The sequence below is a fragment of the Eubalaena glacialis genome, chromosome 17 (assembly GCF_028564815.1).
Source record: "Eubalaena glacialis isolate mEubGla1 chromosome 17, mEubGla1.1.hap2.+ XY, whole genome shotgun sequence".
Taxonomy (NCBI): Eukaryota; Metazoa; Chordata; class Mammalia; order Artiodactyla; family Balaenidae; genus Eubalaena; species Eubalaena glacialis.
This window is the reverse complement of record NC_083732.1, coordinates 87652833-87782832: the sequence shown is the minus strand read 5'-3', so window position 1 is coordinate 87782832 and position 130000 is coordinate 87652833. Positions and strand designations below refer to the sequence as shown.

Here is a 130000-nt window from a genome sequence, read left to right as displayed (position 1 = left end):
CAACTTGAGTGCCCCTGGGAGCTGGCGGGGTCAGTACCGCAGGGAGAGAGAAAGGGGGGCCCATTCTCCCTGAGCAGGTTGGGGTTGGTCCCTAAACTCTTAAGAGGGGCTTAGATGCAGACTCTGCCACCTTGGGAACCAGCCAGCTGAGATGTTTGCAGAGGGTCCAGGAGGAGCTCCACTCTGAGACTGCCACCCTTGATGGTCAAGGAGCCCCATGTCCCCCATGTCCCCCTGTTCCCTTTAGGGAACGCTGCACTTGCCCAGAGCCTCCAGGGCTGCTGGGTCGTCAGCATTTTACAACTTCATGGTGAGGAGTTAATAGATGCATTTTTCTCCTTTGAAACTTATATAAGTTTTTTTTAAAAAAATTATTTATTTATTTATTTGGCTGTGCCGGGTCTTAGCTGCGGCATGCGGGATCTAGTTCCCTGACCAGGGATTGAACCCTGGGCCCCCTGCATTGGGAGCGCGGAGTCTTAGCCACTGGACCACCAGGGAAGTCCCTACATAATGTTTCAAGTATGCTGATAAGTATGGGGGGGCAACAGATATGGGGGAACCCCGGCCCAGGACCCAGCTTTGACAGAGCTTAGTGCTTGGCCTGAGATCTTTCTGGTTTTAAGGGGAGGAAACCTCGCCAACGTGGACAGGTTCTCTGTGACTTTCCTGGCACACATGGCCCCTCTTCTGCCCGTGTTTGAGCCAATCACGCCTCTGCCTCGTTCTTTACATCTCCGGGCCGTACGCACTGACCCAAGCGGTGCACTGATGCGGTCTACGGGCCCCTGAGACGTGGGTGAGTGGTGTCCCAAGCTAACTCCTTTCAGCAATTAACTCCACTCTGTGGGGTGAATGCACGTGGAGGTTGTAGCCCTGTGCTTCCCCATCCTCCCGGCCACGAGGTGCTCCATCCTGGATGGGGCCACAGTCCTTTTATCTGTCCTCTATCCCACTCCCGGAACTTCCGTTTCCCCAGGTGCGGCTGTGCGGACGAGCTTCCGGCAGTGCCTGGCTGCTGTCCCCACATCAAGCGGGGTGGGACATCCTGCTGATGACCCCTTGGGTGCACGGGGTGGACTTTCTCTGGGATGTGCATCCAGGAACAGAAGCGCTGGGTCAAAGGGCACGCGAAGCTTGAACTGTCCAGTGTGGATGTGCCGTGGGGCGCACACACCCTGGGGGAGCTGGCCGTCACCTCCCCTGTCCTTGTAGCGGGTCCTGCCTAGGGGCACGAATGAAATCTCACATGGTTTCCGTTCGTCATTCCCTGTCCCTCAGGTATTCCTGTCGGCCTTGGAAGCTGAGTGGGAAGGGACAAGAGATGGGCAGGCTGGAGCAGGTCATCGGCGAGGACCTGGAGAGGCCTCAGATCCGCTGCCCAGAGGCCCCGGGAGTGGCAGAAAGGCCCAGGCCAGCGCAGGCCAGGCCCCGGTCCAGGTGGGACCCAGATTCAGGTTCCTGCTCTGAGCGCCAGCGGGAGTGGCAGCCGTGCCCCGTGAGAGACCCCAGGGCCTGGGGGCTCGTCTTCACCCCCACTGCCGCAGCCTTGAGCACACAACCTTCCTGACTTCAGAACCCCATCTTCCAATGCAGCTCATTTCTGAATCCCTGGAGCCCCTCCTTCCTGGCCAGCCAGACACTTTTTGGACCAATGAATGAGCAAATGACCCAATGAATGCATGAATGAATGAATGGAAGAACAGACTAGCTGGAGAAGACTTCACTTGGGAGGCAAGATGTCCACTGACTTAGGGATGTTAAATCACCTCCAGCCAACTGCTTGAGGTAATGGGTTCCAACAGGTCTTTGGGCGAGTGAGCGCTCCAGCCTCATTAGAGCCAGGCCTGGCCAGGGGACACAGGGCTGGGGCTCCGGCTTCCCGTCCTCTCAGGCACCCTTGCCTCAAGCAGGCCAGGTGCCACCCCTCACCTGTCAACTCCTGGGCCCGCCTGTGGAACGTACGGCCAGGCCCAGAGCTTGGTGGGCAGGGGAGAGAGAGCAGAGTGGCAGGCCCCAGGCCAGGGTTAAGGATGGTAATGCAGTCGGGTGTCGGTGGTCTCCAGGGAAGTGACAATGGCCTCTGAGTGGTCTGAGAGGAGCCACCCAGAATGAGGTCCACCTTGCTGACCAAGCCCTGCAAAGGGGAGGAGGGGCCAGAAATATGCCCACGGAGACCAGGAAGGGGCAACTGCTACCTGCCTGGGGGCCTCTACCCGCTCACCTGCCGACAGGCCCTCCTGCGTACCTGGCCCGGCCCTGGAGGGAGGAAGGTGCGTGATGCTGGAGCCCTCGGGCTGGCTTTTAGGGGCCAGTGCTTGGGGCCAGGAGCCGCCTATGGGATTCGTTGGCAGTGTCCTGTGGCCTCTCCAGGAAAGGACACCACTGGGAGAGGGCACTGCCGCCTGTCCCGGGCCTGCGTCCTGGGAACACGGCCCCGAGCCCTCCCCCGACGCAGCCCCTGGCAGGGTGGGCGGGGGCCGGTGTGCCTGGTGAGCTGGAATGTGACTCAGCCGGAGGTGCGCGCCAGTGAGTGGCGGAACGTTGCCTGCCAGATTAAATTAGGTGCCTCAGAATTAAAACTACATATTTATTTTAACCGGTCGAGGTGTTCTGAGGGAGATGAAAGGGAGGGGAGATGAAATATTACAAACTAGATGATTAAGACCGCAGAGAGGTGCGTGTGCTGGGATGGGAACCGGGAGGGGGAATTGTGAATTCCCCTCTCCGTGCCAATTTAGAGGGAGAAAAGGGAGATAGACACAAAGAGGAAAAAAATAAACAGGAAACCAACACCCAGCCCAGCCATCGAGAGGGTTCGTTAGTGTTCATTCTGGGAAGGGGAGCGCGGCCAGCTGAGCGGGCCTGGGTGGGGCTCAGCGGAGCCCGCACAAGGCCCGGGCACCGGGCGGGGGGAGTGGGAGTCCGGACAGCTACGGGCGAGGCTCACCTGGCACCAGGAGCAGGGCCCGGCCGCAGGCTCCGAAGAGTATGATCGTGTACTGGGGGGCCCGGCGCCCCGAGGGAGAGCTCGCCATCCATGGGGAGGGGAGGGCAGGAGGGTGATGCCGCCTACGGGCCTGGTGAAGGTGGAGCTGGCGGGACAGGTGTGCCCTTCTCCCCGGTGCTGCTGCCACAATGTGTGACGCGACAGAAATAAAGCCGGGGGTGCTGGGGCTGGTTACGAGGAGGAGGGCATGGCGCCAAGGAGATGGATGGCAAGGTGGCTGGTGGATTGGGGGGCTGGGTGGTGTTGCTGTCAGGCGGGTGGTGGGAGTCCCCAGCCGGGGGGGCTCAAATCGTGGCTCTGACCCCGAAAGGTCGTGAGGCCTGGGGCCGATCACTTCATTTCTTGGTCGTCTGTGTTGCTCGACCTCCGACTTCCTGTTTTCCTGATTCTGCAGCCAGACTCTTCCCCGACGGCGGGGGTGGGAGGGAACGTGGCAGGCGGGGCAGGGTGGCTGGTGGAGTTGATGGACACAGGGCGGCGGAGGGAATGAAACGGAGGCTCCGCCCTGGCCCAGGATCACCCCGGGGCCTGGCATGAGGGGCTGCCTGGTCCGGCTCCTGCCCAGGACAGACCCAGAGACCAGTTTCTCGGATGGGGTGTGGGGAGAGAGGGGCCTAGGGGACACGCCCAGGGGCCATCTATAAGGACAGCAGGCCAGTGCGTGTGCATGCGTGTGCGTGTCTGCGTGCGTGTGTGCACGTGTATGCGTGTGTGCGTGCGTGTGTGTGCGTGCGTGCGTGCGTGTGTGTGTGTGTAAGGAGTGATGGTCTCAGCACGCCCCCACCCCCATCCCCAGAATCACACTGCACCCCGGTGGCGGCATCCTGAGTGCCATGGGCAGGCGATATGGGTCACAAACAGGGCCAGGGCTGTGCAGCTTGTCCCTCCTGGGCTGACCTCCTTAGTGCCCTTGGCGCCCATGACCTGCTGGCCCCAGATTTAGATGTGTGAAGATCAGCAGCTCCCCAAACCCTGAGAAGGTGGGGAAGGCCATTTCCCAACTGATAAAAGGAGAAAAGACACAGGACTTCTCCCTGCCCCGCCCCCTCCCTGCCCTTGGAGCCAGAGCACTGATCTGAAGGTGGGTGGCACCTTCACCTACGTGCCTGCCCCCCCAAAGCGCGGCACCCCTGCCTCCCAGTGCAGCCAGCGCGGCCTGGACCCACCCGGCCAAGAGCGGAATCCAGGTTTCCTGGGGGAGGAGGGGCTTGGCTCCTGGGACCCCCAATGGCGCCGAGGTCCCCTGGGTCCTGGGAAGGAGCCATCTGGACTCTCCCAGAGCCGAGATCAGGGCCCCAGCAGAGAGCTCTGGGGCTTCAGTGCCGCCGTCCCGAGTCTACGCGCCAACCTCCTGACCTGCGGAAGTCTCGCTTCAGAAGGCGAGGGCAGTGGGCAGCGTCCCAGCATCGGGCGAGGTGGGGCAGGGCCGCCCTGACCGGAGGGCTTCTTGGTGTGTCCACAGCCCACGTGTCCTGCTTTCCTCAGGGCCCGCGAGGGAGACGGGACGCCCATTTTGCAGACGCGTGGTGAGTGGTGACGCGGGCTGAGGACCTGGACTGAGCTCAGGCATTGCCTGGTGGGTAGGCGCTCAGCTGGATTCCCTGACATCTGCCCCTGGCCGCAGCTGCGCCCAGAGCCTGGTCAGAGACCCGTATGGCTCTGCCACAGTGGGGGCCTGAGTGGGGCGGGCAGGACACCCCTCAGTCCAGGGCGGGCCCGGGCCCATCCTGTGCCACCCACAGTGCTCCTGTCACGGCTGACTCTGGAGGGAAAGCAGGTGTATTGGCATGTGCTTGTGTGTGCAACCCACGTGTGCATGCATGTGTGCTGGTGTGTACACACACGATACGCAGTGCAGGGGCGCACGCACAGAGGCACAGGCATGCACACGCACACCACACCCGTGCATATGTGTGCACCCACACGTGTGCACACGGGGCAAGGCCACAGGTACGGTGCACTGCACAAGCATAGCTGGCATGCACACGTGTCACACACGCGGACGCTCATGCCTGTGAATGTAAACACAAATACACGAGGTCTGTGCGGACCTCATGGGCATAAGAGCACAGGCACGTGGGTTTGTCACGTGTATGAGTGCCTGCTTGGCGTGTGCTGTGGCCGGACGAGGGAGGAGTGGCAAATCCGTCTGCCCTGCAGAAGCTGGGTGGCCCGATGAATAAACCGCTTGGATTGTATAATGGTCGTGTTGTGTTTTTCACAGTTGAAGGTGTGAGGTGCTACCTGCGAATTTTAAATTGGGCCAAATGGAGACTGGCAGTGTCCTGGGCTTGGCAACCAGGGGCTGCCATGTTCTTGGCTCCAGGAGGAACACCAGCCCCTCCCGGTCTGAGGGACTGCCCACACCATGCCCAGCCCCCCGCACCCTCGCCCCACTGTGGCGTGCCCTTATCCGCCCCCCGCCAGTGCTCCTCCTCTTCCAGGGAGCCTGCCCTGTGTGCCCCAGGCTCCTTTTCTTCCTCAGGACCCTGTCCACAGAGGACGGCTGAGCCGCATGCCTCTCTCACAGCACATGTCTCCCCGACAGTATCTTTCAGTGGCCTGTAACAGAAAACCCAACTCAAGCTGGCTTAAACCGTAAAGGGAATGGCTTGACTCCTATAAATGAAAGTCTGGACAGTGTGGGTTTCAGGCAAAGTGTGATCAGGGTTCCAGCTCTGCTTCTCTGCAATTCTCCTTGCTTTGCCTTGTCCTCATGTGTCAACTTTGTCTTCATGATGGCTCCCTTCACAGAGCAGGATGAAACAGCATCCTTAGCCCTCACCTGCACCCCACACAGTCTTCCTCATCGTGCGTCTTTTACCTCATGGTACAAGATAACTGCTCAAGCTCCAGTTGTCACGTCTGTCTTCTGGTCAGCAGGAAGAAGAAGGGGAGAAGAAAGGTCTGCTCTGCTCTTTATGGGCACTTCCCAGAGGTTGCTCACATCACTTCCCATGAATCCCATTGGTCAGAACGTAGACTCAGGCTGCCTCGCAGTGAAGTCCATTCTGGCAGCTGCTCACCCAGCTGAAGACCCAGGGTTCTATTCCAGAAGAAGGAGGAGCACTGGGTAATGGGGCCATTGGCAAGTGGCTACAGACGCCACCCCCTGGGAGTGCTAGGACAATCCCAGCATGGGGCCTGCCCTCACCGTTCTGGCTCAGCCCCATCAGCAAGCAGAGCCGTGCCCCGCTCCAGGAGCCATGGCTCGGGGGTGACTCAGACGCTGACCTACCCTTGGTCACCCACAGACCGGTGGAGAGATAAGCCTCGGATCCAGGACAGGGGTGGCGAGGGACACAAAGATGGTCAGACAGATGCCGCCGAGGAAGGGATCCCTTTGCATGCTCTGGGCAGGGTGGTCCAGGGTGGGGAAGACCCCATGGTTGGGCGTGGGGCAGAGCGCCCACTGGCCACAGGCAGCGGCAGCCCAGAGGTGGACCATCCAGCTGGGGAAACGGGCTGGCCTGCCGCGGAGCAGGGGGCAGGTGAAGCATGCAGGATGGCGCTGGGCCCTGGTGCCTGTGCCTGCCCGGCGTCCTCGGGCTGCTTGTGGCCACGGGACCTGCCCAGCGAGACCCCCTGGCGGCCTGACCCGCTGCCCACGCTGCCTGCCTCCGGCCCTCCTGCCTCTCCCCAGAGCCTCGAGCCGGAGCCGCGGGGGCCATCCTCACTCACTAGCCATGCAGGGAGCCAGTGTCATTTAACGAATTAACAAGCCCTCTCCTGCAGCGGGAGGCACCTTTTAGCACAACCCAGTTTGACTGCTGTGAGTGGGGCCCTTGGCAGCAGGGCGCCCGAGGGCCGGCCCCCACCCAGAGGTCCGCGGGTGTCCTGTCCCCGGTCACCCCTGTGCCGGGGGCCCTGCTGAGCCCGCGGGAATCCCTGCACAGGTTTCCAGCTCCCGCCCAGCATCACCGCTGTCCCCCCCCCCCCCACCCTGCTCGACAGGTGCCCTTAGATGGAGGACAGAGTCACTGCAGAGTGACCTGAGGGCAAAGCAGAAGCAGAGGAAAGACCAGCGGCGTGCTGGGAGGGGCGTCCCTGGCTTCAGGCAGTCCTGGCTCCAAATCCCAGCCTCTCCTGTGCCTACCGCCTCCCCGCGTCTGGGCCTCCGATGCCTCCTGAAAAGGGGGGCAAAGGTCTCCCCGTCAAGGGAGGGGCGTGTGCAGCGCCCGGCAGGGGCCAGCACACAGTAGGCGCCCAATAAATACCATTCTCCATCTCTTGTTTCCAGTCTAACGGGGAGGGGCGCCACTGCCCTCAGAGAGCCAGACGGGGAGACGGGGAGACGGGGAGACGGAACACCCCGAGGGAGGACAGGTGCAAGTGTGGAGGGAGGGACCGAGGGCCACCGACCGCCTCTCTCAGCATCATAACGAGGACAGGAGCCTGTGAGCTGCTGTCCCACCCAACGCTCCCGCCGGGAGTGCTCCTGAAGCCCGGCCGGGTCCGAGGCCCTCACCCCAGACATTAAACTAATTAATTCACACGTGGAGTTCTGTGACTTTCAACATATTTTATATTTGTCCACCACAACTATCAGGAAACGAACAGTCTTGTCCCCGCCAAAACTCCCCCAGGCTGCCCGTCTGTGGGCACACCTTCCCCTGACCCCTCATCCCTGGCCACCACGTGTGTGTCCTCCATCACTACAGTTTTGTTGTTTTGAGGCTGTCCTGTCCGTGGAATCACACAGCAGGCCGAATTTTGAGGCTGGCCTCTTCTGCTCAGCACAGAGCTGTTGCAATCCACCTGCACTGTTGCATGTATCTAGCTGTTTTCTTTTTCCTGCTGGGGACCGCTCCACTGCATGCAGGTACCACAGCTGGTTTAACCATCATCCTTTGACGGACATCCAGTTATTTCCAATTTGGGGTTATTACAAATAAAGATGCTATGAACACTTGTGCACAGGTTTTTGCAAACATGAGTCTTTGTTTCACTTGGGTAAATTCCTAGGATGGGTATCCACTTACCAGGAATCTTATGGGCCCCGCATTATGTGTATGTCTAACTGTGTTTCAGAGTGGCTGTCCTATTTTACATCCTCACCGGCAGTGAACGTTCCTGTTGCTCGACGTTGTCAGGTATGGTTGATATTCTTTATTTCAGCCGTTCTAATAGGTATGAAGTGGTATCTCATCACGGTTTGAATTTGCATTTCCCTAATCACTAGTGATGTTGAATATTTTTCCATATGCCTATTTATAATCTGAATATCTTCTTTGGTGGTGTGTCTTTCAAATCTTTTGCCCTTTTTATTCCCTTAACTTTTTATTTCAAAACAATGATATACCCACAGGAGGTTATGAAATTTCCACAGAGAGAGAAGTCCTTCATTTGGGAATGTCTTCATTTCACCTTCATGCCTGAAAGGTATTTTCCCTGGACATAGAAGTCTGAACTTCAGTTCTTTCTTTCAGCACTTGGAAAATATTGTTCTACTTCTGTCTGGCCTCCATGGTTTCTGATGAAACAGCCAAAGTCATCTGGATAGTTTTCCCCTTATAAATAATTCATTGTTTTTCTTTCTGCTTTCATTTGTCTTTAGTTTTTAGCAGTTTGATCTTGATGTGTCTGAGAATGAATTTCTTTGGTTCGTGGATCTTCCTGAATCTGTAGGTTTATGTATTTTACTAAATTTGGGGAATTTTCAGCCATTCTTTCTTCAAATATTTTTTCTGCATCACAATTTTTTGTTTCCCTCTGAGACCCCAAGTTTGTGAATATTAGACCTTCTGATATTATCTCACAGGTCCTAGAGCTCTATTTTTCTTCTTTTAATCTATCTTCCCCTCCTGCTCATGTCAGATACTTTCTATTGATCTGTGTTCATGTTCACTAGTAATTTCTTCTGTCATCTCCATTCTGCTATTGAATTCATACCCTGAGTATTTTTACTTTGGTTATGTATTTTTCAGTTGTCATGTTTCCATTTGGTTCTTCTTTATGTCTTTTTTTTTTTTTTTTTTTTGCTAAGGCTTTCTATATTCCTGTTTATTTCAAGACTGTTTGCCCTTACTTGTTGGAACATTTTTATAATGGCTGCTTTTAAGTCTTTGTTTGATAATCCTAACATCTGTGATATCTCAAGTTGGCTCCTGTTTATCATTTTGTTCCATGCAAAATGCAAGTTGTGATTTTCCTGTTTCTTCATATGCCAAATCATTTTGGATTGTATCCTAGAAATTTTGAATATTATTTTATAAGGCTCTGGATATGTTCTAAGTCCTGTGGAGATGTATCAAATAGACACTTAGACTTTAGCAGGCAATCAACACAGTTGCGTCCAGGCTGCAAGTTCTGACCAGTCTTCAGGGGTTGTGATTCCTACCTCAGGTCAGAGTTTAGAGCATTTCAGTGCTATTCAGATCCATCCTGTGTGAGCATCCAGTGGACATTCTGGGATTGGGCAGTATCTACCCTGTAGCTAATTTCTCAGAATTTTTGGCACACCATTTAGGGTCCACGCCTGCTTAGCTTGGGGCTGATCCTCAGCAATCATAAACAAGTAAGGGGTCACTTTTCCGAGCCCCCTCTCTGTGTTCTCCTGATTGTTTGTTTCCTGGTCTTCTGGCCAAAGGATGGGGTTTTCATTAGGACACTCTGCTATGTACTTCCTATGACTGTGTCCACATCCAGGACCAAGTGGAGTGAGGAGGGAGTGAGAGAGAAAAAAAGTGGGTCCACCTGGCCTTCTTGAGAGCACAGCTCCTGATTAGGGAGGGAATCTCCCCTCCTTTACACACTTAATGCCCTCGGGCCTACTGCTGTTGCCATTGCCAAGCTGGCCACTGCAAGGACTGCCTGGGGGCTGGGTGTGGGATGACAGAGAAAAGAAAAATAAACGGGGCATCTCTCCCACTCTCTTTCAGTGTTAGGAGTCCTCTTCTTTGAGCCATAAGTAGAGGGATTTTCTTTGAACTCTCTCTGGTGGCACTGATGCCCATTCCAGACTTCAGGCAGCCTTGATCTAAGCTGGAGGACATGAGGGAAAAAGGGGGGAACTAGCCAGTGAGTTGAGGGTGCTTCAAAGTCCAGTTTTCTTCCCAGGCACCTGCTAACCTTTACTTGCGAGAGCCCCTCGCACTGCTCCGGGCGCTCCGTCTGGGTTTGCAGCCACGATCAATGAGGGGGTGTGTGTGCCTGCACCGTCCTACCTGCAACCGAGCCCCCAGAGACTTTAACACCAACCTCCCTTCCCCACGGCCTCAGCCTCTGGGGCCCCCCACCTGTCTCCAAACGGGAGGAGAAGGCAAAAGGGGATGGGGTCCCCCCATTTAATTATCTGTCTTTCCAACACAGAGGAGTCCTAGACCCTCCATCTGGGACACTAGGGAAGGTCTAGGCTTGACCCGCCAAGCCAAGCATCACCCCACGTGCAGAAGGCTGGGGTGAAGCGAGCCAGGCCACACGACGGGGTAGGCAAGGTCCAAAGCCATCGCGGACCACTCGGCCTGAGCGTGGCTCCCAGAGTCATCCGGAATTCAGGAAGGACGGGTGGAAGGAGCGGCATCGTCTGACCTCCTGAAGGTTCTTGGACTCTCCCTGCACCGCCTAAACCTAAACTTCCCTCCTTGACCCTTAAGAAAAGCCTTTATCTTCTCATGAGATGCTGGCCCTCTGTGCCATTAGACGTTTGTTCCAAAGTTCTCATCCTTTTCTGTCATCAAAGGGGTGAAAAACCAAACATCCATTAGATGAAGGACAGAATTCCCAGGCCTGAGAGCTGGTGGGCCTCCGGGGCGGAGGGGGGGACGATGGGGCCAAGTGTTGATGACTGCACCGTGATGGCAGCAGAGGGGACGTGAGGTGGCACCACGCACAGCAGTGACCGTGGGGACGGCGGAGATGTCGGTGGTCCCACGGTGACGGCAGGGATGGAGCCAGTGGTGAAGTGAAGGCAATGGCTGACGGTGGTGTGGACATTTGGCCCCGCGCCCAGCAGCGGGAATCCCCGCCATCACAGTCACCGCACGCCTGGTGTGTGAGCCCGACCTGACATCAGACGGCGGAGGCTGGACGGTGGTCACGTCTGCCATGTGGGATCCAGACAGGAGTTTGGCCTAAAGCTGCCGGGGGTGTCGGTTGGGGGGTACGGTCTTCTGCCCACTGCATCCCTCCTCCGGCTCCTCCGCCCCTGCCTGACTCAGGAGTGGGGATGGGCCGTCACCCAAGAAGATCCCTTCACAGTCCGGGGTGGGGGACAGGGAGGTGGTGGTCCACAGCCAAGGTCCCGTCTCTGGGTCCTGAGAGATTTGCCTGCTGGAAGTTTACTGTGGAAAGCAGATGGGAACAGCTCCTGGGGCGGCGGGGGGAGGCTGGGCCGAGGGAGAGACTGCACTAGGTGCCCTCGACCCAGAGACCCCAGCTGGCCTCACAGGAGGGGGGATGACCCTGTAGAGCTGTCCCAAACTGGGCCTCTGCAGAGTCTATGCACCAGTCCTGGGCTGTGGGCTGCCCTGCGGTGGACGGCGAGGAGGCCCCTTCCAGCCAGGCCGGTCCCACAGAGGGAACCGGATGGGGCTGGCAGCACCCTAGCGCTGGAGAGCCGGTGCCTGGCCTGAAGGAGAATCAGGGGGTGTCCCCGGAAGCCACCGCAAGCCCCATGACCTGGGGTGGGGTCATTGCTGACCTCGTTCCTCCCCAATGTGGTGACCTCATGGGGCTGAATTCAAAGCAAAAATAGCTGGTGGGATGGAGCTGGAGAGGAAGCTTTACCCCTGGAGGACAGGGCTGGGGGCCTTAGACGGGGAGGGCCGGCAGGGTGCCCACCTTCCACACAGAACTGCCCTGGTTGCTTGCGAGGGACTCGCCAGGAGAGTGACTCGGAGGGGATCCAGACCCAGCGATGCTTGATGGGGACACTTTGAAAGGCACCCAGGTTCCCAGACAGGACCTGAGCACTGTTCCTCCTGGGGTTCCAGGACCGTGGGAGACCTCCCGCCTCGGGGCCAGACTGAGACCCAACCTCGGTGCACGCTGAGCCCTGAACCTGGTCACAGGCTGACCCTGGTCCCAGTCTGAGCCCCTACCTCACTGGACAGCCCAGTGGCACAGTCCTTGGCCACAGGGAAGCCTGGGTAGGAGAAGCAGAGGGGCAGTGGTTATGGGGACCCCACTCTGAGCTGGGCACGTGGCTCTATTGACATCCACCAGCAGGTCCACACCTTGTCCTGGGCCCACGCGCCCCTACTCCCTCCCCACTGCCCCCGAGACCCCGACTCCTGGCGGGAGAGGCAGGGACCACGCACGCCCGCAGTGCTGCACGGTGACTCCTGCAATGCTCCCTCACTTTATTTTTATCCCCATCAAGCCCTATAAATACAGCAGTGATCACCAAATACAGTCAATGTGCCCAACGCCTCCTGCCCGCGGTGTTGCACACCCACATAGCCGGGGACCCCGGGCAGAGGGACAGACACACGAGGTTCTAGGGGAGGTGCGGCAGATCCTCAGCTTGGAGCCCTGGGACAGACCCCATCTCCCCCGCAGTGGACATGCTGGCACCTCTCGTCTTTCTTCTCATTTGTGATGCCAAGTTAATAGGACATTTTCTTTCCCTGGGGTCTCTGGATCTCAGTTTTCCCATTAGAGAAATGGGGGTGACAACCTGGGTGGACCTCGTATGTGGTCATTTCCCCGCGCCCAACACCCACTCCTGGAGGGGACAGGGGCTTCGCTGGTTTCAGTCTCTTCTGTCCCCTGTGCTTGGTCAAGACCCTCTGTGAATGTTCGTTGAGTGAGTGGATGGATGGATGGATGGATGGAAGGAAGGAGGGATGGGTGGGTGGGCAGGTAGATGGAGGGAGGACATGAAATCATGGCCCCGCTGAGCACATGAGGGGCCAGTGCAGGGCGAGGGCGATAGCACTGCGCTTTATCAGGGCAGCCGCCCCACCTTCACCTCCAGGCAGCCCCTCCTCATGGATGGGGATCTGTCAAGGCATGGAGGGAGGAGGGGCTCCGCAGCTCACCTGCGGGACTGCTGGGAGGCTCCCAGGCAGGGGCAGGAGGAGGGGCCATAAATCCAGAAAACCCACGTGGGTGGTGCTCCCCAGCCAGGAGGCTCTGCTCTGTCCCCCAAGGTGATGGTGCCCCCAGGTGAGACTTGGAATCAAGGCCAATGTCTTCTTTTTCCAGATGGGAAAGGAACGTCCGGAAATGCTGAGGTGGCTCAGGACACGGGGAGTCAAGGTCAGGCTGGGGCCTTGGTCTTCCCTGATCTCACCCCACTGACCACCGTTCCTGGGCCTGGCTGGCCCTGCAGGGGCCTGGGCACTTGTCCCCGGGGCCCCGCTCAGGGCTCAGCCTGAGCCGGGCACAGGGGAGCCGCTCTGGCACCGTGTGCCACCCCCTCCCCCAGGTTCCCCCATTACACGGGGACTGTGCTGGAGCCCCACGGGCTGGTCTCTGTAATCATGCCTTGTTAAACACCCACCTTGATGGAAACAGGGGAGACGCCTGGGCTGTCTGCTCCATGGTCAACACCACCAGGATAACTCCACTCAGTAACTGTGCACTGCCCAGGGGGCTCCAAGACCCTCATCGCATGGCCTCATAGGCCCTGGGAGCTCCCTGCAGACAGGCTGAGGAAGCAGCCCACCGTGGTCCAGCCTGGGTTCCCTTCCTCTAGGCCTCCTTGACTTCTGAGGGGCCAGAGACGCTGCTCGTCCTGGTGTCGGACACCTCCGAAGATGAAGGCGCGCAGGGCCCACTGGCCCCAGGGAGAAGCCCCCAGCCATGCCCTCAAGCCCCCAGTCCACCTGTTTTCAGAGCCCACAGCTCGGCCAGGGGGCAGGTATCCGAGAGGGAGGAGGGATAGTCACGGGTCTGGGCTGAGAGAGAGCTAATGGAGCTTGAGGCTCGTGGGGACCCCAGGGAAGGGGACAGACCATCGTAGCGAGGGCAGAGCCCCCAGCCCTGGGGACGTCAGCAGTCAGAGGAGGAGGGAAGGGCATCGGACGGGCAAGCAGGAGCTCAGGCTCCAGGCCCAGTTCTGCCCCATTGCTAGGCAGCCTTGGGGGGCCACCTCCCTGCTCTGGGGCTCAGTTTCCCCCAGAACAGTCCACATGATCTCCAAGACCTCTTCAGCTCGGCCACTCCGTCTACCACTCATTCACTCACTCATTCATTCCTTCCATTAACACACAGTGAAAAGCAGCCATATGACAGGTGCTGCTGACAGGTGCTGCCGACAGGTCGCTCTGGGTATGCTGGGGTTGGGGGCGGGGGTGGAGGCGTGGACAGTGTGATCAGTGCTGTGAAAGAGGCAAGCCCGGGGCCGGGGAGCTTGGAGGAGACCCCAGCCCCAGGCTGAGGTGCAGGTGTGTGGGAGGGACAGCTTGAAGGATGGGGACGTCACCTCCCAGGCAGACGGACCCGGCTGGGCACAGGTGAGAGGATGCACCTGGAGAGTTAGTGGCCGTGGGCTTGCGGCAGTGTCCGGCAGGGCCTGGGGCCTGCGCTCCCACTCTGCCACCTCGCAGACCCCTCCTACTTCATCAACAACCCGGGAGGTGGGGCTGGCGGGTACTTTCTGCCCACACACAGCGCTGTCGTGAGGTTTGGCAGCTTGCTTGCCGGGAGGGGGCCCTGGAAGCACAAAGTGTTTTGATTTTGTAAAATGCTGTTCTCTCTGAGCTTTACCTTTGCTCATTAGCATCTCGTTACTGCAGTTCCCTGCGCGTGGCGGGTGGGGATGGGGAGGAACACACTGAAATCAGTTCTTGACTCTATGAGTGTGAGAATGTGTGTGACTGTGTATGAGTGTGTGGGACTGTGTTTGTGTCAATGTCAATGTGTGCAGGGAGGAGAGGAGGGGGAAGCAGGGGGGAGACCGGGCAAACCCCCACGTGTTAGGTTTGGGATAGGAGTTTGGGCAGAATCCGACACAGGAGGTGGACATGGCGACCTTCTTCAGCAGCCATGTTAAATTCATACTGTTCCTGCTGGCAAACTCCTACTCATCCTTCAGCACCCAATCCAAATGCCCCTTCTCTGGGAAACCTTTCCAACACCCTGTTTCCTCATACAACCTTCTAACAACAGACTTATAGCCCAGTAGGTGATTCTTTGGTCCCCTTCTGCTCCTCTGAGGCACCCTGAGGGCAGCATCCACATGCTCTTGGCCCTGGTATTTGGCACTGGTGCTCAGCACCCACCCAAGAGATCAACGACAAGTCAGACAGGCCATGTGCTCACACGTGCCCAGGGTCTCCAGCGGGCCAGGCCTGGGCTAAGGGCTGTGAAGGCTTCACGGGCGTTGGCCCACACAAGCCTCACGTCAGCTCCACGGAGCAGGGGACACTGTGGTCCACGCTGCAGATCTGAGGAAGCCAAGGCTCAGGGCAGGTGTCGACGTGCCGCCCCTGTTGGCCAGTGGTAGAGCCAGGGGGAGGCGCTGCAGGGTTGGTGGGCCACTGTGGCCAGTGATCTGGCGGTCCAGCTGGAGGGAGAAGAGGGACAGGGAAAGGAGAAGGAGTCTGTCTGTCCCTAAACAGAGACTTGGTACCAAAAGAACAAGGTGCCATGTGTGCAGAGCACCTCAGAGGAATTCAAGGCGGGGTGCGGGCAGGAGCCACGTTGGTCCCGGCATGGGGACGCCTTGGGCCGAGAGAACTCACCACACTCCTCCCAGAGGAGCCCAAAGCGCAGGCCCAGCTCCCACCGCCCTACCTGGGGGTGAGCCAGACCCACGCAGGGTGTGGCAGTGGCCCCCTGCTCCCTTCCCCATCCCCCAACACCCCCTGCTCTTTTGTTCTCTTCCTCCCCCACTTGCCAGCTCCTCACGCCAACTCCCCGAGCCCCTGGGAAACAGCGCTGGGCTGACACACCCCCCTCCCCAAACCCCAAGTGCTGTCTGGGGCTCAGATAGCAGTCCAGGCCCTGCAGAGGCGGTGCCTTTTCCTCTGTCCGCTTCCTGTAGCCCAACCTTTGTCCTCTCCTCTCACACTCACTCGCCCATGGATGAGAGAGCCCCTCGGCCCGGGGCCCTTCCCTCTTGGGGCTTGTCTGGCGTCAGCTGGAGGCCCTCAAGCCGGCGGAGCTCCTCTACGTCCTGGTGGCAAGGGGGATGCACGCAGGACAGTGGGGCAGGCTTGGCACAGCTGGAAAGAGGCGCCCCTCACTGCTGCTCCCGGTCCTGTGTCTGGGGCCAGCCACGGGGCCGCCAAACTGCCCGGGAGGCCACAGAATGTGGGTGTGTCCTGGGCAGAGAAATAAGCGCCAGTGAGCACTGGCTGCCTTGGTTGGTCCCCAAGGTGTCCCCTTCAGTGTCTGTCTTCCCATCCCTTCTGCTCTCGCCCCCCACGTGAGTACCGCAGGCTGCCCAGGGGCTGGGGGTGTGGCCAGCACGCTTACGGCCCTCATGGGGTCCCAGTGTCACCTGGGCGCAGGTGTACTGCCCATCAGTGCACACACCGAGCACAGGTAATCAGGCCAAATTGTGTGTGGTGGACCTTAAAGGGAGAAGTAGACGAGACCCTCCCTAAAGTCCACTGGGCTGGTCTTCGAGCCCACGGCCCATGATCTGAAGGCTACTACATGCCCATGATCTTAAGCCCCGAGGGGCGCGGGCTGTGATGTAGAGGTAGAGCTCTGACCTGGGCGTCAGAGACAGGCCTGGGGCCTCAGCAGCGCTGGGCCTGTGTGTGCCCCTCGCTGCCAGGGCCAGGTTCCCCACCTGTGGCTGAGGGAGCAGAAGGGGTGGTCTGAGTGGCAGGGGCTCTGAGGCCATCAGTGGCTGGAGAGGTCAGGACGCCTCCACAGAGGAGGTGTGACAGCGGCACACGGATGTCCACAGGCTCCTTGCCTTCCTGCTGGACACTCCCAACTCACCTCCCGGAAACGCTACCCCTCATCACTCCCCTGTGCCAGGCCTCCTTGTCAAGGGGGACTTCCCCGACCCCCAGCCCCCCTTTGGATCCCCCACACCCCCGTTCTGCTCCTGTACAGCCTTCACCCAGGTTCCCAGTGCACATTTGTGCGTTTTGTGGCCTGCCTGCTAAACAGCAAGCACTGTGACAAGGGCTGTGTCTTGGTGGAGACTATTAGATGGGCCCCATCCTCCCCTTCTTACTTGGTACAAGAGCCCAGATGGCCACTGGGAACATAGTCCTGGGGAAGAAGACATTTCCTAGCCTCCTTTGCAACTAAAAGTACCCAAGGGACCCAGTTTTGGCCAAGTGGGGGGGTGGTGGTGGTGGGGGATGTAAGCAGATATGGGGTGTACAGTATCTAGGAATTGTCCTTAAAAGGATGGGATTGGGGGTGCGTGCATTCCCACTATCCAGTTCTCCTTCCTGCTGTTGGAAAGCAGACGTGATGGCTGGCACTTATACAGCCATTTTGTGCCATGAGGCAGAGGGGCCCATTAGAGGGTCAGAGAAACAACAAGATTAAAGGAGTCCAGGGTACTGATGATTGCGAGGCCCACCCTCCCAGCCCTATGGCCTATTTGGACTTGAATGTGTACCACTGAAAGTAAACGTTGATCTTATTTAAGCCACTGTTATTGGGATTTTCTGGCATTAGCAACCAAATCTAATTGTGTGGCATCCCCAAGGTCTAGCATGTTGCCTGACATCGGAAGGTTGTTGAATGAATAAATGATGGCAAACAGGGTAAGATTTGGCAAGAGGAGAGGGGGACGCTGTGCCAGGTAGCAAGCCTGGGTGGTGGGTGAGGGACAGACAGACTGGCTCCTTGGGGTGTGGAGATGCCTCCTCCCATGGGGGTGGGGAATAAGCAGGTTCTGCTACTTCCCAGGAGGGGCGGCAAACTCCTCCTTTACAGAGGATGCGATTAGCAAAGACAACACTCAAGTGCTCCTGTCATGGAGTTTCTTTTTTTTTTTGCCACTCCTGCTTGGTGATAAATACCTTGGTAGGCTGCTAGGAGTCTCACGTAGAGTCAGTTTTCTAAGCGCCTGAGACTGGTCTCGAACAGTTGGGGTTGAGGTGCTTGTCTTGGTCAAGCCCCTGCTAAGGTGCTGGGCCTGCGCCAGCCCTTCCCCAGCACGTGTCCCCCAGTGACACTGCCCCGTACGGGTGACAGGTGACAGGGTAGAGGTGCGCCACCCTGCCCCTCCCATGCCTGCTCTCCAGCCAGCTCCCACATCACCGCTTTGACCACGCCCAGAGAAGGTGTCACTGCTCAACATCACACAGCAACACAGGGATAGGTTTGGTGTTAGAAGAGAGTAGGCTCTGTGGGGACACAGAGTGAACACTAGGCCCCCGTGAGTGCAGCTTGTGTGCTCACTGACTTGTCATCACTCCCTGAGGCCACACCACGTGCAGGGTGCCCTGCTGAGCGCCAAGATGCAAATTCAACCACATGGGCCTGCCCTCAAGAGGCCTGTTGCACGGTGGGCAGGTCACAAGCCTAACAGGGTGGTCGTCATGCCGGATGCGGTCGTACGGGCTAGGAGTGGTGCCAGCAGCAGTGTGGAGGAAGCAGGGGCTGGTCTCCTCTCTGATGAGAGGGTGTCATGCCCGGATGCGGTCGTACGGGCTAGGAGTGGTGCCAGCAGCAGTGTGGAGGAAGCAGGGGCTGGTCTCCTCTCTGATGAGAAGGTGCAGCTGGGGCGGAGGCTCCACCACGCAGCTGCTCCCTGTCCACAGCTTGGGACCCACCCCTCTGCTCCCCAAATGGCTGCTCTCCTTGGGACACCGTGCCCGCGTTCCAGGCTGGAACAAGAGAAGGCAGAGGGCTAGCTGGCTACATGGGTCCCTTCTGGGTCTGAAGACTCACCGTGGCCTCTGTCGTCGTCCTCCGGGCCAGCACTACCTTGCTGCCTTGAACAAAATGGGTTCTGTTGGTAAGGGACAAAGGGGGACTGGGCCGCAGGGATGACCTGCTCACGGGATTTGATGGAGGAGGGTCTGTGGTGGGTGAGTGAGGGCTGCCACGTGCTGGGTCGGGGCGGGGGGGGGGGGGCGCAGCGTGTAAGTGTAAACACCTTCTTCCTCTGGACGGGGCTGGGTGGGCTGATTTCCCAGAGAAGCTGACCTGGGAGCCGGTCTTCAGGGGATGGACAGGAAGGGTGGGGGAGGGGAACTCGCTGCAGACCCCAGGTTGACAGTGTTTGACCCAGGGATCTGGTACAACCACGCAGAAGCCCAGCTGGCTTCTCCTGTTACAGCGAGCGTTTCTGGGGTCGGCTTCGGCGGGCGCTACATGGAGGCTCCTTCTGAAGACCCCGCGGGCACAGTGAGGATGCAGTGCAGCGGACAGATGCCCCGTGGGGGCTGCGGCAGCTTCTTCCCTCCGCTCTTCCTCTGGGGGTCTCTTGGCCATCCCCTTGACCCTCACCCGTCCGGGTCCTGGTTCTCCCAGAGGAAGGTCCTGATGGAGGGGGCCGTCTCTCCTGCTTCTCCGGGGGGCGCTAGGGGGCCTCGCCCCAGACTGGGGAGGAGGCAGCAGGTACTGAGCACCCGCCCTGGGCGGCCCTGCTCGCGCTAGACCACCCGGTCCGCAGCCCCGGGGCACCCGCTCGGCCCGCTGGGTTGGCGGGAAGCACACTCTGCAGGTGGTCGTCCTGGAGGAGGTGTACTTCGCTTTCCCCTCCTTTCCTCCACACCCGCGCCCGCTGAGGGTGGGGCGTGGCCGGAGCACCCTCAGACCGCGCTCTCTGGAGACCCGTCCCCTGAAGGCCCTCCGCGGAAAGGCTTTGGTGTGTGGTGACGATCCCGTCTACTCCCCCGCAGGTACGGACCAAGGCGTGGGGTCCGCAGGACACGGCCCCTCCCGGCAGTGCTCAGCTGCCGCCCTAGACCCGGGCGCTGGCCCTTGTGCCCTCCAGACCCGAGTCCGGGGCCCGCACGGCCACTGCGCCGCCGCGGCTCTGCCTCTCAGACCCGTGAGATCCGGTCGGGCCTCTGAGGCGGGGACCGCGCACTCCGCGTCTGTCACCCCCGTTCCACAGATGGGGGGACTGAGGCTCGGGGGTGCGAGTGAGCCGGCCACCTACAGGCCCGGGAAGGCGGCGGAAACGGCCTGACCCAGCCCGGCAGGCCGGGACGGCGCATTCTCGGTGGCCCTCGAGGGCCCCGGCCCTGGGTACCCGCGGGTGCTCCCGCCGGGCGCGGGTTTCTGGCCCAGCCAGCCGCCGTCCCAGGCCGTTTCCGCCGCCCGCGCGGGGCACTCTGGGACTTGTAGTCCCCGGTCTCACCCCGTCCGCAGCCCGTCCGCGGCTCGGCGGCCATTGGCTGGCGCGAGGCGTCGGGGCCGACGGGACGGACGGGGGGCGGCCTCGCGGCCCTCGCCGGCGCGAGAGGGGCCGTCACGTGATGTTTGGGTGCCGGCTCCGCCCCCCGTACCGCCCCTCCCGCCGAGAGCGCACGGAGCGCGCCCGCGAGCCAGCGAGGCCCAGGTGAGGCAGCGGCGCGCGGTGGCGCCGGGCCGGCCGGGGTGGGCCGGCGGGGGTAGGCTGGCTCGGCTGGGAGGGCGCGAGGCCGGAGGCGGAGGCGGCGGAGGCCGGGGCCGGGAGGGGCGCGCGGGGCCCGGGGTGGTCGGGGGCGGGGTGGGGCGGGGCCCGCGCGGTGGGAGGGCCTCCGGGAGGGGCGGGACCGCCATGGGAGGGGCGGGGCCTAGGGGGCGGGGTCGTGGGAGGGGCAGGGTCTCGGGGGCGGAGCGCTCGCACCGAGGCCCGGGTGCCCACCTGTTGGGCGCCAGGGACGCTGCTCATCGCCAGCGAGCGGGAGGCAGCCCTTGAGGGAGAGCCGGACACGATGCGCCTCTCCTCTGCTCCTTTCTGCCTTTCCTCTACGTTTGGCTTAAAACGTGCCTCTGGGGCACGGAGGGCAGGGGCCCTCCCGCCCGTCCAGCTTCCAGGTGACTCTGATCTGTGCTGCCCCCGCGGAAGCCCTCCAGAGGCTTCCTGTGGGGAGACTCACGTTTCACTCCTCCTTTGCCCTCTGGGCTCTTTGTGCGCCGTCCAGTGTGGCGGCCACTAGCCAGCGCGGCGCAGGCATGGAACACTGCGGTCATGGCAGAAAATTCTGTGGGTCGAGCTGCTGGACTAGATGGGCCTGCTGCCATTGCAGCCACACCTGGCGCCTTCCTCACCCACCCTCTTCCTGCCCTTGTCTTAGTTCCTGGTGGGATGGCAGCTCACCATCTTTCCGGCGGGTCATAGCCCACTTTCCTGACCGCCCTCTCTTACCAGTACCCTGGTTCAGGTCCTTTCTCTTTTCCTTCCCAGCACTTCATGTTTTGTCACTGTCGCTTGTTTGCTTGTTTTCCGCTTTATCTTGGGTCCCCAGGAGGCAGGGATTGGGATTGTTCCTCACTATAGCCCCAGGGTGGACAGAGTGTCAGGTGAGGTCCAGGTGAAGTTTGTCAGTATTGGAGTACTTCAGCCTATTAAAATGGTACTTCTGAGTGGTCAACCTCATATGTTGTAGGTCCTCGGTAGAAACCCGGTGCAGCCTGCCCAGGATAGTGCAGGAGCCCAGTTGTGACTGCAGTGGCTGTGGGAGAGTGGCAGTCCGAGAAGGCTTCCTGGAGGGGGTGGAGCTTCCTGGGCCACGTGCACATTTCTCTCCTCCTTTGTTTGCTCTGACTGTATGCAGGCTACCTTCTCCGGGCCGCTCCTCTGCAGGGCCCTGAGGTGGGCACCTAGACACGGGCACTGACGTCTAGGGGTTTGGGGGCTCATGGGCAGACGGGAGTCCGTAAGTCTCCTCCTGCAAGGTGAAGGTTGGGACCCTGTTCCTGCCTGCTGCTCCAGCCACATCTTCCACCACTTGCTTCATGTGCCCTGCCAGTGCACAAGCCCTTGTTTCCTGCACAGCCCATGTCTTTTGTCATGTCTGTGCCTTCCACTTGGAGTGCCTTGTACTCCGGTTCTCGTTGGACGTCTTCCTGTCCCCTTCCTCCCCTGGGTCGGTTCACCCACGTTTATGACCATGGCTCACAGCACACAGCACCCTTCTGTGTTACTGAGAGTTTCGTTGCTCTCTGACTAGTGTTTGGGAGAAACAGACTGTTGGCCAAGGCTTAGATTTTTTTTTAACGTGCACAGGCATATCTGTGGCTGCTGGGTTTGTTTTGATTGTGTTATTTGCTACAAATGGAATTTAACCTGGGTGGCTCAGTCCAGCCGTAATTCTTTCTGTTGTTTGAATTGTGGTCTGTGCCATGTCAGCAATGACGGACTTGCTGGGCTGTGAAGGTAGGCCGCCTCTCGGATTCCTCTGTTTTCTGCCAGGACATTCAGCACCGCGTGGCTGCTAAGTGTTTGCTGGATCCCTGAATGGAGGAGTGGGTGACAGAAGACTCAAGTGCAGGGAGAATGAACAGCGGCAGACCCGAGGGAGGCAGGTGAGGCCCGGATTGGGTGCTGATCCCAGGAGGGCCAGCCTGTGCCACGCTGCGAGTCGCTTGAAGAGCACCCGAGACAGGGCTGTGGGGAGCAGGGACCAGGGGTCTGAGGTCTGGGGTCTGGGGTCTGGGCCGGATCACACGAGGGGCCTATGGCTAGAGGTGTGCACCCCCTCCCAGCCCGCAGAGTCCAGGCTGTCGGCCCCTGGGCTCAGTATCCTGTGGCTGGGTCCACGATGGTGGTAGCAGTGCCGTGGACCTTTCCCCGGAGTGATTGCTGGCGGGGGAGAGCGGGGTCTTCCCGGGAACCGGCGCGGCAGGCTGCTCACGGTCCCAGCAGCCCTGCGCTCCTGCCTCCCGGAGAGGGCAGCCTGCCCCGAGGTGGACGCAGGAGAGCAGGCCAGGCAGTCGTGCTGACCCTGTGAGCTCCCAGCTCGGAGCTCCCAGTCAATAAAGTTTTATTGTTTTCTTTACGTGGGTTGATGGAAGACTGTCTTGTTTTCTGCCTCTTGATGTCCCCCGAGCGAAGGCTGGGGACCCAGCCCTGACTGCGTCAGCATCCTGGTACGAACAGTGAAGTCCCGCGGACACAGCGTGGCTGAGTCTCAGCTGTGGGGTCCTGAGCCACGCTGCTCATTAGCACGTCCCCGCCCTCTATCCTTTCTGATCCCGCAGCCACCGGGAGGTGGTGGCATCCGCGCCATCGCAGAGACACAGGCACTGAAGCTGTGGGAGGGGCTGTGGAGTCAGGGAGTGCCTGGGAGGCTGGTGCAGCTGCCCCTCTTCTGAGCAGCCCTCCGGCTCCAGAGTGCCCTCTGGCCTGCGTTTGAGGTGGATGAGCGGGAACACAGGAGAACTGGCCATCGTCACCCTCTTTGTATCATCATCGTGATAGTCAGCACCGTTTATGGACCTAGCACCTGCTAGGTTCCTCATATTCCTAAGATCAGGACGCTTCCCAGGGCTGAGTAACTTACCCGGAGTCACAGGCCCGTAAGTGAGCGGCCAGGATTTGCCTCCAGCACTCTGGCTCCAGAGCCCGCTCACCGCTCTGCTGCCCCACCCGCCCAGCCTTCCTGCTCTGCTGCTTCGTGGGAGGACCAGATCGGAAGATGCCACCGCCCCAGAGGATGCTTTTTGAGTTGGAGAACGTCTTTGGTAGTGGTGATGATTATACTAATAAAGACTTAATCCTGACTTTCCCTCCACATTGAACTGATGTTCTAAAGGAGGGGTCGCGGCTGGGCTGGAACTTGGAATTCTTGTTCCCAGTGTGGCCGGATGAAAGGGGGTTAGAGTGAGCCCACCATGGGCCGTGGCTGCTCTCTGGGACCTGTGGAAAGGAGTCAGGTCCTTAGGGCTTTGGGACCAGGTGCCATGCTCGGGCACCTGTCTGTCCACATCTGTCCTACTGTTGCCCGAGCCAGACCCTGGATGTGGACGCGGGGTCACAGGCTGCGCCTGCACCAACTAGGAAGCTGGATGTTAGGGGTGTGGGGTGGTGGGGAAGGAGGGGGGTGGGATGTTGTCTGGGGAAGATGGGGGGCAGGCACCCCGGGGGATGGCAGGGGCATCAGAGCTCTGTTCAGGGAGTCGACGCCAGACAGAGCCGGCCGGGGGCAGCCCCCCCCCGCCTTCCGCCCCAGACACCTCTGGCTGGCTGCCCTCCACCGGGAGCCATAATCTATTCCTGCCAAGTATTTGGAAAGGGACACAGTTTTACACCGGCAGCCCGGAATCAATCTCTCCCACGTGAACACGGCACAACAGCCCCCTTCCCGGGCCTGGCTGCCCTCTCAGCACAGGCTTTCAGTGGCGGTGCCAACGAGGAGCTGGATCCCTGCCTCGGGTCTGCCCTCCTTCCCCGCTATGGCCTCACCCACAGCCAGGGTGCTAATGAGCCTGGGCAGGTGGGAGGCGGGCCTGGGCTTGGGAGCTGAGTCGGTCCTGTGTCTTCCGGGTCCAGGGTCCGGAAAGCCTTCAGTCACAGGGCGGACGTTCTGGCTGGTCCGCAGCCTCCAGCCTGGACCCCGTAATTCCTCTCTCAGTGTCCTGGCTCTTCTTGCCCGGGGGCCGCTCTGGCTTGTTTCCCCGGCTGACATCTCTCAGGGCGCCCATCTGCAGCATCAGGCCGCCTCCGCACTTGGCCTCTGCAGCTCTCACAGTGTGACCTGAATGTCTTTCCAGCCTCTGGTCAACCTGCTGGGCCGATTTCTCGGCTGCCCAAGCCTGCCCTCTGGGGTCAGCTTGGCTGCCCCTCTGGCTGGAATGGCTGGGCGCCAGGGCCCCCGGGGATGTCCTCCGACCGGTCAAGGCTCAGGTCTGCGCTGCCGTGTGGAAGCCTGGCCCGTCCTCGGGGGCCTGGCACAAGGCAGGGCAGGGGCTGCAGACTGATGGAAAGCCTTGTGTGGCTGCTTCCTCGTTTCCTTGTGGTCATTTGTTTGGTGTCGGGCTCCCCATGTGCTCTCCAGGGCCAGGACCCTGTCAGTCTCTGTGGCACCAGCACAGGAAGAGCACACAGTAGGTGCTCGATAAATGCTCATGTAAGCACAAGCTAGCTATTGGAAAGGGCTATTTCTCAGCTCTGTCAGCTGGTTTCTGGGCACCTGCTGTGCCGGGGGCCACCCGCATCTCCAGGTGGGCCAGCCGTGAGCAGGTGCTTCACACGTGCGCCCCGGCTCCTCAGAGCAGAAGGGAGACGGCAGCTTGCAGAGGGCGGGTTATAGCTTGCAGGGGGTGGAGCTGTGTGGGGATGAGTCTTCCAGGGCCCTGCAGGTGGGTGGCACGTGGAACATGCTGTAGGGACCCTGAGGAGTGTGGCCGCAGCTCCGAGTGGAGGGTGTGGTGGTTTTAGTGCCACTGGTCAGAGCAGGGAAGCGGGGCAGTCATTTCCTCTTAGACCTCAGAAGGTGATGCCAGTTTTCCCAAGGCCACGAAGTGCAGAGCAGGCCGGGCGTAGGACCTGGCGTGTCCAGCCCTAGAACCTGGGCTTTCTCACTCTGCCCCACAGCGTTACCGACCCAGGGTTGTGGAGAGCTGCTGGACCAGTGGCTTGAGGGGGTCCCCAGAACTGGAGGGGCTCTAGTCACCCCAGCTGGCAGCATCCTCTTCCTTTAGCCAGAGCAGCTCCGATCTCATCCATTTCACCTGGACCTTCTGAGGATGATTGTGTTTGAAAAAAGGATTCTGTAGCTGGGAAAAGCTCTAAAGCTGGTTCAGCCCTCATTTTACACCTGGGGAGGCAGGGGCCAGAGCTGCCTGCTGCTGTGGGATGCAGCCTTGCCCTGCCTCTTCCGTCTGGCAGCGTGTGCCGCTGCCCACCTGCAGGAGGGGTTGGAGGCCCGTGAAGGGGGGGGGCCCACAGGCAGCAGGCGGGGTTCTCTCTTATGGGCCAGGAGGGCCAGCTGGGCAGGAGTGAAGTCAGGCAGCAGGTGCAGGCACAGATGTGATTGGATGGACAGAAGTCTTAATGGTGTAGGGTAGGTCTTGCTGCGGTAACAAGTATCCCCCAGGTGCCAGCAGCTTAAAACCACAAAGTCAGCTTTGTGCCTTGGTAAAGACACCCTTCCTCGCTGGGCTTCCCCTTTTCCTTGAAGGATTGCCCTGTGCTCAGAGAGAGGTCGGGCCCTGCGGGGTCACCTCTCTTGTGGCCCCCATGTCGCAGGAGGCAGGCACTCGGGAAGCAGATCAGGCTGGATATGTCCTCTGCTCTGGCCACTTGGTGACCTCGGGCATGGAGATTGACAGCCCAGTGTCTTTTGTTTTTGTTTTTTTAATTATTAAACTTTATATTTTGAGACATTGTGTGTTCACATGTACAACTGTAAGAACTGATTCTGAGCCTTCCTGTGTACCTTTACCCAGTTTCCCCAAAGGTAGCATCTCACAGAGTTGTAGCACCATGTCACACCCAGGATACCAGCAATGGATGCAGTCAAAATACAGGCTGTTGCTGTCATGTGGTTGTGCTTTTGTAGCCACACCCACCTCTCTGCTACCTTCACCCTCCTGAACTCCTGGGAAGCCCCAGCTGTCCTCCTTTGTTCTTATGTCATTTCAAGAATGTTATACATAAAGCGGAAACTAACACACCATTGTAAAGCAATTATACTCCAATAAAGATGTTAAAAAAAATTAAAAAAATAAAAGAATGTTATACAAATAGAATCATACAGTATGTAGCCCTTGGGGACTGGCTCTTTTCATCTGGTATAATTCCCTGGAGATTTCTCAAGGTTGTCACATGTACCTGTAGTTTGTTTGTTTTGATCACTGAGTCCTGTTGCATGGTGTGAATGGACCACGGTTTAACTGTTCCAGTGCTCTTGCACTTTTTGAATAGTGTATATCGTTCAAAAGTAGAAACATATGAGGAATCATACAGTAGAAAGTTAAAAGTCTTCCCATCCCAGCCGGCCCGGTCCTTGTCTCCACATGTGACTCTGCTCTTGGTCTCTTATCTATCCTTCCAGATACGTAAGAATGCGATTATCTACCAAATACAAATCTACACTTTGATATTTTTCCTTTTTCTGTCACAAGTCATGTTACAGATTTCTTCTCCACCTTGGTTTTTATTTTTTCCCCCACTAACCAAAATGTCCTGGAGGTCTTCCTATATCAGTACAGAGAGCTTCTCTTTTTCTTGTTGAGAACTGCAGAATATTTCGAGCATAGGTATGTCAGAATCGATTTAATATAGTCTGCTGGTAGAAATTTAGGTTATTTTCAGTCTTTGTCTATTACAGAATGAATGACCTCTTCGTATGTCATTTGATGCATGTATGTAGGATGTACGCTCTGAGTGCAAGTGCTGGGTCAGAAGACTCAGACTTTCCTCATTAGGACACACCCTGCCAGCCCCCCTCCAAAGGGGAGGCACCGGTCCACATACCCATGGAAAGCTGTCAGCGCCCGTCCCCCAGCTGCTCCCACGCTGAGTATGATCAGGCTTCAGAGGGGGGACACATCTGCATTTCCTTTATGATGAATGAGTTTGGTATTTTTTTATATATCAAAGAGCCATTTGTGTTTTAGTTGTGAGCTTTCTGTTCCTTGACATTGTTCATGTTTTAAAAACTGCGTTGTTGATTTTTTTCCCTGTAGATTATGGAGATGAGTTATTTGAATGTCAGATGAATTCAGGGCATTTGCTGCTGTCTTTTGTTGTCCTTACTGTTTTGCCATGTAGCAGCTTTCGTGTAGTCAGATCCGTCAACTTTCACATGTGGTGTTTGGATTTTGAGTCGTAGTTAACGAAGGCTTCTTTTCTTCAAGTTTAAAAAGAAGTCCTATGTTTTCTTCTTGTTTTCGTTGATTTCCTGTGTTTTCTTCTCATTTTTGTTGATTTCCTTTTAAAGTTTTTATTCATTTGTCTTTTATCCTGGTGTATGGTGTGAGGTACAAGTCTGACCTTAATTTTTTCCCAGATGGTCTACTAGTAGTCCTGTCCGAGTTATTAAAGAATCCATTTCTTCCCCCACCTGTTTTAGGTTCTAGCTTAGTCATGCCCTAACTTGCCATTTGTATTTAAATTTTAAAATGATGTATTTATCCTGATAACAGCCCTTCACGTGAGACCTACCCCGTTCGCAGATTTAAGCGTGCAGTACAGTACTGCATGCACAGTACAAGTACCGCGTGCTGTTGACCAGGTGCAGTGTCGCCCACACATGCTCTGGAGCCACATCGTCTTGCTTCTGCATGTTAATTAGCAGCTCTGCATCTCCCCTGCCCCAGCCCCTGGCAACCACCGTTCCACTTGGTAGTTCTTTGAACTGGACTGTTTTATAGATCTCTCGTATAGGCGGAGTCATGCAGTGTCTGTACTTCTGTGACTGGCTGATTTCACTTTGCATAATGTCCTCAAGGTCCATCCGTGTTGTCACACCCTGCAGAATTTCCTTCTTTTTAAAGGCTGAATAATATCCCTTATATGGATATGCTACATCTCCTTTACCTATTCATCTGCAGACAGATAACTTCTGTTGTTTCTATATCTTGGCTGTTGTGAATAACACTGCAGTGAACATGGGGCGCAGAGTCACTTGGAGATCCTGATTTTAATTCTTTGGAATAGTCGGGGTTTCGTACGTAGCAGAGCAGCTCCCTCGCTGCGATCTATTGAAAGTCAGCCCTCGACACAAGGGTTTATAAAAAAAAAAAAAAAGAAAAAAGAAAAAAACAATTCTTTGGAATAAATGCTCAGAAGTGGTATTGCTGGATCATATGGTAGTTCTGTTTTTAATTTTTTTTTTTTTTTTAATTTTTTTAAATTTTTTTTTTTTAATGCTATTCTTGTCCGCTTACATTCTTTTTATGTATGTATGTATGTATGGCTGTGTTGGGTCTTCGTTTCTGTGCGAGGGCTTTCTCCAGTTGCGGCAAGCGGGGGCCACTCTTCATCGTGGTGCGCGGGCCTCTCACTATCGCGGCCTCTCTTGTTGCGGAGCACAGGCTCCAGACGCGCAGGCTCAGTAGTTGTGGCTCACGGGCCGAGTTGCTCCGCGGCATGTGGGATCTTCCCAGACCAGGGCTCGAACCCGCGTCCCCTGCATTGGCAGGCAGACTCTCAACCACTGTGCCACCAGGGAAGCCCCTGTTTTTAATTTTTGAGGAAGCTTCATACTGTTTTCCATAGCGGCTGTGCCGTTTCGTGTTCCCACCGTCAGTGTACAGGGTTCCAGTTTCTCCATATCCTCGTCAGCGCTTATTCTCTCTCTCTTTTCTTTTTTTTTTGATAATAGCCATTCTGACAGGTGTGAGGTGACGTCTCATTGTGGTTTCGATTGTGGTTTCTCTGATGATTACTTACGTTGAACATCTTTTCATGTACCTCTTGGCCATTGGTATGTCTTTTTTGGAAACATGTCTATTCAAGTCCTTAGCCCGTTTTATAATTGGGTAATTTATTAGTTTTCTTAAACTATTGAATTGTAGGAGTTCCTTATATGATTTGCAGATTAACCCCTTATAAGATACACACAGTCGTATACGTAGGATGGTTCATCTTAACGATTTTACAGTTTTTTTGACTTTTCACGGTGCGAAAGTGATACACATTCAGTAGAAACCATGATTCGAATTTTGAATTTTGATCTTTTCCTGGACCAGAGATGTGGGGTGGATACTCTTGTGATGCTGGGCAGTGGCAACCACAGCTCCCCGTCAGCCCCAGCGTCACGAGGGTGAACAGCTGGTGCCCAGACAGCTATTCTGTATTCAATTTCAGTACAGTGTTCAATCAATTACATGAGATAGTCCACACTTTAGTGTAAAATAGGCTTTGTGCTAGATGGTTTTGCCCACTTGTAGGCTAATGTGAGTGTTCTGAGCACGTTTCAAGAAGGCCAGGCTGAGCTGTGACCTTCGGTAGGTTCAGTGTTTTAAATGCATTTTCGACTTACCTTCAGTTTACCATGGGTTTATCAGGGTGCAACCCCATTGTGAGGCGAGGAAGATCTTCTTCCACTCCGTAGGTGCCTTTTCACTCGATGATTACTTCCTTTGCTTTGCAGCAGCTTTCTAGTTTGATGTAGTCCCACTTAGCTGTTTTTTGTTTCTGTTATTTTGTGCTTTTGGCATCATATCCATGAAATCATTGCCAAAACCAGTGTTGTGAACCTTTCCCCCTGTGCTTTCTTCTAGGAGTTTTACAGTTTGGGTCTTCTGTTTTAAGTCCTTCATTGATTTTGAGTTGACTTGTGTGCGTGGTGTAAGATAGGGTCCAAGTTCATTCTCCTGCAGGTTCAGCTTCAGTTTCCTGGCATCATTTGTTGCGGAGACTGTCCTCTCCCTGCTGTGTGTTCTTGGCACCCTTGGCAGATCCAGTGACTGTGTGTTGATTTATTTCTGGGCTCTCTATTCTGTGCCATTGGGCTGTGTGTTCGTCTTATGCCAGTAGCATACTGTTTCAATGACTGTCACTTTGTGGTATATGTTGAAATCAGGATGGGTGATGCATCCAGCTTTATTGTTCTTTCTCAAGATTGATTACGTTTGTTTGCCTGTAAGCTGTTCCATTGTCCATGTGTACAGTTGTAACCTCTATTTTAATTTTTAAGGCCTTATACTGTGTTTCGGTATATCAAAGAACTTATTGCTCTTTTGTCGTAATTTTTTTGCCTATTCTAAATTATCTTTACATGTGAACTTTGAATTAGCTTGTCTGTTCTTTACTCAGTCCCCCCCACCAAACACACACATACACACACTCGCATCCCTAAAACCTGATTGGTTTTGGGTTGGAATTGTGTTACATGTACAAACTAACTTAGGGAGAGCGACATCTTTATGACATTGAATCTTCCTCCTTAAGAATGTGCTGTAGGGCTTCCCTGTTGGCTCAGTGGTTAAGAATCCACCTGCCAATGAAGGGGACACGGGTTCGAGCCCTGGTCGGGGAAGATCCCACATGCCGTGGAGCAACTAAGCCTGTGCGCCACAATTACTGAGCCTGCACTCTAGAGCCCGTGAGCCACAATTACTGAGCCCACGTGCCACAACTACTGAAGCCCGTGCGCCTAGAGCCTGTGCTCCGCAACAAGAGAAGCCACCGCAATGAGAAGCCTGCGCACCGCAGTGAAGAGTAGCCCCCGCTCACCGCAACTAGAGAAAGCCCGCACACAGCAACGAAGACCCAATGCAGCCAAAAATAAATAAGTAAAATAAATAAATAAATAAATAAAATTATTAAAAAAAAAAAAAAAAAAGAATGTGCTGTACTTTCCCAATTGCTTAGGTCTCTTTTTCTGTAATGTTTTCAAGTTTATTTGCAGGAATTTTATCCTTTTAAATGTGATGGTTAGGAGTCTTTTCTTCTGTATTATCCTCTGTTTGTATATACATGTATGAATACTCTTGATTTCTTCATATGAGTTTGTCCCATGCTACCTTGCTGAATTCTGTTTTTTTAATTGGGTTGGCCAAAAAGTTCATTCGGGTTTTTCTGTAAGCTGTTACGAAAACCCGAACAAACGTTTTGGCCAACCCAATAGTTAATTACCTTGAGTTCTCCAGGTATCTGATCATAGCAGCGGCAAATAGTGATATTTAACCTTCCCCTTTCCAGTTTTTATATCCCAGTTTCCTTCTGTTACCTAACTGCGTCGACTCATCCTTCAGTGTCCCCGGGGAGCTGGTGGGGGCCACCTCTCTTGAGCGCCCCTGGTGTTTCCCCGTGGGGCAGATGTGGGTTTGGAATGAGATACGTGCCTTCCACGTGTCAAGGAAGAGCTTGTCCTGCCCATTTTACTGAGGGTCCCATTTTTAAAAATCAAGAATTGTTGTCGAATTTTGTCAGTTTCTTTAAAAAAAATAATTCTCTATGGGATGATCATACGACTTTCCTCCTTAGATATAGTAATATGATGAATTACACTAATGGGAGTTGCTAACAGCGAGACATTCTTGAGTTCCTAGAATGCCCTTCACGTGGTCTGATGTGGGATTCCTTTAAGGTGCTGCTGGATACTTTGTGCTGTTTAATTTAGCATCTGTATTGCTCTTCATAAGTAGGCTTGGTCTGTCATTTTGTTTTTGGTGTGTACTTTCTTCTAGGTTTTGATATCAGGGTCGCATCTGCTTCATAAAAATAAACGTTTTCTTTCTGATGCATTTCTAGAGTAGTTTAATAGCGTTGAAATACCTGGTCTTTAAAGTGTTGGTAGACTTTGTGAAACTATTGGGACCCGGTGCTCTTCTGTTAGTTTTGTTTTTGTTTTGAGGAAGAAAATCCTGTAAATTTTTTCTTTCTTTTTTGGGGGTCAGTTTTAGAAATTATATTTTCCTAGAAAATTATCAGTTTCGTCCAGGTTGTCAGATTTATTCATGTAGACTTGAGTATAATTATCTTTCACTCTTCTCTTAATTTTCTTGGTTTCTGTGATTATTTCCATCTTATTTGTTCCTGTTTTTTCTTGGTTGGATTGGCTAGTTGTTTCCATTTTATGGTTTTTCTTTTTCTTCAAAGATTCACCTTTTGGGTATTTTAAAAAATTCATTGTCCTTTTTTTCCCTGCTTCTTAATGCATCCCTTTTTGCTTATAGTTAAGAATTTCTTTTGCTTTCTCTCAGTTTATCTTATCATCCTTTTCCCTGGGTGTTTAGATGCTTGATTAACTTGTTTCTGTTCTTTTCAAAAAAGTGTTTAATATTTAAAGGCTGTTCCTTCAGTTCTGATAGTATGTGTTTTCCTTATCAGTGCTGTCTGGAAGTGCTATAATTTTGGTTGGTAGTCTCTTCTTTGGTCCAAGAGCTGTTGAGGAGCAAGTCTTAAAAGCATCTTTTGATTTCTTGGTTTTGTTGTTATTCTGGTTTTAATTGCATTTTGATCAGAGAATGTTGACTATTCTCTTTTGAACCTTTTGGGTTTTATGTGGTTTTTCTTGTGGTTCTACCATGGAGTCAGTTTTCACCATTGTTCCACAGGCACTTGAAAAGGAGATCTGTTCTCTCTTTTGGGTGAACAGCAGTTGATGTGTGTGTCAGTCAGTTTCACCACCTGATCGTGTCGTGGGTCACATAGGTCTTAGTTTTTGTCCGCCTGCTCTGTCGTGGACTGAGAGAAGTGAATTGCGGTCCTGCCGTAGGTCTGTTTCTGCCCCTGTCTCCTGTGTCTCCTGTGACTGCTGGCGGCTGTGGTACAACTATCATTTTTACTCTGAATCGCGTCTTTGTTTCGTCTCCGTGCTGCCTGACTTCGGGATCACGGTGCGCTGCCCTCCCTCTTTGTTTGCCTGGCGCGCCTTCTCCATCCTTCTGCCCGTCACCTCCTGCGTTCCTTTGTGGGTGTCTCTTCCATAAGCATGAGGTTGGATTTGCTTTGTGATCCAATCTGAGAATCTTTTTTTCTTTGACTAGAGAAGTGAAACTCAGTGCCGTTAACTGACGGCCAGCCGGCTGTCTCGGGCCCGTTGTGCTCAGCACCGCGGACAGCTCCTAGGGCGGGGCCTCCATCCCCGCAGCCCATCCTGCCAAAGGACACCTCCTCCCTGCAGGCCTTGGGGCGGGGCTGGAGGCCCAGGGCTGCCCTCGGGTCTGAGCCACTGGCCTGCCCTGGCATCAATACCAGCGGGTTGGTGGGCAGTCAAGGGAGGGGCTGCAGGGTGTTACTGTGGGTTTGGGGGTGAGGGCAAGCTCTCCTTTCCCCAGGGGCCTCTCCAGCTGGGTCTGCATGTTCAGGTCCGGGGCAAAGAGCGTGGGCTTTGGGGGTCCAGCCCACGCCTCCTGCCTTTCACTCTGGGCAGTGACACTTGTGGTTTACCTCTGCCATCTGTAGAAAGGGGGACCCCCCCATCTTCCTGCTGCCACTCCGTCTCCTGCAGGAGGGGTCTTGCCCTCCTCATTAAAGCAGCAGACAGCAAGCTGTCCACCAGTCCCTGCCTCCTTGGCATCACTTCATCCTGTCCTCTGCGAGGGAGGAGGTGGCGATGACCTGGGGGGTGGCAGTGGGGCCGGTGGCTCATAGGAGGACAGGGCTGCTGCCGAGGGTTGGCCTGGCGATGCTGCCACTGGGGGGACGGTACCGAGGGGTGGGGATGGCAGTGGAGGTTTCCCAGTGGTCAGGGTGGTGTGGTGACACTGTCCGGTCGCGCTGCTCCTGGCGGGGCGGCGTGCTGTGACGGTGAGACTGGGATGCAGCTGCACTCTGGACGCTTAGGCGGTGACGGTGGCTCAGAAGAAGGCCCAGATCTCAGCGCACTAAGCCCCCCGTCTCCCCGCTCCCTCTGCACGGGGCTTCCCCTCGGTGCCCCCAGTGTTACGGCACCGGCTGCTTTCCGTAGCGGTAGTCAGTATGCGCCTGTCTCTGCCTGGGTGAGGGTGAGGTTGAGGGTGGGCGAGGCAGGGAGAAGGAGCTCTGGGTGTGGGGGTCATGAAGCCTGTGCCCTTAGGATAGAGGTTTCAGGTTTGTGCCTACCCCCTTTCCCTGTGACCGGTGGGCTCAGCAGTGCCCTCAGCCAGCCTGTTCTCAGGACGTGGCAGGTGCATGGCAGCCCCTCCGCCCTGTGGCTCCTCACGGAGGGCCGGGGGAGGGTCCTGGGGCTTCTGCTGTCGCGTCGGATGACCGTGGGCATCCCTGCCGTGCTGGCCGCCATTGGGAGAGCTGGGCTGTGACGCCCAGTCTGCTACTGCTCTGACGGGACCACGGCCACGTGGGGGGGGGACAGCACTGGCTTTGCCCAGAGACAGACCTGGGTCTGGTTCCCACCTTGGCCTCGGATCAGCTGGGCTTCCCGGGCAAGCTCCTCACCTCTCTGAGCCTCAGTGTCCGATCCATGAAGTGTGACAGCAAAGGTTCCTTCCCCACAGTTAAGTGGTGACCACGGGCTGTGCGTCCAGGGCCTGCTGGGTAGCTTGTCCCTGGGAAGCCGGGCTGTCTGGTGAAGTGGGCTGGCTTCCCTCCTAAGTGGGCCGTGCCCAAGAGAATGGGGCCTCCAGCTCCGGCTTAGACCGTGATCCTCCTCCGCCCCACGGCCCGGGAAGTCTAGGGGTCTGAAGGCGAGTGTGAGTCCTGGCCGTGTGCAGCTGTGCTGTGGGCCCCCGCCCTTGTGACTCAGACACAGTCTTCTTGCTCCTTGGCTGCCACCATCCTGGGAGAGGGCCTGGCTGACGGGCAGGCAGCAGGGCGGTGGGCAGAGCTAGGCCCTGAAGCCGGGCCTCCCGTGGCATTTCCGGGTAGGGGTGGTGTGGCAGGTGGGACGGGGGAAGGGCATGAGTGGCTGGCATCCCAACCGCCCTTTGGTGCTGTCAGCGATCCTGCTTCTCCGTGGCTGTTCTGGGCGTCATTCTCGGGGTGCCTGGGGCGCCTGGCTGGCGCTCTGTCTGACGAGGAGTCCAAGTTGCTATAGCAACCACCGCATGCCACTGCAGCCCCTGGCCCCTCCTCTGCCTTTGCGCACACAGGCACCCGTGCGAGGGGCCCTTGGGGTCTGGCCCAGGTGCGTGCGTGGGCAGAGGCGGCCCGAGCCAGGCTCTGTGCCTCAGGGTCCCCTGTTGGGGTGGTGGCGCATGGCTAGCACACGGCTGGAGCGCCGAACACGCCTGGTGCTTTTGAAGCGCTTACGTGTCTTAACTCACTGACTCCCGAGCCACTGGAGAAGTAGGTCTGTGGCAGCTGTCTCCTTGTTGCTGGCGCAGGGAGGCGGGAGGCTGCATTCTCATCCATGTTCTCTTAGCTGGGAGGTGAGGGGTCAGGGTATCCCAGGGTGCGGGCTGGTGTGTGGCCAGGGTCAGGGGTCACCACGTGCCCTGGCCCGACCCAACTGCGACCGAATCAGGGGTCAGGCTGGGTCCCTCCCGGGCTGGGCTCTGGCCGGGGATGAGGTCTCCTCAGTGGACTGGACAGGTCTTCAGCCTCCACCAAGCTGCAGAAGTTCACAGAATGACCCTAAACCAAATGGGGTGTGTCCACTTGCCGAGGCCGGCCGGGCAGGACGTGGACGCGTCGCTCACTCCCGACCGTGTGCTCTGCAGGTGTGGGCTGCCTCAGGTGGTTGCCCCGGGCAGCTCCCAGGGCACCAGGTGGCCCGTGTGGGGTGTTGGTGTGCCGTGGGTCCATCAGCCAGCAAACTACCTGAGGACCTGCTGTGCACTGGTCCACCCCGGGGACCATGGCCAAAATGCAGCCCTGGCCTGGTGGAGTGCCACTCGCTTGGCTGTGCGTCCAGCCCAGCAGCGCTAGCATGTTTGCTTGCTGGGTTAAGTGACCACACGTATTTCTCCTGATTGTAAAAGTGACGTGTATGCCTGGCCAAGAGCTTGGGGGGCCCCTGGCTCACACCCCAAGCACGCCCTGGGTCCCGAGCGCAGTGCATCCGCCCACAGCCTCCGGTGACCCGCCACCAGCCACCGTGCTCTGAGCAGCTTTGTAATCGCTGTGGGATGTGATTCACACACCGTACAGCTTACCCGTTACAGAGTACAGTTTAGGGATTTTTAACCCATTTGCGATGTTGTGCAACCATTACCACTGTCTAATTCCAGAACTTTTCCACACCCGCACAGGAACCCCGTAGCCATGGCGGTCACTCCCCATTCCCACCTCTGATTCCCCCCGGCAGCCCGGGCCACATCCTGTCTCTGTGGATTTGTGTGTTCTGACGTCTCACGTGGATGGGGTCTGGCACCTCGTACTCCTCTGTGGTGGCTGCCTCTGCCCCGCACTGTGTTTTCAAGGCCCTGGTGATGCGTTTCCTTCCAGTCTTTGGTCCGTGCATGTGTGCCGTGGGTCTGGGATGTGATCCCTGGAAGTTCCTCGTGCCTCTTCCCACTGTCGCGTGAACGCGATCACTGGGGGCTTCTCGTGCTCGACACGAGGATCCTGCGAGTCCTGCGTGGGTCGCTCGTGTCAGCAGCCTGAGCGGACGGAGGACCCCGGCGTGTCCCTGCTCCCGTTGGTGTGCGTCTGGGCTACTTTCAGGCTGGGTGATGATGACCAGGTGCCCAGGAGTGGGGCGGCCCTGGCGGAGGTAGATGTGTCTTCATGAGAATCCGCTGAGCAGTTCTCCTGAGTGGTGGTTCCTCCGTCCCCGTGGCCAGGACACGCACTCCTCAGGGTAACTGTGTGTCCTGTGTTTTTAGCATCATTTTTCACCTTAGCGTCGTGTGTGAGCATTTTCTGCCCACAACTGAGTATATACTTTTAACACTATTTAAGGTCACTTCATCACACTCTATTTAGATACCTAACGTGATGTATTTAATTGTTTATTGCTGGCTGTTTTGGTTGTTCCTAGCTTTCTGTTTTTTATTTTGTAATGTTTCTGGCTTCTGAGTGCTTCCTGTCTGGCTCCTTGGAGCAGAGCTCTTGGGGTGCAGGGTGTGGTGCCTTCTGCAGATGGGTTTGCAGGGGCCGGTGCTGCCCTGCCTCTGCACTCCCCCGGGGCCACCAGCCCCGATCCCTCCACAGTGGACCCCGGCTGCATGGGGGTGCGCTCTCGGGTGGGCGCCCACTCCTGGTGCGCTGTGATTTGGGGTTTCGTCTTTTCACTAAGCCCGGCGCCTCCCTGGGGGCAGGGGACCGGGTGTTTGGCTCTGCCGGACGCTGGGCGCCCCGCAGGTTCTGTCCTGTGTGGGTTTGTCTAGCTGAACAGTCTGATTGGGGGGGGCGAGCCGTGGGGACCTTCTTCGCAGGGTCCCCCCGCCCCACCCCGAGGGCAGGACACCGAGGTGGGGCTGGGTCCCTCCCTCCGCTGCCCGGCCTCTCCCTGCCGCACTGGTTCTGTCTGCATCTCAGTGTCTCTCCCCCATTTCAAACGGTTTTCATTTGGGAGAACCCTCCAGGGGCCTGTAATTCATGGATTTCCCGCTTCTAAAGTGATGTGCTTGGAAGCCAAGTCCCCACTGAATGAACTTTAGTGTTTAATTTCCCTGCATTTTGTAACTAACATCTCGAGAAGACCTGCTCCTTCGCACATTCAGAGGAGGCCAAGGGGGCTCTTTCCTTTTGCTTTTTCATCACGTGGGGTTGTGTTCCTCCCTCCTTTCCCATCTATGTCGAGGCCTCCCTCTGTCTCACATTCTTTTTTTTTGGTCTCACATTCTTGCATCTCTGTCCTTGCCAGGAGGGGTCTCGGTCCCTGCTGGGCTCCGGCAGCCATGGGCTCAGGCCAGGTTCTTGGGCTCTGGAGTCCCAGCCCAGCAGGTAGCTGGTGGGTCCCTGGGGGTGGTTCTCTGCCAGGGCCGTCCTCGGCTCTGCCCAGCCTCCCCTTGCCACCCTGTGGTCAGGAGCCCGGGCCTGGGCACACCCTGGCGTGGTCGGGAGGTCACCCCCTCTGAGCCGGGGTCAGTGCTCGTCTGCAGTGTGGTGGTCTTGGGGTCCCCTACTCTCGGGGTCCCCCACCTCTCACAGCCCAGGCTCCCGCAGTGGCCTGGGGCAGGTCCTGGGGGTTGCGGCCGAGGGATGGTGCAGGCAGGAGGCCTGAGGCCGCCCTGGGCCTCCTTCCTGGAGGATGGCAGGGCTGACTTGTCTTCAGTGCCTGTGTCCTGGTTTCTCAGACAAGCTGGGGGTGAAGCATGGGGGCAGAATCAGGTTGTCACAGCCTCCCTCGTGGGTGGGGTGTTTGTCCTGTCTCCCGTGTGTGTGAACTCGGCCGGGCCAGGCGTTGGCTCACAGGGCCTTTAAGACCGCCCAGCTGTCTTTTGAAGGTGCCTGCGCCTGGCCTGAGCCAGCTCCCGTGGCCCTGGGTCTGCGCCCTGCGGCTCCTTCAAAGACCAGATGGTTTTCTTCCCCAGGGAGTTGTGCTCAGCTCCCAGCCTGGTCCGCGTGCCCCCTGCCCAGTCCTGGGGGCCTGCCCTACCCCCACCTTTTTTCTGGGGGTAGACACACACAGAGGTGTCCCAGAGAGCTTGGGGTCTCAGCAGACTGGCGAGGGAGGGGAGTGCTGGGGCATTGCTGCGGTCGGGATGGGGAGGTGGCCTGGAGGAGCAGAGGAAGGATCCAGAAGCAGGTGCAGGGCTTGGCTAGGACCCGGAAGAGGCCGCATGGCCTTGGTGAGCATGTGTCCCTTTGACCCCTGGGTGCTGGGGCAGGAAACGGCAGGGACGGACGGGAGCATTGGTTCTGGGGCCTTTTGCACACACAGCTCCCTTACCCCTGCACCCCTTGGGGGGCCGGTGCTGTGGTCGGGCCCAGTTCATGGAGGAGGAGACCAGGTGAGGGGAGCTTCCATGAGGCAGTGGCCACATGTGCCAGTCTCTTCGTTCACAGCATTTGATTTTGAGTCCTACTTAGGAAACTTTCCCTGCATGCAGGTTGAAGAGGAGCGCTTCTTTTCTCAGATACTTTGTTTTATCCTTTACTTGGATAGCCATGATCTCTTTAGCATATGTTCTTTTTATTGTGTTAGGCATGAACCACTTTTTTTCCACGTGGCTAACCAGATGTCCCAGCACCATTTATTAAAACGTTCTCCTTTGATTTGAGGTGCTGCATTTATTCTATCCTAAACATCCATACATATGCGGGTCTAATTTTAGACTTACTTTCTTATTCCATTGGTTTGTTGGTGTTTTCCTGCCTGGTTTTAATTATAGAGACTTTCTAGCATTTGTTATGATAGCTTTGTTGAGATGTAACTCACGTACCTTGCAGTTCACCCTTCTGACGTGTACGGTCCAGTGGTTTTCAGTATCTACACAGAGTTGAACGTCCATCACCCTAGATGAAGCCCCACACCCATTAGCAGTCACTCCCCTGCCCCCCCCCCCCCCAACCCCCCGCCCAAGCCTCTAGCAACCACCTGTCTGTGTGCTGTTTCCGTGGATCTGCCTGTCCTGGGCATTTCACAGAAATGGGATCGTGCGTGCGTGACCTCTGTGTCCGGCTCCGCTCAGTCAGTGTAACGTTTCCAAGATTCATCTGTGTCGTAGCAGCATCAGCACTTCTTTCTCTGGGATTTTTAAGTCTGGGGGAAGCAGTGCTTTTTATCTGCTTGCTTGTGTAGCGTTTTCTTACATGAACTCCCTCGGCCTGTCTGGCTCTATAAAGATGCTGGTTGGTATTTTTATTGGGGTGGGAGAAGGGACGTCTTTGTGAATAGGGTCGTCCTATCCAAGGACAAGGATGGCTTTCCATGCGATCCTCTCGGCCTTCCATCTTCTGGAGTGTTTTAAAGCTTCCGCTCAGAGGTATTTCCCATTTCACGTTAGCTTCATTCCTTGATGTGTTACTCCGGTGACAGGGGTTTTCCTTACGATTCTGTCCTCTAACTGGGTGTGTGTATGTGAAGACGGTTGCTTTCTGTATGTGAGTTTTATACGCTGCTGCTTTACTCAAGTTTTTACTTCTTGGAATTTGAACCTTGTCTCAGGGTTTCCCATTCACCGTCCTGCCGTTGGCATTGGTCCCACTTCTGTTTCCCACGTCCCGTTGGTCTCGCCTGTTGACCTGTGTTGCCGACGCCTCCAGAGCGGCGCTGGGTGGTGCTGCACGCGCAGGGCACCTCTGCCCTCTCCTGCATCTCTGGGAATTGCTTCCAGTGCTTTCCCTTTAAACAGATGCTTGTTTTAGGATTAAAGGGTGTTTACCATTTTAAGAAAGATTTTGGATTGTTTTCAACAGGAGCTTTGTTGATGCGTCTGTTTTTGGCGTCTGTGGAGAAACTCATAAGCCTTTCCCTTCGGTCTGTTAATGTGGTGTCACGTTAACGGGGTTCCTAATGGTGAACGTGCCCCACATTCCTAGAAAAATAAACAAATCAGGTTTGAATTTTGTTTCTTAGTATCTTATTTAGTGTTTTGGCATCAATATTCATAGCCAATACTGGTTCGTAACTTTCCCGTTTTTTGCACTGTGTTCTTCAGGTTTCCGTATCAATGTTGTACATGTTTCATAAAAGAATCAGGAGGTTCTCCTGCGTCGTCAACACCCTGGAATAATTTATGGAGCTCGGGAGATATTTGGCTTTGGAAATGTGGTGGAATCATTCCCCCTCCCCCCAGCCCCCCACAAAACCATCTGGTCCTGGTATTTTCTGTTGGGTGGTTTTTATGATAACTTTCTATTTCTTTTATCCAAATTTGTCTGTAAGAGCTCTCTGTCTCCAGTGGGTCGCTTTTTTTTTTTTTTTTTTTTGGTGAACTTCGTTTTCCTAAGATATTATCCATCTCGTCCATGTTTTACGATTTATTTGTATAGAGATTTGAAAGTAGAGCCTTAATGATTCCTTAAATTTTTTGTTTCAGTGATTTGCCTCCTTTTTCATTTCTTATATTGTGTATTTGTGGCTTCTTCCCTCTTTTCCTGACTAAGTTAGCTACTGGTTGTTAGTACTTTTTAGAAAACAGGATTTTTTATTTTTTTTAAATAAATTTATTTATTTATTTTTGGCTGTGTTGGGTCTTCGTTTCTGTGCGAGAGCTTTCTCTAGTTGTGGCGAGCGGGGGCCACTCTTCATCGCGGTGCGCGGGCCTCTCACTATCGCGGCCTCTCTTGTAGCGGAGCACAGGCTCCAGACATGCAGGCTCAGTAGTTGTGGCTCACGGGCCTAGTTGCTCCGCGGCATGTGGGATCCTCCCAGACCAGGGCTCGAACCTGTGTCCCCTGCATTGGCAGGCAGATTCTCAACCACTGCGCCACGAGGGAAGCCCCCAGGATTTTGATTTATAAATTAGGTCTATTGTTTTTCTGTTTTCTACCTCATTAATATTATTAACTTTTATTTATATTGCTTTCTTCCTTGTGGTTACTTTTGACTTTTTTTTGCTCTTTTCCAACCTTTTGAGCTAAGAATGAGGTCCATTTGTTTCCTTTTTTTTTTCATGAGAAGTTAAGTGTTCTGACTTTTCGTCTGATCACTGCTTTAAACGTGTTCTGTTGGTTTTCACATGTAGTGTTTTCACTTTTTTTAAAAGAAATTTCTTCATTTTAGTGTTTTTTTTTCCTTTTTCTCCAAGACTTGTCTAATTATTTTTGAAGTGGGAGGAGCTTCTTGGTTTTAGAAGCTATGTCGGACATGTGTGCGTGTTACTGCCTGTGAACTGTGTTACAGCTGATTCTGTAGCTGTGCAGTCTTGGTGCCCAGCCCACGAACACGGCGTGGCCCCTCATTTGTTTATGTTTTCTTTACTTTCTTTTAATATTTTTTTTTTTTTAGTTTTCAGTACGCGTATCTTGCATCTTTCTTAAATTTATTAAAAAAAATACTCTAGTAGAATTTTCATTTTATTTTGAACTTAAAACTCGTGGACATAGTAATTCTAGTTTTAAAGAAAAGTTACCAGATTAACAGAAAGCCTGCCTTTCCACCAGATTCCCCACGTGTGACCGTTTCCCCGTATTTGCTTCATCCCCTTCCCTCTTTGTGTTCGTGTGAACGTCGTGTGTTCTTCTGAACCACTCGGCAAGCTGCAGACGTGATGCTCCTTGATCCCCAAATACATAATCTCTTACATAACTGCAGGGCGGTTATCAAAATCAGGACATTAACACCAGCCTGTACTCTAGCCTAAGGGTCTTACTGGTGTTCACGGGACAGACCTTGTGAGGGATCCCAGTAACCTGTCTTAGCAAAATGAAATCCAGGGTTGTGTGTTGGTTTTGGGGAATGACGTCCCTTTAGCCTCCTTGAACCTGGACGGTTAGTTCCTCTGTCTGTCTTTGTTTCCCGAAACTGACATTGGTGAAGACTGCAGGTCAGTTGTTTTGCAGGCTTTCGCTCAGCTGGGTGTGTCTGATGTCTCCACAGTTGTTTGTTCTTGGCAGGCGGACCTGGAAAGCGCTGCCGTGTCCTCCTCAGCGTGTGGCAGCAGGAGGCACATGACATCTGATATGTCCCCGATGGTGTGATGTAGGTCCTTGGGTTAAGGTGACTGGTCTGCCAGGTTTCTCCTCTACAAGGTCTTTTTCCATTTTTAACTAGTAAGTTTCTTGGGGAAGATACTTTGAGACTGTGTGAATATCCTGTTACTCATGGGACTTTCACCCACTAGCTCTAAGGTCCACTGGACATTCTTGCCTGAATCAATTATGATCATGATGTTGCTAATTCCATCATTCTTTCCCCAGTTGTCAGTGTATAAAGCTATAATAAATAAAAGTTATCTTTTATTACCATTGTCTATTTTTAAAAAATTAATTAATTAATTATTTTTTGGCTGCGTTGGGTCTTCGTTGCTGCGCGCGGGCTTTCTCTAGTTGCGGCGAGCGGGGGCTACTCTTCGTTGCGGTGCGCGGGCTTCTCATTGCGGTGGCTTCTCTTGTTGCGAGCACTGGCTCTAGGCACACGGGCTTCAGTAGTTGTGACTTGTGGGCTCTAGAGCGCAGGCTCAGTAGTTCTGGCGCACGGGCTTAGTTGCTCCATGGCATGTGGGATCTTCCCGGACCAGGGCTTGAACCCGTGTCCCCTGCATTGGCAGGCGGATTCTTAACAACTGTGCCACTAGGGAAGTCCCGCCATTGTCTATTTTCATGCTCAAGTTGTCCCAGATTTGGCCAGTGGAAGCCTTTCAAGCTGGTTCCTGTGTCCTTTTGGGACAGCCCCACCTTGCTTTGAGCACTTCCTTACTCTTTTGTGTAACAGAATATTCTAGGCTTATCTTTTACTTTCTCTGCCCAGTCCTGGAATCAACCATTTCTCCAAGGAATCTTAATTCCTTTTTGTGAAGAATGGTATTTTGTAACCAAGATCTGCGTGCTGGGCGTGTCCGTTGCTCTGGGGCATTACCCCGTCTTAGGGGACAAAGCTGGGAAGAAGATGAACATCACATTCACAGCTGTGTGAACGAGTGGCCTTTGTGCGGCTCTGTGTACCCACTCACATCTCTCTCTTCACTGTCTGTGCACAGTGCAGACTGCATTCACACGCTGCCTGCCAGCTCCAGTGGGCAGGGAGAGTGCTGGCAGGGTACCAGGCAGGTGCGGCAGTTGCTCTTCTCTTCCTCCGCAGCTGTGGGACCACAGTGGGACCGCAGTACCCAGGGCAGAGAGTACTGGGGAGGGCGGGTGGGAGGACTGCAGCCACGGGGCGGGGGTGGGGGGGCTTGTCCTAGACCCCGTCTGTCTCCGTGACTTGGGTGAGTCGGTTTCCCTCCCTGAGTTCAGTTTTCTCTTCTTAAAAATTGGAGTTTGACCCACAGCCAGCATTGTTCTCAATGGTGAAAAACTGAAACCATTTCCACTAAGATCAGGAACAAGACAAGGTTGCCCACTCTCAATGCTATTATTCAACATAGTTTTGGAATTTTTAGCCACAGCAGTCAGAGAAGAAAAAGAAATAAAAGGAATCCAAATCAGAAAAGAAGTAAAACTTTCACTGTTTGCAGATGACATGATACTATACATAGAGAATCCTAAAGATGCTACCAGAAAACTACTAGAGCTAATCAATGAATTTGGTAAAGTAGCAGGATACGAAATTAATGCACAGAAATCTCTTGCATTCCTATACACTAATGATGAAAAATCTGAAAGAGAAATTAAGGAAACACTCCCATTTACCATTGCAACAAAAAGAATAAAATACCTAGGAATAAACCTTCCTAAGGAGACAAAAGACCTGTATGCAGAAAACTATAAGACACTCATGAAAGAAATTAAAGATGATACAAACAGATGGAGAGATATACCATGTTCTTAGATTGGAAGAATCAACATTGTGACAATGACTATACTACCCAAAGCAATCTACAGATTCAGTGCAATCCCTATCAAACTACCAATGGCATTTTCCACAGAACTAGAACAAAAAATTTCACAATTTGTATGGAAACACAAAAGAGCCCGAATAGCCAAAGCAATCTTGAGAAAGAAAAGTGGAGCTGGGGGAATCAGGCTCTCAGACTTCAGACTATACTACAAAGCTACAGTAATCAAGACAGTATGGTATTGGCACAAAAACAGAAATATAGATCAATGGAACAGGATAGAAAGGCTAGAGATAAACCCACACACATATGGTCACCTTATCTTTGATATAAAAGAGGCAAGAATATACAATGGAAAAAAGACAGCCTCTTCAATAAGTGGTGCTGGGAAAACTGGACAGCTACATGTAAAAGAATGAAATTAGAACACTCCCTAACACTGTATACAAAAATAAACTCAAAATGGATTAAAGACCTAAATGTAAGGCCAGGCACTATCAAACTCTTAGAGGAAAACATAGGCGGAACACTCTATGACATAAATCACAGCAAGATCCTTTTTGACCCACGTCCTAGAGAAATGGAAATAAAAACAAAAGTAAACAAATGGGACTTAATGAAACTTAAAAGCTTTTGCACAACAAAGGAAACCATAAACAAGACCAAAAGACAACCCTCAGAATGGGAGAAAATATTTGCAAATGAAGCAACTGACAAAGGATTAATCTCCAAAATATACAAGCAGCTCATGCAGCTCAATATCAAAAAAACAAACAACCCAATCCAAAAATGGGCAGAAGACCTAAATAGAAATTTCTCCAAAGAAGATATACAGATTGCCAACAAACACAGGAATGGATGCTCAACATCACTAATCATTAGAGAACTGCAAATCAAAACTACAATGAGGTAGCACCTCACACTGGTCAGAATGGCCGTCATCAAAAAATCTACAAACAGTAAATGCTGAAGAGGGTGTGGAGAAAAGGGAGGAATGTAAATTGATACAGACACTATGGAGAATAGTGTGGAGGTTCCTTAAAAAACTAAAAATAGAACTACCATATGACCCAGCAATCCCACTACTACTGGGCATATACCCTGAGAAAACCATAATTCAAAAAGAGTCATGTACCACAGTGTTCACTGCAGCACTGTTTACAATAGCCAGGACATGGAAGCAACCTAAGTGTCCATCAACAGATGAATGGATAAAGAAGATGTGGCACCTGTATACAATGGAATATTACTCAGCCATAAAAAGAAATGAAATTGAGTTATTTGTAGTGAGGTGGATGGACCTAAAGACTGTCATACAGAGTGAAGTAAGTCAGAAAGAGAAAAACAAATACCGTATGCTAACACATATATATGGAATCTAAAAAAAAAAAAATGGTTCTGAAGAACCTAGGGGCAGGACAGGAATAAAGACGCAGACATAGAGAATGGACTTGAGGACACGGGGAGGAGGAAGGGTAAGCCGGGACGAAGTGAGAGAGTGACATGGACATATATACATTACCAAATGTAAAATAGATAGTGGGAAGCAGCCGCATAGCACAGGGAGATCAGCTCGGTGCTTTGTGACCAACTAGAGGGGTGGGATAGGGAGGGTGGGGGGGAAACGCAAGAGGGAGGAGATATGGGAATATATGAATACATATAGCTGATTCACTTTGTTATACAGCAGAAACTAACAGACCATTGTAAAGCAATTATATTCCAATAAAGATGTTAAAAAAAAAATTGGGGGTTTGAGCTAGATCAGTGGATGCCTGGCACAGGGGCCTCCACCCCCTCCCCTGGGCCCACGGTAGACGCCTGTCATTCTCCAAGGCCCCCATGACCCCGGACAGGTCCCAGATATCTTCTCTACTGGACACTCCAGATGCGGGGCCTGGTGTGCCGGGCAGCCTGGTCTTGAGTGATGTCCTTGCCTTCATCCTGGGGTCTCCGAGCTGCTTTGGCTTCCCAAATGCCCCGCATCGGAAGCCACTTTGGTGGGCCCATGGGTGGTGGTCAGTGGGGGAAGTGTGGGTCTAGCTTGTGGGCTCTCGTGCGCGGGCTGATTCACGGTGTCCTCCTGGCCCTCAGTGGGCAGCAGCCTGGGCCGCTCAGCCTCCACCTGGAGTGGCGTGGGCGGGACTGGGTATCAGTGTTGCCTTCTACCTCGCCCTCGCTGGGGCAGCGCTGCGGTCTCTAAGCAACGCAGGTCAGGACCCGGAGCCATGCCGCTGGGCCCAGAGCAGAATCGGGGGCAGGTCTGCCCCAGCAGCTCCCCTGCAGGCGGGCGTGGGACCAGGTGAGCCGAGGGCGGCCGCAGCAGGAGGGTTTGGGCAGTGGGAGAGGCCCCCGGCCAGCTCTCCTGCCCTGCCTCCTTCAGGGAGCCTCCCCATCGCCCCCGCACACCTCACACGGAGTGGGCCCTGAGGATGCCCTGGCGAGGCCTCCTGGCCGCTCTCGGTCTGGGTCAGGTGTTGAGGCATGAGCCCCCGATCCCCAAAGTTCCCTTGCCCCTGACCCCTGTGCTCGTTTCGGCTCAGTGAAGAACAGGGAACTCACTGAGCAGTGGAATAGCACCCCCTGGAGTCAGGGCCGGTGCACCTGCAACCTCAGCGCCACGGCCTGGCCTTCTGTGTATTTTCCGGCTTGGCCTGTGGCTGGAGGAAGGCTCACCGTGTATCTGGGGAGGGGCTGGCGATGACAGTGGGCGGGCAGCAGCCCACGACACCCACCTGGGCTCCAGGGCACCTGGAGAGCTGGATTAACCAGGGTTGTGTTTGTGCAGGGGGAGGGGCGGCAGGGCCGAGCCCCAGGGTCGGCACGGGGCCTGGAGAGGAGAGGGGACACGGACGGCTGAAGGACGGCGACCCGGAGGTGCTGGGGGTGGGGTCGGAGGGGCTGTGGCTGGAGCTCGGGCCGTGAGGGTGAGGTCCCGAGCGCTGTCAGCGGGGACGAGGGCTGGGTGAGACTGAGGGAAGGTGTGGAGGACGAGCACGAGGTCTCGGAGGAGGGGAGGTCCCTGAGTTGGTGCAGCGGTCCCCCTGCCTGCGGCCAGGTGCTGAGACCCCTCCTGGGGATGCAGGCCGGGGCGGCAGGGGCTCTGGGCTCGGCCGGGAGGAAGGCTGGGCGCACCTCCCTCTGCGGACCCATGGGTCCAGCAGGTCCCCGCTCCTCGCCCGGCCCCCGTGGTTCCTCTGGGCTAGGTGGTCTGGGACTCTCTCCCATGGGTATGGGGGCCGCAGGCCCTGATGTGGCTGCCTCGGGGGGAGGGCAGGCCGGCCTGAGGGCGACTGGATACCAGGTTCTGTTAGCCCTTTGGGGCTTGTGGGTGTTCGGGTGGGCGCAGTGGAACAGGGGCCCGGAAGCGTGGGGACAGGTGCCTGGAGGGTGGCCTCCTCTTGTTTGACTTCCCACCCTTCCTGGGGCTCCCTTCCCGGTACCTCCTACAGGGAGGAGACTGGGTCCCGGCTCAGGACTAGGGGGCACCTGGCCGGGTGGGGCGGGCCCGGGAGTGGACCCTTCAGGGGGGAGGACGCCTGCTGCTGCCGTCAGGCCCGTCACCACGGCCGGGAGGGCCTCACAGAGGCTCCAGCAGGAGCGAGGTGCAGGGCGAGGCGCAGCCATCCGGGCAGAGGTCAGCTCGTACCTGCAGGGGGGCTGCGGGGTACCCGTGCCCTCTTCCTGCTCTGGGTTTTGGGCGCATCTCGCGGTTCCTGGTTGGCTCAGGCCTTCGGGAGGCTGAGGGCAGGAGGAAGGAGGGACAGCCGTGCTGCTCTCGCCTCTCCGGCCTCCAGGCCTGGCCCTCACTCACCACCGCTGCTGTCCAGTGCCACATGTGGCCCCACGTCACCGCAGGGCACAGGCTCACAGGTGAGCTCCTGAAGGTCACTGATTGACACCTCACCCTGATCTGCTAAGGGCGGGCGTGCTGCCCCCTATTACAGATGAGAAAACAGGACCAGGGGGGTGAAGTGACTTGTGCAGGCCCCAGCTTGGGAGGACCGGCTCTCCATCCTTGGGGGGGGGGGGTCCCTTCAGCTTAGTGAGGGGGGCAGGGCCCATTCTGTGGCACCCCCGTCTAGACAGTACCGTTCCTTGTCTGCTGCTGGGAAGGTCGGCCCTGGTCTTGGGGTGCCCCGGCCTCTGAGAGACCCATGCCGGCAGGAGAGAGCTGCAGGCAGAGGTCACGCCCTGCGTGGGAGCCCATCTGGGGCAGAGACGGCCCTACCACAGCCTCAGCGCTGGCCCTGGGGCTCGGCTTGTTGGCCCCCAGCCTGAGCCGTGTCCGGGTGCTCCCTCCAGCCCCGCGTCCCCTGGCATCCTGCTGGTGGGCCGCTCCTCCCCCGGGCCTGGGGGCTTTGTCCTGCAGGCAGGGCTGCATTGCTGGGGGCGTTCCCTGGCACCCGCACTTCCTCTGGTGCCTGGGGGACAGGATCTGGGCAGTCTGAGGACAGACGGCTCCCTTCAGGCTGCTGGGGAGCGGGGGGCTGATGTCCAGGGCACAGCCTGGCGCCAACATGAGCCAGGGGCACGAGGCTGGAGGAGGCTGGCAGCCCTGGTGGGTGGTCACGGAAGCCGCTTGGTAGGAGGCCTCCCGGGGAGTGGGCATTGCTCCCTTGGCCTCTGCCCGGCAGTTTGGAGGCAGCCTGGGGCTGCCCTCGGACACCACAGCCCAGCACCATCCGCCCGGCCCTCTGGCCTGGCCCTGCTGCAGCTTCTGCCCGCTCTCTGGGCTGCCAGCGGCTCCCTCCCTCTTCCTTGTTTGGGTCCTTGCTGCCTGCTGCCTGCCCTTGCGGGGGGCGGGGGGGGGAACCTTGGTGCAGAAGTTGGGGCGTGAACTGGCTGTGGGCGGATGGGCGGGAGGGGCGGGGAGGAAGCTGAGGGTGCAGCCTGGCACGTGGGGAGCCTGGGGGTGGGGGTGGGTGCCTGCGAGCCACCGGGGACGGGCCCGCTGGGCTCCAGGTCCCCAGAGCCTTGAGGCCCAGAGTCCTGCCCAGTGGCGTCTCGTGTTCCCAGACCAGTGTCCTCGGGCTGGGCGGAGTCTTTGTGGCCCAGCGGTGGGATGGCCTCCATCTCCCAGTTCCTGAGCAAAGGCAGAGACCGTGTGAGACTGCAGGTTAGATGAGACGGCAGGCTGGGGACTTGCCCTTCTCAGACCAGGACTGCCACGACCCCTCACTTGCCTGGACATCGGTGGCAGTCCCTCGGACTGTTTTTGCCTCTCAAGCAACAGGTGCCGTTGGCTGGGCCCCGCAGTCCCTTCCAGTTGCCCGCCTGTGGCCAGGCGCATGGTGAGCCCTTGGGCTGGAGGGTCCCTAGTGCCGCCCCGCAGCCTCCGCCAGTCCCCCAGGTGGCCGTGGGACCGCCTTACACTTGCTGTCCCTCCCGTCTTCCCAGGGCTGCCCTGCCCCTCCCTTCAAACCATGGCTCTGTGGCTTGGCCACCTGCTCTCTGCTCCCGGCTCCGATCCCGCTTGAGCTGCTGCCCTGGGGACCCGCCGGTCTGGGGCTCTGCTGTGCCCCCAGGGTCTCTGAAAGCTGCTGTTGGATCCCTTGTCGCCTGCTCGATGCTCAGGTCCCCAGGGCCAGGGACAGGCCTCCTTGACCACGTTGGACACAGCGCCTGGTGCACAGTAGGTGCACGGGTGCACCTGTGGAACTGGGCCGAGTCCTCCTGGGTCCCTGTGCCTGCCTGGGGTCTGCATGGCCGCACAGGACAATGATGGGGCGGCCTTCCAGAGATCTGAGGAGACGCTGGGCCCCCACCTGGATCTTGTCTGCTCAAGGCAGACACCCCAGCAGCCCGCAGCTCTTGTTTCCACACTGATCTTTCTGGAGGATGATCTTATTGGAATTTTGCAGATTAAGCTTTGATATTTTTATGTTACCCATGCATGAAGTTTATGGCGTAAAGGAGCGCTACATGGTTAATTCAGAGAAAAGTCACCCCTAGCCGCCCTCCTTCCTGTCCCGAGTCAGCTGCTTTGGATTCTTCTAGTAGATCTTTGATGCTTTCCTCTGAATAACACACTCGTGTCACTACTGCTTGATTTTTTTTCAACATTTAGACATTACTTGTTGACTTGCAAGGTGAGGGTGCAGCAGTCAGACTCCTAGGCGGGGTGGGCGGGGCCAGAGTGCATCCTGAATCCCAGCGCTAAACCCTCTTTCCTCCCTCCCTGCCCGGGTTTGGTTTCTTCCAGCTCTGCAGGAAGGCGGCGGCCCTGCCTTCTGTGAGAAGATGTCCTACGGATCCATCGCTGGCAGCGGCGGCCTGGGGAGCCGCGGCCCTTTTGGGGGGCCCTCCACACAAGGCTATCGGCCCCTAGGTAAGGACAGCGGCTGGCAGCGTGGGCGGGTCTCCACTGTGCTGTGTTGGTGGCCGTAGATGGGTTCTGTCCTGGCCGGCGCTGCCTGTGACCCGGGACCAGGGGTGACCCTGGCCCTGGGCTGGGATGGCGCCGTTGGTGTTGGGCTGAGTCGGCACCAGGAGAGAGCAGAGTGGGAGAGGCTGCTCTGCTGTGGGGTGGACTTGGGTGTCTGCGGTCATTCTGCGGTGGCCTGCGAGTGCTTGGCAGATGGCTGAGTGGGTGACAGTGTGGGGCAGGTGTTGGCGTGCAGTGCCCAGCACGGGAACCGAGGCCGGCGGGGTGACGGACGCCGTCCTGGGCTACACCGGGCGGGATCCGCTTCTAGGTTTCCGGGTGCCGAGCCCTCACCCCGCAGGCTGACCGCGCAGGCTGCTCACTCGCCGGCTCCCTTCCCCGGGCGAAGGGGGTTTTCGGCAGGACGTGTGGCTTACGTAACTGATTTCGTGTCCTTGGGGGTGCCGGGCAGATGTGCGGCTCAGTGGGTGTGAGTGCGTGTGCATGGGGACTTTAAACGTGACGGTGTAAGGCTTGGCGACGCAGACGCCCAGGTGCCTCCCCTGGATCCCAGTGCCTTCCCGTCGCCCCTGGGCTGTGGGTTACCGCTTTCTGGCTCTTGCTTGTGCTTTTGCTGCTACATGTCAGAGTCTCACACAGACCTTGCGAGTCTGTGTGTTTTGGGACTCTGTACGGTTGAATCATTCTGCAGTTTGCTGGTTTTGCTGTTTTGCCCCCGAGTCACTGCCGTTCACGTGGCTGCCCTTCCATCTCCCTGCTCTGTGGCACTGGGTCGTGTGCGTGGCCATGGCAGGCGTACCTGGTCCATGGGCGAGGGGCTGTTAGGGCACCTGTTTTGGGCCCTGTTGTGTGGTGGTGCCGAGGACGCTTGGACGCTGGCGCTGTCGGGACGGCCCAAGCGAGGGGTGGCCAGGGGTGGCCAGCTTGGTGGCTGGTGGTTGTGCTGACCTGCCCCTGCTTCCCATCCCGTCAGCACCAGACGGTGGTGGCCTTGACTGTTTGCCCGTCTGTGGGCGTGGAATGGTGTCTTCTGGTTGTAATTCACATTTCTCTGGTAACTAATGGGATTGGTCAGTTTTTCGTGTGATCACTGGGCATTTGGGTCTCTCCGGGTAACTCTTTCGTGTATTTTTCCTTTGAGTTTGTCTTGTTCTTGTCGATGTACAAGGTTTCTGGAGGTGAAACCTTTGTCCACTGTGCTGGCTTTTCATTATGGTGCTGCTGAGGAAAGCAGGTTCTTAATCACAGCTAGCTGAGTTTATCAATCATCCCTGTCATGGTGTGCACTTTCTGTTTAATAAATTCTATGACAAGGTGATAATGATTTTGCCTTTACTTTCTCTAAAGCTTGTATAATTTGTTTTTCATATTTAAGTCTTGCAGTCATCTGGAATTGATTTTTGTTTACGGTGAGAGGTGGGGAGGGGAGGGTGGAGTGCAATACCACTTTTCTCTGTATAACAAATGATCCCCGAGCCCTTGACTGAAAATTCCATCCCTTTCTACAGACCTGCAGTGCCAGCTCTGTGATGAATACAGTTTCCATACAGGTTCTTCTGGTCAAGTTTTCTATTCCTGTGCAAAGTTCCACCCTAATTTTCATACAGTTGTAACTTTGATATTTTTTAGGGCAAGTTGCTCTACTTGTTTATCCTTAGAAATGTCTTGGATATTTTGGCGTTTTGTTGCTGAATAGGTTAGAGAATCCCCGTGTCAAACTTGGACTGGGATTGCTTTGCATCCGCTGTGTTAACGTGTGAGAATCGGAATCTCTGTCATCACCAGTCTTCCAACCCATGAACGTGTAGGTCTTTCTGTTTATTGGGTCTTTAACGTCTTTCAATAAAGGTTTATAATTTTCTCCACAAAGATCTTACATACCTTCCATTAAACTTAACAAAATGAAAACATGTTTTTTGCTGCTTTTGTAATTGGTACCATTATAAATGGAATATATTACATGTTCCAAGTCTTTGTTGCTGGTGCATGCACACACAACTGGTTGTTTTAAGAAGGAAAGTCCAGAGGTTTTATTTAATTTTTACATCCTATTTTTTAACTTTCTAAATGTGAGCTATTTCAAACAGAACAGTAGACGCAGTGATGTCATGAACCCAGCACCCGTCCACTGGGTTTTGGGTTGAGGGGCATCCCCCGTGGCCGGTCCAGCCTCGCCTGTGCCCTCATGACCCCCCTGCCCAGGGCATTTAGAAGGAAGCCCCAGACGTCAGCACATCTGCTGTGTGAGTATTTCAGCGTGTGTCTCCTTTCCATGACCAAGTGTCGTACAGATGCAGCCGTGGCTTCCTGCCCACCGGTGGGTTCCGGAGCACCACAGAGACACGCGTTTCCACGGGGTCCTTATGAGATCCACGCGTTGTAGTCGATGATGCGCCTTTTAAGTCTTTCCAAATCTCTAGAGTCTCCTCTATCTTTTAGTTTTTCTTTTTTCCCCCTGAGTTTTATTTCTTGAAGAAGCCAGGTTTTCCCTGTGGAGTGTAATTGACTTTTGCCCACTGACTTTGTCCTGCTATTTTGCTAAAGCCTTTTTATTAATTGTAATAATTTGTAGAATCTTGGGTTTTCTGTATAGACAGTGTCATCTATGAATAACAACAGTAGGTTCCTCTTCTATTTCAGTGCTTTTATCTTTTACTTATTTTTCCTGCCGTCCGGAGCCGGCCCGATGCTCTAGTTCAGGGTTGAGTAGAAATGGTGTTTTTGTTCTGTGTGAGCTTTGGGACCAAGAGGACTCTGTGTTCCTCACAGGCGTCTGGGATTTTGCTGTAAAACTGCCACCCGGGCCTGGAGTTTTCTTTGTGGACTGCTTTGGACTGCCCGTTACTCTCTCCATCTGTGAAGGCTGTCCAGGCTCTCTGTTTCTTCTTGGGTCAGTTTGTTGTGTTTTTCTGGACATGTGTCTGCTTCTTCTAAATGTTCAAATTGACTGAAATAACGTTGTGTGTGGTAGCATGTCACTGCCCAGTGGGACCCGGGCAGCATTGTTGTTTGGTCAAGGGCACGGCTCTGAGGGTAGCTGCTCTGGTTCCGACCCCCTGCTCTGCCGCGTTCCAGCTGTGCCCCGACCACCTGAAAATGGACCAGGTTAGGCTTCCCTCCTGTCGTGGTGGAGACTGAGCAAGTGAACACGGTGAAGCTCTGCTCCTATTGTTTTGATAACGTCCGTGGTACCTGGATCACATTCTCTTTTTTATTCCTAATGTTGTTTATTTGTACCTTCCCATTTTCTTCTTTTGTAAGCAATATTGAGAGACCCTTGGCAGTTTTATAAGCCTCTCCAAAGAGCTGACTTGACTTTCTGATCTCTATTATATGCTAGTTTTAAAATTTGATGGATTTCTGCCCATGTTTTTACTATTTTCCTCCTTCTTTCTTTGAGTTGATGCTGTTTTATTTTTCTGACTCCTAAGCTGGATGTTTACCTCATTCAAATTTAGTTTTTATTCTTTTCTAACAAAAGCATTTAAGATTGTAAGTGTCCAAATAATCACTGTTTTAGTCAAATCTCACACATTTAAAAATATATAGTATTTTTTTTTGTTAATGTTTAGTTGTAAATGTTTTATGTCCATTATGATTTCTTCTTTGACCCAGGATTTGTTTAGAATTGTAGTTCGTCATTTCCAAACATACGTATTTCTTTCTAATTGTCTTTTAAAAATGATTTCTAAGTTAATTGCATTTCTGTCAGAAAAGGATCTGCATCTTCCTGATTTGTTGACAGCTGTTGAGACCAGGGCTGCTTCTGGGATGCTGGTGTGATTCTGGGGGTGACCAGAAAGGCTCCCAGGGAGGCAGGGCTGGGCCTGCCAGCCAGGATGGTGGGGCCCCGCGGAGACCCCAGATGTGGGAGCAGCTGCCATCACCAGTACCTGCTGTGTGCCAAGCACCGTGTGTTACGGGTTACTTGGGGACCCTAAAGTTAACTATGAAGAGCTCAGAGTGGGCTCTTATCGTAAAATCCCATCGCAAATGCAGCAAAAAGCCAAGTGGGACATGACTAACACGTAAAGAATTCACATAAATAGAAGGAACTCCCCCCACACTGCCAAATCTTCATACAGATGGGCCAGATCTGTGAAGAGATCGGGATGGCTCACGGCACGTGAGAAGGCACTCAGCCTCACCGGTACATGGAGAAGTGGAAGTGAACTTGGCCATTCTCCCGTGGCCAGGCTGGGGTGGGGGGGGTGGGGGGGGTGGGGGGGGTGGGGGGGGTGGGGGGGGTGGGGGGGGTGGGGGGGGCGGGCTCCCCGGGGTGGGGCGGGCTCCCCCGGAGGGGAGGGCACACGGCTCCCTGCCTTCAGACCCCGCTGCCTTCCCTCTCTCGGCCCAGCCACGCCTCTTCTCTGTTAGGGAATAATCAGAGATACAGGCAGAGGTGTTTGCCGCATGGGGGTAGGAGACAGAGTTCAGAAATGCCGTCACCCCTCAGCCTGGGGAGACTGTGGAGAGAGCCGCGGTCCGGGGCGGGATGTGAGGCCGCCGTGGGGATCAGTTGTTGGAGAGTGCCGACGACCCATCCACGGCCCGGTGGGATGACGCACGGACATGGTGAATGAAACAGGCAAAGCCCCGTCCACGGTCTTCTAGTTGCGTGAGACCTCAGCCCCGAGTGTGGACAGTGTTTACCTAGGGATGTGTGGTTGCAAATGATCTTTATTGTTTTCTTTATAATTGTCTGTATTTACATGTAAATTGTCCCAGTCCCCCCACCCCCCAAAGTTCAAGGTTCACGTGATTCCGGAGGGCAGATCAGACTGGCCCCTCCATGGGTGTCTGGGGACCTTGTGGAGCAACCAGGGGGAGGTGGGCAGGGTCTGGACTCCTGGTGACCGGATGCCAGCGAGGCGAGGGCATCTGGTGGCACCTGGGCTGCCAGCCGGGCCTGCGGTCTCCCTGCTCCCCACGAAGCAGAAGGGTGACCCCATCGCCTGGGACCTGGGCGGCTGCATCTCCACCCTACACAGTGCTGTCCGGGCAGCCGTCGCTGGGGCCGGGGTTCCCGGGCCTGGGGAGTGTCTGCCTGCAGGGGAGCCTGGGTGGGTGCCTGAGGAGGAGGCCCTGCCTGGAGGCTCCCCAGGAAGCCCCTGGGGAAGAGGGGAGGTCAGGCCCTGACCTCTTGCGAGATGGGCCCTGTCCTGGACCCTCAGACCCACAGACACACCCGACGTGGAGGCCTTTTCTGCGAAGGAGCTGCTGCTGTAGGAGCTCAGCGCTGAGACGGGCCGGGACCGCCAGTCCCCAGGACTTTGCCAGACTGTTGACGTGCTCAGATGTCGCCCCTGGAGCAGGCTTCTGGAAAGTGCCCTCCTCGTAGAGCCGGGCGGAGCAGGGCCCACGTACCCTCATGGGCTCTGGTGTGTAGCCTCCGCCTGGCACCACCGCCTCCGTGGGCCCCAAGGTGCCGCGGACAGAAGGCAGCTTGCTCACAGAGGTGTCTGAGTGTCTTCACAACGTGCGTCTTAGGGCTCAGGAATTTTGGCAAACCTGTCCAGGAAGTGTTTCTGAATAAATGAAAATTATCGAAGAGGAAACCCCACAGTTGCTCCTCAGCTCGGCAGCCGAGTGTCAGGGGAACTCGTTTTGTTTTTATTTTCACTTCCAATACACCACGAACAGTGTTTTTATAAAATACAGCAGTATGGTCCTGTGCTGGTGTTGCGGCGATTTCAAATTGCCACAGACGTTCCCAAGGCCTTATTCTCCGTTTTTGCCGCGTTGTTTGTTGCACACAGATGACACCTGTCAAAGGCCTGGCCTGGTCTGTGGGCCACACCTGAGGCTCTGCTCTAAGGAGTTTCGTACTGGTTTGGAATTACCTTTCAGAAGAACCTGGGTGCGGAGAAAGATTTGGAAAATCTAAAGTTCTGAACTGATTGCTCTCTTTCAGCAAACAGGGCATTCTGGAGGGTGTGGCAGTCAGGGAGGGCTTCCTGGAGGAGGTGGGTCTGAGTGAGTGGAGCTCTCAACATGGATGCTTGGAGGGCCTGGCGCACCTGCTGTGCTGCGTGAGAGCCTTGTTCTACCAGCGGCGCCCTGAGCCACTCTGCAGGCAGGCGGGGCATAACCGAGACTGTCCCTTGCTGTCTGTAGAGTGCGCTAAATGTTGGACTGAGTACGGAATCCGTCATTTCCCCTGCCCGTCGCCAGAGAGCAGCCTGCAGGACCCCTGTGTGGGAAAGGACGGGGAAGGTGATCTGGGGCCGGCCGGTACGCCCAGAGGCCCGAGGGCCAGGAAGCGAGGTACTTCCGCTGGGATGCTGGGTCTGGGGGTCCCAGGGAAGGCCACCCAGAGATGACGAGCACTGAGGAGTCAGGGTCAGTGGGCGGGGCATGGACTTCCAGGGGCTCAGGCTGTGGGCGCTTCCCTGGTGGCGCAGTGGATAAGACTCCTTGCTCCCAATGCAGGGGGGCCTGGGTTCGATCCCTGGTCAGGGAACTAGATCCCACATGCATGCGGCAGCTAAGAGTTCGCATGCTGCAACTAAGGAGCTGGCAAGCTGCAACTAAGGAGCCCACGTGCTGCAACTAGGACCTGGTGCAGCCAAATAGATAAATAAATATTTAAAGAACAGACCAAAAAAACGGGGGCCTGGCCCGTCTCCACCCTCACCCCCACCAGCACGTCCCTTCCCCAGGGCCAGCTGATGGCGTGGTGGGGCTGGACCAGTGACAGGAGGGACGTTGCCAGGCTGTCAGGGCCCTGTGGGCTTCAGGGCTGAGGCTGACCCTACAGGACAGAGTGAGGGGCTGGACCGGCTCCCGTGACCCCTTGGTCTCTTGGCCCCAGAGCCTGCATCCTCCTTGCAGAGGGGGCTGGCAGGGGAGGGTCGGGTCCTCGGTGTGTGCTTTAGGAGGACGCTGCGTGGGAGGGGAAGCCGAGGGCAGGACTCATGCAGCTGGGCAGGAAGGCAGGGGTCAGTGGCGCCCCAAGGGGTGGGTTCTTGGTCAGGGTGTCTGGTGTGTCAGTGGTGAGTGCCGTCCCCAGGCTGGCCCTGGCCCCAGAGGGCCTTCTCCCTGTGGACAGGAGACAGCCGTCCCAGCCTTCTCACTCCTTTGCCCCTGACATCAGCTTCTGGAGGTGGGTAGGGCCGGGGTGGCCCTTTTTGGAGGTAGATGGGCACCATGGCCTGGAAGTGAGGTCCATTGCCGCATGGTGCCCAGCCAGGCAGCCGCAGGGCCAGGACTTGGACCCAGGCCTCTGGACAACGCAGCAGGGAGGGGCCGGTGGGTGGGAGCCGGCAGCAATGCTCTGAATCTGAAGAGGCTCCCCGGGAGCCTCCACCGTATCTGCCACCCCACTGGCTGGGGCCTTAAACACCCGCCTTTTGGTGCCTTTCCAGGGCCAGGGGTCTCCACGGACGGCAGCAGGACACCGGAGCGCACCTCGCCGCCTGCCGGCCCGAGGAAGGACTTGGCTGCAAGGGCCCATGGCCGGGTGGCGGGGCCCAGGGCCTCCCGGGCCAAGAAGAGGAAGCCCAACTTCTGTCCGCAGGAGACGGAGGTGCTGGTGGCCAAGGTCAGCAAGCACCACCAGCTGCTGTTTGGCACCGGGCTGCTGAGGGCTGAGCCCACCCGGAGGTACCGCGTGTGGAGCCGCATCCTGCAGGCCGTGAACGCGCTGGGCTACTGCCGCCGCGACATCGTGGACCTCAAGCACAAGTGGCGGGACCTGCGTGCCGTCGTGCGGCGCAAGCTGGGCGACCTGCGTGGAGTGGCCCCTGGCCCCGGCCCCGCCAAGCCCCAGGCCCTGGCCCTCACGCCCGTGGAGCAGGTCGTGGCCAAGACCTTCTCCTGCCAGGCCCTGCCCTCGGAGGGCCTCAGCCCCGAGCTGCCCAGAGGTGAGTTCATCGCCCAGCTCGCCCGGCAGGACGCTCGTGGCCACTGAAGGCCGAGGCCCCTCCCCTCGCTCCTCCCTCCACGATCTCTGGGCCCTTCCTGTCCTTCATCCTTTGCTCCTTCACTCACGTGCTCACCCAGCCGGCCATCGTGCACGTGACAGCGTCTAAACCCCAGGCATTCAGGGGGCTTGGCTTCCTCTCGGCGGTGCTCGTCCCCTCCCTCACCTGTCGCAGAGCAGAGCCAGGCACAGACAAGATGCAGCTCTCTCCTCAAGGGCATCTAGTTCCAACCTTTGGGCTGTGACCTACAATGAGAAAGACCTCTTCTCCTGGCAGTGTCACACGCGAAGCTGAAACACAGGGTCTCCAGGGCAGCGCTTACCCTGCTCCGTCCCAGACGCGCTGGCTTTTCTGTCTCTGTTTCTGGTTCAGCGTCCAGAAGAGGCCTCGGCTCGGGCTGGGCTGGCCCTGCAGCTTCAGGATGGGCAGGTGGGGACCTGAGACCCGGTTACCCCGGGCCTCCCAGGCAGAGCCCTTCCCTGGCTTTCCAGGGGAGCATCGCTCTGCGGGGCCTGACTTCTCCACAGAGGCTCCAGTCGGGCACAGCGGGTCAGGGAGGGCGAGGGCAGTGCAGGCCTGCTGTCTGGCAGCCCAGAGAGCGCTGGGGCGGTAATAATAGGTGCCGTCTGGGCGGCACGCGGGCCGCAGAACTGCTGTGTGAGGGCATCGTGGCAGCAGCTGTGGAGCCGGAGGAGGGTGAGGGCGCCCAGTACCCACGCTGGGTCCCCGCTGCGCGGGTCCCTGCTGCATGGGTGTCACACCTCCGGGCTGGCCTAGAGCCGGGGCTGCAATGGGTGGCCCCTGCTCCCCTCCAGATGCCGGCCCAGCTCTGCTCTCGCTCCCAGCCTGTGTGAGGTCTGCGGGCTGCTCTCCTTCGGCTCCGGCTTGCTTCCCTGTCCTAATATGTTCGAGGACTGGCCGTGGGCGTTGGGTGTGTCAGTAGCGTGTCCTTCTGTCGCTCAGGAGGGGCTGCTCCACGGTTTGTGTCCCGTCCATGTGGTGGGCGGGCTCCTCGTTGCCGGCTTTTGGCAGAGTGAAAGGGCGTGCGAACGTCTGTGTGGACACACGTCCTCGCTTTCTTGGCGCGTTTGGATAAATACCTGAGAGTCGAATTGCTAGTCCAGTGTGAGTGTAAGTTTAACTTTGTAAGAAACTGCCGAACCACCGTCCACAGCGGTTGTACGTTTTCAGGCCCCAGGGCAGCTGTGAGAAGCCCTCTGCTTGGCGTCCTTGCTGGCAGTCATGCTGGTTTCGGCCACTCAGAGCTGGCGGGCGAGGGGCCTCGCTGCAGTTTCAGCCCGGTCTCTGCACCTGGGGCTTGTCCTGTGCTCTCTGTCCGTTCATCCGTCTTCTTTGGTGCAGTGTCTGCTCACATCGACGTCCATCTCTTCCTGGGCTGCTGGCCTGTCGCGTGCATCTGCTCAATCTTGATTCTGGAGACAAGGCAAGGGACCTGCCAGACACCTGTATTGAACCTGTGGTCCACGTTGAGTTAATTTTTGAGTGTGGTGGATTTGGGGTCGAGGTTCCGTAGATATCCAGTTATCGCACTGTTGGTTGAACACGGAATGACCTGGGCACCTCTGTTTTCATGTTTCTTTCAATCTGTGTCTCTGCTTATGCAGCCCACACTGTCTGATTACGGAAACTATAAGGCCAGTATTGAAATGAGTGGGGAATCATTTCCTCCTGTTTTCTGAAAGGGTTTCTGTAGAATTGGTATTATTCTTCCTTTAAATATGTGGCCACCATCTGAGATGGCATTTTTTCCTCTGTGGGAAGATTGTCACCCACAGTCTCTTTAACAGTCTGTGCCACCCTTGCTGCGGTTCTTCTTGAGTGAGCTTCATTGTTTTGTGTCTTTCAGGGGGCTTGCCTGTTTTGTCTAAGTTGTCAGAGTTGCTGGCATGAGTTGTTCCTAAAGTTCCCTTCCTGTCATCTGAATGCCTGTAGGACCTGTAGTGAGGGCTCCTCCTTCCTTCCTGATGTTGCTGATTTGTTTCTTTTCTATTTTGTTCTCAACTAGTCTGGCTGCAAGTCTATCAATTTTATTGATAGTTTCAAAGAGCCAGATTTTTACTTCATCAATTTTCTCTATTTACCCACATCGATTTAACTGATTTCTGCTGACCTTTATTATTTCCTTTCTACTTTGGGGTTGATTTGTTTCTGTTAGATCATTGACTTGGGACTTTTATCCTTTTCTAATGTAAGTATTTATTGCTATAAATTATCCTCAGCACATTGCTTTACTTACACACATTTGTATTTATTATGTTTTCATTCAGTTTAAAATATTTTCTAATTTCCTTTGTGATTTTTTTTCTTTTACTAATGGTTGTTTGGAAGTGTGTTGTTTTTCAAATAATTGTCTATTTCCAGATCTCTTTCTATTATTGGTTCCTAGTTCTGTTGTGGTCAGAGAATATACTGTGCGTAATTTCAACTATTATCAACAATCGAGACTTGCTTTATGGCCTGAGGTATCAGCATCTTCTGCGAGTTCCTTGTGTGTCTGACAAGGACGTGCGTTCGGCTGCTGCTGGGTGGCGCATCCTGTAATGTCATTCCGGTCAAGTTCCTGGAGAGCACTGACAGACAGCTGATCTTCTGTCTGCTCGTACTGGGAACTCCTGAGAGTGGGGTGTTGGCGAGTGTCAGTTTTGCCAGTTTCTGCTTCGTGTATTTTCACACAGCGATACGAGGTGCATATTTAGGGTCATTTGTCTTTATCACTCGTCCCCGATATCATTGTAACCACGTCCTTTTGGTCTCTTGTTGGACCCATTGTCCTGAATGCTACTCTGTCTGATGTCAGTTGTGGCCACTCCAGCTGTCTCATGATTACTGTTACATTGATGCATTTTCCAATCCTTTAATTTATAAGCTGTATCTGATTTTACATGTGAGCTGGGTTTCTTGTGTTTGATGTGCTGTCGAGTTTGCTTTTGTCCCATCTGACATCTCTGCTGTGGATTGAGTGGTGGCAGCAGTTCACCCTGAACTTCCGGTGACGACAGAGATGTTCTGAATCCACACTCCAGCATGGTCTTTACCGGTCATGCGTGGGCCGCGATGCACGACCCCGCTTAGATGGGTTCTCTCTCGTGTCAAAACGTGTGTGTTTGGGGTAAATCTGCCATTTCGATAGTTGCTTTCTTTGTTTCCCTGTGATCCCTTGTCCTTTTTCTCTCTGCCTTCCTTTCTTTGGAGTGACCGAGTGTAGCGTAGTGTTCTGTGTTACCTCCACTGTTGGCTTATGGGTGTTCCTGTTTTGGAGCGGTTTTGCTTGGAGTGTGTAACAAGCATCTTTAGCGTCCATGGCCTTCCCTCAGGGAACAGCCTCGCCTCCACCTGGTGCGTGAGCTCCTTACAGGACTCCCATCTGCGCCCCTCCACCCCGCACATACATCATGTCTAACGCAGTTGGTACTCGTTTTGCTTCGATGATCACGGTCTCTTCACTAGATCAGGAGCGAGACAAGACGTCTTCGTTTGCCTGCACGCTAGCCCACTGCAATCTTCAGCTCCTCCGGCCGATCCAAGAGTCCTTTGACCTCATGAGCTGCTTTTAACGTTTCCTGTCCTGCATCTCTGGCTGAAAGAGCTTCTCTCGGCTTTTTTCTGTCTGAGAATCAATCTTTATTTTACCTCTAGTTTTGAAATATATCTCCACTGGGTATAGAGTTCTGGTTGACTGATTTTTTTTTGTCCTTTCTTTCAGTGCTTAAAGATGTCTTTCTGGGGTTTTTTGGCTTCCACGGTTTCTGAGGCTGCCGTTGCCCTGGGGTGTGCCCAGCAGTGGGGGGCTTGGCCCGAGGAGCTGCCCTCTTGGCCTTTCTCTTCGTCCCCCACTGAGCACTGTGGCTCCTGTTCCATCTCTGAGGCTCTGCTGGACCCCGAGGGGGCACAGCTGGGACGGGGTGACTCTGCCCAACCATGGTGGCCCTGGGATCCGGCAGGCTGCGTGGCGAAGATGTGACCTCCCCCTCCTGTCTCCTCGCAGCCACCCAGATGGACCCGAGTGACCTTCTCCAGGAACTGTTCCAGGAGACGTCGGCCAGCGTCTTCCGAATCAACTCGAATGGTGAGTCAGTGCCCTGGCCTCACCCCGCCCTGATCCGGGCCGCGGAGTGCGCCGCGGGAGGTTCGGGGTGGTGGCCTCCCGCACTAGGGTGCCCTGCGGCCCAGGCCCGGCCGATGCAGGACAGCGGGGGTGGGGGCAGGGCGTGAGCCCAGTGCTGCGGGCTCGGGCTGGGCTGTGTCCTCGGCAGGTGCCCTCTCGGCCCCGTTCCTCCCTCCCCTGTTGCACGCCTGGGACCTGGACGGGCCACCTGGGGGGGAGCGTCAGAGCCTCCCTCAGACTGGCAGGGCCGCCCCCTCACAGGTCACCGAGGCTAGGGGTCAGGGCGAGAGCCGCAGCCCACGAGGACAGGGCTTGTCCTCCACTCCCTCAGGACACGGGGGCATGGACACGGGGCGGCCCGGGCTCCCTGCACCCTCGTGGGTGGGGGCTCGCGTTTGCCCTGAACTCTGAGCTCTCCCAGCTCAGAGAGCGCTGACCGGGGTGGGAGAGAAGCCCTCCCCCCCCCCAGAGCCAGGGCGAGGCCCACTGGGGCAGCTCCCCAGGGCCCCTGAGCCCCACTCGGGCCTGGACCCCATCTCTGAACAGCTGGGGAGAGGGCTGCCCTGGGGCCCTGCTGTGGGGCCTCGGCACCCACGTCCCTGCGCAGAGGCAGGCTGGGGGCGCATCCTGGAGGGTGGGGACCGCGTGGTGGAGCCCCGCTGCCCCTGACGCCTGCCCCCTTCTCTCGGCAGTGACCTTCTTGGAGCAGAGCCTCCAGTCCCTGGGGACGCCAAGTGACACGCAGGAGCTGCGGGACAGCCTGTGAGTGTGCGTGTGGTGCGTGTGGGTGTACACGGGTGTGCCCTGCACCCACTCGCCCGCCGGCCCATCCACACGCCAGCCCGACAGCTGGCTGGGCTCACATGGGGCCACCCCCAACACAGATGTGTGACACCCATGTAGACACACCTGTGCACAGGTGTGCACTCGGGTGGCGGGGCATGCGTCTCTTGCACACTTTTTGCTTCACTGACTGTCCCCACATGTGTCTGCCACACACCAGAGCTCCGGCTGCACCTCCGAGGTCTGGGCCAGTCATCAGTGGGTTTAGCGTTCTCTGCCCTGATGATTCTTGATGCTTTGGAATTAGCTGTTATGGCAGCAGGGTAGGGCTTCCTCGTGGCGGGGCTCAGCCCTGCCCTCGGCTCCTTGCATCCCGCAAGTACCCTGGGAAGAAGGAGGGCAGGTAAGGCTATTCCCCTTTTTGGAGGAAGACACTGAGGCCCTGAGAGGGGTTGGATGTGTGGCTCAAGCTGCACCTCTCTCAGTGGACAGGCCAGAACCCAGCCACCCACTCGTCCGTCCGTCCACCCACCCGTCCTTCCTTCTCTCCGTCCACCCAAGCAGTCTGGGACCACCCCTGCCAAGTCTCGGGGTGCAGAGCAAGGCAACAGAGGGCTCTCGGCAGATTTTGTGTGCAATTCTGCTTTAAATTATTCTTTACGTTTCTTTTTAAAAGCAGCACGTATTGTTTCCTGATTGTGAAAGTAAGTGCGTGCTCGTGGGGACTCGGATGGCCTCCTGCCAGCCTCTTCTCAGGCCCACAGGCGGTTCGTAGAGTCGCGTTTCAGTGACTGATGTTCTGGATCCTGCTTGTCGCACTTAGGGCCGGGGCTGTGCGTGCCCCCATCACACACTGAAGACATGCCCTTCAGGGGCACAGACGGCGCTGTCGGCTCCGTGTGGTTGCTCGGCGGAGACGCGGGGCCGCTCTCGGGCTGCTCTGTCTTCAGCATCAGGAACGTGCAGTCTGTCTCTGTGCTGCTGCCTGTTTCCGGGTTGGGCTCCTGGAGTGGGGTCTCCAAGGTCAGACGGGTGGCCTTTTCAGAGTCCTGGCCCTCGAGCGCGTTTCCTGGGCTGCCTGGTCTGGGGGTTGGAGGATGCCATCACCGATGCGGGTCTGGAGAGGGGAGCGGGCCCTTCCCCGGGCCCCAGCTGCTCCCCACCCGCCCCTGCAGCCTCAGCTTCCGGGTCCACAGCTCACTGAATGCCTTCCTGCGCCCCTCCGCCCCCCAGGAACCCCAGCCCTCTTGCCCCTCCTCCAGGTGGGGCTGACCAGGCTCCCTAGCATGTGTGTCCTGGCCTTCCAGAGCCTTCCATGGCCCCATATGTGGGGGAATTTGTGCACCTCCTGGACCGTTAACATTTTTAAGTGACTTGAGACCAGCACAGAGTTGTCAAGTCTATATTTTCTCCACATTGACAGTCGCCAGCTTTTGTATTTTGCCAAGTAAGGACATTAAAAAAAAAGTACACTACCATCCACTATTGCCATCATATTAAAAAAAAAGATATTTCAGTACTCCTGAAGTAGGCGGGACCTGATCTCAGGAGAAAGGACAGTCTTTCAAATTGAATAAATATAGCTTCCTGAGGACCTCACAAGGTTGAGCCTGGTTTCCTCATCTTGCGGGAGACAGGTGTGGGCTTTGTCATTTCTGTCAGCCACCGTGAGCGGCTCTGCCCCGCCCCCAGCACGGGCTCCCAGACTGGCCGAGGTGGCCGGGGTGGTGAAGGTGAGGCTCATCGGTGTCAGCCCAGGGCACTGCTGGGACCCCCCGGGAAGAGTAGCTGAATGAATGGACGGTCCTTCCAGGAGCCCCGGGCAGGAGGTCTGCCCTGCGGCCTCACCTCCTGCTGGACGTCCTCCAGCTCTGCTCATCTTTCCTGAAATTGTTTTGGATACTTCCGATTGGTTGTATTTCAACATAAATTTTAGAGTCAGCTTGTCCTTTTCTGTCTTTTGAAGCCTGCTCTAATTTTATATGGGGTCACAGTGGCTCTGCAGACCCATTTAAAGAGAACTGACGTCTTAGGGGTCCTGAGTCTTCCTGGCCATGAACGTGGTCGGCTTTCGTCTCATTTACAGGTTTTGTTTTTTCCAGCAGTTCCTTGTAGGTTTTAGTGCACTGGTCTTGCATGTATTGTGTTAAATTTATGGTAATGATTTCATATGTATATATTTTTTAATTAATTAATTAATTAATTAATTTTTGGCCGTGTTGGGTCTTCGTTGCTGTGCGCAGGCTTTCTCTAGTTGTGGTGAGCGGGGGCTACTCTTCGTTGTGGTGAGCAGGCTTCTCATTGTGGTGGCTTCTCTTGTTGTGGAGCCCGGGCTCTAGGTGCGTGGGCTTCAGTAGTTGTGGCATGCGGGCTCAGTAGTTATGTCTCGCGGGCTCCAGAGAGCAGGCTCAGTAGTTGTAGCGCATGGGCTTAGTTGCTCCGCGGCATGTGGGATCTTCCCAGACCAGGGATCGAACCCGTGTCCCCTGCATTGGCAGCTGAATTCTTAACCACTGCGCCACCAGGGAAGTCCCTGTATTTTTATACTGTTGTAAGAGGTATTGTTGCTTAAATTTCATTTCCCAGTTTTGGTACCGGTACGTGGAAATACAACTGACTCTGTTTATTGCCTGTGCCCTGTGCCCTCGTTAGATTCCATATCCCCTAGGATTTTTCTACATAAATGAACCTGTCGTCTGTGACAGAGACTCTTCCACTTCTTTGTTTTAAATCACTGTGCTGCTTACCTCTTTTGTCCCATTACAGTGTTGTAACCATGTCCTTTTATAGTTAGAATGTCATAAACCTATAAAGTTCCACGTGGAGGTAGACAGTCCTGGAAGTGTACGCCCCTGCCGGTGCCCGTTCAGGGGGAGCCGCCCGCCTCTCCTGGCAGTGACAGGATGCTGCTTTGACTTTACAGTCTCTCTTCATCAAGTTGATCACGTTCGCTTCTCTTTTCTAGTTTTCTTAGAGCTTTTGTCATGAATTCTTGTTGAATTTTGTCGGATGCTTTTTCTGCATAGTTTATTGAGATGATTTTCTCCCTTTTAAATTTGTTCTGTTAGTATGAGGATTACATTAATTGATTTTGGATGTCAGACCAACCCTGCATTCCTTGGACGATATGTTATCCTTTTTGTATATGGTTGGATTCAGGTTTCTAATATTTTGTTAAGGATTTTTGCTCCTCTGTTATGTGACTTTTGCTGCTCTTTGCTTTTAGATTCTTTGTTTAGGTTTTGGTATCAGGGTAATGCTGGCCGCGTAAAATATAAGTGTCCCTTCTTGTCTGTTTTCTGGAGGACTCTATAGTATTGATATTACTTCTTCTTTAAATATTTGATGGTGAAGTCATCTGTATTTGTGGGAATGTTTTTAAGAACAAATTTAATTCCTTCAGTAGGTGTAGAGCTGTTTAGCTTCTCTGTTTCTTCCTGAGTCACTTTTGATAATTCTTGTCTTTCAAGGAATTTTTCTTTTTCATCTTAGCTGTCAAATTTATTGACATTTGGGATTCATAATATTTCCTTATCTGGGTGGGAGGTGTGACAAGGAGGGAGGGTTCTGTGGCGCCAGCGGCCACGTAACCAAATCCCGAGGGGAAGCATGGCGTGTGTCCCTGCTGTTTCCTGTGGCCTCCACGTGACCTGGGAGGAAAGGGTCCCCGCACCGCGTCCTCGGCCTACGCCCCCTTAGGCTGGTGCAGGGTCTCCTTCCCATGCCACCGCCGTCCCCCTCTCCGCATGCCGCAGCTCCATGTGACCCAGGGGCCAGCATTGGGGCCTGGGGCCTGCCCGTGCCTCCCAGGGTGTCCACCTCGGCAGACGGCGCCCGGCTCCATGGGTGGCCTCTCCGGAGCTTCCCATGTTCAGCCCGGGGTAGCCTGGTGCCCACGCCCGCTGCTGCCACGCGGGGGTCCCACAGGGGGCAAAGAGGGGCATCTGCACTGCAGCTTGAAGGTCGGGAGGGTCTCTGGTGTCTGTGCCCCGCAGCCAGGCCAGGGCCCTTCCCTCGCTTGGGCCTGTGAGCCCGCAGGAGGCCTGAGGACAGGGTCTGCCCCGTGTCGCTCCATCCACAGGGGCAGTGGTCAGCCCTAGGCGGCGAGGGGCTGGTCTTTTCAGTACCTTCAAGGTCACACTCAGAATCGTAAACCGAGGGGCTGGGAGAGGCCCCGGGCCCCGCCTCCCTGTGTTCCTGGGTCTGGAGGTGGGGGTCTCACCGTGGCCCCCAGAGGCCTGGGAGAGGGCCGAGCTTTCCTCAGCGGTGGTCCCAGGGCCACCTGTGCGGCCACCGTGCTTCCTGGGCCCTGACCAGTGCTGACCCCCAGCGGCCTTTCCACAGGGAGGGCTCATGGCTGGGGCCCCGGGGGTGCAGGTGCCGAGCCCGTGGCTTGGGTATGGGGTCCATGGGGGCCGGGAGGTGAGGGGCCTGGTGACGCTGACCTGAGTTCACCGTGTCATGTCATTTCCCCCCTCCCCCCGCCTCGCCCGCCCCCCTCCCGTGTCCGTCCCTCCCTGGGCCTGTCTTTACATCCTTCTTCCCGTCTGCTCCCTTCTTCCTCTGCACGGCTCCTCCCCTCCTGTGCACTTTCCTGTCCCTCCGCGAGCCCCGCACCTGCCGTGCTGCCCTTCTGTGTCATGCCCCCTTTCTGCTGCCCGCCCCCCGCCTTCTCTCCCCTCCGCACCCACTCCAGGCACGCGGTGCAGCAGCAGACCAACCCCGCGGTCGCAGCCAGCGCCAGTGCCCTGAAGCAGAGGGCTGAGCTCCTGCGGGGCTGCTCCCGGGTACGTTCCCTGGGGCCGGAGGGGGACGGGGCCCGGGGCCCGGCGTGGGGAGACAGATGCTGACCGCGCGGCTGCTCGGGGCAGAGGTCGCGCGTTCCTCTGTTCACCGGGCCGCAGGCCGGGCAGCGATGCAGGTGCCATGGGCTCCCGGCCTCCTGGGAAAGAGTGGCCCGTCCCCCTGCCCTGCTCTTCGTGCCCCTCACCCACCTGCCACCTCTGCGCGTGCCCTTCCTGCCACTGCGCTCACCGTCGGCCTCCTCAGTGTGGTCACGGCCACCGCATCCCAGGCCACGGCCCCTTCACAGCCCCCATGTCCCCGCCGCCCCTCCCCACCGGCCTCTCATGTACCTCCAGCCCTGGCCGGCTGTCTGTTATCCACACCCTACCTGCTCTCCCAGAGGTTGGGGGAGCCCAGAGCATGCAGTGTTGTTAAGCCCTCGCGGGTTACGGAGCGGAGGCCTGTTTTCTTCACTGAAGCCTGTTTGTTGCCCATTCGTTTACACGTGGCCCAGGGCTGCCAGCAGCTACAGCAGCAGAGACCCACCTCCAAATCCTAAGCGCTGAGGTGTGGCCCCTCACAGAGAGGCCCTGCCCCTGGTGAGGAAGACTCAGGCCCCGTGGTGAGCCCCGCGGGCGCCGTCCAGCAGTGGGCAGGCGTGGACCGCGGACGCCGCTCAGCCTGGGCGACACAGGGCTCCCGCAGAGCGGGAGGAGCACGGGTGTATTCTGTGCACTCGGGGTGCCCGGAGGTCCCTGTGGAGACAGAAAGCAGACGTGGCAGCCCGGGCTGGGGACTGGCCTCAGGAGGACACAGAGGGCTTTGGGGGCGATGGAAATGTTCTAAAACCAGGTGCTGGTGATGGTTGTACGACTGAAGCTTACACTTAAGGTGAACTGTACACTTAAGATAGATGGATTTTACCTAATAAAGTAGACCCAGCTCAAAAACTTGAGTTACACTTTGATTAAAAAAAAATACACTTAAAAAAAGTCCTAGAATCAGGGGTCAGGTGTCCCCGCATGGCGTGGGCAGGGTGCACCTGAGGTCTCAGGTGGAGGAAGCACTCAGAGCTTTGCCGGGAGTGGCGGGCACTGCTCTGCATGCGATATAACAATCACAGCCTGCTCGTCGGGACCAGAGGCAGGTGCCTGGTCCTGGCCTTCGCCCAGGGTTCACGCAGCACAGGGCAGTGTCTGCAGCGGTTCTGAGGCCTTGGTGTTCATGGGCCTGTTCACGTGTGGCCTTGTGACGCATGTCCCCAGCTCTGTGTATGTCACGAGGGCTGGAAAGCAGAGTTGACCCCCTTGGGAGTTCAGAGGGCTCACTTTTAGCCTAATACATCCTTCTTTCCATCCACCCACCCACCAGCCCCCCTGTCTGTCCATCTGTCCCTCCGTCAATTTACCTGCCCGTCCACTGACTTACCCAGCCATCTACCCACCCATCCATCCATCTGAGAACCAACAAACGTTTATTGAACACCTACTCTGCCAGATGCTGGGAGAACACAAATGAGGTCTTGCGGGAGGACGTCTTGTCCAGGCGGGGAGCGTGGGTCACTGCTCTCGCAGGGAAGAAAGGCTGAGCCCATCACCCGGAGCTGGTGGTGGATCACGTGGGCTGCAGAGCTGGAGATGTTTTGCTCAAAAGCACTAAATAGCCCCTTGGGCTCTTAGGTCTGTCCTGGTGCATACGTATGGTGCCAATTACAAGAGCCTTACCTGGACACTGAAACAGACTCCACAGAGCTGCAGCCACACGGAACTGTGAGGCCCAGACACGGCCAAGTGCCCTCGAAGGGCAGGTGTTGGAGAGCTGGTCTCCCGAAACGTGTCTGGCTTGCTGGTGCCCCGCGGCTCCTTCTCACCCATGGGCTTGCATGGGGTGCATGGAGTGCATGGTGGCAGTGAGGGCTGGGTTTTGGTACTTGAGACGCAGGGTCTGGGGAGTGTCCAGGGCCCTCCTGGGAGCTGACAGGAGGTGCTGGGGGCAGGAGGGAACCAGGAGCCTGTGTCCGCGTCCTGGTCCAAGGACACTGGGACTGGCGTGGCTCCATTGGTGCTAGTGCTGTGTGGTGAGAGAGGAGGGGCTGTGGCTCCTAATGGCCTGGCAGTGCCAGGGTCCAGGGCTTGCTTGCCCGTTCCCTCGTTTGTCAGTACGCCTTGAGTTCTGACTCTGTACCGGGCATCATCCTTGACACTGGGTTGCAGAGACAAACAAGAGATGAGGTCCCATTCCAGCAGGAGGATGGAGGCCGTGTGTGAGTGCTGAGGTGCTGGGGGCAGGATGGATGGTTTGCCGACTGCAGTTCTGATGCTGGGGATGAGATGCAGCCTCACCACCTGTGTGACCTTGAACAGGCCACTTAGAACTTGTGACCAAGATCTCCTGAGCTGTTAGATGGGGATCGTAACACCTCTCACCCGAGTAGTTTGTTTTGGGGACCGGACAGGCATATCACGTTAGAGCAGCTGGCCCCGAGGTCGGTGTTGACGATGCGTGTGGTTTGGGTGGAGATAGTGTTCGCGGTGATGCTGGCTGAGCCTGTGGAGCCCTTGCTGGTGTTTGAGGTGATGGAGATGATGGCACCGGGTGATGAAGATGGGGATGAACCCAGTTCTAATGGCAGAGGGAGTGGTGACGGCCGTGAGGCTGGAGATGGATGGTCGGGGACGCTGTGGTGCAGGTGCCGCCAGGAGGGACGGGAGGGGCACAGGAGCATAGCGAACTGGAGCACCCAGGGATGGAGGGGCCGCGGGGGTAAGATGAGGCCTCGGCAGCCTGTTGAAGCCCCCCCATCCCCCCTCTTTGCAGCAGGAGCGTCTTCAGCTGGACCGTCTGAAAACTCAGCTTTCAGACGCCATCCAGAGCTATGGAGTGGTGCAAAAGGTGAGGCCCCTGCAGGTCCCCTGAGCACCCACTCTGGGTCGGCCTGGTACAGTCCCATCCCCCAAAGCAGAGGAAGGACCACCTTGCAGACATTGGATAATCGCCAGGATCTGGCTGGTGGGACCACAGCATGCGTGCAAGTGAGGGATGTTTACCTCTGGAGTGCTGCCCAAGAGGGTCCTCATGACAGCCCCCTGGGAGGTGGGAGAACTGGTATCACCCATCCTTCCACACCTGCCTGAGTGTGTGGAAGGGAGCCATCTAGCAGATCATCCCCCAAGCCCAGCCAAGCCCCCAGTTTCCCAGAGTCCTGGGGCAGCTGAAGGTGTGCTTTGCTGTTGGTCATCGCCCAGTACTTTGTGTTTATCTGACTGTTTCTTCTCTTTTCCCCACCTTTTCTGTTCTTCCCGTCTCCCTTTTCTTGTACTTTATCCAACAGAAAATTGCAGAAAAGTCCAGAGCACTGCTTCCCACAGCACAGAGGGTTGGCAAGCAGCAGGTGGGTGCTGAGTATTTACCCTGGTCAGTGGGCGTTAGAGGACAGCATGGAATCCAGTGCCATTGGGGCTCCAGGGAAGGGCAGGGAGGACCAAGGTCCTGCCGTATAGCACAGAGAACTATAGTCAATATCATATGATAAACCATAATGGAAAAGAATATAAAAAAATAACGTATACATATATAACTGAATCACTTTGCTGTACAGCAGAAATTAACACAATATTGTAAATCAACTATACTTCAATAAAAATATAGATAAAATAAATAAAATAAAATTATGAATTAAATATCCTTAAAACAGAAAAAGAAATGGACATTTTAACCCTCAGGTCTCTGGCATGGGCTTGATACAGGGAAGTGGTTGCTGACAGTTCTACCTGCTGTACAGGACCAACTTGTATTAGACCAACCCTCCTGTGAGTAGGAACGATAGAAAATCCAGTAAAGAGTGTAATTGGAGTCCTAGATGAACAGGGGGGAGAGAGAATGGACAGAAACAATATTTGAAGAGGTAATGGTTGAGAATTTTCCAAAACTGTCCAAATACTTCAAGCCACAGATTGAAGAAGCTCTATGATGAATAGGATAAAGTTACCCTGTTTCTTAAAACTACGCTTAGTCACATCATAATAAAAACTTGAAAACCAAAGACAAAAATACAATCTTAAAAGCGGATTAAAGCCAGAAAAAAAATCTTAAACTCAGATGCCCAAGAAAAAGTCACATTATTTTTAAAAAAGCAATGAGACCTACACTTGACTTTTTAAAAGAAACAGTGGAAGCCAGAGGACAGTTGAAAGAAAATAACTACCAACCTGGAATTCTACATCTGGTGAAAATATTTTTCAGAAGTAAAGGTGAAATAAAAACATATTTAGAGAAACAAAAACTGAGAGGATTCATCAACAGAACTCTCTAAAAGTAGAAAAAGGAAGGCAATCCCAGATGGAAGCATATAATGGAGGAAGGAATTATGGGCACTGAAAACAATAAAATGTGGATACACCTAAATTCATGTTGACTGTTGAATAATAATAATAATGACTTGTGAGGTTTAAGATATGGGGCAAATGAAAATCTTGTACAACAACAGCACAGAGGACATAAAGGAGGTAAATGGTGTTAAGGTATTGTAACGTCCTTGCGTCATCAGAGAAGAGACAAAAATACCAACGTAAGGTAGGCTGTAATAATCCAAGGATGCATGTTGCATTGTAGGTAATACTAAAAGGACAATACAAGAATAGAAACTGTAACATAAATTAATAGAGAGGTACCTAGGAAATAATAAAACAAATGATTAATTGAAAAGCAAAAAAAAAAAGAAATCAACACAAAACAGGAAAAAATAGGAAATAAATTGTAAGATGGTTGATTTATACCACTTATGCTAAGCTAAAATGGACTAACCCTTCCAATTAAAAGGCACAGATGGTCAGACTTGGTTAAAAGAAAAAAACTGTGTAGTGCTTAGAAGAGTCAAACCTTAAATATAAATCCAGAAAAATGTTGAAAGTAAAAAGATGGAAAAAAAGATATATTGTGCAACCAAAAGCTAAAGAAAGCTGGTACAGCCATATTAATATCAGAATAAGTAGACTTCACATGACGAATTCTTAGTGGGCATACAGAGGTATATTTTGTAAGGATAAAAAGTTAATTCAAATGGAAGACATAATTTTAAATTTATATGTATCTAACAATATACCCTCAAGAATAGAAATATAAAGCAAAATTGATAGTAGTAAAAGGAGAGCTAGTAAATCCACGATCATAGTCGGAAATTATGACACACCACTCTAAATGACTAATAAAATAAATCGAAAAAATTCAGTAAGGATATAAAATATTCAAGCAATACTACTGATTAATACACTGACCTAACTGATATTTATGACACTAAGAGAATATACGCATAATGCATATGCTGGATGGTAAAGCAAGTCTCAGCAGATTCTAAATGATTGACATAATACTGAATATGTTCTCTAACCAGAGTGCAATTAAACTAGAATCTGGTAACAAAATTCTCAACACCAGGGGTTGAGAATTTAAATAATATAATTTGAAATAACCCATGGATCAAAGAAGAAACCCTAGTAGAAATTAGAAATAATCTTGAACTGAACAAAAATGAAAATGCAACAAATCAAAGCTTATGGGTTGCAACTAAAGCAGTGCTTAGAGGGAAGTTTATAACTTTAAATACATATATTAGAAAAGAAGCACGTGTGAAAATTAGTGATCTAATTCTCAATCTCAAATGGCTAGAAAAACAACAAAAAAATTAAATCCAAAGAAAATATATAGGAAAAAGCAGAAACCAATGAAATATAAAATAGATGCACAATAGACAAATTCAACAAAGCCAAAGATTGGTTCTTTAGAATGATTAATAAAATTGTTAAATCCTACAAGATTAATCAAGATACAGAGAGAAAATACAAATTACTAGTATCAGTAATGAAAATGGCTATATCATTATAGCTTCTAAAAACTAAAAAAAAAAGTAATAAGATACTGTTAGCAACTTCATGCTGTTAAATTTGACAACTTATATGAAATACAAGTTTTTGAAGAAAAATGTAACCTCCCAGGATGTGTAGAAAATCTGGAAAGTCCAGTATTTATTAAAGAAATGAAATCCATAATTAACAAACATCCTAGCAATAAAACTTCAGACTAGATTGCTTTACTGATGAATTCTCCCAAATATTTGAAAAATAAATAATACCAGTTTACACAAACTCTTATATAGAATATAAAAAGAGGGTATACATCCCACCTTGCTTTATGAGGCTAGTAAACGGAAAATAACGTGCTGTCTCATGAGCATAGAAGCAAAAATCCTAACCAAAATGTTAATAAGCTAAGCCTAGCAATATATATAAAGGTAATACATCATTATAAAGTGGGATTTATTCTAGGGATGCAGGGTTGGTTTACATTCAGAAATAATCAGAGTAATTTACCATGTTAATTCAGTAAGAAAGAAAATCTATTCGATCATCTCAATAGACACGGAAGAGCATTTGGTAAAATTCAGTACCCACTTAGGGGGACTCAAAACTTTCCGCAAACTAGGAATAGATAGGAATGCCTTTAATCTGATAAAGGGTATCTTCAAAAGTCCAACAGTCAGCAGCACACTCACTGGTGAGATATTAAAATCTTTTCTCCTGAGAGTGAGGAGGAGACATGGTGTCCAGTATTATTGCTTCTATTCTCCATTGCACTGAGGGCATATCCAGTGCAATAAGAGATGAAAAAGAAATAAAAGGTTTAAAATCCCTTCACAGACAACATGATTGTGTAACTAGAAAATGTGAATGAATCTGATGAAACTTTGAGTTCGTAAGTGAATGTAACAGGATTTCTGTTACCATGTCAGTATGCAAGAAAACATTGTGTGTGCCAGCAAAAGACAATTTGGAAATGATACTTAAAAAGTGATAGCATTTATAATAGCATCAAAGCTAGGAAGAAATCTATGACCAGTTGTTTAAGCTTCTGTATAGAAAACTATAAAACATTACTAAGAGAAATTACAGAAGATTAAATAATGGAGGGGTACACCATATTTGTAGATTGGAAAATTTGATGTATAAAGATGTCAGTTCTCACCAAGTGGTTCTGTAGGTTCAATACAATCCAAATAAAAATCCTAGCAGGTTTTGAATATGTTTGTATATGATGTGTGTGTAAATTGTCAAACTGATCATAAAATCTATATGGAAATATAAAGACCCCCGAATAATGAAGACAATTTTGAAGAACAGAACTGGAGGGTTTACATTCCCAGGTATCAGAACACAATATAAAGCAATAGCAATTGGAACAGTGTGGTATTTGTTGAAGGCTAAGCAAACAGACTAGCGGGATCAGAGTCGCATGTAGATGCAGACTCACACATACGTGATTACCTGGTCTGTGGGAGGTGCACTGCCACGCAGTGGGAAACACAGGATTTGCATAGGACTTGATGCTGATTGGCTGATGGTTGAGCTGGGAAAGGTCCTGTTGAGCACACGGCAAGTACAGGTCCAAACACCCCGCCCACTTCATCTCGGTGTCGGAGTGACTGAGGAGCGGTGTGCAGGGCAGGATGTCCACACGAGGTGACAAGCCAGCTCAGGCTGTGAGTACCCTCTCAGCCAGGAAGTGCTCCGGGCCCAGGGCCATCGCTGCGTGGCTGGAAGGGGGCTGGAGCACTGCTGGCACAAGGCTGCCACCCCCAACAGATCCTTCACCCCGGTTCACCCAGGCTCAGAACACTTCCCTGGATCACAGATCCAAATGTGAACGGTAAGGCAGTGAAGCTTCTAGAGGCTACCGTAGGAGGCTATCTTCCTCCCACACAGATGAAAATGTACTTACTATAAAGAAAAAGTGATAAACTTGGCTTTGTTATAGTCTGTACAACCCTAAGAGAGTGAAGAGGTGACCCACAGAGTGAGAGAAGGCATTTGCACATCACGTATCTGAAAGGACTTCATAATATGTAAAGCTCTCTTACAAATCAGTAGGAAAAAGGCAAACAACTCAATTCAAAAACATACAAGGGCAAACACCTTGGGCATGCACGTTGAAAAGGGACGTCGGAATGGCTGGTAAGCACATGGGTGTGTGCTCAGCATGGGTCATTAGAAGCAGGCAAAGTTAACCCACGATGCTCCATCTCTGCACACCTCACACCCACCAACACAACTAGAAAGAACAAATGAAAACGCAGGAGTATGCCGAGTGCCGGCAAGGCTGTGGGGCAGCCGGAGACCTTGCGCAGTAGACGGGAGTGTGCATGGTGCCCCGTTAGCTGAACACACCCGTGGAGTGAAACGTCGTCCTGTCTGTGGCCTTGCAGCTCCACCTCAAGTGTATATCCGGTGAAAAGTCACATAGAAGAGCGCTGAGCACACGTGACACGCAGCACCAGACGCCTGGGGGAGAGCCAGCCTGCGGCGGGACGGACAGAGCATTTGTGCTGAGTCCGTAAATGGGAGACTCTGGCAGCAGAAGGGTTGTGCTGTGGCCAGCAAGGCCCCGGTGACATCTTGGACACACGCTGAGCCCAAAGAGGATAGAGGTCAAAACCGGACCAAACCAATGGGCAGCGTTAGAAGCCCCTACCCTTGGTAGGGGACAGCGTAATGAGTAGGAGGCTGGAATGTCCGTATCTTGACCCGGAAGTCTTTCTTTTGTTACAAGTCACAGACCGATCTACACTTGTGATTTGTTCATTCAACTACTGATGTCCTGTTTCAGTCGAGTTTTTCTTAAAGAGGAAGACAGTGGTCAACAGTGCTTCTGAGAAGTTATGAAAGATTAGATTATTTCCAGGAATTTTGCAAGCTGTAGTTGATGAGATGACATACTGCAGGATTCAGCCCGGGGATGTTGCCGCACTGATGCTCCGGACTTTGGGGCCGCCATCTGCAGACTGGGGGTCCTGGGCCTGGCAGGAGCAGGGGTGCCGCTGCCTGCCGGCTCTCCTCCGAGCCGAGTGCCTTCTGTGGCTGTGAGCAGGAGCAGGTTGGCTTCTCTGGAGTCGGCCTTCTTGGCTGTGGTCGGCCGCAGCCTCAGCTGGGTCCTGGGTCAGTCTCCTACCCAGGCCTAGGCAGTGGGGCAGCCCCCAGGTGCTTCTGGGCTGGCCTGTGTCCCAGGGCAGGGCCGTGCCTGTCCAGCGCTGGGAACACTCTGAAGTCTGCATCGGCGTCGCCAGCTCGGTGTGGGTTCACCAGAGCCCCATGCTCCCGGCAGCAGCAGTAAAGACCGCCTCACCTTCACGTCTGCTGGCAAGTACCCTAGTCGTGTGTCCCCGCCAGGCGCAGGGCGGGTTGGCCCTGCCCCTGGGCCCCAGCGCCTTTATTTAATATGGGGCCAGGGAAGGATTGCGACAGTCACGCCTGTTCTGTGTCCTGGGCTTTACTGAGCCTCCAGAGACTTCCGTCAGCTAACACACACACAGCCTTTTGCTATTTGGAGAAGTGGATGACCAGCCTCGGGCTACTACACAGAAGCTGTGTTTCCCAAGTGTGTGACCAGCTCTCGTTCTGACGCTTGCCCTCCCGCCGGGGTCACGGACTTCCCATGCAGAGCCCTGGGCCGGAGTTGGCGAGATGGTGGCCCGTTTCCCAGAGCCCCTGAGAGCCCTGGGTCGCTGCTCACTGGCCCTGGGTGGGGGGCCACGCTGAGCTCCTGCCACGCACCCTCCTGGCCTCCCTGAACCCCCATTGGGCTCCATCTCTTCTCACGGGAAACCGCTGGGCCCGCCCCCCAGCAGTCACATTGGATTGTGGGCTTCTAATGGACGTGTCGGAACGGAACCCAAGCCCTGGGCCTTGGAACGAAGAGAAAGCCGCCTTTGTTGGCTGCCCCGCAAGCTGGAAAACCATCACAGGGCTATCCCCTGCGCTGTGGCCCCAGCGCCCGCCCTGCCAGCAAATCCTAATCCTGGCTTCAGAGCTCAAGATCCAAATTGAGGCTTTGTGAGGAGAATAAAGGGTGCTTTCTGATCCTTGCAGGAGGGGGGCTCTGGCGGGATCAGCCATCTCTCCCTCCCTGGTCCCTTGTCCTGAGCCGCTTGGGGAGGGCGGCCGGTACCTGTGGAGGCCAGGCGCGGTACCCACGCCTGCAGGGAGGCCGGCACCCTTTGCTTCGGCTTTCTGGAGCTTCCACGGAAACCCAGACTCCAGGAGGCTTCACGCGACACCCGTAGTGTTACTCTGCACCGTAGTGTCTGACTCGCTTTCAGCTGGTCCGTGGTGCTCACTGCAGGCTGCGCCTGGTGCTCCTGCCCACCCCCTGCTGGTCAGGCTGTGCTTTACGGCAGAGCTGCAGTGGGCGTGCCCGCGTCTCGGGCCCTGGGTGCGCGGGCCGGGGCTCTTCCCATGGGGGCTATTAGGTTTGCCAGGGAGGCCTTTAGAAGCCCCTGTCCAGGCGGTGCCCCAGGCCAATGGAATCAGGTGGGTGGGGGGCAGGCGTCAGTGCAGCTCAGGGCTGGGTGCCCTGTTCTGGAGCAGCCGCTGCTGGGAGGGGTGCACCGTTGGGGTCCCCCGCAGGCACGCGTGTCCTGTGCCCTGTAACTCACTTGCCCGGGGCCGGCCGGCCCTGCATGGCTCCCGGCCTGGGCTTTCCATTGGCATCTCGTTTTCATGTGTGCTCGCTGGTCAGTGCCTCGCCTTCATCCCAGTCGCTCCTTTATGTGACTCTGGGACATGGGTGGTATCAGCCCCGTCTTAGGGAAGCGAAGGCTGAGGTTGGAGAAGTTAAGGAACTCGGCAGGATCACACAGCTAGTAAGCGGCAGAGCTGAGCTTTCTCGGTCCCCTCCCCGCCTTGGGCTGAGGGTGTGGGATCAGCGAGGGGGACCAGGTGCCGCGCCCCCTGCTGGGAGTGAGGGCTGTGCCGGGCAGCACGAGGAAGGGACGGGACGGGGGGGTGCAGACAGCACAGCTGCTGTGTGGTGAACACAGGCCACAGGCCTTGGGCGCGGGTCACTCTTCCCGTTCTATGGAGGAGAACGCTGAGGCCCTGAGAGTGTGCCGCTGGCCCGACGGTGCCAGTGCTGGGCCGGAGCCTGACTTGGCTTAGCAGCCTAGGCGGGGCCTGGGAGGCGCAGAGGAGAGGCGGTGGCGGCCGCGCGGCCTGGCGCGGGGCCAGCCCCCATCCCGCTCCTGCCCGCCTGGCACTGCTCACTTCCTCCCGCCCACACCGGGAAGGGGAGGTGGTGATTGCCGCCTTGGATGAGGAGCGCCCGTCAGCAGATTTTTTAGATCTTTTATTTTGTATTCATGTATCCACGTATTTATTTATTTAAAGGCCTCTGCTGACTCCGGGGACGAGGTGCCGCGTGTATCGGTGGGGTCTGTAGGGAGAGTGCCAGCTTTGTGAGCAGGACGGGGTGCGTGCGGACACGTCACCCTGTAACCGAGGGGAGCGTTGCCCACCCTGCGGGGCCGCGAGCAGAGGAAAGGGCGGCATCCGGTGTGTCCCCTTTCCTAGCGCAGTCACACAAGTGGCTTTCCAACGCCTCGCGCCCGCCTGTACTGGCGTTTGTCCAAATGCCCCAAGGTTCTTGTTTGTGCCATTTGCTGCTTTTGGTGCCCAAATGAGTAGATGTGTGCAGTGTCCATCCGCTCCACTCCACCACAGGCCAGGCCTGCAGCGGCCATCATGGGCCCGAAAGTGCAGGAAAGAATGTGGACACTCGACTGTGTTCTCCTCCTACTGACCCGAGGGGCCTCCTGCAGGTGGTGTGGCAGGGCCCGCAAGGAGCAGGGTCTGCTGGGAGGACAGGCACGGAGACCGTCCTGTGGAGCCGAGTGGACCCCTGGACAGCCCCCCCAACACGCACACCCAGAGTCACTTCTCTGGTGTCAGTGTGGCCAGGACTCTGCCATGTGACCCTGAGCTGCACAGGGCATGGGAAGGTGGTCTTCATTGCAGGCAGACATCAGGGGCCTATAACAAAGAGGAAGCAGAAAATAGGCTAGTGGCAGCCTCTGCAGCTTCCTTCCAAGGTGACCAACGCCAAGTGTCCTGGGGACGTGGCGCCCGCAGAGGGCCGTTGCGTGGGCGACGGTAGTCCTGTGTTTCAGCCCCGTCCCCGCTGCCCAGGCACCTGTAGGAGGGGCTCAAGAAGAGCGGCAGCCGTCCCTCGTCTGTGCGCCCAGCACTGACCTCTGCCTCCAGGACAGTGTGTCCCTGGGCTGGGAGGAGGGCGTGTGGTCAGCATTGTGCCGGCACCGTCCTCTCTCCTGGTCTGTGGTTCTCGCCCTGGAGCTCCCTGTGCCGGGTGGGAGCCCGGAGCCCTGCTCCACGTCCCGGCTCTTCGGGGTTCCTTGGCCTCTTGGCCTCTGCGGCCTCACCTGTAAAGTGGGCTCCTGGCTGCTCCCTGCAAGGATTTCGGGAGCGTCGGAGACAGCAGCTCCAAGGAGCTTCGACACACGTGGGAGGTGAGGGGCACTGGTGGGCAGGCTGCCCTCCCGGGGCTCTGCCCGTCCTCTGTGCCTTCTCCTCTTGCCCTGGTCATCACGACAGGCCTGGGGGAGCAGGGCTGGGGGGAGTGCGTGTGCCATTATCTGTCTTCCTAGGGGGGCTGCCGTGGGGTGCAGATCAGTAGTCTTTGTTGCTGAACGTTTGCAGGTAAATTGGAAGCATTGTTTGTGTGAAGCCACGGCTCTGGGAGGAGGGGCATCCCCGGCTCCTGCTGTCTCATCTCTGCAGGGGCTGGGTAGGCGCGGCCCCCCACTGGCACCCCACTCCCCACTCGGGACCGGCACCTCAGGGGTGGATGTCAGCTCACTTGTACCCAGGTTGTCCCATCAGGGAACAGATAGAGTTCATTAAAGGGAGAAGCTACTAGTTTATTTTGAAAATTTGGTGAATTAAAGGAATCAGTAAAGGATAAGACAACTTGAAAACCCCCCTCAGGCTTTCCTTCCCCGTGATCTGGTCCCAGCTGGGGCGGGTCTGTGCCCTACCGGGTGACGTCCATGCTTTGGTTTCCACGGCCCCTGCCCGGCAGCTGCACTTGGTCTGTAACCAGCTCTGGGATGGGCTTTCGGGGGGGCCACAGCCCGCAGACGAAAAGCTGGGGTTTGTGTGCATGTAGGGACATTTTCTGGGGGCTCACGAAGAGGCCTGTGACCCCTCAAGAGCTGGGAACGTGGCGGCTGTGCTCTGCAGGGTCTTCTGTGTGGCCCTCGCTCTGGGGGCTGTGGGGTCCTGCCAAGTGCTCCCCGCAGCCAGGCCAGGGACGGCCACAGGGCCCGGTGTCTGCCCCCCATCTACGGCAGCCCCAGCACCTGGGACCCTGTGGGGACGTCCCTCGAGTGACAGGGTGGAGCCCGCCCCTTCAGGGTTGCAGGCTGGGCGCTCCTGGGTGCCTGCCGAGAGCTCGGCCTGTTGGCAGCGGGCTGTGCGTGCGGGTAACCTTGGTCTGCGTCTCGGCAGAGTCCCCAGGCCCCATTTGCCGAGCTGTCCGAGGACGAGAAGATCTTTAACGGAGGCGACGGCGTGTGGCAGGCCCAGGGGCAGGCGCTGCTTCCGGAGATCACCGAGGAGGACCTGGAGGCCATCCGGCTGCGCGAGGAGGCCATCCTGCAGATCGAGGTGCCGGCTGGCGTGCGTGTGCGTGTGTGTGCCCACGGGTGTCCCCGGCTCCCGGCCGTGGCGGCTCTCGGTGCTCCAGCAGTGGAGGCTGGGCCGGCCCTGTGCTGGTGCCACTGCCCTGTGGCCAGCAGACTGAGGCCCACCCCCTGCCGGAGCCCAGAGGGGCTGGACCTGGGCTCCCAGGGCATTGCCTGAGCTTGGCCACCTGGGCTGCCTGGTGGAGAGAGGGAGTCCAGGGAACCCAACAGAGTCTCACCCTGTGTCTCATTGCCGCCCCCCCACGTTTTCCTAGTGGGCTCAGCCCTCTGGCCTGGAGCCCAAGGCCTGTGCCCAGGTGGCACGTGCCAGGCTACATGGCTGCTTCCTTCACTGCACGCTTAGGTTTCCAGGAAGCCATTTCACTCTGATGAGGCCATTCAGCACCCAGAGCAGTTAGTTCCAGTGGATAGTTTTTGAGTGGTTGAGTGAACTGCCCCGAGAACTGAACCTGTAATTTGGGGCGGCTGCCAGCGGGTGGCGGTGGTGTTGTCAGGGTCCAACCATGGGGTGTGGGGGGCTGCTAGTTCTTTGTTCTTCTCACGTTTGCACGTGTGTAATATGTGCTTCCAGACGTTTTGCTGGCCACGGATGACCTGTGACAACTGCCAGAGGTGTGCAGTTCCCTGAGATGGGCCTGTGGGAGCAGGTGCCTGAGTGGGTGTGCCAGTATGTGGGTGGATGTGCAGGTGCAGGGGCAGGTGTGCCAGTGAGTGTGTGAGGGGGCCTCCTGATGTGGGAAGTGCATGTAGAATGTAGCCGTCGGGCCTCCTGGTTCTCTTGGTGGTGGGGCCTGAGCCTCCGAGTGTGTGTTCCCTCCTCCCTCTGGGCCTCGGTTTTGCCTGCCGGTGGAGGAGTTGGGGGGCCTGCCTGCCCTGAAGCTCTCAGGAGCTGGGTTTCTGGAACAAAGTTTCCCTAAAAGCAGCTTCTTTAAGAAAAACAGAGACTTGGGCAAGTTGGTAAACTGAGTCACTGGCCCAGGCCCTGTCACCATGTCTGCAACGAGCAGGTCCTACACTCTTGAAGGAGGTGGACGCCCCCCTGGGAGGCGGGGTTCGACCCCCTTCTTCTGCCCACCCCCACACTTCGGCCTGGTGGAGGAATGCTTGTTTCTTCAGCCCCCGTCAGAGGACCTGCCTCAGAGGACCTGCCTCAGCGGACCGCCTCCCCCCACCAGACCTCGCTGCCCAGAGAGGAAGGCGGCCACACGGGGGCCGTGTCTCGGAAGGCAGGCCTCTCCCTCTTGCGGAGATGGTCCAGAAAGGACCAGACACACAGAGATGTTTTTGTCCCGCTGTTGGCACAGTGAGACCTGCTTTCCCAGAGAAGCTGGGAACAAATCAGGAGCCATCGCCCTGACAACTCCGGGTGCCGGCAGGCCTGAGTGGAGAGGGACCCGCTTCTTCCTGCAGCTCGAGAGCTGAAGCCCTCTTAGGGAGAGCCCCCGACAGCCCCTCGGGCACACCCGGGGGTCTGGACCGCCTGTGTGAGGTGGGATGAAGCGGCTGCTTAGGACGGACTTGGCCTTGGCCTGGCACATAGGGAGCAGAGGTGCAGGCTCCCCAGCAGGGCCCAGGGCCTGAGGACGTGGGTGGGGTGAGGGCCGCGCCCCAGGAAATGCTGGGAGCTCCTGAGCAGGTGGGCGCTCCGCTCTGAGGGCAAAGCCCCAGGAGGTCGTGGGGTTTGCTCAGGGGGTCAGCCAGCGCTTTGGACAGCCTCTCGTGGCCGCCAGGTTGAGGTGGGGGCCAGATGCACAGCTCTGTGGCCACGCGGAGGCCCCCAGGGTGGGGTTCAGGGGAGCGGAGGCCCAGGTACCACCAGCCCCTCCTCGTGTGAGTGGTGAGTACAGGCAGGGGGTGGGCTTTACTGGGGGCGAGGGGGCCCCATTTGGAGGCCACTGCTGTCATTTAGCCAAGATGGAGGCGCACGGGCCGGCGGGAGGGGAGTGGGGCTCTGGGCCGACTAGGACCTCGGTTAATGCGGGGCCGGCCTGAATTCAGTGTCTTGCCTGTGGCCCTCAGAGCCAGGCTGGAGCTTCCTGGGTGGCCGTGGGCGGGACCTGAGGCCAGCCTCGCTGATTTGCCTGTTTCCTCATCTGCAGCGTGGGGTGATGTGGGTACGAAGCAGGTGCTGGCCAGAGGGTGATGGCGTGGGACGGGGAGTCAGCATCACTGGTCCTGGGCACCACACCTCCCTGTATCCCTCCCTCGCTCCCTGCATCCCTCCCTGCCTGCCTCCCTCCCTGCCTGCCTCCCTCCCTGCCTGCCTCCCTCCCTGCCTGCCTCCCTCCCTCCCTCCCTCCCTCCCTGCCTCCCTCCCTCCCTCCTCCCTCCCTCCCTCCCTGCATCCTTCCCTCCCTCCCTCCCTCCCTCCTTGCATCCCTCCCTCCCTCCCTCCCTCCTTCCCTCCCCCACTTCGGGGTCTTCGGAAGTGGGAAAGACAAATGCAAATTGTCATTAGCCTTTAAAAAGCCCTCCCCCAGGTTTGCAGCAGTCCTGGTGACAGCACACCTCTAACAGGACTTGTCGAGAAGGTGCTGAGACTCCCAGCCAGGAGTCTCGGCAGCAGAGACTGGTCTGAGTGCAGGTGGGCGGCCCCCGGCCCCCTCCAGGGATGGCCAGAACCCCGCTGCTTCGGTTTCTTGGGGTTTGTTTGTCCAGATCTGCAGGGCCTGTCGGGGGCTGGGCTGTGGTGAGTGGGCCAGTGCTCTGGGAAGGGGACTGTGGGAACAGCCTCAGGAAAACACATGTGGCATTTCTCACCTTGGCAGGCTGCAGACTGGTTCTGTGTGGAAACTCCTTACTGCACCCCCCCCCACTGCCCCAGGGGGGGGCACATTCCAGGGGGGCTTTTGGACTTGCATGGGTTTATGCATTCACAGTGTTACTGGAGTGAGACTTGTGGTCCCAGGGAGCCCCTTTGAGGCCCTGTTCTGCCTTCAAGGACTTACCTATTAGGTGGGGGGTAGGGGGTGTGGACAGATGGGGAAACTGAGGCCCAAAAGGTGGAATTAAAGTCACGACAACAGGTTAATCACATCCGATTCCTTCATAGTCTTCTCTTTTCTGCTTTCTGGTCCATGATGGGCATTTTCGGGGCGGCTGCTGGGCACCAAGCAGCCTGGCGCTGAGGGCGTAGAGCTGATGGGTCCACTCAGTGTCTGTCCCTGCTCTCCTCCCCCTCCCTGAATCACCTTATGGGACAAAATAAAGTGCCAGCCTGGGGTGCCTTTTCCTGGCTTTAGACCCAAGTCTCCACTAACTGGCTGGGTGACCTTGGGCCTGCCTCTCGCCTCGGTCATTTCATCTGTGAAATGGGTGGGTCAGGGGGTAGCCTCCCTCTCAGGGCCCTGCCATTTCAAATGGCCCATGGACGGCTGTCAGGGGCTGACCGGCACCTTGGCTTGCTGGCCAGGGATCAGGTGGTGAGTGGGCAAGAGACTGAGGGCTGCCAGGGCCTCCTGCAGTGATTCTGGGCCCTTCCCTGGTTCAGTGGCCCCTGGACCTGCCCAGTTAGGTTTCGAGTGAGGGTGTCCTGCCCTGGGGGCGCCATAAAGACCTCCACCCAACCTCCTCGGGCAGCCCGTCCTCTGGCAGCACAGAACGTCTTTAAGACCCTTTGAGGGCTCCCCATTTGTGGGCACGATGAGATGGCCCCCACTGCCCTCTTCCCTGTTACCCCGCAGACACCAGCCCCCCCCCACCCCTGGGCTCCCGTGATGCCCAGAATGCGCCTCACCTGCTGCTGCTGTGGCTCCTGCCGCCCGGAAGCCCCTTCCCAGATCCGGGTATTGCTGGCTGCCGCCCCTCCCCTGCTCTGCCCTCTGCTTGGAGCTTTAGAGGTGGCCCTGGCAATGGAGAGCTGTGTGCCTGGTGTTCCAGTAGCTGGCTCCCTGCCCCAAGGACAGCTGTGCTTAGCCTGCAGGCTCCCAGAGTGCAGGAGACCCCTCTGGACAGCCCCTTCCAGCCAGAGGAGCAGGGGGGCACCTCGTGGCTCCAGAGGGCAGAGTGGCTGATCACGAAGGGGAGCCGCGCCAGCCCAGGGCACACGTGTCCCTGGCACGTGCTCCCGTGGAGCCAGGATGTCGGTACCCACTTCCCGACAGGCACGCCACATGGCTGGGATCCAGGTGGTCTGAGCCCTGGCCGCACCCAGGCGAGGCGCATCAGGAGGGCCGTGCCAGGCCGAGGGGAGCTCCGAGCATACAGGAGCCTGGTCTGCGGGGTGGGTCCCTCCGACGGGAGGGCACCCACGGCACCGTTCACCCCCGACCAACCCTTGGCTCCCCTCTCAGGCTCCTTCCCCCCGCCCTGTTTTGGAGGTGGCTGGTCTCTGGCTTCCCAGCTGAGGGCACCTCCCTGACACTGGTCCCAGGTGGGTCAGGCCTCAGGGGCCCCAAACCTTCCAGGACCCCGAGGGTCGGGGAGGGGTGCTGCTGGGGCGGAGGTGGCGGCTTGCAGCCTCCTGGCCAGTGGCCCTGCCTGGAGCAGAGAGGAGAGGGAACGTCCATCTCGTTATGGAGTGTGAGCTGTAAGTGGGTTCAGGCAGCGGCGTGAGGCTGGGTGTGGGCAGGCAGCGGCGGGATCGGGGGGCGTCAGGAGGTGTCTGGGCTTCCGGTGAAGTAGTGTCCAGGAGCTGCTGCCCCTCCCGACTGTCGGCCAGCGGCAGCTCTGTCCCCAGGCCTGTCCTCTGCCCCTCGACGGCCTGTCTGTCCACCCGCAGCTGTGCCAGAGCCCTGCCTCCTCCAGGGCCTGGGCCCTCCCTCCTCTGGAGTCTGGCCTGCAGGGCTGGGTGTCCACTGCCCGTTCTCAGTGGCCGTGTACCCTCCATCGTGTGCCTTCTGTAACTGAGCGTGTGGAGCCCTGAGAGAAGGGCTGGGGTCCCTTCAGACACACAGCAAGGCTGTGGCCAGCCTGGGGAGAGCCAGCTCTCCCAGCTGGCCCCCCCTCACATCCCTTCCAGCCTCAGTCCCCTCTCTGAGCCTGTTTCTTAGTCCTGTGGGGTGATCAGAAATGGGGGACTCTCAGATAATGGGCTGCGGGGTGCTTGGCAGGCTGGAAGGTGGGGCATCCCTGGGTGCCGCTGTGGTGACCCCTGGGGCTGCAGGCTGAGCTGCGGGCTGGGAGGCAGGGCGAGGCCTCTCCCGAGGGGCAGGAGGGGTGCCTGCAGGTCCCCACCACACTCCCTCAGGTGCCCAGCCCTCCGCCGGGGCCCCTTTCCCGGGAGACCGTCCTCCCAGAGAGCGGAGGCAAGGCCTCCAGAGCTTCCTCTTCTGGAGACAAGGCCGCCCTCAGAGCCCACGGTCTCCCCCTGGCCAGTGGCTTGCCCGCTGTCCCTACAGCTGCGGCCGGCGGTCTTCGTGGACCCTCAGGGCCCTCCCTGCTGCCCAAGTGCTAACGGGTGACCCCTGCTTTGTCCCTGCACGGCTGCCCCTCGCCTCTGCCAGGGGTGCCTCCACACCCCCGTGCTCCTGCTGCCCCCCGGACAGCTCTGGGCCCACGTCCTCCCAGGTCCTCTGCGGGGCGGCCCTCTCCAGCCTGGGGGCAGTTTGGTCCCACCTCCCAGACCTGGGCTCCTCGTTGCCCCCGAAGTGGGCTGCCCTGTCCCTCCTCCCTGAGTGGGGCTGAGGTCACAGTGCCAGGACCGGGCCGGTGTGTCCCTCCAGCCCCACCCCTGTCCCGAGCCTGGACCCTTGTTCCTCCAGACACTCCAGCAACTTGTTTCCTTTTATTTTCAGGTTTTGACTCAGATGTTCCCCGTCTAAAATTTCAGTTGTCCTCTGCATTGTCTAACATACCACTTACTTATCTCGTTATTATTTCTCTTCTTCCAGGAGAACGTAAGCCCCATGGAGGCAGGGATTTTCATCTGTTTTAGTCCTGGCGCCCCAGAGGGTGCACGACACTGTCTGGGCACTCAGTGACTCTCTCTGGAACAATCAAGGGGATGGGGGATGGAGGGGTGGGTAGATAGATGGATGGTAGGGGGACGGGTGGGTGATGGGTGGGTAGATGGACAGGGTTGAGTGGATGGCAGGTGAATGGATGAGAAGTTTTACGTGTTGGGACTCCACAGAAGATTTGTGTTGTAATAAAAGGGCTCTGCTGCCTTTATTTACATGCACCTTCCATCAGCCCACACAAAAGCCCTGTGAGCGTGAGCACCGCGGTGCCCCAGTTTTCCCAGCGATGAGGTGGAGCCTCGGAGGAGTCGTGTCCCTTGGCCGGGCCACACAGCTTGCGCGTGGCCGAGCTGGGACTGGAGCCCAGCTGCCTGACTCGAGAGCGGGGCTGTCCTGACTGCGATGCTCTGACACCTCTTCCCCAGATGAGGAGGATGCAGCAGGGCACTGAGGTCGCCCCATGAGGGGATGGCGGAGCCCGGGAGCCAGCCCACGAGGCCCGGCTCCGCCTGCGCATGGCCGGTCATTTAACTCTGCTTGAGGTGGGCTCTTCCTGTCTGGAGGGCAGGGCCGTGCCTGGTCTCCCCAGGGGGTTGGGAGGAGGTCGAATGAGACGGGCACGTGCCCCCAGCCACTGCCAGCATGTAACGGGCTTGCCAGGCACTGGTCTGGCCGAGTCACCTGTTGGCTCCCAGCCAGCTCTGCCCGCCGTCCTGTGCTGCCATGTCTTCACCGGCTCCTTGTGCCAAGCCCGGCTCACCTGATCTCACCTGTGAGGCCTGGCGCTCCCTGCTCCCCTCCTGAGCTGCTGTGTCACCTGACCCAGGTGCAGAGCTCTGTGCTCACCAGCTGCTCTGTTGCCATGGCTACCTGGCAGGCCGAGGAGGGAGCAAGCTGGGGTGAAGAGGGGCCAGGAAGGGCCTCCAGGCTGAGCAGAGCCTGGGGGGCCTCAGCCACCCTGCCAGTAGCTGACATTGTGCGGCCAGGGCGCAGGGGGCTGGTTGATCTGGCCAATATCTAGCTATAAATATGTGAATAAATCGATAAATAAAGTTTGGCTATTCCACTGACTGGGACCGTCGTCACTGTAGGTGGATGGTTGCCAAGATCCTAATTACGAGAAGAGATTGCATGATAGAGAAAAATGCAGCGGCATTTTCTTTCTTTTTGCTCTTAAAAGTGGAGGGCGGGCACACACACACACACACACACACACACACACACACACACACACATCCCCCGAGGTTTTATTATGTCCTGTGCAAGGTTGTTATTCCTCAGCGCCAGTAAAAGAAGAGAGAAGATTCTGTGAGAGCTTTTAATGAGTTCTAGTTTTAGAAGCAATCAGGAAAATAATTGCCTGATTTAAACATTTACTAAGTTAAGGTGTTTTATAGTCTCTCCCGCTCTCTGGTGCCCACGCCTGGGCACATGGCTCCCAGTACCTGCTGCCCTCGTGCATCGTGGCTGGGGCTGCTTGCCGTCCCCGGGGGCTCCATCCCCTGGGGGGCTTCTGGGCTCCCAGTATGGTCCCCGTGACCAGCCTGGCTTTGAGCTCACACCCCGGGGACTGAGTCCTGGACTTCTGCCTGGAGCTTGGCTCCTACCCCAGCTCCTGGTGGGGCCCACATCTCTGGCACATCCCCCTCATTTGCCCTTGGCATCCTCCATCGGGAGCCGAGGTCTGCTCAGGTGCCCAGCACGGTGACCGGAGGGACAGCCATCCGTGCCGGTTGCCTGTGCCCGGACACTGCCGCTCTGTGTGCTGCCCCCTCCCCTGGGCCCCTCCCTCTCTTGGCCCATCATCAGGTCTATCCCCAACAAGCACGTCCCAGCATCCGTGAGTGACCCTGGACGAGGAGGAGGCGCTAGCCCACAAACTCCTCCGCCAGCCAAAGGCCTGGGGCTGGGGGTGGGGACCGCAGCCCCCGGGCAGCCAGGGTCACACCTGCTCCCACTACTAGGAAAGTGCGCATGGGGCTCCCTGCCCCAGACCTTCCGGGGGGCTGGAGGCTGTGCGCCCACAGGCTCATCTGGCTGGGAGCTGGGATCCTGGGGTCCCCATGCTCTGAGCAGCCCCTCGGAGCCAGTCTGGTCCGTTCTCTGAGATCACATAGGAGGCTGCTGCCTGGGAGTCCAGGAGGGGTCTGTGGCCCCAGGCTTGCCTGCCACCCTCTCCCCGTAGTCTGTCCGGCTCTGCGTGGGGAGGGGGGCACACCCTGCTGACCCCCTCACGGTGGCCCGAGGTCGGGGGTCAGCCTGGTGCTGCGGCAGTGTCCCCTGCTCCCATCCTCACTCCCTTGGCCACCAGGCTGGTGGAGACCCGCTGGAGCAAGGGGGCCCTGGGACACCCTCACTCCCCTTATCCCCTCGACGCGGCTTCCTTCTTTTTTGAGTGGGTCTTTATTCAAAAGGATTGTTCCAGGGAGTGGGGGGCTCTTGAGCGAGGAGAACGCTGTGATGTAAGACGTGCAAACACCTGGGAGTCGGGACAGGCTTCTCGTCTGCAAGGGAGTGCGCCGAGCTGGAGGGGCTGGGCTGGGGCATCTGTGGGGGCCCAGGCCGTGGAGAGGAGCTGGGCTCACACTTGGCCAGCACGCCTCCTGTCCCAACGGGTCGCGGGATGAGTGGTTCGGCTCATCTTGTGTGAGGCAGAGAGGGAGTTAGGGGTCCGGGTCCAGCCTCGTCCTGGGCGAGTCAGGTCTGAGTCACGTGGGGAAGGGTCTCCGCAGAAAGCCGTTCCTGGAACACGGAGTGTTGCCAGGAGCCCAGCCTGAGCGTCTCTTCCAAGCGAGTGATTTATTCATCGCTGAACAACTCAGAGGGTCATGGGTGTGAGGGCGAAGCAGGGCCCCAGGACGGTCTGCAGAGGATGTGGGGCTGGCGGGGCTCCTCAACGTCAGCCGAGAGGTGGTGACGGTCAGCGGTCGGAGTCTCAGGCATCTTAAAAAGAGGGAGGCTGGAAATGAAGGAGGGTGTCCGTGTCAAAGGTTACATCGACTCCCCGGAGCCCAGTGAGTGGAGACCTCCCAGGAGGCAGCCATGACGATGAGTTTCTGGAGAATGAGATGCGGGTGCCCTTGGAGCGCCGTTGGGTGGGTCACCTGCGTGAGGCTCCGCCTCCTCGGTGCTGCCGGCCTGTGTGCCCGGTGCTCTGGGTGCATCTCAGCTCACGCCAGCGGACCGGGTCATTGCCGCTCCGGGCCGCCATCCTCGGCCACAGCCCCGACCGTGTTCGGAGGGCTCCTCGCTACAGAAACGTCACGTGGGGAGGAGACAAGGCCCTGGTGGAGACGGCCGAGCTGGTCGGCAGTCACTGCGCCTGTGTGTTTGCAGCGGTTGGAGACTTGCCTTGGCTGCCGCATCTCCGTGGGGGCCTCTCCCGAAGCCCAGAACATGAGCCGGACTGGGGACCCCGTGTTCCACCCGGGCTGTCCCGGGTTCTCGGGGTCGGTGCTGCTCCAGACAAGGAACACCCACGACAGTAGCTGTGTGTCCCGCCGAGGCCAGGCCACGGCGACGCACGGCTGCTCCTGCTCCAGGGGCAGCGGGCTCGCTCCCAGGCCCCCAGGAGGCACCGGGCTCGTGGCCCCTGCTCAGCCACCCCCTCCCTGTCCTCTCCTTTGCTGAGGCTCTGTCCCTGTGCCCACGGGAAGGGATCCAGCGCATGCACGTTAAGTCTGCCGGTGCCAGTGGCTGTGGCACCAGACCTCCCTGGGAGCAAGCCCGCCGCCCCTGGGTGCTGATCAGGTGTCCCGACTCTGGGGCTGCCCCGCTCCCAGCGGTGACCCAGGGAAGGGGGGCCGGGCGGTTGTGAACGCGGGTGCCGATATTTCCCAGCTGCGTGTCCCGGAGCAAGTCCCTTAACCTCTGGTGACGATTTCCCCGTCTGTGAAGTGGGGGTACCAGCGGTGCCCTCATGCAGCATGGGAGGCTGTGTGCCCTAGAAAAGCTCCTCTGAGCCCCCGAGTCCAAGTGCACCCACGGTCAGGCTCAGGGTCCCCAGGCCAGCCTTGTGCGAGAGAGGCTCTGTCCGCAGCCCACCGGGCAAGCTCAGCGGCCGAGGTCAAGGTTGGTGGTCTGGTGGCCTTGGGACGGGAACCTGGAAGTGTGAAGAGGTGGGTCTGTCTGCCTGAGGCCTGGCTGAGCCCGCGGCTGTCGCGTGTGACCTTGAGGTCTGGACCTTAGGGTGGCGCCTAAGCTTGGCCTCCCCACCAGTGGCCTCAGCCAGGGAGGGCCGTGGGGACGCGGATCCCGGAAATGGGCCCAGGCCAAGGCCACTCGAGGCCCCATGCTCACCACCACCTTCCCGGCCGTGGGCCCCGTCCCAGCAGAGCCGCCGCCTCCGCCGTGTGTGAGCCCAGTGGTGGAATTGCAGTCGATAGTACATGTTGGTTTAAGATCAGGCTAATTGCTTCATCTCCCAGAGCACTCCTAAAAAGGGAATGAGTCTCCTTGTACTATTTTGCAGTGGGGTGAAATGACCCTCGTGGAAGTCAATCCAGGCTCCGCATGAGCTGCAGGGTGGTGGGGGCAGGGGCGGGGTGTGAACCCTCCCCCCACCCCCGCCGTCTCATGGGCGTGAAGGAACCTTCCCTCTGGCTCTACCCTGGCCATGCGCTGGGCACTGAGGGAGGAGGAGGTTTGCATTTGCCCAGTGGTAGGTGGGGGCACCTGGCTCCAAGGTGAATGGCTTTGCGCAGGGTCACCTGGCTGGCCGGTGGAGGAGCAGTCTCCTGCAGGGAGAGGGCTTCAAGTCAGCGGGCATCGGTGCCAACCCCAGCCCTCCCCCTTTCTGTGAGGCCCAGGAGGTCACGCACCTTTCCGAGCCCCATTGTCAGGTGGGTGCCGTGACCTCCCTTCACAGGTGCTGCCAGGTGTGCAGGTGGCCATGTGTGGTGTGCCCCTAGCACAGCCCCAGGCCTGTGGCCTGTGAGTGGTGTGGCCACATCCCTCACCAGCATCATTGGTACTTTTGCTGGGCAAGTGGAGTTAGGATAGAGGTGGGCGGCATGGAGGATGCAAGAGGCCAGCATGACATGCAGGGTGGGAGGTACCCCAGAGTTTCCTGGTCTCAGTTCTGCTTCTTACCCCATTCACTAGCTTCACAAAGTTACTCATTCTTTAGACAGCAGTGGGGCTACCGTCCATCCACCCACCCACCCACCGTCCATCGTCCATCCATCCACCATCCATTCATCTACCCACCACCCACCCACGTGTGCTGGCCCATGCTCGGTGCCGAGTGTACAGAGAAGGAAGAGTGGACCCTCTGTCAAGGAGCCCCCCCGGGAGGGAATGAGGAGTGAGATGTCTGCAGGACTGACAGGCCTGTGGGAGGTGCAGACTGTGCCCTCTGCTCTGGACAGCCTCTTCCCTCCTTTAGTCAGGCCTGCAGGACAGTGCTGGGGCCACAGCCCTGCACTAGACTAGACTGCAACCTTCCAGACCCTGGGTTCTCTGTACACAGCAAGGGAGCGCACAGCCCTGGGATCCTCAGCATGGGGTTTGGCCTTGGGGTCAGGAGACAGTATTTCAGATCCCAGCAATGTCTCTGACTTGCGGGGTGACCCTGGGCTTGTTTCTGGTCCTTGGCTCTCATTTAGCACTCTTGGTGGCCATGCCCTTGACCTAATGGCTGCCATCTTGTTTCCACAGAGTGACCTATTGGATGTGAACCAGATCATCAAGGACTTGGCCTCCATGGTGTCAGAGCAAGGAGAGGCCATCGGTGGGTACCCATGCCATCCACCCAGCCACCTGCCCGTTCCCCCAGGCGTGGGCAGACGGCAAGGCCTGGGCAGGTTTGGAGGTCTGAGCGTCTGCCGCATTCCCTCCCCGCCTCCTCAGGTCGCCCCCAGCCCCTCGGGAAGGCCGGGCCTGTGGGGGCTCACGCAAGAGGCTGGCTCACCCGTTCTGCTCATGGAAGAGCCCTGGCTTGCCTGCACCCCCCCACCCCGGGCCTTCCTCCCCAGCCAAGGACTCCCCAGGGGGAGGACAAGCTGTCCTGGGCGGGGGATGGGCTGCAGCGGGTCCCCCCCCCGTGGAGAATGCTGGGGGTGTGGAGCCGGGAGCCGCTTCCCAGGAAACGTGTGTGGTGGGTTACAGGGCTGTGAGGGGGGAGCTGACGTCCCTGCTGTTCCCCAGTCTCCCCAACGTGAGGGCCTCCGCCCACCCAGCCCGGCCTGCCACCCGCTGTGGCCTTGGGGCTTTCCTGCTGCTGCCCTGAGTGCCCAGGTGCCCTGGGCAGCGGGGAGGTCGGGGAGGGGGTACTCACAGCCCCTGGCCTGGAAGAGCAAGGCGGCTCGGGGCGCCCAGAGCCACTCGGCCAACAGTCAGCACCCAGCCACGGCCCAGGGCTCGCCCACCCCACCTCCACCCCGTTCCCCTGCCGAGTCGTTGCCTCACTGGGGTCCCCTGGCTGTGAATAACCTCCCGCCTCTCAGGCCCAGGCGCCGGGGAGGTGCTGAGGCCCATGCATGTCCTGCTCCCCAGCGGGCAGCCCGGCTGCCCTCCTCGGGGTGTGCTGCACCCCCAGGAGCAGAGCGACTGGAGAGGGTCGGGCCGCGCTGCCTCAGGCCCCTCGCTCACCTGTGGAGCCTGGGCTCCTGCAGGACCCTGCTCTGGGCGGGGCCGCCCGTCACCCCAGGACCCCCTCTGTCTCCACGTCCTCCCTCACCCTCGCTCTGGCTGGCCGTCTCGTGGTGGGTGTGCAGGAGGCTTGTACGCTCCAGATGGACACCCAGGTGTCACCCGGATGGTCACTCAGCCCCATTACTGATTGGGAGGGGCCGTCTCCCGGGCGGGGAGGTGGCGAGGACTCACCTGCTGTGACCCTGGTTGGGGCCCGGCGGAGGGGTTGGGCACCTGGGCCCAGACGGGACCCCGCTGCGTGCTGCGTGCTGCGTGCTGTTATGGGTGTCCCTGCGACGATGGCTGTTGGTCTGGGGCCACTGTCCCCTCTACGGGGGGCGGTGGAGACCCGGGGCCACGAGCCGGGGTCGGGGGCTCTGCTCTCCACGGCCCGTCCCATCTGCCGCCAGGCGCCCGTTGGCCTCCGCCCGCCCTGAGCCTCCGGTGCCTTTCCAGGGTCCAGCAGCGACAAGGCCGCGTGCCGGCGCAGCTCCAGCCCCGAGCCGGCCGCGGTGGCCCTGCTGCCCGGGCCTGGCTGTGCGCCCCTGCGGCCGGGCTCCCACTCACGCACCAAGATGCGGAAGCCCAACTTCAGCCCGCAGGAGACCGAGGTGCTGGTGCAGAGGGTGACGCGCCACTACCCGCTGCTGTTCGGGGCTCTGCGGGGCCCCCCCGCCCGCAAGCACCGCGTGTGGAGCGCGATCGTGCAGGCGGTGAACGCGCTGGGCTACTGCCGCCGCGACCTGGGCGACGTCAAGCACAAGTGGCGGGACCTGCGAGGGGCGGTGTGCAGGAAGCTTGCCGAGCGCCCCCGGGCCCCCGGGCCCGTCCTCACGCCCGTCGAGCGCATGGTGGCGGAGACCTTCGCGGCCCCGGGCCCTGCTGGCGAGGGCCAGGCCACTGAGGCCCTGCCGAGTAAGTGGACCCTCAACAGCCTGCACGGAGCTTCGAGCAAGAACCGCGGGGAGAGCTGAGGCCCCTCTGCGTCTAGATGGGGAGGCCGAGGCTCCAGGCCAGTCCTGGGCGTGAAGGAGCTTAGGCTCAGGGCCAGGTCCGTCTGGGGTCGCCCCGCATGACAGGGCCTCCGCAGGGCCTCAGAGACCTCGGGGAGCCCAGGTCCCCGTGAATCGCTCGGGTGCTCGTGGGAGGCTGGCGCTGTTTTCTCCATCACTGGCCCGGCTCAGCTCACCTCCCTGCCCCTGCTGTGCCCTGTCACGGGCGTGGGGCAGGCAGTGGGGGTGACCTCACCCCCCGACGCCCTCTTGTGCTCTCAGAGTGGGGGCCCTTCTCCCGGGGTCACTCAGCCCCCAGAGCAGGCCAGGGCAGTGTCTGGGGCTCGCAGCCTCCCAGAGCCTGCTGACCCCTCGGAGCCCAGGGCCCACCGCCAGGGCCACCTTTGCAGAAGGTTCTGAGCCTGGTGAGGAAGACGGGTGCTTGGCTGGGCCTTCCCGGCCGCCTCCAGCACCCCCTCTTCGCACTCCTTCTCCTCCTCCTCCTCGAGACGCCTCTGAATGTCCGCCAGGAGCGCCCTTCGCCAGGGGTACCATCTGTCTGCGCATGATGGCTCCACCCACAGCTCGAAGCTGAGCTCCACCGGACCCTTCCCTCACCCCTTCCTGGGGAGCTGCTGGAAGGACTTTGGAGACGATGCCAGAAGCAGGACCAGCTCCCTCCTGAGGGCTGCAGAGTGGATGGCAGGATTCAGCCTCGTGGGGACAAGCAGGGGCCACAGACGCCCCCAACAGAGACCCCAGCAGACCTTCTAGTGGAGAGTCTGCGCCGAGCAGGGCTGGGCGGATCAGAGATGCACGCAGACCCGGGACACGGCCGTGCCCTGGGCTGGACCAGGTCGTGGCCCTGGACGATGGGGCGGGGCCTAGTTCGGGAGGCCACCTGCTCCTCTACAGGCAGAGCCAGACCTGGTTTTGGGGTGCTGCAGGGTGGGCACACTCTAAGGGCCGAGGGGGGCTGGCAGCAGGTGGCACGGGTGTGGCCCTGGGTGTTCAGACCCGTCCCGCAAGTTCCCAGCCCCGGATCGAGGCAGGAGCTTGGTGGCTGTGTTTCTCCTGGTGGCCCCTGTGTGTGGCGCTTGGCATACTCCTGGGTCACGAGGCCCAGCCTGGCCCAGACGTCCCTGCCCACTCTGGTGGGCCGGCGCCCCCTCTCCCGGACCCCGTGGCTCCCAGGCTCTCCTCCGTCGGGACAGTCCGCTGACGGTGAGCTCCTCTTGGGATTGGCTGGGCACAGTGCTGACTCAGAGAGGTTTGTTGAATGAGAGAGAGAGGGGTAGGGGCAGGGCACCCCCTCCGCGCTCCAGTGGGCTGAGACCAAGCAGGGGAGTGGCTGCCATGCCTGGTTTGGGGGTGGCTCGAGGCCCAGCCCCACCGGCTCCTGCCTCTGGGTCAGTTCTGGCCTGGGGCTTGGGCAGGGTCCGGCTGCAGGGCTGAGGACGGCTGGTTGGCAGAGTGCAGCGCCCCCCCGGCGTGCCTGCAGCTCTGTCCGAGTTTGGGGGAGTGGTGCTGAGGGGCTTCTCTTTGGTCCCGGGGGGCCTGGCCCAGAGTCTGGGTGCCCCGGAGACCCCCAGAGTGGAGGCCTCCAGGGCAGCTCCCACCGAGCACCCCCCGTGGGGACTGGGGGTGAGCACGGGGGCCTGTGGCCCTGTAGGGCTGCCCCCAGCCAGCCCGGGGTCTTCAAGACATGCGAAGGCCGTGGCCAGGGTCGAGGAGGCACCAGAGCCGCAGGCCCCGTGGTGGGCGTTGCCCGCCTGCCTGGCAGCCCCCAGGGCTCAGGAGGAGGGAGCTGGCCGCAAGCCGGGGGTCTGCGTGTACGATGTCCCAGGGTAGGGCTGCGTCTGATCTGGGGGGCACTGAGCAGACCTGCGATCCAGCCCTCCAGGGTGTAACCCCAGTGCCCAGCTGGCCCGGACACCGCTGTCTTCCGGCACACGGGGCAGCCGTTCTCACCTCTCTGCCACCTCCCTCCCTGGCGGGTGTGGCCGGGCCACTGGCGACAGGGTCTGGGGCACGAGGTGGCTCCTATTCACCTCAGTTCTAAGTCGGTGGCGGTGAGGGGGGCGGGGGCCGGGGTGGGCGCCCCGTGGTCCTGCCTCGCTGGCAGCTGTGAACGGACGAATCAGCCTTCTGTGTGTCCCTCCTTCCCTGCTGCTCTTCCACACTGGCTGGAGACAGTGACCTCGGTGTGACGGGGCCGAGGGGGGCCGCCCTGCGCATGTGAGAGAAGCAGGGGTGCCCCCATACTCTCCTGATGGGGTTCCCCGTGGAGGGGCCGGACTCAGACTTCAGGGAGGGAACCACAGGCAGGGAAGACGTCCCCTGCTCAACCCGGGGCCCAGGGGACTTGGTGCCTGGGCGGCACCTGCGTTTATGGGAACGGTCCCTGCCTCGGCCTGGGTGGTGCCCAGGAGCGCAGCTCTCCAGGGAAATGTATGCGTTTAGCCGTTTCTGCCTCTGGAGTTCTCACCAAAATGCATGAATTTGGAGGCTTGTCCTCTTTTCTTGGAAGAATTTACTTGATGCGTATTTGCGTCTGGTCCCTGCTGAGGGCCATGCCCACGGCCGCGGTCACTCCCTGATCGTCTGGGTGGTCCTTCCCTTTGGGAGGAGAGAAAACAGCATAGAGAATCGCCCTGGTCCTCAGCTGGGCGCAAACCCGGTTCCTGCTCCGAACTCACCCCTGCCCTGCGTGCCCTCCAGCTGGGCAGTGCATCCACAGTCGGGCAAGGATGGATTTGGCACCTGTTTTATGTGATGCTGCCTTTTTACCAAGGGCGTCGCTGAGGGGAGTCTTCTGGTGTCCAAGGGCGGCCCCTGGGCCTCGTCAGGGTGGCTCAGGTGTGCTGTGGGGCTGGCATCTCGGGGGCTGCGTGGACGCACCCAGCCGGCCCCTGCCCGAAGTCCTGCTCCCCGCTCAGCCCCTCACTGTTGTCAGAACCGGCCAGTCAGTGCACTTGCTGATGTCCAGGGCCGAGTGCGGAGCGGGGTGTTCCCAGGCCCAGCCTCGCCGTCTTCACGGCGACTCTGTGAGCGTGCAGAGTCACTGCAGAGCCGGGCCTCACCCTCTCCTGAGCGAGCTGCTGCGGCTCCGAGGGACAGGCACCCCCAGGCTCTCTGTCCTGGCAGCTCAGGCCGGCCAGCGCCCACGCCAGGGGTGTGACCGGTGCCCCATCGCTGCAGCCTCTGTTCTCTGGAGGCTGGACTCCCCGCTTGTGCCTCCGAGTCATCACCGGGGGGCAGGTGCCGTCCACGCCCCATCCCCACGGCCCCGGGTCACCTCGGGGTCTCCACTCTGTAATTGCTTCTGTTGTCTTGATTTGCAGATAGTATTGAAGCCGGCCTTGAGGCTGCGTCCTCGCACGCAGAGGCGGCCAGTGAGCTCCTGGCTGGAGCCAGCCGGCACCAAGTAAGTCAGTGTGAGGGGACAGCCCGCCGCCCCTCCAACCCCTGCCCGCGCCTGGGAGGGGCAGGCCCGCAGGGTCTTCTCTGCGCCCAGGCGGGCTGCTATGGGGGAGGGGAGAGGAAGGGGTTGCGGGCCGCGTGCCCAGGGTGGGAGGTCCCGCCTCCCCCTAGTCTGCCCCACCCCCTCCCCCAACCCCACCGCCGAGAGCGCGGTCGGGGCTTCTGCCCACCGCTCGGCAGTGAAGTGAGAGGGCAGGGGCGAGGGGCGGCCAGGAGCAGCGCCCACCAGCTGGGTCTCGCTGCAGTGGGTGCCGACGTGGCTGTGTCTCCCTGTTCCCAGGGTGCGCAGCACCCCAGCTGCCCCTGCAGGAAGCTCTGCGGCTTCTCCCTTACTCTCAGAAGGGCAGGATGGGTCTGTCCATGTCTGCTGCCTTCCTGGAGGGCGCGGGCCGTGGAGAGGGCCGCCTGGCCTTCTGGCCGCTGGGCCGGCTGTGTCCATGTCTGCCCCTGGCCTGGCCCCCGGCTGGAGCTGGTGGGGCCCTCTCTGCTTGGGACGAGTTGGCCGGCTCACAGGGAGTGAGGACAAATATCTGACCCTTATTTGCTTGAGATGGGCTTAGGGCAGCCTTGGGGACCAATGCCGGGCTGCCGTGCTGACCTGCAGCCACTGCATGAGCCCCTGACTGGGCCAGGCAGGCTCGGACCTGGGTCCAGCAGGGAGGGGGGGCCAGCAGCCGCCCTCCGCTTGCTCCGCATCACTCGCTGGCCCCCCGCTCCGTGCCAGGCCCCGACTCGCAGAGGTGGAGCCCACAGAGCGCATCTCTCCTGGAGCGTGCGTCCTAGGGGAGGGCGGGGTGGACAGTCCAGTCCAGTGACGCGAGGGCCCTGGGCCAGCCGAGGCAGGGAGGGCTTCCTGGGGGAGCGCCGAGCGGGAGTTGTCCTGGCAGAGGGGACAGAGACCAAGGGAGGGGCTGCCCAGGCGAGCTCGGGACGCCACAGGCCGGGGTGCTGACGCTGCGTGGGGGCCCTGCCGGCGGGAGCAGGGAGGGGGCCGGGGAGAGATGATGGACGACGTACTGTTCCCTGGGGGCTTTGGGAAGTCGGGGCTGTGCTGGGCAAGGGACTCCGGTTGCCTTAGCGGGGAGGAGAGGGCACAGGGTGATGGTCTGGACCAGGCGGGGGTGTGGGCGGGGCAAAGAGTGGGAAAGAGCGGCCCCCTCCTAGCAGCTGCGCTCCCTTCCCAGGCTTCTCCTCCCTCAGGGAGCCCAGTGGGCAGAGCACACGCGGGCCTGGAGGCCGCTGGACTCCACGAGAGTGCGTCGTGGGGTGGAGGCTGGCCCCACTGCTGGCCTCCCCTTTTCTCTGTCAGTGGCCACTAGACTCCTAAGTCAGGGCGACAAGCGTAGGCCACACATGACAGCTGGTGAACACCACACCAAGGCGGGGAAACGGCATGTGTCTGCAGGACGGGGCGGAGGCAGGGCTGGAGGTCGTGTCTGCTGGTGCCAGCTCGGGGCTCTCTGCCCCAGCCACGGGCCCCGACTTTTCAGCACGCCGAGGGCGGCCAGACCTGCACCCGGACCTCTCCACCTGGCTGGGTCCTTCCAGGGCCTCCCAGAATAGAAGGTACAGGCTGCAACTGACGAGCAAGGCGGACTTGTCGGAAGCCCAGGGCCCGGCCTCTCCAACGGGAGCTCTCCGAGTGGGCCGGTGCCTGCCGAGGGCCCTCACCCCCAGGAAGCCTCCTCTTGAGAGGGAAGCAGCACGCTGGCAGGATGGCTCCCCCCGTGAGCCTCCGGGCTCAGAAGGGTCAGCAAGTGCCTGGACCGCAGATGCCTGGACCCCAGAAGGAGGATGTGACAGTGAGGAGGAGGAGGAGGAAAAGGAAGAACAGGAGGAGGCTGGGCAGCCACCTGTGCCTACGGACACATCAGGCTCAGAACCCCTACCTGGTGCCGGGGAGCTCGTGGGCCCAGTCCTCGGGGGTGATGCTGCCATCGCCCCTTTTCCATCGCAAAGCAGGACCCCCCTGTGCCATAGGTGAGGTGAGAGGGGTTCAGATCCAGGAGGTACAGCCCGAAGTTGCCACCCCGTAGTAATTCCTCCTGCCCTTGCCCACTGCCACGCAGCATGTCGGCAGGAGTCAGCAAGGCAGGACACCACAACCTGGGGCTCAGGCCCGGGGGTTTTCCCTGGGACCTTGGTTGACTCACCCTCCACACCCAGCCAATTGGAAGGTTAGCCTTCAGCTGGGCCTTTCATTTGCAGACTAGGGATTTGAGACCCAAAGGAGAGAAGGGTTTTTCCAAGGTCACACAGCTGTCAAGAGGAAGAGCTGATTTGGGAGCCCAGTTTGTAGGATTCCAAGTCTTGGCTTTTCCTGCTACCCTGGGGTAGCTCTACTTTTATATACAGCTGCTCATCTTTATGGGATGTCTGCTTGGTGGATGGATGGATGGACAGACAGATGGATGGGTAGATGGATGGATGGATGGATGGACTGAAGGATTGGAAGGGTGTATACACAAGTGGGTGGATGGATAGAGGTGTGGGTGGATGGATAGATGGATCAAGGATGGATAGTTGATGGATGATGGATGGATGGATGATGGATGGATGGTTTGAGGATGGATGGCTGAGAGATGAACAAATGGATGGATGGATGGATGGACGTAAGGATTGCAAGGGTGTATACACAAGTGGGTGGATGGATAGATGGATCAAGGATGGATAGTTGATGGATGGATGATGGATGGATGGTTTGAGGATGGATGGCTGAGAGATGAACAAATGGATGGATGGATGGATGGACGTAAGGAGGAAGGATGAAAGGAAGGAAGGAGGTGGGCAGATGGAGGGACGGATGGATGCTTGATGAACAAACAGATGGGTAGATAGATGAGGGGATGGATGAGTGGGTGGATATGTGTAGGTAGACAGATGGACAGACAGGAGGGTGGGTAGATAATGGCCAGCTTGGGTGGGTGGGCGGATGGACAGACAGATGGCAGCATGTGGTGGTGGCACCTTGGCTTTGGAGCTGCCAGGTTGACGTTTTACCTCGGCGTCGCTGGAGGACGTCTTCCGCCCTCTGAGTCTTGGTGTCCTAGTGAGGGTGCTGCTGTCCACTGCAGAGGGGCCCCGCGAGACCTAAATAGCTGCGTGGGCAGAGGGCCTCGTGCAGGTGGCGCTCCCCGGCATTGCCCCGGTCCTGGCCGGCGAAGGCTCACGTTTCCTGTCTCCCTCTGCCAGCCGACGAGGACGAGGCCCCCGGCTGCCTGTGGCTACCCCTGCGGACGCTGGATGGGCCGAGCCTGCCTGAAGCCGACCCCCTGGACCCCCGAGGAGCCTTCCCTGCGTCCACCTCCTCACCCTCCCCGCCCGCCTCCCCGGCCTCGGCACCCCCCACGGCCACATTCCCCGGGGGCTCCCGGCCCTTGCCGCCCTCCTCGGCGGCACCCCAGCCCTCCGGGAAGCCCACAGGGGCTGAGGCCTCGGACTTGGAACGGCGGCTGCTGGACTCACAGCGGCAGCAGGGCGCCCTGCTCAGCTCCTGGTCCCGGCAGCAGAGCGCACTGATGGCCCAGCAGAGCCTGCGGCTGCAGCGGCTGGCCGACGGCGTCGAGGCCCTCAGCCGGACCCTGGAGAGGCTGGCGGAGGCCCTCCCGACCCGGGGCGCCTCGCCCGCAGTCCCAGGTGGCTCCCCTGGGGGCGGAACAGCCTGCAGGCCAGCTGGAGGCTCCCAGGGCAGCCCCCAGGGCAGCCACGCAGGCCGGGAGGTCTTCTCAGGGATGATCCTGAAGGTGGAGGAGGAGATCTAGGGTCTGGACCCCGTGGGCCGCGTGCAGAGCAGGGACTCCGGTCCTGCCCCTCTGAGGGGCAGAGACGGGGCCTCGATGGAGCCAGAGAGGACGCAGGACTTCCGCCTGTGGTTGCCCCTTCCGTCCTGCCATTGTCTGTGGGCCTCAGTGACGCGAAAGGAGGGCCGGGCTGAGGTCTACTCGGGGATGACGCCGGTGGGCGGACCGAGCCCCCTCCGCTCCCATCCCGTGCTCCGACCGTCGGGGCGAGTGCTGTGGAGTGCAGAATGGGGCGCCTCTCGGCGGGCAGTGGGTGAGTGGAGCTGCGGGAAGAAGCACGCGGGGCGCAGCGCCCCCAAACCACTGCCTTGGGTGTGGGCCCTGGAGTGTGGCTCCGCTGGGCACCCAGAAAACCCCCTGCGTGTGCCCTGGAGTGACTCCTGGAAGCCCCCCTGCTCCGTGGGCGTACGGACTGAGGGGGGCTGGGCCCCTGCATCCTCTTGATTCTGCCCCGAGGGAACCATGCCCCGTGGGCCTGCGGTTATTTCTCTCAATTTTATGTCTGTGGTGTGGGGTATATATATGTATGTGCACATATGTTCGTTGGTACTGGATGGGGTGGGATGCCATTTTATACCTGTCGACTTTTCTTGGAAAAAGATATTTTTCTTATATAAGCATAAAATAACAACAAAAAAAGGCAGTGATGATAACGAGGGTGATGCTGACAGGAAATGGAGCCCGTCTGTCTGCGCGTGGGCTCTGCCTCTGCCCTTGCCTGGCAGGCAGCCCTGATCCCCCCGGGTGTCAGATCCGCCTCACCTGTGACTCCTGGCCCTGTGGGGTCCCTCGGGGCTGGCCCCAGCTCCCGGCCCCGCCAGGCAGGGCACACGGGCCTCAGCGCACAGTTCAGGTGGCTGTTGGGGTCCTCGTGGCCCTGGAGCTGTGCCACCTCCAGCTTCCCCTTTGCCTCTTTCTCCAGACTCGTGATGAAAGCCTTTTCTGGAAGCGAGAGGCTGAGGCCCTGGCATGAACTGGACAGCGTGCTGGTCCTGGGGCTCCCAGGCAGCCTGGCACTGAGGGGCGCAGAGACCAGGGTGGAACAAACACAGTGGGAGGGACTTTTCCTGGTTTCGCTGTTTACCGTGGAGCCAGCAGCATGTCAGCAACTCTTGTCCACAAAAGAAAGCCGGAACTCCTTAGCTGCCTATCCAGCCCTCTGCAGTGTGGCCAGCGCCCTTCCAGCCTCCTCTTCCCCTGTGGTCCGGAGGACACCATGTGTTCTCCATGGGAGCCTTTCCTTCAGCCCTACAAAGCCAGAGTGCATTTCAGTGCCATGTCTGGCATCTTCCTAGAGCTTCATTCCAGGTGAAAGGCATGGACCCTGCTTGTCCACTAAGATGCCCACTGCAGTGGACACACCTCTATAGGCAATGAACACTGCTCTCCAAGGTTACCCACTAACCCTGGTCAGCACCTACTCGGATCCCAACCTAGCCCTGACCCTGGTCCCACGCTGAGCCCTGACCCTGGTCCCGTGCTGAACTCTGACCCTGGTCCCATGCTAAGCCCTGACCCTGGTCCGATGCTGAGCCCTGACCCTGGTCCCGTGCTGAACTCTGACCCTGGTCCCATGCTGAGCCCTGACCCTGGTCCCGTGCTGAACTCTGACCCTGGTCCCATGCTAAGCCCTGACCCTGGTCCGATGCTGAGCCCTGACCCTGGTCCCGTGCTGAACTCTGACCCTGGTCCCATGCTGAGCCCTGACCCTGGTCCCGTGCTGAACTCTGACCCTGGTCCCGTGCTAAGCCCTGACCCTGGTCCGATGCTGAGCCCTGACCCTGGTCCCGTGCTGAGCCCTGACCCTGGTCCCGTGCTGAGCCCTGACCCTGGTCCCATGCTGAACTCGGACTCTGGCCAGTCCCGTAACCCTTACTGGACACCTGCTCTGGGCCCTGCACTGAGTGCTGAGGACACAGCAGCCCAGGCTGAGCAGAGGTCTGGCCGCCTCCACAGGCCCAGTATGCTCTTTGCCCGCTGAGGGCCAGGCAGGGCATGACGGGGATGGGGTGCCTGCCTGTCGGGCCATCGGTCTGGGGGTGCACGAGGGAGCCTGGGTGGCAGGCAGGGGGACAGGGGCCCTGCCTGGCCTCGAGGGCAGGGGTGTTCATGCGGGAAGGGGAGCCGAGGATCTGGGGTAGGAGTGGCCTGAAGATCCGTTAAGAAGGAGGCAGGGTCTTGGTTTAGACGGGAGCTGGTCGGAAGCAGAGCGCTGAGGGAGGCGCGTGTGAGGTGAGGCAGCGGGGAGACATCTGACCCTCCGGGGGGCTTCCAGCACCTCCTGTGCTTTCTGCCCAGACTCTGGGCCGGGCGACCAGGCAGATGGCGGGCCCGGACAGGGACATGCGGGAGAGGAGGGCCGCCGGGCGGGCGGGGAGGGCGGGCGGCGTTGCTGTCCTGTGCGGGGCTCGGGGGCCGGGGGGCTCCGGCAGCCCAGGGTCGGGGGCCGTGTGCCTGAGGAGGGCGGGGCCCACAGGCCGGGGCTCTGAGGACCCCATGTGGGAGCCCGGGGACAGGGCGGCAGGGAGGGGAGGACACCCCGTGGAGGCTGGGTGACAGGTGCCCGGGGGCGTTTAAGGAGAGGGGGAGGGGCAGCAGCGTCCTGTGCACAGAACAGCCTGGAGGTGTGAAGACCGAAGGGTCCTGACTTGGGGCGTCTAGAAGGCGTCAGCCACCACGGCAGGCCATGTTTCTGTGGGAAAAAAAGAGAAACTAAAATAATACAGAAGAAAAAAAAATTGGACAAATATAAAACCTGAGGCAAGCTTTTGAAATCGTGTCCAGTAAACAAATTAATGTGGATGGATTAGAAGAGCCTATTAAATGTCAAGGATCATCAGATTGTAGGAAAAAAATATCTCTTTGCCATTTACAAGTGATCCAGTAAAACATAAGGACCAGAAGGTGAGAATGAAGCTGTAAAGAAAGACACACCGGTCAGAGCGTCAGGGAGGGTGTGAGTGGTAAGGTCAGCTTTGGACAAAATGTACGTGAAGACAAATATGTACGTGAATACTATCAGAATTAATCATATAAGTAAATATATTAAACAGGACAGCACAAATTACTGCATGATCGGTTCAGCTCCTCAGGAAGATGAAAAATCTTACATTCCTATACACCTAATAAAAGAGGTCTAAATAGATAAATAAAGGCAGAACTTCCCACCTGCAAAGGGACTCCATCACGAGAGCAGAAGTTGTCAACGTGGACACAGAGACTAGGAATTAGTAAAGATAGTGCAGGATTCAGTAATAATCAGCACTTGACTTACTGGGCCCTCAAACAGCAGATAACGGTCTCCAGGACGCCTGGGACGGCTACAGGTTTTGACCATGACTTAGGTCATAGAGCGAGTGTCAACAAACTTCAAAGAATCAGTAATGGGTAAAACACTGCAATTATTAGAAAATGCAATTAGGAAAATGCACAAAAATAAAGAAAAAAGTTCCTTGTATGTTGGGAAATATTTAAAACGGTCCTAACTAACAGGGAGGTCGATGAAGAAATCATTAATAGGTATGTAAAAAAGACATAATTGAATAATGATGAAAATACTACGTATCAAAATCTGCGGGGTACTTCAAAGGAAATTAATAGCCTTAAATACTTATACAACAAAAGAAGAAAGGCTGAAAATTAATAAATTAAGATATTAAAAAGACATTAAATAAGAGTAAAAGGACTACAGAATGAACCCTGAGAAATTAGAAGGACGAAGATTATAGAGACTAAGCAAAATTTATTAAGTTATAATAGCGCCTGCAGGAAGCCAAGAGCTGGTTCTTTGGAAGGATGGTGAAAATAGACAAACCACTAGTAAGATTGATCCAGCACTGAAAGAGCAGAAATTCCAAAGTAATAAGAGAATTCTATGAACGGTCTTATGCCAACGAATTTGGAAACTTAGGGAAAAAATGGACAGATTCCTAGAAAAGTACAATTTGCCAACATTGACTCAAGAATAAATAGATCAGTGGTTCTGTAGCCATTAAAGAAATAGAATGCGTCGGAAAGACTTTCTCCCATGGAAACACTAAGCCCGATTGGTCTTTTACGTATGTTCTACCCAACTTTCAGGGCAGAGATCCAGTCTTGTACAAACCTCCCCGGAGAACGGAAAAAGGGGAAATTCCTAAATACATAACTCGAGGTCAAATCAAAGGTGACATACGTACGGGAAAGGATCATTGTGGGCCTGTCTCATGGACACAGACCTGGTCATCCTATCACAACGCAAGCGGACCGTGCTGAGTCCCGTGGCCTGCCTTTTGGAGCTGGTAGTTTAGCAGGAAGCCTGGACAAACCACCGGCTTTGGGGGAAGTAATGCCCCCCACCCTCCAAGGAGCTGCCTCAAGGACGAGGATGAGGGATGATGCTGAACTTTGAACGCCCACCCTGAGGCCCTGCGTGGGGAGCTGTGCAGCTGTCCTCCGGCAGCAGCAGCAGAGAAAAGCAGTGAATGCCCCGCAGGTGCCAGGGACAAGGTCGGCCTCCTTTCTTCCTGCATCCTTTCCACATCCTAACTGCTCCCCAGTGTAGGTCTTTACTCAGACATGTGCTTATCAGAGAGGCTTCCCCTGCTGCCTCTCACCTCCCATCCCCACACGTGCCAACACCCCCTGTAAGTCCTTGTCTTCCTGGGCAGGTAACCTCCACAAGGCAGGGCTCTGGCTGCACCCGGCCCCCGCGACAGTGCTCAGCGTGCAGTCCGTGCTCTGTCAACGCACTGCATGTTCCGCGCACCGCCCGTACCTATGCAGAGGCACCCGGAAGGCAGGGCCGGGGCATGGTCCCCTGGGCAGGGGAGATTAGGAGGTGCAGAAAGAAGGAAGGTCTCCAGTGGGCCAGGCCCGGGGTCAGATGGTGCCTTGCGGAGCTTGGGCTTCTGAGCTAATCCAAGTCCAGCCAAGGGCAGGACTCGCGAAGGGCCCAACTGGTGGCCTGGCCCAGGCCCCGAGCCTCCAGGGAGGATGAGGAGGGACTCTCTGGCCAGAGCCCTTCATCCTGTTCCCAGTGACAGGCTGTTGTAATCTGAGAGCCCGAGAGGCCTCGTCCAGGCTGGGACCTGCTGCCCTGGCCAGGCTGAGGGCCACTCTGGGCAGCCTGTGGGGGAGGGGAGGCTGCCTTTTAATTTGGAGCCGAGCAGGGTAAATAAGCAGCAATTGGATTTGCCGAGGCCTGAGTCCCTGGGTGCAGAGAACACCGGAGAATCTTATTTTCGTGATCAGATTGTTATAAATTCTCCCCACCATCTGCTGGGAAATGTAAATGTGAATTGGGCTCCAGGCGCCGGGAGGGACAGCTGGTGGGGCCGCGAGGGGTGGGGAGGGGGACCCCGTGTGCACCCGGGCCTCGGGCTGGGCCCCAAGCCGTGCCCCTTCCCGCCCACCGCGGCTCTGTGCGCTCCACAGCCCTGCTCTGAGTGATCGCCCGCAGAAAAGTAACCCCAGGTGAAGATTTAAACCAATCTGCTGGTGACTGGGCTCGCCATGCCTGGGTAGACGGGCAGAGGTCACGGGCATAGGGCAGAGGGACTGGGGGGGCCCTGCACCCCGCTCTGTGCTCCACCTGCCCCAGTGTCCTTGGCGACTCACAGCAGCTTCAGGTCAGGTGGGCGCTGCCTTGGCCCAGCTTCAGTGTGACTCTGCGGGTGTCCCCGCTCCTCTAAGCGGCGGACGTGGGCCGACCTGCCTGCTCTCTGGCTGGCCTGGGGACCGGACCTGGTGGGGCCTGCGGAGCCTGCAGGCAGCAGGGAGGTGGCGCGGGTCCTGGGGCTGTGCTCCGGCTGCCCTGGGCCCAGGGTGAGCGACTACAGCCTGCGGACCACTCGCAGCAAGGCTGGGCGGGAAAGCCCCTCCCAGCAGAGGCCCTCTCACCCTTTCTGGATCGGCGAAGAAGTCTCTGCTCAGGGGAGATGGGCCTGCAGCGGGCCTCCCGCTGCAGGGAGTGAGTGCAGGGCCGCCCCGTGTTCTTCCTGCTGTGCTGAGCACACGAGTGGCGCTCCGTGTGGGTGCGGGGGTCCAGCCTGGCACACATTCCTGTTCTGGAGACGAGGGTCAGGGGTGTCCTTGAGGCCCAGGAGAAACTGCCAGAGAGATGGCTAAAGAAATGCCAGCCCCGTGGGCCAGAGGAGGACAGAGGATAAATCAACACGGCCCAGATGGATGCGGAAAGGCCTCCGAAGGAGGCGGGGACTAGCTCTGAGGGGCGGTCTTAAAGCTCGAAGTGCCTGCGCCCCGAGGGGGGCCTCTGAGCCCCTGAGGTGAGAGGAGTCTCACCCCCTGCACAGATGAGACCTGTGAGGCCAGATGGTGAAGACTTGCCCTAGACTCAGGGACGCGCAGCCACCAGCGCTCACAGCCTGCGGGGGACACAGGCATGGGCAGGCCCTGGTGGGGGCGGTGCGCGTGTGTGCGCGTGTGCACCTGCACGTGTGCACCTGCACGTGTGTACATGACGTGTGTACATGATGTGTGTGCGCGTGTGCGCGCGCGTGTGCACCTGCACGTGTGTACATGATGTGTGTGCGCGTGTGTGCGCGCGCGTGCACCTGCACGTGTGTACATGACGTGTGTACATGACGTGTGTACATGACGTGTGCACCTGCACGTGTACATGACGTGTGTACATGACGTGTGTACATGACGTGTGCACCTGCACGTGTGTACATGACGTGTGTACATGACGTGTGTGCATGACGTGTGTACATGACGTGTGCACCTGCACGTGTGTACATGACGTGTGTACATGACGTGTGTACATGACGTGTGTGCGCGCACGTGCTCAGCTGTGTTGCAGTGCTGTGCACGAAGTTTGCGTGTGTGCACATGTGTGTCGTATGCGCCTATGCGCAGGCGTGTGTTCTCCTTGCTTGCCATCCAGGCAGTGTCCGGAGCATGAAGGTGGGAGGGGTCCGCTTCCTAGATGGGGCACCAGGTGGGCAGAAGGGCTTCTCCGGGAGGCCGCTGGTCTGTGGGAGGCCGGTGAGGGAGCCGGGCACGGGGCAGCGGAAGCGCTGCACGCCCCAGGCCAGGCCTCCAGCCCCTGAGCTGCCCACCCCTCCGCGGGAGGGGCGCCTGGCCGCACCTCACATCACCTGGCCGCTGATCAGACGGGCCCCTCTCCTGGGCGGGTCCGCAGAGAGCCCAGGCCCTGTCCACAGTACGCCTGAACACCCACCTGGGGCGCGAGCTTCCGAGCGGCCCTCCTAGCCCGGCTTCCTCCTGGTCTGCCCGTCCCAGACTGAGCTTCGGAGCACCGTGCCAGCAGAGGAGCTGCCTGGCCTTCCCGAGCCTGGACACAGGGCAAGCAGACGGGAGGGGCGGGCCGGGGGTCCCGCGGGGAGACGGTGGCCTGGAGGAGGGGAGGAGACTCCTGAGGCGGCGCCTGGCGTCTGGCCCAGGCCTGGTGGTAAGACTGACCGGGCCGGCTGTCCAGGGTGCCGGGGCTCACGGAGAGCTCCCGCGCGTGCCAGGTGGCCCGCTTCAGCGTCTGCCTTGCAGGACCTGTGCTCCCGCCTGCCCCCGCCCTGCCCTGCTCCGCAGGCTTCAGCTGGGAGGGCCGTGGGAGCGCCTGGCTACTCCAGAGGAAGGAGGTTCTCAGGCTGAGGTCACCCCTGAGTGGGGGCTGGGCTGGGAGTGGGGAATCGACCGCTCCAGAGAGGTGACGAGGGGACACCACCCCACCGCGGGGTGACTGGGGGATGGCTGTGTGCGTGGGAAGGTCCCTTTCAAGGCAGAAACAATGCAGTGTTGAAGTGGTAGGGAATCTGGGCTCATTTTCAGCAGCTGTATGCAAATTGCATGCAAATGAACCTCTTTTCCTTCCAGTACCAGTGAGTGGCCCAGGGAAACAGTGATCTGGAGGACCAGAGTGAGCCCAGCATCTTGTCCGATTCACAGCAAGAATCCCCTTCTTCAGAAGCTGTGCTGAGTAGGGGCAGCCGCTGCTGTTTATTTAACAGATGAGGATGGTCCCTGGAGTCACACAGACTGGGTTCTAATCCCAGCCCTGCAGTGACTGCCTGTGGGTGACTTTGAGCACGTTGCTGAATCTCTCTGCTCCTCGTTTCCCTCTTCTGTAAAATACAGACAGTACTGCCTCACAGGGTTGCATGGGAAGCACTTAGCACAGTGACTTGTTCTGATGATGGTGTGGTGGTGGTGGTGGTGGCAGTGGTGGTGGTGGTGATGCTGATGCTGATGGTAATGGTGTTGATGGTGGTGGTGGTGATGGTGGTGGTGTTGGTTGTGGTGATGATGGTGATGATGGTGGTGATGGTGGTGGTGGTGATGGTGGTGGTGGTGGTGGTGATGGTGGTGGTGGTGATGGTGGTGGTGGTGGTGGTGATGGTGGTGGTGGTGATGGTGGTGGTGGTGGTGATGGTGGTGGTGGTGATGGTGGTGGTGATGCTGGTGATGATGGTGGTAGTGGTGGTGGTGATGGTGGTGATGGTGGTGATGGTGGTGGTGGTGGTGGTGATGGTGATGGTGGTGATGGTGGTGGTGGTGGTGATGATGGTGGTGATGGTGGTGGTGGTGGTGGTGGTGGTGGTGATGGTGGTGGTGTTGGTTGTGGTGATGATGGTGATGATGGTGGTGATGGTGGTGGTGATGGTGATGGTGGTGGTGATGGTGGTAATGGTGGTGATGGTGGTGGTGATGATGGTGGTGGTGGTGGTGGTGGTGGTGATGGTGGTGGTGATGATGGTGGTGGTGGTGGTGGTGGTGGTCTGATGGTGATGGTGGTGGTGTTGGTTGTGGTGATGGTGGTGGTGGTGAATCCTGTTGTGGTGGTGATTATGGTGATAAGAGCGAGTCCTCCACAGCAGGCACGGTACAGGCCCTGGGAGAATGGAGAAGAAAAGTGATCTCTGTCTTTGCGATGCCCATATCTTCTTCAGAGCCCTCCCCAAGGTGGGGCTCATGTTCTAACTTGCGTCTGTGCCCTCCAGCCCCTGCAGGCCTCTGTACCTCAGAGCTCCACTCTCCACACTCCCTCCACTGTTACCTCCGCTGTCGGTGCTGACAGCGTGCCTGCCTTACGGCAGCTGTGACTTGACCTATGGACCTTCCTTAGAGCCCCTGCTGTGTCAGGAGGGCGGTGCAGGCAGGTGGGGGCAGGGAGCACAGGGAGGACGACACGTGGTCCTGGCTCTTGGGGGACCACTGTTCTCCTGTGGCCTCGCGGCACCACCCTTCCGCCACCCCCCCGCAGGACACACTCTGTGCTCCATTCAGACTGCAGCCCCGCAGGGCCCCGCACCTTCCTCTGTGCAGCAGAGCCCCCAGCCCACTGTCTTCATTATGCCTTGGGGCCCTCCAGCCTCCCCCGCCCCTCCTCCAGCCTCCAGCTCCCCAGGTGGGCACCTCTGCCACTCTCGTCATCCTGGCTGTTGGCACAGGGCCGAGCGTAGGGTGTGTCCAGGACCTGCCGGAGGGCCTGCTGGGCCTGCTGGGAGCTTCCCACCAGGCGTGCAGTTGGTGGGGGGCATGGGGGGTGGGGCTACAGCACCTGAGGAGCCCCAGAGCGTGGCCGGTCCCTGTCCTGCTCTCATGACAAACAGCCCACTGTTGCGCATTTTGTGGACGTGGGACTGAAACTCAAGAAAGACCAGCACTTGCCCCAAATCGTGCAGCTGGTGAGGGGCGGAGCCAGCGTTCAAATCCAGTCTCTGATGCCCAGGCTTTCCCGCACACCTCGGAATTTTGGACAGAGCCAGGAAGTCGGGAGCAGGCAGGTGTTGTACTGGAAGGACCGGCAGCGGGAAGAGCCGGAGGAGGAGGATGGCCAGAGAGAGGCAGGGTGCAGGGGTCCCATGCGACAGCTCCCACCCCCACCGGCTGTGCACAGACGGGGATTCTGCGCTCTCTGCAAGCTCGGGGAATATTTGGTGTGTCTGTCGCCTCGAGCTGGTGGAGGTGGTCTGGAGAGGGGCGGTGTGTGGGCGGTGGGAGGGGGAGGCTGGGGCGAGAGGGTGGCCTCCATGCCAGGACTCGGAACACATGGGGCGCCGGGGAAGCCAGCTGCAGCCCCAAGGCTTGGAACCCAGCAGAATCCAGTTGGCTGGGCCCTGCCTTCTGCAAACAGATATAGATTTGGTTTCATTGAGAACCTCAGTGCTGCCAGGCCCACAGGCCCGGGCCCACGGCTCTCATGCGCTTGCCGCCAAGAAAGAAGGGGAAAGAGAGACAGAACTGTGTAGCCCTTTTGCAATGAGAAGCCAGGAGTGTTTGCGTGAGATCGATTTCTGTTTCTGGAAGAGTCTCAGCTCTTAGCCCAGCCCCGCCACCCCGGTCCAGCCTCGGGTCTGAGGGGTGGGCGGGCAGCTGCAGTGGGGTGGCCTGAGACCCCCATCTCCCCTGCCCCCTGTCCTGTCGCCAGCCTTGTTGTTCGTGTTGCTGCTGCCGTTCCTGCAATGTTGCATGAGCGAGGTCACACCCAGCAGTGGCTGGGCAGGCACCCTGGTTGTCCGGCTTCCAAGCCTGTCCTGCCACTGAGTCCGTTCCCCCCGAGTCAGCACCGCCTGCCCCGTCCAGTCTCCCTAAAATGCCACCTGCCCTGGGAGGGGCTGCGTCTGGCCTGGGCTCCTCGTCTGTGTGAGGGATCAGATGTGTCCTCCAGGGCGGGAGGCACAGGACAGGACGGAGGGGGCTTGTGCCCCAGCTCTGCGAGTCCAACCTCACTCAGCCGAGACGCACACCTGTCCTACGCAGGGGACAGGGCAGGGGGCAGCATGCCCATTGTACAGATGAAACAACCGAGGTGTGGGGAGGTTGGGGGGCCCCCAGTTCAAGGAGGAGCCAGGATGGGGACTCGGTGCTGAGGCCACCCCTGGGGGGCCTGCGTGTGGGGGTGATGGTGGCAGTGATCACAGTAAGTAACAAGGGTGCCTGCAGGGCTGTCTGGTCCTGACGAGCTCCCGGCCGGGGAAGGAGCGGAGCTTAGAAATGCCCCAGCCTGAGTACTGGCTGCGTTAGTTACTTGCTGTGCGACTTTGACGAAACTGCGTATTATCTCTGAGCCATCCTTTTCTTGTCTGGAAATATCCTTTGCCCGGGGTTGGGGGGTTAAGTGAAACCGTGCAGGTAACTAACTGCCTGTTAGGAGCCCAGCCTGCGCAGGCGACCCTTCTTGCACTGAGCACTGTCACCGCCGACACCACCTCAAAGTTCAGAGTTGGGCAGGGTTCCAGCCCCAATCTGTATGCAAGGAGAAGAGGCCCAGAGAGGCTCAGAGACTTGGCCTGGGTCACACAGCTGGTCGGGGGCACAGCCTGGAAGAAAACCCCAGTGCCCGGGTCCTGGCCATCCTCCTCCACCTGCGGCCGATGCATTATTAATTGGCCCTCCCAGGAAGACAAGCAGAGTGTCTGTTTACCTCTTGACAGCAGAGAGGGGGAAACAACAAAATTAAACCAAACAAACCGCCCAGACATCAAACAAGCTCTCTCTCAAAGTGCCTGCTCTGCAGATAGAAGAAAGCGGAGGGGCGGAACGCGGCTGCTGGGAGACTGAAGGATGCAACCCCTCCAGCGAATCGCGGGCCTGTCTCCAGGGCGGGAGCACTCCAGGCCTGATTGATGCTTTCAGAAGGCAGGGGCGAGAGGCAGCCCGCCCAGGGTGGGCAGGTGTGTGCTGTGTCCTAATTGGAAGGGCTGTGGCTGCCTGGAGCGCTGTCCCGGAGGCGTGGGCTGTGGCGAGGAGGGCGTGAGCAGGGCCAATGCTCCCCACGCTCTGCTCCCCCCAGCCTCCTTGTCCCTCAGAAACAGGGGGGTCCAGCTCTCCTTCTTTATTGTGGTTTTTGGGGGGTTGGCTTTTCATTTTCAGCCCCAACTGGTGGGAACCGTGAACTCTGAGGAGCCCCAAGTGGGCACCATTGGATGAATCCCCCTGATCTGGGGTCACAATCTGGAGAACAGGGATCTGACTGAGGTGGGCGTGGGAAGTCTGGATCCCATTCCAAATGACTTGGGCTTGACCCCATCACTTGCCTTCTGTGTGTTCATGGGCCTTGGTGTTCCCAGCCTGTAAATGGACCACGGAAGGAGCGTCAGCACCACGGACAGAGGCAGGGGCAGCTGGACACTGGGTCATCCTTCAGGATGTGCCCTCCTTTGCCCGGCTCAGACCCCAGGCCTAGGGGGGCAGCGATTCACCCTTGTCACTCTGCGGGGGTCCCGTGAGGGGAAGGGTAGTCACTAAGCACCGTCCCTCCCCTTTGCGAGGCTTTACCTGTTTCCCAGCTGAGCCTCCCTGCAGCCCCAGGGTAGGAGCTGAGTGCACATCGCAGAAGGGGGGCGGGGGTTAGGCTAACCCCCCTGCACCGGTGGCCCGTCCAGCCATGTCCTTGCCTCCCTCACACATCGGTGACTCCGTGGTCCCCACTACCCGCCCACCCCCACCGCCAACCCCCCCCCCCCCCCCCCCGCCCCGGTACCTCACTGCTGCTTCAGGAACATCTGTTGACGGCTCATTAATGATGTTGCCAACAGGGCAGATGAAAAGGCTCAGAAGGGAAAACAGAAGCAAGGGGACAGCTTCGATCCCGGGATTGTTCAGCCGTCCCTGATGCTGTCCCCACAAGCAAGGCTTCTGCCACGCTGACGCCCTCGGCGCTGATGGCTGTGTCCCTTTCCGCCGGTCCAGCGTCCACTGCTGTCTGCCGGGAAAGGGATCGGGGGCCACACCTTGGTGCCCCCATGCTTGAAACATTAGTACCTTGAGGAGTTTCAACTTGCTCTGCTCTGGGGGAGGGAGGCCTCGTTACAACGCCATTTTTAGCCTGGTGAGGAGCTCTCCATGCCCCCCAGATTTGCACTTTCCCTCAAAATGCTCTTGCTGCTAGCAGGAGAATAGATGTGAGAATTAGAGAGCAGCACGTGGCTGTGAGCGTGAGGGGTTCCAAGTGGTGTTTGTTAACTCAGGGCCTGCCGGCGCTAATGACTAGCACACACATCCCACCAAGCTGCCGGCCTTGGCACTGGGTCCCGTGTGTTAACGGTCACCAGAGCCTTGCTGTCGGCTTTGGAGGAGGGAGCGAGAGGCCAGAGAGGCCCCAAGGGCCCCCGAGGATCACACAGCAGGTTAGTGGCAGGATTTCGCATCCCTCTGTTAAACGGAGCTCATCCTGTTCCTCCTTGTATCAGTCAGCTCAGGCTGTTTGGCTGTAGTAACAAATGAGCCCAAGGCTGGGTTTGGTTCTAGCTTGTGTTACATGCCCATAGTGGGTTGGAGGTGCCTTTGCTCCTGTGCTTTGACTCTGGGACCCAGACTGATGGGCAGCCCCCCTCAGACATTGCCAGGCTCAGAGCAGAGACCAGAGCAGTGGAAGAATCTCACAGTAGCTTTGGGTGTGTGCTTGGGAACAGCAAGTGACCTGCTACACCCACCAGGCACTTCACAGGCCAGACCCGGGGCCAATGGGGCTGCTGTGCATGGTCCTGCAGGGAAGAGGGAGGGGGGAGAGGTGCTGAGAGAAGGGCCGTGCACTTTGGAACGAGGGTAGAAACTGCCCCCTGCTCGGAATCACACCCCTACCTCCAGCAAGCCCTCTCCACCCCGGCTTCCTTCGTCCCCCTCCTCTCGTGGCCTCTGCCCAGGCCCTGTCCTCCTTGGGGGTCTGGGGAATTGCCACCCCCTCCTCCATTCCCTGGACTCAGGGAGGGACCCCAGTCCCCCCGCCACACACACTGACCTCAGTGACTCGCTGGGTTTGGACCTTCTTTCCTCTCACCCCCTGGGCCTGCTCTCCCAGGCTGCTCAGTCCACCCCCGAGGGAGGAGGTGACCTGGCCTGGGGCCCCTGGTCCGTGGGGTTTGGAGCTCATCCAGGGGCCCTCCTCCAGGCCCTCCTCGTACTGCTCTGCCTGGGGAGCTTCCGTCCCTGTTGCAACCCTGCATCCTCACCCTCCGAAGCCCTCTCCTGACCCCTGTCAGGTCTCAGCCTCCGCCTCTGGTCTGGGTGGGGTCCCGGGCCTCTGGGGGTGCCCGTCTCCCGCCTCTGCCCCTGGCCACCCAGGCTCGGGCTTTGTGGGTGCCTTAGCCCAGGACCAGCATCCCTGCTTGTCAAGGAGGAGAGCTGCACGGGTGGGGTGCTGTCAGGCACAGGTGCAGGACTGTGAGAGAGTGGATGCTCGGAGGGCGCTGGACGCGTGGGCTTTGCGGCCACGTTGGGCAGCAGCCTTTGTGACCTCCTGGCTCGTCCTGTGCCCAGACGCCCGGGGCTGCTGGCATGAGCGGGACCTGCCACACATCAGCGGAAATGCCTGGGAAGAGGAGTGTGAACCACACGCTTTGGGCTCAGGCTCACCAGCCTCGTCGTGTGCAGGTGTCAGCTCACTTGCGATCTTCGGTGAGCCCGGCGTCGCCCTGTCCCCATGTGGAAGACAGGCCCAGGGCTCAGCATGGCTATGGGGCCTTCCCAGTTACGCTTGACTGAAACCCCGCCTGCCTGACCCTAGGTTGGGGGTCTGGTCAGGCTGCCTCCCTCCTCTGAAGCCAGGACTTTGGGACACGGCTGGGGAGGGGGATGGGAGGGGCAGGGAGAGCGTGTGCCCCGAGTCTGCTCCTGGCAGGGAAGGGTTTCTCTGGGTTGAGATCTAGGAGTGGGGCACGTGGACAGTTCAACTTGACCTGATGAAACTAAGTTGTCTTCCAAAGGGGGTGTCGATCGTCACACTCCCCCCAGCGATTTGTGGGCTCTGCCCGTCCAGTATGTGATATCGTCAGATTCCCTAATCTTGGCCAGTCGGGTGGGAGTAAAATAAGGATGTAATTGTGGTCCTCATTTGCATTTCTTTGATTACTAATGTGGTTGGAATTTTTCATACATTTATATTTATGTTTCCTTTGCTGTGAAAGGTCTGTTTATGCCTTTTGCCCATTTAAAAACTTGGATTGTTTGTTTTTCCTCCTTGGTGATTTGTGGAACGTACACACACATGCGCAGGTGTTGTAACCCGGACGCCACTGCTCTGGGCGTCTGGTCCCGCTGCCAGCGTCACTGCCCACCGGTGCTTTCCCTCCCGCCCCCAACGTGGGGTCTCCCGACGACTCTGGGGGTCCCTGCCCACTTGTAAGCGCCCCCATCCCAAGTCCAGGAGATGTTCTCATTTGTTTTCTTCTATGGACTCCCGGCTTTGCCTCTTACATTCCTCCTCGGGTATTCAGTCCCCCTCACCGTGTCTGAAGACCCCTCCTTATCCACCTGCCCTGTTCCCTGTCCCACGGCAGCTTCCACGCGTGGCCCCTTCTGTTCCTGCCAAGCCCTCTCCCCACACCATTTCTTCCCTGTGTTCATCACTCCGCCTTTGTGCTAAATGATGCTGTCTGGCAGGTGGACCCCACCCTTATTATTTCTAGCAGCAGCTTGGGTCTCCCTGGCCCTTTGCTCTCCCGTATATATTTTAGAATCACCTCGTCAGGTTCCATAAACAACCCTGTTAGCATTTTTTATTGGAATTGCATTGAATCTATGGCTCAAGTTGGGTAAGAATTGATATCCTTGTGATATTGGGACTTCCTATCTGTGAACACAATATGTCTCTCTATTATATTTATGTCTTTTAAAGTGTTTTAAAATACATTTTAAACGATTGTCTCCATATATATCTCATACCTTTTTAAAGATGTAGTCCTAAACATATATTTGTTTGTTTCTATAAATGGTACATGTACCAGCATGTTGCTGGTATATAGAAATATGTGTGATTTTTGTGAATTGAGTCTATATTCAGCCAGATGTTAATGTCTCATTATTTCTCATACTTTGCCTAAGAATTCTGTTAGGTTTCCTTTGAAGATAATCCTGTTATTACTGATAATAACAGCTTTATTTCTTACATCCCTATTCTTATGCCTTTAATTTCTCTTTCCTGATCACTGTGTGGGCAGGGAGCCCTGGTGGGTCCTGACTTAGAAGGAGGGACAATGGGCATCCTTGTTTGGCTCCTAATTTTAAAAGGAATTTTAAAAGGAATGCTTCCAACCTTACCCCGTTAAGAATGTTAATTTTAGATTTATTGTACTCGTTGTCAGATGAAGGAAATTTGCTAGGAGCTTGATAAGAGCTTTTTTTTAAAAAAAGTATTGGATTACATTATATATATATATGTTAAGACGATTATTTGGTTTTTTTCTTTTAATCTGTTAATGTGGTGCATGGCATGTGTAGCTTTTCTCACATTCGTGCTAGAGTAAATAATAATAGTAAATAATGATGATGATTATGATGATGATTCACTTTCACTGAAGGTTCTAATTTGATACTATTTTATTTAGGATTTTTGCTTCTATATTGGCCTCTACGTTTCCTTACTTTTCCTGATCTTGTCTGATTTCGATAACAAGTTTATATCAGCCTCATAGAATGAGTTAGGGATGTAGTCTCTCTTTTGCGTCCTCTGTTCTATATTATAAGTTCTCATAGCACACACAGATCATTCAGGTTCTTTTTTATTCTTGATTCTGTTTTGGTAAGTCACCTGTCTTTAGGAATCTATCCACTTGTCTAGGTTTTCGGATGTGGTGGCTCTGGGTGCTAATAATCTTTTTATTACTACACAGTGTCCCATTCATCTGAGGTCTGTACCTTTTCCATTCCTACTTTATCTGTCCAGTTCCTTTTTGCCTTGATCAATCTTTCCAGAGGTTTGTAATTTTAATTAGTGTCTTTGGCTTTGTTCTATTTTGTGCTAGTTTCGATTTTCGATTGCTGTCTACTTTTTGTCATCTCCTCGCTTTCTCTCTTTCAGTTGTACGGTAGTTCTTCCTCCTCCTAATGTCTAAAGCTGGATGCTCAGCCCATGAAATTTCAGCCTTTCTCTTTTTCTAACACCAGCATTTCGAGTCTATAAACCTCCCTTAAAGGGCCACGTTTACTATGCCCCCGCGTTGTGATATATCATATGTCCATTATTGTTCAATTTAAAATATTATGTCTATTATGATTTTTTCTTTGACCCGTGAGTTATTTAGAAATGAATGGTAAAATTTCTAAATGCATGGGGATTTAAGATTTACTCTTCTTCCCTTCTAACAGGCGCATTTTGTTTAGAGTATTTCTTTTATGTGAGATTTGTTAAGACTTGCTTTATGGCTTAGAGCTTTCCAATTCTGTAAATATTCCATACTTGAGAATGTGCTTGAGAAGAATGTGCATTCTTTAAATACACAGACATGGAAAGTTCTATCAGTGTCCACTAAACCAAGCTTGTTAACTTGGTAATGCATATTTTCTCTGTCTTTCCCTTTTGTGGTCTGCCTGACCTATCATAAATTGAGAGAAATCTGTTGAAATCTTGTACCACATTGCTCGATTTGGAAATTTCTCCCTGTAGCTCTATAAATGTTTGCTTTATATGTTCTATGGCTCTTTTTTCTAGGTTGCATATGAGTGTAGAATAGGTGTATCATCTTGGTAAATTGAAACTCTTAGTATTATGAAGTGACCTTTTCTATCCCACATGGTGCTTTTTATCTTATTTATTTATTTATTTATTTATGGCTGCGTTGGGTCTCCGTTGCTGCACGTGGGCTTTCTCTAGTTGCGGCGAGCGGGGGCTACTCTTCGTTGCAGTGCGCTGGCTTCTCATTGCAGTGGCTTCTCTTGTTGCGGAGCACGAGCTCTAGGCGCGCAGGCTTCAGTATTTGTGGCTCACAGGCTCTAGAGCGCAGGCTCAGTAGTTGTGGCGCATGGGCTGAGTTGCTCTGTGGCATGTGGGATCTTCCCGGGCCGGGGATCGAACCCGTGTCCCCTGCATTGGCAGGCGGATTCTTAACCACTGTGCCACCAGGGAAGTCCTGGTGCTTTGTATCTTAAAACCCATTTTGTCTGCTATCAATGGGTCTAGTCCAGCTTTCTTTTGATTAATGCTTTCACTATATATTTTCCTGTTCTTTCATTTTTGATATTTCTGTGCCTTTATGCTTTTGAAATGTCTCCAGCATTGAGCTGGATTTTAAAATCCATTGTGACACGCTCGTTCTTTCCCTGGCTGAGCTTTAGCCATTGTTGATATATTAGCTCTTGTTTATCTCATCTTACTTTTTGATTTATACTTATCTTTATTTTTGAAAGCTGCTTTATTTTTTAGTACTAGAGTTTTAAACTTTTTGTTTTGAAAAAGAGTTCAAATTTACGTAAAGTTTGCAGAGCTAGGACCCAGAGTTCCTGTACTCCTTTAGCCGTGCTCCCCAGTCATTGGCACTTCTTTGCCCTGAGAATCACTTACAGCCACGATGCCCGTCACTCCTTAATACCTCAGCGTGTAATTACCGAGGGCCAGGACGCTCTCCTGTGTAACCAGCAAACCAGCAAATTAACACTCATCAAATATTGCTCTTGAATCACAGACTCTATTCAGGTGTCACTGATTATTCCAATAACGTTCTTTGATGTCCAGGATTCTAATCCAAATGGGTTTAGTCGTGTCTCTTTAATCCATTGTTTTTAAAAGTTAGTTCAATTTTTCTTACACTTTATTTCAACCTTTCATTTGTTTCCCTTGAAATTTTGCCACAGAGTCTAAAGGCAGACATTATCACCCTCTCTCCCTTCCTGACGGACACGTGGGCCTCTAAGCACTTGAGCTCAGGTCACTGCCTTCAACTCACGTGCTGTTCTCACCCCCATCCTTAGTTCTCCGTTTTTTAAGGACCTCACGCCTGGGATGGTGTGATTTTTGCAGCCCATGCTGATTACGACTCAGCGGTGTCATGTCCTTGGTCACCAGTCATTCCTTTATCTCAAATCTTCTGGGCTCTTCCTCCTTTCTGGATGTCACCCTTTGGGACAGGTCTCTCGGTGATCACATGGACGGGTTCTGTTTGTCTTTAATGCCATTTTGCCCATGTTGTCTTTCACATGAGGTGTGGCTCGGTCCAGATTTCCAGTTTGAGTGGGATTTCCCTCCAGTGCCGGCTGGCTTCCATCGTTGCTGCCGAGGAGTCTGGTGGCCGTCCACCTGCCTTAGGTTTTTCAGGATCTGTCTTTTTTCCCCTGGCCAATGGAAAATCTTGTTTTTGTATTTACAGTTCTGCGGTTTTCCCAAGGTATGTCCAGATATGGATTGTTTTTTTCTTCTGCTCTATGTGCTTTTGGATCAGTGGATGCCTGTGTGTATAAGTCCTAGAAAACTGCAGCTGTCACCCCTTTACATACCGCCTGTCCTCTTGCTTCCCACATTCCCTGCCATTCTGGAACACTAACTGGACATATATTAGAAACCCCACCTTCTGTCCCTGTTGCTTTTACCATCTCTTTTGTGTTTTCCGGTCCCCGTCTGTCTTGTGGGATAATGGCTGATTCACTCGGATATGCCTCTAAGTTTACAGCTGGGTCACATCTTCTGCTTAACTTGTCAACTAAGTCTTTCACTTCAAAAATTGTGTTTTTCATTTCTAGAAGTTCATATCTTTTTCAGATCTTCTGTTCATTCTTAATAGTCCCTTGTTGCCTCTTGATGACCATATCTTTCATTCTTTAGACATTTTATCCTTACTTTCCCTCAGTTTTTACAGTCTCTGGTTGTCTAATCTATTTCTTGACCTGCCTGCCTTCTTCCTTGTTTGATGATGTTTGATTACGAGCCTGTGGCTTCACTGAGTTGGAATTGGGGGACTTCTCATCCAGAGAGCATTTAATTCTGCTCTTCTGGCCGCCAGGGCCGCTACGGTGTTATAACCACAACTGTGGAGTCTGGCCTCCCTTCCTGCAGGAGGTTGGCAGCGTGGCCCCTGGGTGGTCCCCACTGCCGGCTGCTGGACGTCTCAGCCCTGCTTCCTGCTTCTCCTGCCCAGCTCTCTGGGGTTGCTTTCTGAAGGAGGGAGTTCCTGGGAGACCTCCCCCTCAGATGGGACTCAAAGAGTGCCCCTTCCAGGGTCCTGCAGCGGGAGGGGTCCCAGGAGCGCCAGGTCAGCCCAGCGCTGTGAGCTTCCTCGCTGAGCTTGGGTCTGGAGGATCTGACCTGCACTGGACGCTGATTCCTCCAGGGCCCACAGGGCCCACAGCAGGGCGAGCTGGCACGGGCCCTGCCCAGGCCAGGAATCGGGGGGTGAAAACCGCTGTGGAAGCTGCAGGGCCTCCTCCTGGGAGGTGGGGAGAAGGGGTGACACTCTGCTTAGGGGAATCAGATGCATCCCTGTCCCTCCCATGGGGACACCTCCCCACAGACTTCGGTGTTCCCAAGGTGGGTCCTTTTTGCCTGAACCCAAAGGAAAGACTCCCAAAAAGTGTGCTCCTGTCAAGAGCAGGCTGGGGGTGGGGTCTCCCGGTCAGCACTGCCTGACGTGGTGGGCCCGGGGGAGGAGGGTGACCCCCCTGTTTCCCTGCTCCTCTCCTCGTCTGGGGGTGGGGTAGATTGTGGTCCCTTGTCTGTGATGCTGCTGCTGCTGATGATGTTGAGGAGGAGAAGGCCAAGGAGGCGGAGTCTCACTGAGACAAATGCTTCTCATTTCCTGGTTGTTCAGCCCCAGGCTCTGGGCTCAGCACACACGAGATCTCTTAATCCTCGCAGCAGCCTGGGCAGTGGCCGTGCTCAACCCCATTTGGGAAGAGGAGACTGAGGCTCAGTGTTCGAGGACCGGCCAAGGTCACTGAGCTAGAAAGTGGTACGGTTGGGTTCACATTCAGGGGCTCTCCACCAGCAGACCTGTGCCCACACACAGGAGAGTGGAACCCTGGGGGCCTCCCTGGAGGAGGTGCTAGGGGCTGCAGGTTCACAGCCTGCCCTGCGCATCTCTCCCTCGGCTCACATCTTTGGGTTCTCAGGGGCAGGGAGTCCCAAGGGCAGGGTCAGGCTGTGGGGTTTCTGAGAATTCACACTTGGCACAGGGACCGGACAGGGACCAGCCATGCAGGGCATGCTTCTGGGGACAGGGGCGGGGGGCGTGGCAACCTCTGGGTGCTGCAGGCAGGGGAGGGTTCTGTTGCAGGCTGGGGTGGAGCAGGGAAAGGGAGTCCTGGGAGGAGCTGGCAGATGTGCGGGGGCAGCCCACGGGCAGAGCGGGAGTGTGAGGCCCTCTCTCCGTCCTCGCGTCCCCCTGCTGGATGGTGGTGAGCTGCTGGCTGGGGTCCATGGCTCCTCACCCAGTGCGGGCGCTCGGCTGGTGGGAGTGGAAGGAGTGGGAGGCAGAGGGGACAGAATTGCCGGGCGTGGTGGTGCCGGGTGGTGACCTAGGGGCCCGGGGAAGCCGTGCGTAGCGGGCCCCGGGGTCTGGGGAGCCTGTGCGTGTCCCATGCAGCCGGGAAGGGGTGGGGGTACCAGAGACCAGAGTCCTGGTGCCTGAAAGAGAAAAAGAGGCTCCTTCTCCTGGAGAAACCGCTGGCGGAGGTGGGGCGTAACACGTCATTAGGTAAAATAGATGGGCTTCCTTGGATGGGGCAGGCACGCTGCCGCCCTCAGGGAGAACCTCGGAGGCCCAGGCAAGTGGGGCAGGGCAGGAGGGAGGGGGAGAAGCAAACAGAGGTTTGTCTCTAACAAACCCGCCCTCCACCCCCGCTCTGACACTCGCTCTAAGTAGGATGTGTTGAAAAGCTGCCAGGTGCGGGCGTGGAGGCTGCAGCCCAGCACGGAGGAGCACGAGGGCAGCCTCGGCATGCGTGCTGCCCGAGGGAAGCGGCTGCTCCCCCCCAGGGCGCAGAGTCTCCTGCTTCTGCCCGGCGTAGACCGGTGGGGTCCCTGGGACTTCAGCACGGGAGCAGCCATACCCAGGGTGATCCCCTAGAGTCTGGGGGCTGTTTTCTAACAAGCATGAGCGCGCGCATGTCCACAGCATGAAGTCACCAGGGACCACTGCGTCCCCTCCTTCGATTCCACGAGACCCGTTCATTATCGCGTTTTGTAGATGAGAAAACTGCGGCTCAGAGGGGCCAGGCTGCCCAGCTAGTGCGGGGCGGGGGGGCGGGGGTGGATGGCAGAGACCGGAGACCCGCCCGTTCTCCGGGAACCCCCCTCGTGCCGGGTCCTTTTAGATGGAGCAGCTTGCGTAAGGCCTGTGGATTCCTTGTGTGGGATTGGTCACCAACGCAGCCCACAAAAATACGAGCCCCTACCACGTGCCAGCCGCTGTTCCCAGGGCTCAGTGAACGATAGTGACAAAGACCCTGCCCTGATGGAGCTGACGCTGCCGTGATGGGAACCAGACATGACCAGGAGTGAAGGAGACATCCAGCTCGGCTCCCGGGAGAACCGGCGGAGAGATGAGTCGGGGAGGGGTGACCAGTGCGTGGAGGTGCCCTCTTAGATAGGATGGTCAGCAAGGGATAGCTGATGTGGTGACAGATGGGCAGAGACCTGCGGGAGGTGGGGTGGGTCGCGTGATATCTGGGGACGAGCACCCAGGCTGAGGGATAGTGCGTGTGGAGGCCTCTACCCCGCTCAGCCCACGCCAGCGCTGCCCCCTCGTTCCAGGGACACCAAGTGTCCCCTGCCTCAGGGCCTTGGCACGTGCTGCCCTCCTGCCTGGACCGTGCTCGGAGATTGGGGAGAGGTAATTTGGTGGGATTTCTCGTGCCTGATGTGTCCAGAAGGTCACCTGGCACAGGGAGGGTGCCCAGGGGAGGCTCAGTGCAGAAACGAGGGAATGGGGGTCAGGGCTGAGGGCCGGGGGCTGTGACCTCTTTGGGGCGTGAGTTTCAGCCCGGATGCTGCCGCCCTACATGTTCCTCCTCCTGCCTCTCCTGTGGGCCTCCCAGTGGGTGGGGTGGGGGGACGTCTGGAGGAGTGGGAACTTTGTTACAGAAGCTCATTGTAGCCAAAACACAAAACCAAAAATCAAACAGAAAGTTCCCCATAACCCCACCTCCAAAGGAAACACTGCTGACAACATAACAATTGTGATGCTTCCAGTGATCGGATCATCACGCACACGCGTGTGCACATGTATTACACAGACGGGAGTTGCCTGTGGGGAGGCTGCCCTCGCCTTTCACTCCTCGGGCCCCCCCCGGGCCCAGGAGGCTCTGCTGTTGGCTGTGCCCCGACTGACCGACCCAGCACCTGATTGGCGGGCGGCCTCAGGAGCATCTCCGGTTCACACTTGCTGCGGGGACCGTGTGGCCGTGAGTGCCCATCACTTCCTGTGTAGCCCCCGGTGGCACTGCTGGGCCGGGGAGCCTATGTGGAGCCTTCTAGCTGTTATTGAGTGCCCTTCAACCTGGAGGAGGTCCCACCAGTGGACCCCGCCCCCAATGTGGCAGGAAGAGCCCGGCCCAGACCGCTGGCTTGGTTCAGCCGCCTTTGCACCTCAGCCGAGCTGACCGGCAGCGTGGCCGCCACCAGCAGGAGGACACAGCCTGGGCTTAACTCACCAGCAAGACCTTCTGTTTGAGCTGCTGACTAGTAGGGAGCCTGCTTTGGGTCGGGCATGTGGCAGATACTGTGCCCGTGGGCACCTCCGAGGGCGGTCACCTGGCCCATTTTACAGCCAGTGCCTGGGGTCTGGCTCCCGGCCCTCCTCTGTCCCCCCCGGCAACACTGCTCAGGGTGGGGTGCCAGGCCTGGCCCAGCCACACCCTGCAACCAGAAATCATGGTCGGGGAGGGGAGGGTAGACCAGCTCGCCTGTCCCGATCAAGGAGTGGGGCAGGCATGGGGTGGGGCTCTGGCCCCGGGGGTACTGGACCCAGCCTTCTGGTCAGGACTTGAGCCAGCTGGAGAGTGGACAAGGACAGTTCAGGCCCTGGAGGGACAGGCCTGCGGCCCGTGCAGGACCTGGCTCGGCCTAGGGGGCCTCAGCTTCCCGATGGAGCGGCAGACAAGCCGAGAGCTCTCAGCCGCCCTCGGGCTCCAGTCTCGGGGTGGGTGCCCCCGAGGCCCTGTCTTAGGACACAGAATCCCTAAATCAAGTCATAATTCTGAAATTTTCCCCCAGCCGAATGTGCCCATTTCAATAATTACAGCATTTGTAATCCACTTAGAAAACATGGTATTTTTGATGCTAACACTTAAGAAACAATCCGTTCCACACCCATCCATCCAAATGGCTCGGATTTTGAATAATTCTTTTGAAATGGAGTCTAAATATATACAAATAGATGTTTCTGAAATGTCATGTATTCTGAATACATTTGTATGGGAAGCGGCTTCTGAGGAAGGGGGTGGGAGCCCAACAACTTCTGAGGAGGGGACGAGGGTGCCCAAGGGTCAGAGGGAAGGGGCTGGTGGGGAGAGGGGCCAAGACAGGACACAGAGACCACGTGACCCCGGGAGTCCCCCTCGCTGGGAGCCCCTGGGCGAGTCATCGCCCTTCTCTGGGCTTCCTGCTCCCCAGGGCCTCGGGGACCAGCACCCAGGGTCCCTGCAGATGGTGGCAGCGGGGGCGGGGGAGGGAGCAGAGCGGGTGCTGGTCCCACTGAGTCTCAAGCTGGTACTTGATGCTCAAATGCCCTCACCCCTCCCACCCCGCCCCTCCCTCCATCCTCCCCCACGGAGCCCCTAGCTGCTGGAGACAGGGGATTCCAGGGCCCGAGCCCATCTGGCCCACTCGTCATGGCACAGCGAGTCCAGAAGGGCCCAGAGGGCTGGCCTGATGGCTCAGCACATGTTGGGCCTCCGGCCTCCAGCCCTGGGCCCTGGAAGAGGCTCGCGCTTCAGTGAGCACCTACTGTATGTGGGCCCTGCTGGCCTGGGACACCTGTGACGGGGCTGCCCTTGAACTGGAGGCTGAAGGGACAGAGAAATGAGCCGTGCCGGGTCCAGGAGGGGCATCCACCTTCAGAGAACCCATGGGGAGGGGTGTCATTGTCCCCAGTTGTCACGTGAGGAAACTGGGGCTCAGAGAGGGGAGGTGACTGCCCGAAACAGCTCAGAGGGGCTGGTGTGACAGAGGAGCCAGGCACAGGCCAGCCTCTGGGGGGGATGGGTAAGAAGAGGGGGCGGGGAGGGGGGCTGCCAGGACAGGCTGAGGTCCTGCCACGGGTGTGGGTGAGTTGCTTCCCCTCTGATGTGTCTGGGGGACGCGTGGGCCCGTGCAGCGTGCACTGTGCAGCCATGGTCGTCACTAGGTCACTTCCTGCCTGCCGTAGCCATGACCTTGCTATGGCTGAGGAGCCTTAGAGCAGTTAGCCGGGGGCAGTCCAGGCCCTTCTCCCTGGCTCCCAGTGCCGGCGGGGCCAGCGGGGGCAGGGAGGGGGCGGAGCGCCGGGCCTGCGCGTCCCACCCCAGAACTGCCCGGGGGCCTCCGCACCCCACTCCCACCAGGCCCATCCCCGGCGCAGGGCTGGGGGGCTGGGGCCTCTCCTTCGGCCACTCCACTGGAGCCATCTTGGGGTGCAGGTGCAGCAGGCGGGTGTAGGGGGCGGGCCTGGAGGGGCTGGGGGCCTGGAGGGCCCTCTCACACCCACCACCCAGGCCCCTCCCCTGGGGACTGTCCCTGGGGACTCTGCCAGCACTGCTTTCCTTGCTCTCCCAGGACTGTGTTACTTGTTGGAAGTTTCCTTCTGTGCCCTGCACTGACTCTTTCTTTGAGTTTCTGTGTTTGTTTTGTTTTCTGTCCTTTGCAATGGGTACCCTGCAACTATCTGGGGTCCCTGATGTCTGCGTGTACTTAAGGCTGGGGCGCTAACATGCTGGCTGGAAGGGGCTTCGAGAAGTGTGAGCTGTTGTGAGCTTTACTGGGGTCGCGGCTTCCCTGGGCCGCCCGGGCCTTTGGAGAAAGCTCTCCCTGGGGGGCTCAGGGCCGGCGCTTCTGACTCTACCCCGAGCCCTGCTCTGACCCCCAGCTTCTGCTCCCCTCACTGGGCCTGGGGTCCCAGAGCCCAGGGTCCCAGAGAATTCCTCCAGAGATCAGCCCTTGTCCCCGGGGGCGGGGAAGAGCCTGGGGGTGGGTCTTGGCACTTTAAGCTGGCGTCCTCCTGCCCTCCCCTGCCTCAGAGGCCCTGCTTGTCTGGTATTCTGGGAGCCAGGGTCTTGCTTCTCACTGTGGCCGTGCCCCTGCAGGCCCCGGGGGTCACCTCCTTGCCCTGCTCAGCCAGGATCACCTCCAACAACCTCCAGCCCCTGTGCCTCGCACTTGCTGTCTTTGCCGGGGTGCACCCCCGGACCCTCATTTTAGAGGAAGGGGGAGCAGGCAGAGGGCAGCACGTGGGTGAGCGCATTGGACTGACCAGCCAGCGTCCACCCTTCCTCACTGTGGACACGAGCCTGTGGAGGCCTGAGGGCCGTGTCTGCAGAGCCCCTCCCCGGACCCCTTGGCTGGGATGGCTGGTTTGCTCCTCTTGGTCATCTTGCTTCCACTAAGTCCTGCTGAGCTCGGGGCAGCAATCCTCCTGAGGGTCATGGTCACCTTCAACAGGTGTAGAGGGAAGGAGGCAAGTTTGGTGCAGAGGGAAGCAGGGCCAGGGACCCCAGAGACAGCTCCCGTTGCAGCCAGGGAGTACCTGAGTGGCCATCCTGGAGGCGGTGATGCTGGAATTGGGTTTTAAAGAGTGAGAAGGAGTTCTCTGGGTGAAGAGCTGCAGAGGCAGAGGGAGGGACATGTGAGAAGACCCTGCAGGGCTGGGACGTGCCGAGCAAGCCCCCTTTCCAAACCATCACATAGCCACCCCTTCTCACAGCGGGAGTGGGCCAGGCCAGGCCAGGCCAGGGGGAGGCCGCAGCCTCACTGAAGTGGCGGGAAGCCAGCCGGCGTCCGGTGCTGGGGCTGGGAAGGTGCAGCTCTTCCCAGCCAGGGAATTAATTCAACAATTACTGCACCAGGACTGCTTCTGACCCCATGCAGCTGACACTAATTGGGCCCCAATCAAGAGCGTAATTCAGGTTAATTGGCTCCCCACCGCCAGCCCCCATCAGCCTCCTTCAGTGTGGGGCTGCTGTTTAAGAGTGATTAATCAGCTGATGGCTGACAGCCGGGGCACCCGGAGTGTGGGGAGCGAGGCGGGAGGCAGGCGGGAGACCCCCTCCTGGGTGGGGAGGCAGGGCTGAGGTCCCCCTACTGGCTTCACCCGCCCTGTCCCCCTGGTGTCCTCTCCTGCTCTTTCCCTCCGTGTGGTCCCTGAGCAGCTTTGCCCCACACCCCTACTGAGGGGCTGTGGGCGAGCTGCACTTCCCAAGCCTCAGTGTTTGCACCTCTGAAATGGGTGCGCTCGGACCCCTCGCAGGGCTGTCCTGAGGGTGGTGGTCAGTGTGTAGCACCCAGCACCTCTCCACGGGGACTGAGGTGGGCAGCCACCAGGGCAGGGCTGCTCTGTGTCTTGGGAGCCTCTGCGTGGAG

The 130000-nt window shown here is 57.2% G+C and overlaps 1 protein-coding gene across 1 annotated transcript; it reads left to right on the top strand.

The window, feature by feature from the left end:
• Window positions 1-20250: 20250 nt before the first annotated feature.
• On the top strand, window positions 20251-99801 carry TSNARE1 (t-SNARE domain containing 1). Its single transcript, XM_061171739.1, has 14 exons — window positions 20251-20393; window positions 50634-50759; window positions 56934-57083; window positions 58184-58681; window positions 62748-62828; window positions 63560-63629; window positions 68347-68437; window positions 71253-71327; window positions 71767-71826; window positions 81782-81940; window positions 93537-93609; window positions 98848-98930; window positions 99326-99502; window positions 99619-99801. The coding sequence occupies exons 2-14, from the start codon at window positions 50672-50674 to the stop codon at window positions 99799-99801; spliced, it is 1788 nt and encodes a 595-aa protein (XP_061027722.1). The 5' UTR covers window positions 20251-20393; window positions 50634-50671.
• The last annotated feature ends 30199 nt before the right edge of the window (window positions 99802-130000 follow it).

Coding starts and splice junctions, on each gene's coding strand:
- TSNARE1 (XM_061171739.1), top strand. CDS start 50,672: ATGTCCTACGGATCCATCGCTGGCAGCGGCGGCCTGGGGAGCCGCGGC. Junction 58,682..62,747: donor CAGCCCCGAGCTGCCCAGAG/GTGAGTTCATCG, acceptor GTCTCCTCGCAG/CCACCCAGATGGACCCGAGT. Junction 63,630..68,346: donor CAGGAGCTGCGGGACAGCCT/GTGAGTGTGCGT, acceptor CACCCACTCCAG/GCACGCGGTGCAGCAGCAGA.